General features: G+C 40.4%; 6 protein-coding genes across 21 annotated transcripts; 4 read left to right on the forward strand and 2 right to left on the reverse strand.

The window, feature by feature from the left end:
- Window positions 1–590: 590 nt before the first annotated feature.
- On the reverse strand, window positions 591–30,204 carry aff4 (AF4/FMR2 family, member 4). Of its 11 annotated transcripts, none has more exons than XM_034607536.1 (21): window positions 29,868–30,204; window positions 14,053–14,182; window positions 9,790–10,584; window positions 9,381–9,419; window positions 9,134–9,220; window positions 8,735–8,762; window positions 8,581–8,644; window positions 8,261–8,353; window positions 7,604–7,748; window positions 6,606–7,362; window positions 6,300–6,451; window positions 5,637–5,722; window positions 5,092–5,326; window positions 4,530–4,627; window positions 4,120–4,183; window positions 2,846–2,982; window positions 2,422–2,493; window positions 2,147–2,240; window positions 1,943–1,986; window positions 1,421–1,656; window positions 591–866 (listed from the first exon to the last, which is right to left on the reverse strand). In XM_034607536.1, exons 2-21 carry the CDS (start codon window positions 14,176–14,178, stop codon window positions 736–738), a joined length of 3,483 nt encoding a protein of 1,160 aa, XP_034463427.1. In that variant the 5' UTR covers window positions 14,179–14,182; window positions 29,868–30,204; the 3' UTR covers window positions 591–735. The 11 variants fall into 11 exon arrangements, with proteins under 11 accessions (XP_034463427.1, XP_034463428.1, XP_034463426.1 ...); XM_034607537.1 differs by having other exon boundaries at window positions 1,439–1,656; window positions 29,868–30,177; XM_034607535.1 differs by lacking the exon at window positions 29,868–30,204 and adding an exon at window positions 29,527–29,830 and having other exon boundaries at window positions 1,439–1,656.
- A 1,787-nt stretch (window positions 30,205–31,991) lies between these two features.
- On the reverse strand, window positions 31,992–38,069 carry zcchc10 (zinc finger, CCHC domain containing 10). Its single transcript, XM_034607550.1, has 4 exons — window positions 37,924–38,069; window positions 36,084–36,245; window positions 34,884–34,925; window positions 31,992–32,798 (listed from the first exon to the last, which is right to left on the reverse strand). The coding sequence occupies exons 1-4, from the start codon at window positions 37,962–37,964 to the stop codon at window positions 32,543–32,545; spliced, it is 501 nt and encodes a 166-aa protein (XP_034463441.1). The 5' UTR covers window positions 37,965–38,069; the 3' UTR covers window positions 31,992–32,542.
- A 1,065-nt stretch (window positions 38,070–39,134) lies between these two features.
- hspa4a (heat shock protein 4a) lies at window positions 39,135–53,455 on the forward strand. Its single transcript, XM_034607544.1, has 19 exons — window positions 39,135–39,519; window positions 41,473–41,530; window positions 41,677–41,817; window positions 42,440–42,562; window positions 43,511–43,610; window positions 44,083–44,216; window positions 44,923–45,167; window positions 45,517–45,593; window positions 45,955–46,106; window positions 46,529–46,635; window positions 47,084–47,217; window positions 47,586–47,767; window positions 48,575–48,658; window positions 49,428–49,580; window positions 49,946–50,071; window positions 50,698–50,805; window positions 51,050–51,169; window positions 51,344–51,505; window positions 52,496–53,455. Exons 1-19 carry the CDS (start codon window positions 39,413–39,415, stop codon window positions 52,694–52,696), a joined length of 2,514 nt encoding a protein of 837 aa, XP_034463435.1. The 5' UTR covers window positions 39,135–39,412; the 3' UTR covers window positions 52,697–53,455.
- Window positions 53,456–54,102: 647 nt separating this feature from the next.
- rnf14 (ring finger protein 14) lies at window positions 54,103–61,586 on the forward strand. 3 transcript variants are annotated; one of them, XM_034607546.1, is made up of 9 exons: window positions 54,103–54,232; window positions 55,873–56,031; window positions 56,304–56,434; window positions 57,818–58,007; window positions 58,447–58,832; window positions 58,994–59,222; window positions 59,791–59,963; window positions 60,289–60,419; window positions 60,518–61,586. In XM_034607546.1, the coding sequence occupies exons 2-9, from the start codon at window positions 55,881–55,883 to the stop codon at window positions 60,576–60,578; spliced, it is 1,452 nt and encodes a 483-aa protein (XP_034463437.1). In that variant the 5' UTR covers window positions 54,103–54,232; window positions 55,873–55,880; the 3' UTR covers window positions 60,579–61,586. The 3 variants fall into 3 exon arrangements, with proteins under 3 accessions (XP_034463437.1, XP_034463439.1, XP_034463438.1); XM_034607547.1 differs by having other exon boundaries at window positions 54,172–54,322; XM_034607548.1 differs by lacking the exon at window positions 60,518–61,586 and having other exon boundaries at window positions 54,117–54,232; window positions 59,791–60,036; window positions 60,204–60,296.
- Window positions 61,587–64,319: 2,733 nt separating this feature from the next.
- endou2 (endonuclease, polyU-specific 2) lies at window positions 64,320–69,456 on the forward strand. Its single transcript, XM_034607549.1, has 6 exons — window positions 64,320–64,491; window positions 65,325–65,430; window positions 66,867–66,988; window positions 67,448–67,560; window positions 67,931–68,084; window positions 69,110–69,456. The coding sequence occupies exons 1-6, from the start codon at window positions 64,390–64,392 to the stop codon at window positions 69,359–69,361; spliced, it is 849 nt and encodes a 282-aa protein (XP_034463440.1). The 5' UTR covers window positions 64,320–64,389; the 3' UTR covers window positions 69,362–69,456.
- A 1,214-nt stretch (window positions 69,457–70,670) lies between these two features.
- Window positions 70,671–79,506, forward strand: ndfip1l (Nedd4 family interacting protein 1, like). 4 transcript variants are annotated; one of them, XM_034606839.1, is made up of 8 exons: window positions 70,671–70,886; window positions 73,338–73,425; window positions 74,109–74,239; window positions 75,750–75,809; window positions 76,316–76,403; window positions 76,792–76,916; window positions 77,198–77,264; window positions 78,296–79,506. In XM_034606839.1, the coding sequence occupies exons 1-8, from the start codon at window positions 70,857–70,859 to the stop codon at window positions 78,397–78,399; spliced, it is 693 nt and encodes a 230-aa protein (XP_034462730.1). In that variant the 5' UTR covers window positions 70,671–70,856; the 3' UTR covers window positions 78,400–79,506. The 4 variants fall into 4 exon arrangements, with proteins under 4 accessions (XP_034462730.1, XP_034462732.1, XP_034462733.1 ...); XM_034606841.1 differs by having other exon boundaries at window positions 74,109–74,227; XM_034606842.1 differs by lacking the exon at window positions 75,750–75,809 and having other exon boundaries at window positions 70,672–70,886.
- Window positions 79,507–109,609: the final 30,103 nt, after the last annotated feature.

Consider the following 109,609-nt stretch of genomic DNA (forward strand, 5'->3'; position numbering starts at 1 on the left):
TTGATAGTTAAAAGTTTAAAATACATAACATGACAACTGTGGCTACAGCAAAAAATAAAAAGGGAAATTAAAAAATAATTTATTCAGGTATGACGAGTGACCGTTTGTTTTCCTGTAGCTCACATACAAGGCACAAAAATGATAAAGAGAAACCTTCATTTTAAAGCACCTTTGGTGTTCATGGGAGGTACTTTGGTGAAACAAAGTAAAAGAAAAAGTCAAAAGCCAAAGTAGCCTAAAAACCAAAACCCCATTTTTAGTGTATTGATAATAAATAATTTGTCTAGCACTTCCATGCCGAAGAGATAAAAACACTTCAAAGGTTTTGTAAGAATGCCGATATATGACGTATGGCGATAAGCTCGTATTTTTCCCCGTGTTGCAGTTTTTGATGCTTCTCCCTGTGCGGTGCCGTCGAAGGTGTGAGATGTTTCTAAATTGCTCAGTGTTTTTGGCAAGCTGGTGTAGAAAATGGACACAGTGTTGGAGATATGTCTGAGAAGTTCTTCACCTGTGTGTGTACATGGAGGACCAGAGGTGGACTGTGTGTGTGTGTGTGTGTGTGTGTGTGTGTGTGTGTGTGTGTGTGTGTGTGTGTGTGTGTGTGTGCATACAGTTCATAGTTGTTTGTATGTATGTTGTTGAGGGTATGCATGTGCCTTTGAGCACACGCTGCTGAGCACAAGAGGCTGAGGTGGTGGGTGTGTCTGGAAGCAGCGAGCAGGGAGCGAGTCCTCACTGGGGAATAGCCTTTGCGTCCAGGCGCAGCCAGTGGAGGCCCTGCCGTGTGTAACGCACCAGTTCTGTCATGCTGCTGGTGTTGAAGATAAGAGGACCCATCACCTTGTCCAACTCCAGGAAAAAGTCTGTGGAAACAGAGACACAGCAAGAGAGAGACATTGTGAGCTTCAGTATATTTACTATCATTTCATCTGTTCACTTTTTAAAAATAATTACCTCTGCTAAGGAGGTTGTGTTTAGTTTGATTGTTTGCTGGCAGGATTACGCAAAAAATACCAAATGAATTTCCACGCAACTTGCTGGAAGGATGAGACATGGGCCAAGAAAGAACCCATCCAATTTTGGCAGTGAACCTGGATTATATTTTCCCTTTTTAGCAAGATAGACATTTTCACAGATTTCCCAGCAAATAATTCATATTCAAGCATATTCAGTGGACTTATATCCAGGAATTGGTGCAATTTGGATGTGTCAGGTTTTTCCAGTCACTGTTCGGTAACAAATAGGACTAGAAAACTAACTGCCACCAATATGCAGCTGAGATCATGTGAATGCAGTAAGTAATCAACAGTGTATATGTAAGCTGCAGGAGCTTATACATATTTTGTTACATCCAAAATTAAGACAACCTTTCCATTCAAATATATCTTCAATGACAAAATATAAGAAATATAAATACCTATTTTTTTAAGTTCACCTTTCTGCTCCTTAGAAAGTTGCTCAGCCTGGTCCCAGACCTCAGTGGCGTACAGGAAGTTGGAGGTGACCTGAACGTAGCTGGCGGCCATCTGGTGGATACGCTGAGGTATGGTCACAGACGAGCTGGCGCTGCTACTGCTGCTGACTGACGAGTAGCCGCCGGCCGTGCCCGGGGACAGTTTGGGAGACACTGGAGAGGGCATACCCGCTGCCTTACTGCATCAGGACACAGACATAACGTGACATTTAAGCAAACTGAGCACAAACTGAAAACCATTACCGCACTGTATGACTCAGCAACTTCCTGTTGTTCTTCACAACAAGAAAATTAAAGCAGGTCGACAGGTATCTGCAAAGATTCTAATTTTTAAAAAAAAGTATTTCAAGTGTTTTCTTCCTTTGTGAGAAAGTCTCACATCGGAAAATGTCAAACTAATATGACTTCCTCAACATTTAACACGTGTGTGGAAACACTTTAACAGCAAAGCAGGACATGACTTACTTTCCCATTCCAGGAGAGGGAGCCTGGGTGTTACTCAGAGAGTTCTGTCAAACAAAATGAGGGAGAGAACATTATGTACACAGACAGGGAGCAGGTTACACATTCACAGAGGATAACTATATTCATGGAATTCATATTGCCTTCCTGTGGTTCTGAGAGTTTGCCAAGCAAAACTTGATTCCAGCTTCTTGAGGACAAATGTACCTTTAAGTGCTCTGTGAGTGTTTTGGAGTATTTGAGTGCACTGTCTTTCCTCAGCTTGAATAACCGCAGGTACAGGAGGGACTGGCATCGTAAGCTGGAGAGAGAAATAAGTACATTTGTTGATTTACAACTTTGCAAGAAGAAAGGAATGACCAGGGATGAGAATCTCTGAAATAAACAACATTTCTTTATCAAATAGAAGGGATTTTGAGTCGCAGCTTAAAGACAAGCAACATGTGAACCACATCAAATAGAAGTCCAGTTGGCCCACTTACCAAAGCACAGCTAGCCTCCGGTCTGCTGAAGTAGCATCTGGGGCCATATAGCTTTTTAACTTCATAGTGTATCTGAAAGCAGAGGTAAAAAAAAAACATTGAATTTCTACAAGAATCAACATTTTCAGTTGGTATAGAAATATTTTTTAATTCCTTAGTAGGTACATTTAATACACAGGACAGGAGATACTTTTTTTATTACTACTTGTTAGAACCTAGTGCCTAAATTATTCGCATCATAACTCAACCAATAACGGTTTAATTTTGTGTAATGTTAATAGCAGCTAATGTGGCCTTGAGTCTAACTCCACGGGTCATTTAAAAAGGCTTTAAACGGCTTTCTTTCACATGTACGGTTGAACTTCCCCTTTAAATTTTAAATTGTGTGACAGTGATGAATGTGTGTATTGGGGTTTCTCCTTACTTGATAAGCTCCACAGTTTCAGCATACATGGGGAAGGGAGACTTGGACTCTTGGGCACTCTTCTCCAAAGCGTTACCACATTCAACGAAAGACACCACGGCGTCCAGGTAGTAAACTGCCTTCTCGAAACGGTCCAACTGTAAATGAGGAATCAGGGACATCATAAAACTAAACCATCGTTACGGTTTTATCTCGAGTTAGGGAGCGTGTACAAGTCAAATGTTGCATTTCCTTTTTAATCTGTTTTAGTGGTAGAGACTGTATGTTACATAACTGATGTGTGGATTACATAAAATAACGCATAATTCATTACCTCCGCCAAGAAGGTTATGTTTTAACCAACGTTGGTTAAATTGTTAGCAGAATTACGCAAAAAACTACTAAACTGATTTCCCCCAACCTCAGTGGAGGGATGGAGCCTGTGTGTGGGAGGAACCCATTGAATTATTGAGCGGATACAGATTCAGGGAGCAGATCAGTTTGTTTAACAGTGCAACATAAGGCATTTTCACCATTTTGAACTGATCTTTTTTTCTGTTATGTCTAATTAAGACTTGGCGGAGGAATGTCAATCTAGTTTATATACGTGTTTTTCATTTTCATTGAATGTACAACATAACAGATGTGGACAAATGGGGAACAGTGTGGGTTAATCAGTTGTAATCCAGGTCCATTATAGCAAAAAATGATAGATATAAGACAATGACAATAATAGACAGCGTAAAATAACCTTTCAACCCTTCAGAAACCTTGTAATTTTATGCATAAACTGTTTTCATACCGAACATTTGTATTTACATAAGCAACACAATATAAGGTATTTAAATGTTTTGGACTGGAAATACCAGGTAGCACACCTTGTCTTCAGATAATCCCCAGGTTAGTCATCGATACCAGAGACAGCAGTTAAATATAGACACCAGCTCATGTTACAATAAATAGGTAAAAAAAACAGAAAAATCAATTATGTATTCCTTCCCTTTTTTTCCCCACTCAAAAACTGAGAACATACAGGAGAGAAAAAAGGGCAATGGATACTGAGGCAAACCTCCAAGTCAGAACAATAAATACTATACGATCACATAAATTTCACCAGTAAAGGAAAGATGTTAAAAGCAACATTAAACTCCATGTAAAATCTGACCAGGATGCAGTTTTACATTAAGGTGTACACCGTGTTATTTTACACCCGTCTGTCTAGGCTCTGCATGCAGCAACATACACTGTGACATCTCAATTACACATAGAAACAGTCTTTAGGCTCTTGTTCTTACCAGAGCATCTGCATTGTGTTTAAGTTTCTTAGCTTCTTGTAAGTAGTGATCTGCTGAATGGACCCTAAAAAAATGGGAGAAACAAATACAATTATTGAAATAGTACAATTAAAAAAAAAACTGTCATTTAATAAAACACCTTCAAAACATTCCTATAAATAAAACTCGGGAAATAAAAGATACAAAAATAAGACGCGTTGTTTTTCTACTAGCATGAAAAGGACAAAGATTCCCAGCAGAGAACCTTTTAAAATGGAAATCACATCACCGTGCATACAGTCACATCTATTCATGACCTCCACAGCCTCACACGGTTTTATGCATTCAAAGGCAACTCTAGCTCCCCCACAGCAGCCCTTTTCTGCATGTCCCACTGTGGGGTTATCCACAGTGGAAAGAGCTCCTCTTACCTGTCCTCAAACACCAGCTTGGATCTCTGAGACTTGGAGCCGTCTGTGGAGAGCGGAGGCACAGCCAGCTGGTTATCACAGCCCTTTGAGGATTTCTCCTGCAGAGACAGTAAGCGAGAGGGAATAAAGTTTCAGGAGGAAAAAAAAGGGGGTGAGGTGTTTGAAGTGGCGGAGAAAACGGAGAAAAAGGTGAAAGTGAAAAACTGGGAAGGTTGAAATATACTGCGTTCTGTGGATATTGGGCATCTACAATGTATAGACCCATATACTGCAGTGATAAGCCTCTAGTTTGACACAGTGGAAATACTTATTAGAATCCTTAGGGATTTTAACAATATCTAAATGTTCCTCAAACATATATATTTTTTAATTATACATAGACGTTCATCGAGTACTTTTTTTGGTGCTTGCTTTGTTATTCAATTTCCTCCGGGGGAAATAAACTGCACAGCTGGCAAACATGATGAAAGGCTGCACTCACACTTAACAGTATCTGCAGCGTTTGCCAGGTATTCACAGCCACAGCAGCAGATTCCTGACTCCTAAGGTTACTCGCACCCACCTTGCCATCGCGTGTGCTGCGTCCCTTGTCCTCCCCTTTTCTGTGCTTGGAGGTGGAGTTGCCCTTCGTGCTGTGGCCCCCCTCCTTTCCACTTCCTGTCCCACTAGACAAAGAGGTGGAGGACTGGCTGACCGTCCTCTTCCGACTCGGATGCTCTGCTTTGGGCGTCCGCTGCAGACCTGACATGGATGGAGAGGGGGCTGGCTCCTCTTTCTTCTCCAAAGACCTCTTCGACCTGATGGGATATGAATCATTATTGTCATACACACATTTGTTATGTTATGTAAATTGACCTGTCTGCAGTATTACTTTAAAATACATAACAAAATATTAAAACTCCGGTGCAGCTTGAAAGTGTAAAGGATGAAATAAACAAGCCACGTGTCTGAGCTGTGATTCTATCATGAGATTTTACTAGGTTGAATTTGTGATCCGAAAGAATAGAGAAAATTGTTCTAAAAATCACACCAAGTGAGCCAGATGTTCCTGTTGTACAGAGGAGTTAATGTGAATAATTACCAGATTGTAAAAGCAAGAATACTCACTCTTTACTGCTGTTTTTATGATGGGATAGAGACTTCTCCTCTAGCTTGCATCGCTTGCTCTCCGTCTTGGCGCCTTCTTCGTCGTTCTAAAAAGATACAAAGATCACATGAAATTTAAAAGCAAAGACATTAAAAGCACGCTCACATTTATTGGTGTGTGTAAAAGGGAACTAATCTGAAGACGTGTAGAAATCTATAGTCAAGCACGTATATATCTCTTAGGACTCGTAGTACAGTAGTACAACTTTTAGTCTGCTACTCTGGTAGTTTCACAACTTTTAATAGAAAACAGCACAATCATCCAATGACAAATATTCCAGGGCTGGAATAAAAAAAAACAACCAAAATTAAATCAATTGTTCCTTGGCTCAAAGCAGTTTCTTACTTTGATGAGAGTCTGTTTGTAGGTTATTGTAAGTCACATCCTGTTTAGAAAAATGCTGACTAAACTGAAGTGGTGCAATTACAACATCCCTCAACAAGGACCTAAATAAATCATTCAGTCATCAAGGTCACGCTGGAAACAACTTCTTTTTGTTAAAGCACTTATTGGTCAGTTTTATTTTTAAATGATTTAAATAATTAACATGACGTTTAAATGACGGTTAAACTCATCATCATTGGATGTATTTTTAGCGAAAAAAACACTCAAAAGTGTTCTACCTTGTGTTTCCTCTTGGCCTTGCTCGAGCTCTTCTCAGAGCTCTGCTTACTGAAGTCTTTGCTGTCCCTGTCTAGAGAGTCGTCCCGCTCCACTTTTATCTCTGCGGGATCCTTGTAGGGCCGCCCTGGGATCCTCGACAGCAAAGTGAGATCTACAGGAAATGGGAAGGAAAGGGAAGGGTAGGGTTTAACTTGGTCCAAAGTAAAGAGAAGTGTGAGGACTGTGCACTCCATCTAGACAATAAAGTGAAAATTTGTATTATATTATTTTAAGACGTCTTTGCCTAATGAGCAGTTTCAACTGACCTATCTTCACGAGTAGAACCTGCTGCTGAGGCGGCCTCGCAGGATATCGCTCCTCAGGGTCACTCAGTGGAGACAACAGCTCTTTTTCTTCCATTGGAGAAAACACACACACTGGGGTCCTGATGCTGTCTGTGTACTTGGGCGTCTGCGACGATGACGGGATGCTCTCGTTCCCCTCAGAGTCGGACGACGAAGAGTCCGTATCAACAAACTCACGAGACTTCTGGGAAGTCTTGGTGGCTGCCTTCGGCTTGCGTTTGTCCACGGTGCTGGTGACAGCAGCAGCAGTGGGCCTCGGTGAGGACTTGGGTTCTTTTTTGATACTTGGTTTGCGGGAACCCTTTGTAGCAGCTTTGGGCCGATGGGGAGGAATCTCTGGGGCGGGCTCACTCTCCACTCTCAGACCACCCTTGGGTTCCTCTACCACTGGAGGCTTCTCCGATTTTTTGGGCTGTTTTTTACCTACACGGATTCGCGGATTCGTGCCACCCTCACTCTGGGCGGGGGATTTTTGCCGGCCACGGCCACCCTCCGCGCCCTTTTGTGCTGCCCGTAAGTCTCTACTTGGGGTGGGTGTAGCTGAGTCTTTAGACCCCCCTCCCTGGCTACCATAGCCACGTCCTGAGCCGTTATCTCTGCCCTCTTTCTTGCACTTGGTTGGAACACTATTGTTGTCCACTGGAGAAGCTGGGGAGAACTGCTTGGCCTTCTTGAACCAGTTGTCCAGCTGCCACTTGTTGGCCATGGGTTGTTCAGGCTGAATGGGAGCAGGAGAACACAAAGTAGGTGAGAAAATGTCTTGGTGAGGAAAAAAAAAACATCTATAAGAACTTATTTAAACATAGAAAAGTAAAAAAAATGTATTACAGGCAAGAGAAAGAACACAAAACCAAAATATCAGTAGACAGTGTTAGAACCACTGAAAAAATTGTTGACACAGAGCCAATTAAAAGCAGTAACTAACTACACCACTACTAGAGCTATGCTTAAATCATTACTTCAGGAGAGGCAGGCCGCGGGGGCTCGTTGGCCTCGCTGTCCGTCGTGCTGCTTTCGCTCTCGCTGTCTGAGCCCGAGCTGCTTTCCGAGCCGCTGTGGCTGCTGGAGTCATCCCTCGACTGCTCCGCTCCTTCACTGTTATTGCTGTTGTTACAGAAAGACGGGGTCGTAGAATATTATGTTGTGTTCAAAAAGTGTAGTCACGTTTGGATCAACTCAATATGAAACAGCACATTTAATAAATGTTTGCAGAGATCCCACACCACTCTCCACAGACACCCAGCTAAACCCCCGACTGAAGTGACAAGGACCCACTTTTTCAATTTGTTAACGTGCAAATTACCATTTTGTGTTAAGGGCACCCAGACCCTAAAACACAAGCTAAATACTGTATATCTGTGAATAGATCTTCTGTCAATATAACTGCAACAATACTATCCTTTAATTTCTGACAGAGGAAAAAATGCTTCAATCCAACCTGTGCACCATCTCTTTCACGATAAGGATCAAAATAAAAGAAACACCTTTTCAATAAAATGAGCCTAAACACCACTACAGCTTCACAACTTTGAACTGAGTCAATGCTTCCTGCAAAAAGTCACAACAAAAAGGTAGGATTCAAATTTCAAGTAAATTTACTATGCTCTGTTCTTTACCTTGCTGATGTGTTCCTTGAGGCATTCTTGGCAGAGTCCTGTTCTACATCACTATCTTCGCTGCTGCTCAGCTTCAGGTCATCTTCGAGCATACTGAGATATAATGAAGCATAATTAAATCTTTGTACTTTATTACAGCAGTGTAATTGCTGCAGACTGGGAGTGCTGGATGTGTCTACCTAAGCATGTCTGGTTACTTTAGATTTACCTAATTTATTATAAATAGTCATTCTAGTACCCTGCTCTCTGGTGTCTGGGAAAACTACAAACAAAGGATGAGGGGAAAAGGAGGTAAAGAGGGAAATGGACACAGTACTTACGTTGGCTGTTCATCGCAAGTTTTGGACTGGTGACTGCTGGAGCTCTTGGAAGAACTGCCTCGTTCTGCAAACACAAACGGACCAATTAGCAAAATGTAAATATATACATGTATATTGTGTCATGGTTTGGATGTGAAATGGGTCTAATACTCACTGTGTCCACCAGGAAAAGGGTGTGAGTCCTGAGGTAAAAAAATATATATTTACAATTTAATGGAATTGTATTTTTCTCCTCCTTGAAATTGCAAACCTTAAATGAATAAGTGAAATTAACCAATCTATTATATATTATTTTCTCTTTCAGTTTGGGCCATAAGTTAATGTAGGTAACACCATAACAGTAAGAAAAGTGTTTTAACCTTATTTCAGATCAAATATTTATCAACGATCTCTCATATCTCTATAGCTACCAAACAAAGCTTGTTAGGCATGTTATGTAAGGTCTTTCTGCAGCATAAAAAAGTATTAAACAAAAAATTAAGCTATATTTCTTAATCGTGACACACAATCGTCTGAGTCAACCGAATAACACTGTCACTGATGCAATGCTGACCTTGGTAGGGAATGGAAACTTGGAGGGCTCTGTTTTGCAGGGGGTGTGAATGGCCGTCAGCGGAGGGGGCCACGACTGAGTCATTTCCTGAAAGAAAAAACACACACACACACAGAAGGAAATTGGTACATGAGTTGAAAGATATGTGAATGTGAAAAGCTCTTTCAATGACTCAAGATAGTCGGGGTTTTCTCTTAATACTCATGATGTAAGGTGGGTGTTTTAAAAAATAAAATAATGTGCATACCTTCAGAATCTCATCGACACAGTTGGCATCACCGGAGCCCTAAAGACAGAAACATCAGGCTCAGCACACATGTTCAAAAACAACATGATGTTAGTGCAGCAGTGAGAGGTGGCTTCCATTTTGAGCACCATGAGTCACTCTATAGGAATTTTATGAGCCCTACAAGTTCAGTCAGACCACATGTAACATGCTGTGAGGTAATTTAATGCAGTTACTACATCATTATCAATATTTGCTCCATTCATTAACAGTGCTCTGTCATTTACAGTCTTCATGTAAGTCTCCACGACTATAACTTTATAGCTTAAGGGCCACATAAACACACAGTGCGCCCTTTATGTGAGCAGTGGACATATGTTGCAGGGTTGAGAATAAATCAAAAATTGAGGGCCTGTAGATGAAGCCTTACCTCTACAGGCTGTGAGGGCATCTTGAGTTTGGAAAGCGAGGCCTTGCCGTTGGACTTCATCTCTCCCATGGTGCTGCTGTGCGACTGACCGCTGTAGCTTTCCGCTTGCGAGCTCTTGGGCTCTGCCGTTTCCTGGCCGTCCATAGGCCGCACATAGGCCGTGGGCTTCTGCAGCATGGAGCCGGGCTTGGACATGAGAGACGGGGGAAAGGCCTGACTCGAGTGCTGTCCACTAGTGAAGGAGGTGTGAACCCGTGAGGGCGAGTCCCAGTTGGCCTCTCTGTCTCGCGGGGACTTAGAGCGGTAGCGCTCCTTGCTGTGGTGCTGCTCGGCGGACAAGGTGCTCCGTGAGTGGCTGTTGCTGCTGGAGGAGCTCAGAGAGCCCTTGGCGGGACTTGACGTGTGTGACTTTGAGTGCTCTGATCCTCCGCTGTGTTTACTTGATTTCTTTTCACGCACCTCTCCTCCGTGTCTTTGGCTACTGCTGCTGCTACTGCCTCCGTTGTTTCTCTGGCTGCCGTGCCCACCCTGGAGTCCTGAGCGTTTCTGGGACTGGGATGAAGATCCACCTGCTGGACCAACAGGAGTCCACTTATTGGTCTGGCTGCTGCCACCGCTGCCGACGCCACGCTGGTCCCCAAACAAAGGTGGGCCTGACTTCTCCTCGGAGGAAGATGAGCTGTTTGAAGGTTTACTGCTAAGCTTTGGAAGTGTGTCACCAATCGGTTCTTTCATCTCGTCGTAATTGCCCAGCATGCTCTGAATACGGCTGGACAGTTTATCTTCCTTGCTGGACTGAAGGGAGAAGCAGAGGTGGGGGGAGAGGAAGAGGAGGTGGGGCAGAGGACAGAGAGATGATTAAAAAAAACAGAAAGAGAAACAGAGAGAAAATTAATTAAAAAGAAGATAAATTAGAGGAAAGAGGGGAAGCAGAGTGGGGAGAGAAAATAGTTCAACACTTAGGTTAATTGCTTTCCATCAAAAATATTGAAAATTGAGAAAATCCCTCCTACATAAAAACACTTAAAAGTCAGTCAAACAATCAAAAATGAGCATCACAGAAATGCAGATTTATAACACAAGAAACAAAGTTCCTCTCAATCAAACGTCACCAGTTTTACAAATAATAAATGACTGAACTTGGAGAGAGGCCTGATCAGTCAATCACAAAGTGTGTTCAAACTGGGACCAGATCAGTCCACACCCATATGTGGTCGCAGATAAGGGTCTACCCATAGTTCCAACTCGGGGGTTAATCAATCACTTTGAGGTCACGTGTCCCAGTCGACCTGTTTGCAATCAGCCTGCGACAGAATTCTCTGCTGAATATCCAGTTTCACACGTGGGCTCAGACCTCTGTTGCGTTTGACAGCTTCACACAGAAGGTGAAGAAACTTAAGCCGCTATCTATTGGCAGGTAATGTAACTAGCTTGGTCATAATGTGCACTGCACTTCCCCTGCTAGCACAGCCTGGCTCCCATGTGTTTCCCTTTGTATGAAGAACAGAAATGACAAGCTTTATTATTACTGTATTAGCCCTCCAGACAAACATTACTTCAAAAGAAACACATCAGGAATAAAAACAACCACTGATCGCCATCTTATCTAGATTTCCTGTCAAAAGTGACAGAACTGGAAAGAACCGGTCCGTAGTCTGACTGATACTTCTGGGACAACTCTCTTCATTTGCATATTGTACGCCTAGCAGCTTCTCTGGCACGCGCCCTAACAAAGCCAGAGCTGCATTCAGCCTGGACGAAACATAGTAAAACGTTACAGGTAAACCACCCGCCCGCTGCTGATTAGGCAACACCTCTAACACACCCACTAGAAAACAAAACAAACTTACAGTGAAGCCTTTTCACGAAACACGTTGTTCGACTTTAAGACTGTAGCAAATATTGCACAAGGTTTAGAGATTGAACGTGCGCCAGGTAAAGCATGAATGAGCTCAATGGAGTTTTCAGTTTTTCTGAATTCAAAACTTTTTTTTGTTTCTGGGTTTAGTTGGATCTTAGCATAATTTGATAAAAAGGCCTATTTGATAATCACATTAGAGGGATCCTGGATGGAAAAAAATGTGCATTAGCCTCAGAAATCTAATATTGTGCAGCTCAAATTTTCAAGAGATAATTTTGTGCATCTCAGTAACGAGTGCGTGAACTCTGCACCACAAAAATCGTACTGCTCTGCTGGTCTACATCTGGGAGGCCACAGCTGCAGCTGCGTGCACACATGGCCTTTAATGCAGAACACAGTAAACTTCCACTTAGTGGAGCATGACAGAGGAGGAGGAGGGGTGGAGAAAAAAGTCAAACTGAGGCTTACGTAACACCCAGACAAGCAGGAGACAAGAGATACAAAGTGCAGAAGAGCCAGTGACTTAGACAGTTGGCTTTTTCCACGTGATATACTAACGTGCTTCCTTCTTTTTTTCTTAAAAACATTTCTGACAACAGAACGAACATGCACAATAGAACTATTTGCTGCAAGCGCCTTTCTTCCTTTGCAAAAGGTCAATGACTTCCCTTCTTCGATGTCAGCTATTTACCTTTCACTTTGTTGTGGCCCACAACACACAGGCCAGCACTCATCACTCACCTCTGGTTCCCTTTCTATTCCCAACCTGTCAGGACAAATTCCTCATTGCTGCTTTGATGTGTAGCCCTCACTAAGGAGAGGAGCCACTTACCTCTGCTCAAATCTGGTTAGTGGCAAAGATTAGACCAGTACAGAGAACTCAAATCCTCTTTACAATTATACTGGCTGCGGTAGGATCCGAGAGCTGGCTGGCCTACATCTATGTGTCTGTGAGCACAGGAGGAAGACACAGAAGGTGCAGGAGGAGGGGAAGCTGGCGTGTCCTTATGTTTATTTTCTACAGCTCCACTACAAAACAGCTAAGCAGGAACATGTGCAGTAAATTCAACAGACTTTTAGGTATGTTCTGCAGAGTTAGTCCACAGTCGACTATCTGAAAGCTAACAATGATTCAATTCTAATATTTGGAAAAAGCATCCGATACTGTTTTCAATATGCAACCACATACTGTTCTGCCCACGCATCAGTAAATTACACCTTTAAATTTGTGTGAGGTTATCTGGATTAATAGAAGGTGAACTGTCATTGTACAAAGAGCTTGTTCTGACATCGCACATAAACAACTTCATGGGCATTCAAGGGACAGTTCACCTAGAAATGAAAATTCCCCCATTATCTACTCACCCCTATGCTGATAGGGTGGGGGGTGAAGTGTTTAAAGTCCACAAAACACTTTGAGTTCCAGGGGTAAACAGTGTAGCTGATTAGTGACCTATCTTCACACGTAATCACACAGAAAAAACATAACATGCCTCCATACTGCTCGTTTGGTGTCATCCATCATCAAAATCATATTAGACTTGAAATTAGTCATTTACACCGTGTTTTAAGCCTTAAAGTCTACCAGAAGTGGCTAAGCTACCGCACGTTAGCATTTTCGACGGTCCCCAAATGCACCTCATCGGAAAAGATATCAGAGGACATTTACACAAAACACACGATGTAAAACTCGTTTCGAGTCGAATATGAATGTCGGGGCTTGCGGACACTTGGATGACACCACAGGAACAGTATGGAGGCATGTTATGTTTTTCTGTTTTATTACGTCTGAAGTAGGACTCACCATTGACTTCAATTGTATTGGATTGTGCTCTAACGAAGTTTACCCCTGAAACTCCAGAGGTGTTTGTGGACTCAAACACTTCACCCACCCCCCATCAGCATAGGAGTGAGTAGATAATGAGTGAATTTTCATTTTTGGATGAACTATCCCTTTAAAGTACATCTTGCCTTGTTTAGGGTTCACCAACAGTAAACAAAACCAAGCCTGCGGGATCCTGGTGGTCATTGTCAAAAAAAAGAAAAAGAAATCACAATTCTTTTTTGTCATTGAGACAGCAACAAAAACATTTCTCAAGCCTAAATCAAGCCTGATTTTCTTGAGAAATTGTAATCAACTGGCAACAACTATTTTTCGAGATTGTTTTGACCACCAAATACGACAACTACCGTGCACATGCACCTGTAGATTGACACCAAAAGAAAGAGGGTTTCCTTCCACATAAAACCCCCGAAGCTAAGCATTCCTCTGCAGTTATTCTATATTCAAACAATGCTCCTGCTAGAACGAGCAGCTCTCACTTCCTGTCACTGTTTCAAATTCCTCTAAACTGACTGAATCAATTACTGTCATATGTGAACACGAGGTAAATAAAACTTACCACTTTGTAGGGTTCGGGGAAGAGAGGGGAATTTGCTGGAAAAGCCTCTCCTCCTCCCTGCTGGATTTCTTGATTTCTCCTTTCTCTTTCTTTCATTCGGAGCACATTCCGGTCCTCACGGTTCATGTTGCTAAAAACATTAACAACAGCAGCAAAATGTCAACACAAAAAACAACCTGAAGAGAGACAATAGATGAACTTTTTATGGCATGGCTTTACCCATGGATTTCAAGGATGAATATAGAATAAGCAGTGTTATGAAAACAAGACATTCATCAACCCTTCAGTTCTCTTTTTTATGCCAAGATTACTTAATTCACAAAGCAAAACCAAGTAGTTCAAGTTTCCACTGGGGCCTGTACTACGACATACCCAGGATATCTTTACGATATCCAGACGAACTTAACCTAACAATCGCAATCAGGCTAAGGGGTCACAAGATGCTGGTAAGTCAACCCATGTTTGCCTCATCAAGATCTGAGCATGTTCACACAAACAGGGGCGTGTTTACTGCATATGAACAATCACCGACATGGACAAGTGCACTGGCAGCAGAGCCGCATATTTCACAACAAGGAACAAACTGTAATATTAGAAAATAAAAATCCAGACTAAAAGAAACACAGTTACAGCTGCAAAATGCAGGAAGGGCAGCTGGTAAAAAATCTCTGATTGTGTGAATGTGTACTTTAGGTAGCCCCCCCGGTGACATTTGGGAAAGAATCATTACGCGACTACGACATAATAACTCGAGGGAACGAGATAATAAACTCAGGGCCACGAGATATGAATCTGTTCTTTACTAACAAGACCTGTCAAACTAAACCGAAGAAGCCACTTGGATGAGCGATGAAACATTTCATTTAATCACATGATGTAGCCTCTATAATGAGCTTTAGTTTGACCCACACCGTCTGCACTGACTCTGAGGACACTGGAAACATTTACTAGACAATAAAATAGATGGATGTATCTAGGTGACAGGATGTGCCTGGAAATAGGGAGAGATTGAGATGCACTGGGTGTGTTAGCAGCTGGGATTGACTTAACCAACCAGACCTTGTTTTAAACTTCCCTTGTCCTTCCCTTTAAGGAGAGTGAGCACCTTGAAACAGTGTCGTGTTATTTGGTGAGGCCGACTGCGCGAGTTTCACAAAGGGAGAGGGGAGGGAGGGAGGCTGTCAGAAGGTAAATCTGTAAACTATCTAACCCCCATTCCAAATGAATATTTAAGTTCATAGGATAAACCTAATTAAAAAGGAAGGATAAAAGAATAAAACTATGTCTGGTTATCCTGCTACTAACACACCCAGTACATGAATATTAGTAACTCCCACAAGTAAAGAAACGTAGATCAATGCAGACAGTCTGTGGTACTGTGAGCACATAGCTCATACTTGTCGGTTTGGTTATATACAGCTCCAGCAGTTGACAGAGGTACATCATTCCCTCCAATGAGAATCTTTATGTTTCATAAAGACACTCATCAGGATTTTGTCGTCTGACGACTCATGTCCTCCTCAGAGAGCCTCTAACAATCCGCACACCGAGCTGCACAGGTTCCTCTAAGAACAGTAATGTTATGTTTCAAAGGAATTGATTAGTCAGTGGGCGGTGCTTTTTATACGAGTTGATGTCTCATCTCCAACTTAACCTGCTCTGGACCAGGCCAGCCATTCAGCATAAGTTACCATGGTGATTTACCCCAATATGAAGTGAACGAACTTCGTAGGACTGACGAGCCGGAAGTAAACCTGAAGTTATCCCGATAACCACAAATCCTGCTTCTTGCTACAGGCCTCAGGTCCCAGCAAATCATACAGCCGGGTTGCCATTACCGACTCTCCACTCTGAGTCACCGTTTATTGGGTAAACCACAAATAGGACTATCATTAGTGAATGCAACACATCATAAACAAATGACCTGAGGAGAAAGTAGTCTCTAATAGGCTTAGGCTGGTCTAGACACTGCAGTAGCCTACTTCTACTGCAAACAATCTCCTTTGGATCAGATGGAGAGAGGACATTTGTCAGCAGCTGAAAGAAATAGCCATTTTTTCATGTAGTTGGACAATGACTGTTTGTTTTTTTTACTGCAATTTGTACAAATGCTAATTCCACACATTTAGGAATCGAATATAAAACATTCATTTTCAAAAAGATTGGAAATTCTGAGTTTTAGGTTGAGGTAGAGCACAAAGGATACTGGACAATTTGTTTACAGTACATCAACACCGATTTTGACCAAAACCTCTCGAATCTCATTGGCTCTTCAAGTTGACATCTTTGACAGTGTATTCTATGTGAATGAAACCTTTCATCCTGAGATATTTGTTGTCCATCTGCATTCTCGCACGGGCTTACTCAGACATTTTCTTGACATTTTACGAGGGGGGCTGACAGGAAAAGTTCCAGCCAATGTCCAGAACCCCTGACTCAGCCGTTTGCGTTATCACACAAAGCTCGTCTGGAACATTTCGGGAAAATGCCTGGACTTCAGTGCATGCCTTAAAGCAGCCTTATTAACACCTCGTAAAAATAACAGGGATATTTTCCTATGGAACAACATGAAAGCAAATAGACAATATAAAATAATAACCTGGTGCCATCAAACCAACGACTCCATCTCTGGCAGCTAAACACACCTCTCTGCCCTTATTGCCCTTCTGATTATAGCCTGTGGAAACATAAAAGAGCGATTTGAGTGCAGCATTCTTGTACTAAGTGGATGTGTGGACTGACACCAGAGAGGCAAACGCCAAATGCATGAAGATGTATTAAATCAGTGTAAGACAACCAGATCTTAAGCACAATGTCTTAACAACATAAAGCTTGCAATAAAATCCGTTGGTGCCATCTGGAATATCTAAAGATAGACATTTGGACCGAACAAGTATGTGTTCATTCGAAAAAACTCAGCCTGACAATGACAATATGACCGTTGAGCACCTTGTTCAACAGAGAGGTACTACAGAGCGTTGTAACCTGAAGGAAGTGGATTATCAGTCAGGTGTGTCACCTCTCCCTCTAAGTTGACAGCTCCAGGCTCTGCCAGCAACAACAATGATGATTGTAAGACTGTTGACAGAGAATGATTATGCTGCAACCACCCGGCCTCCTCCTAAATTATACACACAACACACAGGGGTGTTTTCAATCCTCACTAAGTATGACTGAAAAGATGAAAAGAAGCAGAAAGGAAACTGATTCTAGTACAAAAAAAAAAAAAACACAACACACAGGGGCTTCCAAATAAACAAAGACGCACAAACTAGACTACACACTGTATATAAAACTATGGGAGTTTTCTTGAAGAGTTCACACAACTCTCATAAAACAGATCTTAACTATAAAACACTCAATCTTGCCAACACTTGAGAAAAACAGGTTTGTGTGCATGTCTTTTTTACAACTTTGAACTGGCTATCTGCAAGCTTATCTGCAAGGTAAAATATTTATTTCCTTACTCCTTCTTTCCCCTTTCATTTTTTACTAAACCTTTGCCTGTTTTACATCACCAACAGCACCTTTACTACAGTACAAGTCATTACACTTTCCAGACAACATGGTTTACACACCACCTCGAGGCCACATTAACCCAAAGCTCAGGAAGCGACCAAGGCCATAAGAGACACTATTAGCAAAGGTTTTATCAGCAGAAGTAGAAGAAAATGTACAATTGTATTGCCTGGATTCTCAGGTCATGATTATCCAGGGAAAGCTAAATCAACGACAACTAGGTTTGGTTAGAGATGATTTAAAGACATTTAACCAGTTATCCAAGATCCCACGATCTAACCGTTTTGACAATTTTCACTTGGTTCGTTAGTGTTGCTGGCAATTGTAACGTCAGTCATCAGAATTGTTGGAGTCATTTCAGAAAACATTGTTAGTGCTATCCATCAATGGATGAAAATTTGCTTATTGTCAGATATTTATCATTCTCTACCACTAGGGATGAAACTTTGCCTTGTGCCATGATAATCGGTCAACTTTTCAAATGTGTTGATGATCACAATTATAAATATAATCATTACAACAAAAATTACAAATAGATCATGAAATAAGAAATAGTAATCCAACATGTTTCATGTTTATGCATAAACACGGATTTATAAAAGTTATTCTCAGATAAGGAAATTAAATCTTAGTGATGATTTTGTTCCATACCAGCACCAACACTGGTAGTGGCATGTGACCATGTAACAGGCATACAAGTGACAATTGTGTTAGCAAAATGTGGAAAGAGTGTCTGGAATAATGTCAACATTTTTGAAAATGACCTTTCAAAAATAAAGAGTGACAGATGTGCCAAAGGAAACCTGTAAGTACCAAAATGACATTCAAGACTTCAGGAAAGTCATACCTGCCACTCAGCTGAGTAACATTTTATGTATTATGAAAATGATTAAGGTTAGGGACTTATTTAGTTTCATGCCTTGGATATAAAGCGCTCCACTGGTCAGACAAAAACTTTAACTAAATGATGATCTACCAAGGGTGCTTCTAGCATGCTGGTTCCACATGTACATGTAAATGAGACTGTTGATGTCAGTCTTGAAGTGTGTGAATGGGCCACTGTTGGCACAATGCCACAGGATCAAATATCCCTGGTCAAGAATCATTAGTTAACACTGCTTATGTCCTTTCAGCCTAATTGACTGTTTTTTTTATTAGTTGAACAGGGGGTTACACCCTTACCTCCTGTGATATAGCACTAAAGAGAATAATGAAACTCATCCATTTGATGGTGGTTTCAACAATACTGGTGTATAAATCCTGGTGTTTATCAGCCCACAGTCGTTTATTTTGTACCTTTCCTAAATCAAAACAACTTCACTGACAAGTACCTCTACCCCGTTCAAGTAATCTATCCCAGTGAAAATGAAGAGCTAAATGTAGGTTCATTATCATATACTACATTTTAAAGTTCAGTCAAGTATGAAAAAGCAAAGCGTGCTTTTAGTATGAGATAGTAAACCTAGTATCCAAATGAAAAGACTGTTAAAAAAAAAAAGCATTTGGCTATTATGATCTTTTATACAGATCCCACTACATTACCATTAAGAAGACCCCTTATTTGTCTTTCTTTACTTATTTACACTGAACCAAACAATCCAGCAAATTGTCATCGCCGTGTGAGTTAAGGTAACATGCTGGCATTATAGAATCAGAGGTACACCTTGTAACACAACAGCATCAGAGTCTGTTCCACCATGCTGGTTCTCCCTTTTCCACAGATGTCGATCTGGGTCTGTCACTACCTCCACTGCAGGATGTTTGCTGGAGCAGCGATGGTGTCCCCCATTTGGTGCTTGTACCTTTGATACAGAACGATGAAGCAGAATAAAGGCACAACATTCCCCCCTTGAACAGGCTGTATAAAAAAAGGGGCTTGTGTTAATACGAGTAAGTCTCTGAGCTCAACCGGTTTACGAGTTGACTTCAGACCAGCAACAAAACTCGAGCTAGGCAAATGGGCAACCTCAAACATGTCAACATGTGGGGAAAGACCTTGCCTTACCACAGTGGACTAACAAACCCATTCTCGTGTGGTTGACTATCAAGAATTGTTTTTGTTTAGCCTAGTTCTAGACTAAATCTGTATAAATCAAGAACTCGCAAAGAAACATGTTTCTTCCGATTGATTCCAGAGAAAGACTGCACCCAATGCACCTCTGTATACATTGCCAGCTTCCCTCACTGAAACACGTGTACTGTTTACAATATGGTGGCACATGTGGGTTAGTGTGACAATAGCCAGAGAGCTGTAATCACTGTGAAAAAACAATATTATGCAGTAGAGAAAGTTTGTGTGACGTGACAAAGTAACTGCTACATCATGGTGAATGGGATATCCCCAGTCGTAGAGATCATAGCTCAGACTCACCTTTTCTATACTAATACTGGGGGGTTTCTTGACCTATTAAGCAGGGCTTAATCTATATTTCTTTACCAGTACAAAGAAAAGAAAAACTACTAACTTGTTCCAAATCCCCAAATCAGGCCTGTGTGGAAAACACCCAGGACAAACCTTAATTTATATTTTACCAATTTAAAATAAGCAAACATTAGAGGCACAAGTAATAACTGAGCCTTGGTTTTAAAGATTTGGCCAAACCCACATGAAAGGCCAAAACCTTCCAGAGCGACCGATTTTCCAACATAGGAAAGTAGATTGTTTCAAAACATAGAAAAGCGTGGCCACGCAAATTTCTTCTCACGCAACATTAATTTTGATTACAATTAATACTATGACAGTGTAATGGCCACCTATGTTTATAGCAATCATTCAATAGTATGTGCCAGACTGAAAAGGTCAAAGTCTGCTGTGATGAAAAGGCAGTTCACTCTGTACCTAAATTAATCAGCTCATCTGCCTCTTCTCAGTCACAACATAACAGCCAGGCCACGTCTTCAACACAAGCACAAAAAAAAAAGGGAACAACTGATGGTTATCTGAATACCATGAATACAGAGCTGGATCTTCTGTGACACAGCCATGATGTACCAGCCGACCAGAAAACATGTTTGTATGACTTGAACATACAAGGAGAAAGAGATTGAGAGAACATGTAGTGCTTTATTCCTATCAGACACTAACAGAAATGAGTAAAGCAGCCAACTAGTTGTGCATTTCTTACCCTGACTGAGAGGCCATGGCCCCAACCACTGAAACATTGGAAGGAGGAGGGGAGGAGGGCTCAGAGGATCTCCCAGGGATTCAGAAGTACTCTCGTCATGAATTGTCAGCCTAAATGTCTACGCCAACCTCCTTCAGTGAAGACAACCTGGCCTCTTTCTAAATGTATCTGTGGGCGTCCATCTTGAAGAGTGTTAAATACAGATTCTTTACTCCACTCGATGGTACAGTGCATTTCCTTGGAGTGGGGAGAAATCTGACTTAGTGAGAGGGAGGTGACTGCTCGCTCTCGGGAGATACCACATCAGCAAGCAGCGGGGGTTGTCGCATGCGAGGTGAAGTCGAGAGGCAGCCACAGCTTTTGTTTCGTGTCCGTGTGGTGTGCTGAAGTTAAAGATTGTTCAGAAAGCAGAGTGAGTGTGTGGTGAACTAATGCAGTGAGTGAAAGTAAGAGGAAGAGACAGCAGGCTGGAAAGAACGTTGACAGAACGGTTCTGTTGGGATTACTTGTTTAAAAAGTAAGATAATCATCCTAAAACGCATAAAATTATGCATTTTAACCATTCTATCTTTTTAAAAAGTTTGCTGTGCAAAAACATTTCTTTTTCACCTCACTGTGTCTGTAGTTACTGCACTCTGTTTGACAAAATACAACCATGTGTAAAATAAAGTAATAAATCAAAGAGATATGAGAAAAAAAGTTTTGGAGGTAGTTTTTCACAGCTATAACTTGAACTCAAAATTAAGCTGGTGAGATAAGGAGGTTTAAAAACAGGATTAACTCTAAAGAAAGGAAAGAGCTTGGTATTAATTTACAAAACAACTATGAAGCCAAATGCCAGGGAGAATATGCATTACGGAGGAAAGCAGCACTGAGGGAGTTAAGAGAGGAATAAAATCAACCCTCTCTCTGAGAATGGAACAGTCTGCCTCGTCCCATAAAAGGAGATGTTATTTTACACCACAGGGCCTCTCCTCCGGTGTGATGTCACTGCCCTCGGTAAAGCCCAGCCAATCAGAGCCCATCATTCCGTCAACAACCTCCCTCCCTCCCCCACTATGCCCTGAGCACAGGGCCAAGCAGCAGTGCAGCCTGTTAAAGAGACAGCGCTCGGTTTCCGGCGTGTGGGTTGTAACAAACCGGAGACATTTTCATCAGCTGCAGATGATGATGACACATGCTGACAAATGTGTTATCACATGTCGCAAGGTTTTAAAAAAAAATCTGGTACAAACACAGCATCTACACTTTGTTTTGTGGGTTTTTTCTCATCCACGTGACGGTAGTAGCAATTAGTTCTCTCATAACTAGTTTTTATGACCGATGGAAACGTGTCTAAGGTCGTTCTGAATGGCTGCACTGAAATACTGAGTAAAACAGTGGCCTTGATAGAGAAGGGAGAGACACCAGGGGCCTCATTTATGAAGCAGCGCATAGGATTCATACTAAAAGTGTATGTGTGCACAAAAGCCAAAAATTGGTTGCTACGATGAATCATGCATTAAGCGAAAAGAAGCAAACTTTTTGACACCAACATCAAGGTGTTTGTGAGGGAGGTGGAGGTGGAGAGCAACAGGTGCGGATAATACACTAAGTGAGAACGAGCCTGAAAAAGAAAAATTCAAAAGGCTTCACTGTCAGAATGTGAGGAAACTTTAATCCTCCAAAACTGCAGGATTATTAAATTCAGAGACAGCTGTGATGTCCCCAATCTATACAATTTAACAGAATTATATTTAAAAAAAAAAGACAAAATGAGGCTTTACAAAGAAAGGTAAATATTATATAGTGTTAATCATATCACACACAGACCTGTCGGCGAATAATCCAGAGTGGTGAGTACTTGTGTTTGTACAGGGACGGTTCGGTCCCGTCAGGTCAGTCTGTGTGATACTGGACTCAAGTCAGCACAAAGATCGAAGATCACAGATATAAATAATCTATATCAGGTGATTAGTCATGATCATCATGGGACAAAAAAAAAAACAACTGAACAGTCATTTCTTCCCCATTCTTCCATTCACGCTCTCCTCTATCAGTGTCAGTGCATCCATCACGCAGCATTACGCTTGAGTGTCACCGCAGTATTTATATATTTAGAGACAACGGACCGATTACTTCACAGATCAGTCGGATCCTAACCTCCACTCTGGGATATTATTTGGAAATGGAAGTTTGAAAGTGAATAGTTAAAAAATAAAAATGACCTTCCTTAATGATCAAATTAGACAACTAATCAATTGTTTCAGCTCCTATGACCAGTTCTCTGTCCTCGACAATGATTTGCCCTCATTTATCTCCTTCTGGAAACATGTTTTGGATATGTTAACTTCTTTAAACTCTGTAAAGTTATAATTTCTTCTTATCCTATAGTTTTCCAAAATGTCTTGGTATGTCTAAGTATGAATGTTTGCTTTACACTTTTCACCCCAGGACTTCATTTTAGTTTTTAGCTCAACTTAATTGAAACTAAGAATTAAGTAGCAAAGATTTATTGTTGTATTAAAAGACGCCTAAGCCTATTGTATTACGATTCTGCCAGCTATTTTTGTAATCTTTATAGAGTCCGATTTATTGTGGTGACATTTCCGTGAAGTGAAAAAAAGCTATCCTGAAAAAAAGTCCTGACATAACATGTTCAAACTTGGGAAACTCCCTTTGAGTCAGTTTACAATCACGTTATTGTGACACTCTGAAATGCGTAGCTTGTCTTTATGATCAAGGTTGATAACTATGGAAATGCTGTGCTGTTTTGAATAATTTTAATTTAACACTTTGTATAAAAACACAGCAGCCACAGTGTCATTCTTATCTCTTCCTCTCTCTCTCTGTTTACTTGCATGGAGTCGTGGGCTATTTGCAGCACATCAATTGTATAAGCCATTTAGTTTTAAAAATACAAGCAGACTAGTACGCTTTCCTGATTTAATCACAAACAAGGCTCCTAAAGTAGAGAATCCAACTTGGCACATAAAACTCTCTGTGGTACAACTGAGTTTGTATGAAATCTACACATTGATATTCTGCTGCAACTACAATGATCCTAAATGGTCCTAATTTAACACCAACTGCTTAAAAAAAAGCCTTTTCATTTGAGCTGTTTGGAGGTTGGCCTCATGTTCGGTCAAAAACATTTTTAGAACAAAACCCAAAACTGTTAACTGCCACATTCAGTTTCCTGTGTGTCATAAATGCAGCCCACAAAGAGGATTTCACCATGTATCTGAACAACAAGATCTCAATCATGGAGGTACAGATGGGCAGCCAGTGCCACCACCCCTGGTGCTTTTGAAGTAAACCTGCTGACTGCAGGAATTCCAGAGGGTCCATTCAAACGCGGTAAACCTGCCTCATATAAGCAGCTGTTTGGGGAGGAGAGCCGGCAAGACAACATGCAGCTACGACAAGTACTCCATCAGAAACTGACACAAAAAAAAAAAGCAATCTACGACAACATAAAATAACTTTACTCAAGAAACTATATCAGCATCGCAGGAAAGGTTCTTATTCACAAAACAACAGAGGTGATGAATAAGCCTGGTTTTCTGTCTTTTGTGTCAAAGTATTTTCTCATGATGTTTAAAGAAGAGCATGTCAAAATGAAGATTAGGTCAGAATGCTGAGAATTCTTCAGTTCCTCCTTCAGTCTTTAGTCAAAAGCCTTTTAATATATCCGCACAGCTTCACATTAGCTCTAATTAACATATCAAAACAAGACTCTAAGCCTTGATTGGCATGTTCTCTAAACAACTGCTTATATCCTTTCATTGAGGCAGGTTTGAAGCATTTGAACTGAGTAGCTGTGTGGAATGCCTCCACTCAGCAGGCGTGCATTATCTGAATCAGCAGGAGCTGGTAGCATTTACCAATCACAGCTTATTGCTGTGACTGTCCTGCGCTTACAAAGAAATTTATCATATTCATTTCGGAGTGTTTTTACACCAGACATTCAGCAAACATGTTAGCTGCATTACTCTCTGTCAACACAAAACTTTGATGCCAATATTTACTTGTATACTTCAAAAACTGTAATATAATCCTGGGGTTGTCTTCATGGTAAGATCATGCAAACTAAAAATGGATCTTAAAAATAGCATCAGTTGAGCTGAAAATGTTCTTGCTTGCAGCTTTGACACAAAATGTTCAAGGATTTTTTTGTACTACATGAAACATAACCCTCAATTATCTTGGCAAGGTTTCCAACGAATCTGCGTCACACAAGCCCTTCCCTGTGCACACCGTGCTTGCCAAGAAGATTTCAACTTTTTTTGCACAACCCTCTTCACCCGTGTCTGAACCATGGCATGATTTGGAACAATTTACAACTGAAACCCTTGGCCCAGAGTAAATATTGATTAAATGAACTGGTGTATGATGCAAGTACAGTTAAAAGTCAGCATGTTTCAGCATGTTTACTTAGATAACTTTGGCTTACCTGATATTTGCAAAGCTCTATTGTACTAAAACTGTGAACATGTCAAAGCTGTTAGAGCAGCATGTGAAATAATCCAGACTTGATGAGTAAAACAAGCAGAGAAATGTAACAAAAGATGCTAAAATCTTGCATAGATACTGGCAACAGCTGTCAGTTACTTTTTTCAGACATGAAAATGCCCGGACCCTATTTTCAGGACATTTTCAGGAGGTTGCCTTTCACATAAAAAGAATGCAGAAAGAGATTGTCCAGGTCTGAGACATTCACAAAATGTCCATAACCTTCGGGTGAGGGGTGGCAACTGGAGAGAGCATACAGGAGGCAGGCGGTGACATATGAATTCCACAGTAATTTCTTATCACAGCCCATCCAGACAATTTTAGGAGAATGTCTGGACTTCAGTGCATTTCTAAATCTAAAATGTCTCCTCTATTAATAACAAAATTATCAAAGTCTCACGTCAGTAATTTAAAAAAAGCTTTGCTGTGTGTATAATGAATATTTGTGCTTCTATTAACTAAGTGATTATTGAGCATTAATGTAGTTGATAAGGAAATAGTTTTGATAGACTTCAAACAGATCTCCACTAAACTTAGCTATTTCAGGCTGTTTTAAGCCTGAGGTTGTAACGTCTACTGACATGAAACGCTTAATACTTTGTTACTCACCCAAGTCATGAATTAACCTTTCCTTAGTCACGGTAATTTTACCATCTGTAACACGACCCAAGCTAAACTGCAGGCATCATGCGATCTTTTACTGCACTGAGATTGATCACATGCGACAATAAAAGGTCAAACGTTACCTAAACGTTATGTAGGAGCCAGGAATTTCTGTACTGTGGCATAGTTTTCCATATGTCCCCAATCGTAATACTCTGATAACAGTCTGGACTATATTTGACAGTGTAAGTATCTGAGGACCTGGAGGCTACAAATAGAAACGCGGTGAACTATAGCTTACTATGCTAAACCTCAAAATAAACCTCTGCACTTTGATACATGCTGGAGAACATAAACAGGAAATAAGAGATCAGTTGATGAATAAAAAAACTGCATGATTGATGAATTTGCAGAATCAAGGGCTTGTACTGCATAAGTGTATTAAGTTAGCAACACTGGTGTCCTCTGAATCACTTATAACGGAAGTTTTATGTACGCATCGCTCAGACTTTTACTGTTTATGATACTGATCCATTTGTTAGGGCCTGCAAAACACTTCACCTAGTCTGAGAAATTATATGCTAATGAATCTCACTGCTGTTTTTCATTATTACTCCTGCTGCAATAAACTATGATTGTTTGACTGATGCAACAATTTCCAGAGCGATATGACAAAGCAGTATCGCACAGTACGGATCCATCTAAACTATATCTGTGAGAATGAAATGGATTTAATGAGCTTCACCTCCACGGGACTACACAGCCACATGAGAGCTTAATTCACATCCTAGAGAACAAAAGCTGAAGAACAGATGCATGAGGTCAGGACACAGTGAATAGCATATTGTTCTGCTGTGTGAGCAACAGTAGTGAGGGATAGAAAAAGAGCTGCTGATGTCTGATTAGATTCAGGCTAATTAAACTGGCAGACTCTGGAAGAGCCTTCAAACAACTTTGTTTAGACAAGCTGCTCTCTGTAAAAGGGAAATAAGATTCGATTCGAAACTTACAGACCGAGATGAGAACGTAATTAGCTCTTACTTTGGTTTCAGAAAAGAATGCAACTGATAAAAAGCACCTGTATTTTAAACAAAGTATTTCATGACAACTCTTTTTTTTACTTTTAAAATTCACTTTAGCTATCAACGGGAGCTGAGGGCAAAGATGATGAGATATGATAAAGGATTAACCTTTTGGTAAATTCACACAAGGACGACTCAGTTTCGGGGGGGGGGGGGGGCGCAGCTACAGTCTTGTACAATCACTTGTCTTATATCTCAGATGTACTTGTCATAGTCTGACTGTGAAATCATCTGTTGCTCATTTCCCAAAAATCCAGCCTTCAAAAGTTACACCGTATTACCACCGTAATGTATAATCGATGTGTCATAGCTAAAGGAAACAAGCACACACTTTTCTGTCTGGAATGGACAAACAAACCACTGAACATCGCAGCAGGACATGTGTACATGTGCACTGGGCTTGGCTACATCACACACACTTATACTAAAAGCCACAGAGCAAAACCTTAACAGGAAATGAAGAGGATTTCAGAGTGAGCTGTGTCACAGTGAGAACAAGACAAGACAGAAAGCTTTTATCAGCTGTAACTGTAAAGTCTATGGCCGTAACACACTGACAATGTATGCATTCATTTGAATATGTACTTTAAAATGTATTATAATTACTGATGACGACCTGTAGGTCAATAAACAAACTACTACTCTTGTTGCTTACACGTACTCGGACAATATTACAACATTGACCTCGCCTAGTTTGCTTATCTAGTATGTCTACTTAAAATGGTGCCTCAGTGATAAACCTGACCTTAAAGTACACACCCAGAAGTAACACCCAGTCCTCTTGCATTTCACAGTTTCCACCCATTAGAAAAAGTAATGTAAATAATGCGATAATATGATTCAAATATCATATTTGAATCTTCTTTTAATATTTTGTATAAAGTTACTGCATCTATAATAGATGTTGTGTGATGGTATCCAGACCTTTAACATATAAACTATTAAAGGACAAAAGCAGTGCCAACAACGTAGACATCAGTGTTCCTCCCATATTTCCGGTGAACTTTCTGTCATTTTGAAATCATGGTCCACAGTTTACAAAAGTTTTGAAAAGTATGATTTTAGAAATGAAGAATATTCTGATATTAATATACCGGCTGATATTAGTTAGTAGGTTGTCCTCTTCTAGTGGAGTCATGTTTTACTCTGTTGTATTGTTTTTGTTCACCTGCCTCGGGACTACCAAGGGAAATTAGTTAGTTAGGTTTTGTTCAGAGCTCTTTTTACTGTATTATGTTCTGTAATAAAAACGTATCTGATTTTAGCATTTCAGACAAAACATAATCTGACGCCAATGCATCTGTGAAAGTAGGATAAATACATAGATAGAAACTTAAATGATCCCTAGGGAAATTTAGGAAGGACAATAGCGACTGATATAATTACTTGAGCAATGCATTGATCTAGTTTTACTTTTAACTGCAATACATGGGAATAGCTATCAATCATCACACAGCTGGGGTGACTTCTGTTCAACTACATGTTGTGAAACATTACTGCAATAAAGCAAGTTGGGATATAAAGCATGATGTACAGTCATTAAAAACATTTCTAACTCGGGCTGAGCTTAAATGAATGAGCGTAACGCAGATTGACTCTTTGGCAGTATCTTTCACAAAATGTCATCTCAAACTTGGGAATGCTGCGGTTAGGGTCGCTGTCTGAAAGCAGAGGGAGGTGTTTTCACTTTGAGTAAACGTTAAAGTAATAAAATCCTCTCTTTACTTCCACACAACCGCACTTGGACTACACACAGAACACACTTCATAAACAAATGCAACCACAACTCAAAACAGCCCAAATCCTCCATTCCAAAACTAGATTACATTTGTTGGGCCAGTTCACAGCTACCTGCCACGAATAAGTTCATGACCTCAGCCCCCCCACCCCACCCCTACAACATGACGTGTCAACCAAGATAAACAAGTTGATTGCTCTGTCCTTGTGTCCTGGTCGATGTAAACACGCATCACTTATAACTGTGGCGACTAACTCTGGACTTATGATGCATTTTCAGGCCCTTCCCCCCCCCCCACAACTGTGGCACGTAAAATGGCTTCCTAGAAAAAAAAAAGCACATCAGCTGTCCCTTCATTTCTGGTGGAACTAACCTAGACACATAAGCTGCTGTTGTGTTGCTCTTGTGCGCAATTACAGTGTTGAAGTAAATCAGGGGATTGGGATTTTAACTTGGGGGAGAGAGGATGGGGAGGGGGGCTGGGGGGGTTGTGCTGAGTGATATCATAAGAAATAGAGAATACGTGCGGAGGAAGCAGCACAACAAAGTTTCTGATCGTCACTGTGAGCAAACTAAACACAGTTTCTAGGCCTGGGATCAGCCTGGTTAAGGCGAAGGAAGTGCAAGGAAATGAAACCTATGTTCCTCCTACTTAAAGTGTGCAGCTTTGATAGTTTAAATCCCCGAGCTGAGTTGTATAAACGCTGAGTAAACAAAGTGAGCAGCTTCTGTTTATCAGGTGTATTTAAAGCTTCATTCTACACGTGTGTACATGTTCTAATCCATAACCACACACTAGCACTAGTTAGCGAACTAGTTAGTTTCGCGAATGTCTGAACAGAGCAAGCAGACGTCATGAGTTAACATAACAGGAACAAAAACACGACCACTTTCCCAGCGGTGTTTATCTTACCTTTCGACCGCAGAGCGCCTTAGCATGAGTCAAATTAAAATCTAGCGTCGATATCATTTCGATAATCAATAAAGTTTGCTGTCGGCGGAAGTTAAAAGTAGCTGCGAGGAGCGGTCCGTGTAGCCGGAGGTTAACTACCTACGGGACTACCTGCATTAGCATCACGTTAGCTAGCCGGACGCTGCTAGTGGCGTTCGGAGGCTAAGCTAGCGGCTGGCTAGCCCCCGAAACCATTGATATCTTCCGCGGAGATTTAAACTAACAGTCCCCCCAGATGGAAGATTAATATCAGCCCCAGCAAGTCACCAAGCAGCGTCTCCTGTGACACTCGGCATCCTTACCTCTTGTCTTCTTTTTAGGCCCAAACCATTCTAGCTGCTGGAAAAGCTCTTTTCTCTTTGTCTTTTCCACTTCCAGTCTCACACGCAAAATGGACTCAGCAAGACGCCGTAACAGCGAAAACCCTCAAACTACATGGACGCTCTCCATGTCGGGCCTCAAAACGCGTCGGCTCGTCGAGCGGGGACCGGCAGGACACGATTTGGTGAGTCGTTCATTTTGTTGTTGCTGCACAGAAGTGTCTGGTAGGTGAGGCTACAGCTAAGTTCAGTCGCCAGCAGGTACCACAGACAGGACTGGATGCATGGATGGCAGCGAGCGGCGCCGCCTTCACTGCTGTCGGAAATGTTACAACCAGCCACCTATACTAATAAACATGACAGGGGAAGTTAATGTGTCCTGAGTGGTTTATTTATTTTGTTTAAAAACACGACCCATATACATCATCTGTTCAGGTTTATGCTTTGTGGTGTTTTATTCAACTTTAAAAGAAATACTAATTATTCATAAACTCATCCAGAGTCAATAGATATTCACAAAGTATCGATAAGAAACTTGAGTCAAGTCAAATTAACCATTTGCAATGACAGCATGTCCATGTATCCCAACCATAGACTGTATATCAAGCCATGCACTCCTACATTTCTCTCGGGATCAATACAAAAATCTATCTATCTACCTATCTGTCGATCTGTCAGTCGTCCAATCAATCAATCAATCAATCATTCTCTCTCTCTCTCTCTCTCTCTCTCTCTCTCTCTCTCTCTCTCTCTCTATCTATCTATCTATCTATCGATCTATCTATCTATCTGTCGATCTGTCAGTCGTCCAATCAATCAATCTATCTATCTATCTATCTATCTAACTATCATCTATCTATCTATCTATCTTTCTATCGATCGCTCGAGCAATCAATCAACCAATCAGTCTCTATCTATCTATCTATCTATCTATCTATCTATCTATCAATCTATCTATCAATCTATCAATCAATCAATCAATCACTCAATCTCTCTCTCTATATATCTATATATCTATCAATCTCTCAGTCTCTCTCTAACCCTTTAGTTAGATTCTAACTAATCTGATCTAATCTATGAATAATAGTGATAATTCCCACACACTGTGAATGCAGCATTGCTGTGACGCACAGGTTGCCCAGAGTTGACGTTCAGCGGAAATCTCAGAGAGCGTCTCATTGTTCCCTTTAGTCAGAGATCTAATTTTAAATACACAGTTAAACCACTACACTTTGTATTTTAGCTCATAAATAAGTTAATTCACACATACACTCACACTCATGGTTTCCTCACTTCCATCAATAGTCTATATTTGATTTCTCTTATTAACTTCAAACCTTTTTTATGACTTTGATGTGCAAAAGGTTTTTAGCGTTTTCTTTATTACTTGACCCACAAGTTAAGAAACCTCTTGTAGGAGCCTGGTCAGATGCATATCACTTGAGGATGAATTATAAAATGGGCAGCTGCTTAGCGACCCCATGATCCACAGATTCCTTTATCTCACTAGGTTTTGGCAATTTGATAAGTTAATGTGATAAGTTTTAAAGTTGATTATCAGGTGGGATCAGCTTTAATAGATTATCTGCCTTTTTATCAAACTCTGTTTAAGGCCATTATTATTTATTGTTCATTTTGTCCTCATGTTGAGCACCTTCCTAAATAAAGCAGTTTTTAATCAAGTTATCAGAAATGAAGATATTCTAGATATTGGTACAACACAGGCTGTTGGTTTGCATGAGATTTAATGGGAACCTGGATGCAGCAAGGTTCATATCCATATAACATCAGAACCTCTCGACACATTGGTTAAAAAATATTAAAGTTTAGGTCGGACTGAAATAATAATCATACACTAGAGACTTAAGACATCATTTCTTCAAGGTAAGCCTGTTTGCATAGAAGAAATAAAATACAATAAACTATCCCCTCCTTATGGATATTCCACATACACATACTCATCATTGTTGTAGTTGAATAGGGTGTGGTCTCACGGTGAGATGCTGTTTTTCAACAATATCTTCTATGTAAACCAGTTAAATTCATTACGGTGCATTTTCACTGACAAAATTAACAATTCTAAAAGATCAAATACACAAGAGCCTTCAAAGCAAAAAACAAGGCGAGTTTATTTTACAGTGAAACAATGAAGTTTATAGCGACAAGACCATTTAAATTTAAACAAATTAATAACTGAACAAATTTCATTTTGTATCCTTTAAAATGTATTTTTACTAATGTCTATATATTACTAGGTGTGTTGTTGCCTTAATGATGTTATGAGCTGTACGTATTCAGTTTGCCTAAAAATATACTTTAGTACAAAAATCACATGATCCAACATTACTGAACACACTAGTTTCCTCATGGTATCTAAAATATATATATCCTCCTCAGTAGACTGACAATCTTGAGAAATGGGTTTATGAAAACGGGTTTATGAAAACAGCACATTTAAACCTCAAAATAATTTCTCTTCTCATCCTTGTCCACTTCTACTAACAAAACTGTACAAGCAAGTAAGCAGCTGTGAGATTCCCAGCCCTATCCATGCAGATCCAACCAGCTGTGATGGGTTTGAGAACAAAAAAAGAAAAGTGGACAGCTAAAAATGTACTCAGGGTCGGGGGGGGGGGGGGGGGGGGGGGGGGGGGCAATCACGAAAACCCACTCAGTCGTCTATTTCTTCTTTTTCTTCTTTTTGGAGGACCTTGATCTGAGTCGCTGCTGCCTCCTGAGTCTGAGCTGTCTGAGGACGAAGAGGAGGAGGGCGACGAGGAGGAGCTGTCATCGTCGCTGTCGCTGCTGCTGTCGCTGTCATCTGAAGAGGAGCTGGAGGAGTCGCTGCTGTCTGACGATGAGTCACTGGAGGAACCGTCGGAGCCACTGCTGCTGTCGCTGGAGTCTTTAGTCCTGAGAGGTGAAGTGGCAGAGAGCAGAGTGGTCATAAACACAGAAAACAGTTGTGAAGTCTCACTGCAGTGACACGGGCAGGGGTGGCTGTGTTTGCAGGAGCAAAGGAGAGGAAAAACTGCTTTTTACCAACTCACTAGACCTACTTCGGATTTTTAATACCTTGGTTTTAGAAAGGTTAGAAAAGCCAAAATACAAGTTTTTTTATTTTTCACTTTGGGAGAACTGGAAAACTAGACCCGACCAATTAATCAGTTGGCCAATGCCTTTAACAGACATCTTGGTAACAACTTTTATGTTTTATTTATTTTGTTTAAACTTTATTTAATCAGGAAGGTCCCATTGAGATACAATATCTCTGGTTAAGAATGGCAGCAATAAGTAAAAAAGATTCAAATAAAAGCAGGGATTTTTTAACATATATATAAAGTAGACATTGGCTGATATAATGGTATTGGACATTTTTCACCCTTTAATATTTGCCCCTAAAAATCCACATCCGTCAGGCTCTACTGGAAACCTTGAATGCACATGTACTGTTCTTTCTGTTTTGACCAGTGTGATCATGTGACAGGAAGAGCAGTCGGATTAGTGTTGCCCATCAGTGCTTCGGTCTCATCTTGTGTGAAGAGAGAGCGACACATTTAGTCCTGAACATGACACATCGTGGATGTGATGTCGTGCACAGTCACAGCCTCTCATGTCCTCTGACTGACGGCATCTGCTCCCCCCACCATGAGACAAGCATGGCCTACAACATAGCGGTCTATTCCACACTGAATAAATAAGTTCTGCATAAACTAAATTAACCATTTGGTCATATGTGTTATGCTGTGACTTTGTTTTTGCATTTGACGGCCACATATTCAACAATCAACCTTTGATAATAAGAGTCAGTGGTTTCCATGCTGAGGGGGTGGCTGCCCACATGACCAGGGGGAAATTATGGATTTAGACGGCTTCAGCTGAATGGAGCTTTTTGTCACAGCAGACGTTTTGACTTGGCAAACACTGTGTAGCTAATAACATTATTAATGGATGCATTGCACAGCGATAACTGCAGGAATAGAGCCATCGTAAAGGTTACTAGTTCCACCTGTGCGTCAGCGAGTCAAAAAACATCTGCTGCGAGAAAAAAGCCTTCACATGTGATTCAGTCAAGAATGATAAAGAAAAAGATGAGCGAGGGGAGTAAAGTTGAACCATCGTTAAAAGTTAGCACTTCCACCTGCACTTTACCAGCTACGAAAAAACGTCTGGTGAAAAAGGTTTATTACCTGTGATTAACAACAGTCACCTACTTGTCTGGGAATTCCAAACTTCATATAAAAATCGATTAATACCAGCCCATGAGCAATATAACTACACAGAAAAAAATCAACAATACAGCCACAGGACCATTTTCTAAGCATGCATTGAAAGAACTGTTTGAGAAAGCATTGCCTTTGCAAAATGACTCCACAGTATAACAATAAAAAACATTAATGTTTCTGGTCTCCAAGATTTTTATTGAACTGATGTGACTCACAGTGGTCAAGAGCCGCCACTAGAGGGCAGGTCTTCACACCAATTCACACATCTTTCATGTGACTTCAGTAAATCACGTGTGTGACCTTATACACGCGTGTGCAAATGACCCAAATTAATTCAAATGCCAAGGGAATTTAAAGAAGACTCAGTGGGACTGAAGGAGCCGAGTGGTGTAACATGTTCAAGACTAAAACCTTCAACGTACTTACTTCCAAAGAATATCCTCATGTTGCTTTAATAAATGAAAAGTGAAACAGTTTTCTTGTTACCTGACCAGGGTAACTTTTATACCACTGTGAGTGAGCACTCCTACTTACTTGCTAATAAACATGTATATAAATGTTTTGTTCATATTAAAATGTGAAGGATTATTTCAACGTTAAATTGCTTTAGAATTGCATGAAGCTTTTTTGCACAACCTCAAAAAACATGGATCTATTATTTTTATTTTGATATTGTGTATAAATCGAGCACCTTTATTAATTTTGTCACATCAAAACATATATTATGTGAAGACAAGACATCCGACACTGTAGAAATATGGTTATTACTTACTTCTTTTTAGCTTTCTTCTCATTGGAGCCTTCACTTCCTGGTCTGTAAAGAGAGTGGAATTTGTTGTATTTATCATTACATCCTCTAGATGGCAGTAAAAAGCAATAGTGTTTTAATTCAGTGATTCACTCCTTGACTCTTTGTTTGTACTTTTCCGGATATAAAAGAGGCTCCACTTAATCAGCAGGTGAAATGTGTGTTTTTACTGCTTTAACAACCACCATTGGTTGATTGTTCACTGTTGCTCTGATGAGCCAAATTTCCTCGACTTACTGACAAACCAGGAAAATATTGAGTCTGATCGTCCCTCTTACTCAGGACTGCATTTCAGAGGAGGTAGTAGCTGTGAAACCAAAAAGGTTCTCTTTTTATATTCAAAGATTTGTGCTTTGATGATACTGCGACGAGACAAAACAGTTAGCACAAGCACAAAAAAGTGAACCAGCCATTATGGGTATATCCTCATATCAGATAATCATTGCGCACTGACCATGCTGAGCTGAGGGACTATTGTTTATCTTAGCAGCAGCGATTAAAACACGCTGCCGCCCATAATGTGGCTTTATTATAACTATCATAATTTACTACATCCTAAGATGACAAACTTTAAACACCTTTATTTTGTAAGAGCAAAAGCCAACCAGCAAATGTTGGGTGTAAGAAAGTGATTATTCAATTAAATGAAAAGTTTCACATTCATTTTCTTGTCGATTGACAAATTGTTGCATCTCTATTTATATATGATAATTGTTGATTCTAGGAAAAGAGGAGTGAACTTTGTGGCTCACTGCAACACAATGAGTCCTAAAAATACTTGGAGCAGGAAATTACATAAATTGTCTAAGAACAAAAATGTTTCTGCTTCAAATACTGTCAATACGTAACTTGTGATTTCAGTACAGTACATGAACATACTAATGTAACTAAGGCTGGGGCGAGATAAGAGGAACCAGTGTGGAAAAGCTTGGCTGTTTAAAATAAAGATTTAAAAAGACAACAGATTCCTTTAGCAAGTCCGTCATACTCCAGATTCTTGAAGGAGTCAAACTCGATCACCCAAAAGCACTGTCACATTGCTCTTCTGGACAAACAGGTGGAGATTTATGTTATAATCTTAAACATGTACTTTAACGGCATACAACAGAATCAGCAAAGGCCTGCCTTTCTATCACTAGTGGTGAACTGATGGAGACGTCTTACCCAGTGATGCTGAGCACTTTGTTGTCATTCTCCTTCAGTTTCTTTTTCATCTCGACTGTTCTCGAGGGTCTGTGCACATATTTCCTCTTCCCTGTGCATTCGTAGGTCCAGTGTCCCATCTCCAAACACTTCTGGCAACGCACATGTTGTTTGTTCGCCTCTCTGTGTGGAAGACAAAACAGAAAAATCTGAGTACAGTGTTTTCCATGATGCTAAGCAGCAATCGCTACAACTGTAGAGAAAAGGCAGATAACCACGGCTACAGCTACATTCCCTTGTTGTAGTTTCATGGCTGATGAAGCTGTTGAAGGTTGAATTCCCTTCAAGCTTTTGCAGATGCTTGTAAATGTTTTAAATCAAAATCTCTTTAGCCTATACTTTCTTATTCAAACAACATTTGGCTATGAATTCTTACATGACTGCTGTCTAAGCTTCCATCCTTATTATTAGCATTAGGTAACTCTTACAGGTTCTGGAAACATCCCGGCAGGAAGAAAGATTCTTTCACAGGGGACAGGATTCAAACTCAAGTATTTTGTACATGACTGACACCACCCCAACCATATCTTGGTATTTTCTATAAGCTTTTATGATGTTTTATGTGTGCGAGTGGATTTTCTTTTCTTCTGCTTCTTCTTTCTTCAGTAAAAGAACACTTGATCTCCAAGAAAATATCTGAATTAAAGAACCTCTTGTGAAAAAAAGGGAATATAGTTTTGAGAGTTACATTTTTTGCCTACGGGGGAAAGAGTACAAAAGGCACTTGATGATTAGAGCCGTTGTGCTGTGGCTAAGAAAATAAGCTATCTAATTAAAAATGGTAAAATGAAATCATCGTTATTTTCCATGGGCAGGATTTTTCATTCGAATGTACAAATTAAGGTTAATGTCTTTAAAAATATAGAAAATACGTTCACAGGTTGCCCCAAACACACATTGGATGGCAGGAATATTATATATTATATATTAATGCTTTGTCCAATCAATTAAAAACCTACCAAAGTGATGCTGAAAGACCCTTCCACTGAAAATGTCCCACACTTCCTTACTCATTTTATTTTGTTGATCAAAGTCTCGACAGAGGTAATAAACCCACTGAGGCAGTTGTCACCCTCTCTTCAGACTTAATGTGACCCAAGTGCTGTCGGTGACATTTCTGTTAATAAATAATATTCGTATATTAGCAATATTCTGTATTTGATCTATTTAAAAAAGGTCCTATTTTTATGTTTTCACCAATGTTTGTCTCTATCAGGGACATTATCAGGAGCGGTCACACAGTTGTGATCTGATCCATTCATCCTGGAGTGATGAAGACATCCTCCTTTCTCAAACAGCAAACCCCCATTTTCCTGTTCTGTTTAAATACCATGAAAATATACTGTATAAATCAGAATAAGTGAGACTATATCTGACTGTACTATATGTCCATATTTACACAGGATCATTATGATGCTATTGTCCACATGACTCAGTCCAACAGACAAACATTTCAGTTGATATTGATTCACTTGGAGTAAACGGAAGATAGCTAATGTCGTATTAGCTGTTCGGGTGTTTCGTATTAAAACAGCTCAGCCGTGAGATTAGAGGTTAAATAAATGTTCGCGGGCAGAAAAACATCCCTAAAGTTTACCGATCATTCATTTTTTTGTTTGGTGAGACAGCGGCGCGGTGGTGTTGTGATTCAGCGCCGCGGCGTTCATTGTTATGCCGCTCAAACCTGAGGCAGGAGGCGGGACGAGCTCACAGTCAGAGTCGCTATCGATTTAAATACGGTTAAATTCACAAAACACACGATCAGAGGAGCTGCAGCTCCAGTAAAACTACAGATACTCACGCTTGTCTCCGGGCGATTATCCTGTGCATGGGAGTCGCCATGCTGCGCTTCACTTTTTTCTCCTTCGCCGACAACGAATCAGTCCGTACTTCCGGTAAGTTTGAGGCAACCAGTGCTCTCTATCGGTAAAAGTAGAGAACTGCAAGTGTGTCACCCAGTCTTCTTGAATAAAATAATATAAATGATTCATTCAATTAAAAAAAACAAGATAAAATAAAACAAAACAAGTTCAATTTAAATAATTGACATTTACTTATGTGGTGGCATCAGACTCATCCCTCTAACAATAACATTAGGGTTTGGGAGCTTCATTCATTAACACTCGATGATCAAAACAATTTTAATTGTACATTATATACAATACAGAGCACAGGTAAACAACATATTTATAGATATATAGGAAGCTGGTTACTTATGAATTAGTGACTTATGGAGAAGGGGTGAGATGAAAACAGTTTGTACTTCTTCTCACTCCTTTTCGAATGTGTAGATTAAATCATCAAGTATTAGATTCTTTTCCCCTCATCATTGTTTGTAAATAATACTATTTTCTGTTTATTTTTTTTCACTTGTTTCTGCATTTCAATTTTTTTAATTCCACGTTCGAAATAAATCAAAATGAATGAATGAATAGAAACACTTGAACATTTATGTGAATGTAAAACAGTGTACAAGTTTGTTAATAGTTATGTCATAGACAATGGCATAGGCATATAGCTGGCAAATACTTGACATCATTTGGCAACATATAATAATATGAATACTACTACTATTACTATTACTTCTACTACCACTAATAATAATGATAATATAAGAATAGTAATTTTACTCATACTACTACTACTACTACTACTACTACTTCTAATAATAATAATAGAAATATGTCCATGCTTCAGTGTTACGCATTTGTATAAACAATATTTAGAATTTACTGTTTATTTCCCTATCTTTTTGTTTTCTCATGTTGGTGTACATGTGTGGTTGTTTTTCTCATTTAAAAATATGATCCTTTATGGACACAGACAATGACACAGACTATCTTTCCCCAACAGCAACTAATCCTAGGAAAATTAACACTGTTTCTCTTTGGTCTTCTTTGTGCAATGTGGGTCAGAATAAACCCTGAAGTGTTTCAAAATGTCGACAGATATGATTTCCCCTTAAAACCTCGAACATTGGAGCACAACCTCCCACATGGTTGTAGAAAAGTCCAGAGCGATCTGGAACCGCGCAAAATCTCGCGATGGGTGCGGACGAGAAGTCCGTGTCACCCCCTCGCTGCTGCGGCCAGCACAGATCAGAGACACCGGTAACAGTCGGCGCTGTGTGGATTAAGACCTGGAGGATCCCGACTTAACACGGAGAGAAACGACTTACTCCTCCACCTGACTCCCACATCCTCTTACAGCCGCTGAGAGCGCCTCCATTTTTTTCTCCACTTCTCCTCCAGACTCCGCTGAAGCCGGGGAGACGCAGCGCAGCGCCGAACATGTCAGTGGTGGGCTTCGACCTGGGCTTCCAGAGCTGCTATGTGGCTGTAGCCCGGGCAGGAGGCATCGAGACGGTGGCCAACGAGTACAGCGACAGATGCACACCGTGAGTACCCGAGACACACGCAGTTATCCCCACGGGCGTGCGGGAGGGGGTAGGGGGGGGGGGGGGAACAGATGCGGGAGGAGGCGAACGCTCGTAAGAACCGCTAACAGGTGATGCACGTGAACGCAGCTCACTCAATGGCCACCCCCGTTTTCTGCGCAACTTGAACCATGTGCTGGATAATTGATATGAATTAGACTGCGCGTAAATCAATGAGACGCCCGCTAATATTTCAATGGCGGATGTAAAAAATCATTTTATAATGAATCTTTGAAGCACGCAGCCTCGTTCATCCCCCCCACCCCCCCCCCCTCCGTTAGCTAGTTAGCTCGTTAGCTAAGCCGAGTTTTTAACTAACGTGACAGTGCGGCTTCAAAAAGCGGCTTTCGTTGCCCGGCGGACACACTCAGCCGGGCGGTGTTTACCTCCCGCTTTCTTGCTGGTGTTGAGCGCGTGAAGGCGTTAGCTCCGACCCACCGGCGTGTCCCGGTGTGATAAAGTGTGCGTCCCCCATTACGTCCTCTATGACAGCATCAGCCAATCGCTTGTTGGAACATTCTAGATAATTTACAGAAACTAGTATATCTTGTATGAATCTAATCTTATTTAAAATATTTAAAGTTTTATCATTAAAGGGTTTTTGTGTTGAGTTCAGGTTATTTAACTGACGAAGCACACTTTGTACCCACAGTAGATTTTTAATAATAACATATATTTCTTAACTAATTAATTACAGAAAGCTTTATAATTATGGACAATATCTCAATTAATTAATAAGAATTTGAAGATAAATACATTTGAAGGTAAAAGTCCTTTGGTCATATAAATTAATATGGAGATTTTATCGATACTATGAAATCATTTTTGGTGGCTTTGTTTGCATATATGGTAAAATGAATAAGAAACATTACCTGGCATTTTAATTGAGTTTATCAATCAGACCTGTTTGTAAGACTAGTTATTACTGAAGCAATAGGTGAATTTCTTGGATGAGTTAATGTAGAGAAATATAAGTTTATCTATTATAATTCAAATAATTTTACATCTTAAGTCTCTCTGCAGCATTAAAATGACAGTGTTTTGTTTCTTTCAGTTTTGTTAATATTATATCAGAATACCTTCTTCTTATTTGAAATATGAATATGTCTCGTGATAGGAATTGAATCTCCAAGACTTAATATTTACGCAAAAGAATAGTCATTTATCAGTAATAAACATCGCCTTTTAGAATCATGATCTTAAAATAAGCTTGTTGAGGAATTATTAAAGGTCTGGAAATAATCTGCCATCTTTTCCTCTTTCATTTCTATCCTTAAATTATCTCTGAATGTTTTTCTTCTCCTGCGTCCGGCCCCTCACGTCACTAAAAACCACTACTTTGATCTTGGGTCAAGTTGTGGCCAAGCAGCGCCCGTTGAGTCACTTTTCCACCGGGACCTGACGCACTGAGTCGTCTTTGACATCACCAACTGCACTTGTTTGTGTTGACAGCGACCGTCGCTCTGACATCTGCGCTTGATAGGTGTGACGATAGCAGGCATGTTTAGACCACAACCCGCTGGGACACAAGTGGACCGACCACACCACTTCACTGTGTTTATAGTGTGAGAGATGAATCTTAACAAGCCTGTGTGCAGACGAGAAAGAATTTAATTAAGAAAGCTGAAACCTTGATCATATATATATATATATATATATATATATATACACACACACACGGTATTTTCCTTTTAGGCAAACCTAAACAAACTGCTAGTGTTGCCACTGCAGACCTGGATTATTGTCTCTTTACTTTATGTGGGTGGGGCTCAGAAATGCCATGTGTAGGCATGACTAAATGGGTGTGATAATCTGTTTTGATTTGGGTCTATTCACAATTGGATGGAGGATTAAAAAGAGCATTTTTGTAATAACATGTCATGTTGTATCTTAACACTTCTTGTTGTCTTGCAGGTCATTTGTATCGTTTGGACCACGAAATCGATCCGTAGGAGCAGCTGCAAAAAGCCAGGTAAAATCAGTTTCCCCACCCTGTCACCTTCCTCAGAGGTCTTTGCAGCTACAATGCAAACATTTGAAACCGCCTCAAGGTTAATGATCGTCATCGTAACCTCATTTTTTCCCCCTCCTCTTTTACCTTTTTTACACGATGTCCAGGTGGTGACCAACTGTAAAAACACGGTGCAGGGCTTCAAGCGATTCCATGGCAGGGCGTTCTCAGACTCCAACGTCCATGCAACCAAATCTAACTTGGTGTATGACTTGGCACAGATGCCCTCTGGATCCACTGGAATAAAAGTAAGATTAAGAATGCTGACATGCTTTTTCTTCATTAGAGACAGTACTGATAGATAAGCATTAATAGTGGAAGCAAAAGACGCAGTCATTTATAGCAGTTTGTGAAGTAAGAGTGTGTTTTATTGATTCTTTTCAGTGTTACTGAATGCAGGACTAAGCCAAATAAATCAAAAATTAAACATTTACCAGGGAGAAAGCTTAGAAAACCCAACAGCTTATTCTTGACCTTACTGCTTCATTCACTGTTACCTTTTGTGCTCCAAGAAGAGTCACACATAATGCTCTTTCCTCTGAATCATAGCTCTTCCACTTTATCTTCCTATTCTACCCAGACCTCTATGCTTTCATACTTTAAAACAGCCTCTTCAACATCTCTCTCAAGGAGGTGTATTTATTTTCTTGCCACTTCATCTCTTTATGACATTATTCTGTAGTTAAAAATAATGGACCTTGAACTTAATTTAATGCCTGAATAGGAAAACTTATCAAATGTTTGTTGCCATCAGATTGCTTGTGTATGGTCTAAAACATACTCACAGTTCTTGCAATGACTCAAATGAAAGGTGATGATGTTGTTGAGTGTTGGTGTCAGTTTTTTAAACAATTTGTCTTCCAACTCCAGGTGATGTACATGGAGGAGGAGCGGGTGTTCAGCATCGAGCAGGTCACCGGCATGCTGCTGACCAAACTGAAGGAGACTGCTGAGAGTGCACTGAAGAAACCCGTTGCAGACTGTGTGATCTCTGTAAGCATTCCTGTGGACAACTGCAACCATTACACAGCTTCAGCAGGGTGTCTGAAAATCTGCATTATCGTTCTGCTTATCCCAATTCAACTGGATATAGTTATCTAATTGCTTTTAAGCGCCTTTTAATGTCGGCAGAGGTGTTCATTTACTTGTTGGATCTCTGCACACAGATTATTTAAAGACATTACACAGACTTCAAAAGACCTATGACTCACTTTAAATTCTGCACTTTATGCCAGTCTCTGTGTTTAATTGGAGAACTGCATCACATTTACATCCTGAATTTATAATGGCAACTATTAATGTCATCCTCTCGGATTTTCTAGCACTTTGAGTGGAATAAAAATGTTCTGCGAAATATGCCTTCAAGGTCTAAAAATGTATTACCACCTGCTCATGTGACACGTTGAGCACTTAACCAGATGTCTTGTCTGAAAGCTTTATTTCCTCTCTTGCACCTTGTTGGCGAGGGGTGGGAAGTGTGTGTCTCTTGCTGTGCTCGGTACATGAAATTACCACCAGCATCTGTTATGTAATATTACAGGTCTCGCACAACATGGCTGTTACCTTCGCTGGGCCTAAATCGACAGTTTACATCATCCCCAGTTATGGATAATATGTTGTTATTACTGTGGCCAGCAGCTAAATTTAACTCTTGAGCTTTTCCACAAGGAGATGTTTTGTTTTGGCACCCGCAGCAACTAACTCGGTAATGTTATCCAGACGTCTTGTGATGCCGGCCGTTCACGCATCATTAGTGCTCAAAGTAATCATTTACATCCAACACATAAAGGATAACTTTTAGCCTTTGGACACATGTGGCACGTTATCAGTGTCCAAAAGTGATACCATTTTATTATAGCTAGTTCCAGTCAAATTCATTCTGAAACTGCCAATGACTCTAAATAATACTTTGTATTGAGGCTGTTTTTCTTCTCCTTGCAGGTCCCAAGTTATTTCACCGATGTAGAGAGGAGGTCAGTTATTGATGCAGCTCAGATCGCAGGCCTGAACTGTCTCCGACTAATGAATGAGACCACTGCAGGTAAATGGAAACACAGTAAACTCTGTGCTGGACTCACAGGCAGCATCTGAATCATTTATCCCTTATTGCTCTTTTTAGCTCCACAAGGGAATTACAATGATTATATTACATCGATTAAAGAAGCTGTGAGAAAGTATTGAGTAATCAGCTTCTATCCAAGTACTAAAAATGCTAAAATATCTAATTATTTTCACAGTTGGAACCACAATTTAGCTGTAAAGCCATGTAAACATCATATTGGTGTAGATTTGTAATAAAAATGCAGAAATTGAGATTCATATTTTAATTGAAATGATGTATTTCATATATTTAGGCCTTCATTTTATTCATTTATATGTATTGCTTCTCTGGCAGTTACATTATTCTGAAGGTCAGATGTAGCTCAGCCTTGTACACTTGGAACAGATCTTGCTAACTAGTATCCTTTTGTGATGGTGAGGATAAACTAACCTCATTTATCTGTTTATTGCAGTGACTCTTGCGTATGGAATCTACAAGCAGGACCTGCCGGCTCCAGAGGAGAAGCCCAGGATAGTGGTGTTTGTGGACTTGGGTCACTCCGGTTACCAGGTGTCAGTTTGTGCCTTCAACAAGGGAAAGCTCAAGGCAAGTGATGAATAATTTGTGTCCCCTTTGAAAAGCAATACTGAACAGGAAAGGGTATTGGGGCAGGTTATGAGGGTACATCAGTACTGGAGGTTGTCAGGTTTGAGAAATGTGGGGATTTTTTAATCCCACATTAAAATGTAATCATTTGCTCATGATTTTTTTTTTGCTGAGCTGTAAAGACTGATGAGTTACTTGCACGTTATTGCTTAATGGGAATTATTTTTGTGTGGTCTATTTGTTTGTACCACATTTCATTGCCTTATTTGTTCTAATAATGTGAAACAAACACCTTTTTTGACTTTATCATTCAATTTATTATAAAATATTTTAGATAACTTCCATTGATCAATTCTTTAATCTTGGTACTTAAATAACTAAAGGTTTTTAGTTTCAACGTGTATAAAATGAATTGGGCACAAGTCGATTCATCCGTAGCCTCAGATCTTAAACCTGGAACGACCTTTTCAAAACTTTTTTTAATCTTACATTACTGAAATAGTTTTTTTCTTATCTTATGATTTTGGTTTTATTTTGTTGCCCCATCGTAGCACTCTGTAACAGCTTTTCTGCCTGTGGAGTACAGTGCTTTACATATAAAGATTGTTACTTTTTAGAAATCCTACACATACAGTGTTGTAGTCTAGTGTTTATGAAACTAATTGTTCCGTATTTTAATAATTTACCCCTTGGTTCCCTCCATCAGATCCTGGCTTCAGCATTTGATTCAGAGCTCGGTGGGAAGGACTTTGACGACATCTTGGTCAACCACTTCTGCGAGGAGTTTGGAAAGAAGTACAAACTGGACGTCAAGACCAAACCCCGGGCACTGGTGAGGCTGTACCAAGAGGCTGAGAAGCTCAAGAAGCTGATGAGCGCCAACTCCTCCGACCTGCCTCTCAACATCGAGTGCTTCATGAACGACATCGACGTTTCTGGCAAACTCAACAGGTGAGCTGCGAAGTTACTTTACGAAATAAGAGGACAAAGATGTACTAGAAATCATCGATGGATATTTGGATTCTTCGTGGTGCTGTTTATTTATATTAACGAGTTATAATAAAGCTACTTGTCCTCCTCAATTATAGATCATTTTATAGATTTTTTCATTCTATAAGCGTATTTTACAGCATGCTGTTTATAGTTAGGTGCAGATTACAAATTGTGTTGATAAATTTAGAATTCACTCGTAGAAGTATCCATCTGCTTGTGACGCTGTTAGCTCCTCTCCACATTTTCGTGTGTGTGTGTGTGTATGTGAGTCTGAATCTATTAATAATCTATTACCATGTGTCCCCAGAGGTCAGTTTGAGGAGATGTGTGCGGGGCTGCTGGCCAAAGTAGAGGGTCCCCTGCGCAGTGTCATGGAACAAGCCAGTGAGTACATATGACTTTAATAGCAGCTGGACTATCCCCGTAAGCACACGCACACTTGACTTAGATGAGGCTCAGTCATGTGCTTTGCTGAGACAGCCCTTCCCTCAGGACACTGGGGGCATGCCTGCCTCCGATTAATGCTTCCTCTCTATCTCTGGCTGCTCTTGCTTGTCCATGCTAAGCAGTAATATGGCTCAAAGTAATGGAAATATATCAGATTTAATCAGATATGCCATTTTAAATAGGTAATACATTTTATTTTATACACAAGTTTCTTCCATTCAGCCTCTGGGACGTTTCACTGTCTTGAGTTAACAAGCTCTGTTTTGCATCATCCTTATCTCCTGCTTCCTGTGTCCAGAGATGAAAAAGGAAGACATCTATGCAGTGGAGATCGTCGGTGGCGCCTCCAGAATGCCCGCCATCAAAGAGCGAATCAGCAAATTCTTTGGCAAAGAGCTGAACACCACCCTGAACCTAGACGAGGCAGTGGCCAGAGGCTGTGCTCTGCAGGTACAGCTCACCTATCGTGACCAACACTGTGGTCACACATGGCAGACTCACCGTCTGACAGCTGAGATAAGAGTGTGGGGGAAAGATTACACACATCTATACATGCTCACATTCTTAATTGTGTTTGAATGTAGTATTTATGCAGAAAAGTTATTTAAAATATTTTAATTAATATAAAGGGAGGAAAATATGAAACATTGACTGATGGTGGTAGCACAAATACACTAGATATTTTGCTAAAACAGGAGTAAAGAGCTCTCTCTCCTTAGTCTTTGTTAAAGGTCTGTCTTCAGAGTTACTGACTCTGGATCAACAGTTTTTCTTATGTCAGTGAAGAGGGTTCCTCTGCTTCCTGCTTTCTTTCAAACGACTCAACTTTATTCACACTCATTTTGTAATTGTCTTCTTTCGCTTCTCCTCAGTGTGCCATCTTGTCACCAGCCTTCAAAGTCAGAGAGTTCTCCATCACAGACGTTGTCCCCTACTCCATCTCCCTGAAATGGAATTCCGCCGCCGAGGACGGAGTGAGGTACGATCTGTGCCTGAAATGCAGCTGGGTCTTTGTTTGACTTCATGTTTGGATCCCACAGAGGAAATGGGAAACTTGAGGCTTTACAGGCAGCTTTACTGTAGATACATTTATCATTGGATTTATTCACATGACCTAAAAGTCCAAAAAGAATAGAGTTTGGGCTTTAATTTTTTATCATTGCACCCTTCTAGTTTTAATGTTTATCTATTTTATCAATTAGACTGTTTCTTTTTCTTTCTCCCTCTTTGTGTGAGCTACAGGATGTTTGAATATCTATCTGCAGCCTCTGCCAGTTGCCCTCTCATTTTATTAAATCATTTTGGAATCCTAACTGTTTCATTAGCTGATGCTTAAACAAAGCTATGGTATGATCTGCTGCAGATCAGGTGCCAGCCCACCCCACTGTCTTCAGTCTCTCATGGATCTCGTCCTTTTGTGTTTTCAGTGATTGTGAAGTTTTCCCAAAGAACCACGCAGCTCCCTTCTCCAAAGTTTTGACCTTTTACCGGAAAGAGCCGTTCACCCTCGAAGGCTACTACAACAACCCAAAGGAGCTGCTGTGCCCCAGCACCGCTATAGGTACTGCTAGTGCACCATCAGTGGTCAGAATGAATGTGGACATTGAGTATGGAATAATTTCCTTTTTATTAAATTTATTTAGGTAATTAAGCAAAGTGTACGTACAATGAAAAAGTTGTAGATATGACAGGAAAAAGTCCAAAGTTTGTCAGTTGTAAATAACTTACCCACAGTTATTTTTTTAACTCTGACAACTTTAAACAAATGTATTTATCCTTTTACTCACAAGACATTTAATATCATGTTGCATGTTTATTATAACGTCTTAAGAATTTCATTTAGATTTTCCTCAATCTAGTTTATTATTTATTCTTAATTGTAGATATTTTCACCTGTTCTGACCTTTGACCTGTTACTTTGCCCTGCAGGTCAGTTCCTTATCCAGAATGTGGTTCCGCAGGCGTCTGGGGAGAGTGCAAAGGTCAAGGTGAAGGTTCGGGTCAATGTTCACGGTGTTTTCAGCGTCTCGAGCGCGTCCCTCGTAGAAGTCATAAAAACAGCTGAAGGCGAGGAGCCAATGGAGACGGAGCAGACACCGAAGGAAGAGGAGGTCTGTATTGTGTGTATTTGCGCTGGGTGTATGACACTTGTGGAATACTGTGTGTGTGCATGTGTGTGAGAGGTACTCATGGATTGTTGTATGCTGTTTTGTTTTAAATCACAGATCCCTTTCACACAGTACATCAGTCTGACCACACCTTGGTTTTAAATAGGCAGTCTTGTCATCATCATGGAATTCAGAGTTCCTGCCTTAACAAGCTCAAGACATCTTCAATGGGATGTTTTTATTAGACTGATATGGACTTTTGGGGCCCAATGCAGACACGAATATTAGTGTATAAAAATACTGATATATCAACAAATATATACTTATTTTTACCGTTAAACCATGAACTTTATCATAAATGCCTAGAAAACACAAATGCAACCAAACATATAGAACTTGAGTTGAGAAAATAAACATAATTATTTTTACCATGTAAAATCTTAACATTTATGCACATCTTCTCTGCATTTTTTATTCTATTTCCTGGTAGGGCTTAGTTATTATTTCTTCTTTCTAAACCTAAACCTCTTTCTAATTTATTTGGTCTGGATGAATGTGACTGAGTATAAACTCATGAGAATTGATGCTATCAAACACAATCACATCTGCAATGAATAAAACCTACAAGTGGTTTAAAAGTATTATTGAGACTAAGTTCAAGGGATTTCAATGCAGTTAGAGGCAGACTTCTCTGAACGGAAGGAAAACAAGTGTATTTGTTGTTTCTGATTCTGAACCCTAAAAGTTTGTTTTTAAAACTGTAGGTAATGTAATATAATTTCAGTTGTTTCTTTCATTACGGTGTGTCAGAACAAAATGCAGGTGGATCCAGAGGATCAGAAACCTCAGGCCGGAGACAACGGAGAGAAGAAGTCTGAGACAGAGGAGATGGAGGTAAAGTTGTGGTGGACGATAGGGAAATCCTAACCCAATGTTTTTATGATTTTATACATGGCATAATTATATTGTTCTCTATAAGTTGCCAAAAGGCCAGTCAACTTTGAAAGGAAGTCCACCCCATTTCGGTGTAAAGGGATAAAAAGGAACGCTTGCAAAGTCGAGGAGAGCTGCAAGTCAGAATTTTAGTGTGGCTTCCAATTCAGTGAAAATGGAGAGATAACCTCAATGTCTTTGTGGACACACACATATTCTATAGAATCAGCATTTCATCAAAAATGCTTATTAAAAAGTTTAACACTGCATAACTGCACCAAAACCAGTGGTGTTCTAACAAGCCTTGATGACGAATTTCTAAGAAATTGAGGAGAATAAAATGCCAGTGAAAGAAGCAATGAAATTCAAAAACAAATGGGATATGTGATTATATGAGAACAGAAAAATGTCCATTGTTCCATATTATTTGCTGTCATTTATTTTCTTGTGCTGCATTGAACTCTTTGGATGATGCTTCCACAAGGCATGCATGCAGCAGGAAATTTGCATGAGGGCAACACAAAAAAAACATGGAGGAGACTGAACGTGACACTGAACAGGATCTTTCCAAACAGTGGGACTTAAACCAGCCAAGACAAAATGAGGAGCTTGAATCTAAAAGAGGGGCAACTTCTGAGCGTTTGGGTCAAATCTCACAGGCCTGTCCCCCCCCCACTAAAGCAGCAGTATTTGCTCAGAATTTAATGATTTGTTATCTCTCCTTTTGCAGACGACAGAGGATACCAAGCAGGAGAAGAAGAACGACCAGCCCCCGCAGGCCAAGAAACCCAAAGTGAAAACGAAGACAGTGGAGCTGCCCATAGAGAACAATTTGCACTGGCAGCTGTCCACTGAAGTACTAAATTTGTTGGTGGAGAATGAGGTAAGGCTCTAAAACTCACCAGGAATGTCTTGCACGCACATGCAGTATTTGTCCAAGCAACTTTCTAGTGAGACAAAAGAGCAACTGTTGATCAATTTATTATCATAGTTATATTATCTGATTATACAGTAAGGACATTGTTCTCTAAAACTCCTTGCAATTTGTATCTTGATCTAAAAAAAACATGTGAATATAGATTTTACTTCTCAAAATCTTAACACATTTACTTTTAGATATCACAACATTACTAACATTTTAGTAATGTTTAAATTGTTCTTATTCTTATAATATTATATATTAAAGGTACATTGTGTAATATGTGAAAATTACATTTTAGACTAACACCTTCACTGTGTCTCTTCAAGGGTAAAATGTTAATGCAGGATAAGCTGGAGAAGGAGAGGAACGACGCAAAGAACTACGTAGAGGAGTATGTGTACGACATGAGAGACAAACTGCACGGCGTCCTGGAGAAGTTTGTGAATGAAGCTGTGAGTATTAGATTGAGAAGAAAAAAAGGTCACTTTGCTCGGTGCATGGTTATAACATGCTGTAATCCAGTGGGCCATCCCCAATCTCCTTTATACACTATCTGCTTGCACCTTGTTGGGTTGCTACTATAATGGCAGATTTATCAGGAAGAAATGGAGAACACCTCTCTGCAGTGGAAACAGATCTGCGTGCACTCTTTCAGTTCACACACGAGCAGTCATCTGTTCATACATCTGTGTTAACACATCGTACGCCCACCTCTGTAGGTGGTTATCATTTTCTTTTCTTATTTTAAAACACCCTCACCTTAAAATAACAGTGAAGAATGCCATTAACTTCAGATCAGAGTTTTATTGGTCAATCTCGCTGTTGCTCTCCACTGCCTCAAGAGGGCAACATGCCGACTATTTGCCAGCCACACGGGCGCCATGATGGGCACAAATGTAATTGCTGTTTAAAGTGGAAAAATGACAACTGCCTCAATCTAAAACCAGCTCAGAATTAGCTTTGCTCCAGGTTTAAGATAAGGGTCTCTTAACTTTCTTGTTGTTTCTCATGATTTGTACTTTGAACTGTTAATGTTCGTGAAATGTGAATTTAATCTGATATTGTTTACAACTCGTAGGATCGTGATGTGTTCTCATTGAAACTGGAGGAAACAGAGATCTGGCTGTATGAAGACGGAGAGGACCAACAGAAAGGAGTTTACATCGACAAACTGGCTGAACTGAGGGTAACTATGCCTGCATTGTATTAACTTTGAACATGGACACTTTTTACTAATGGACTAGTAATATTCTCATTTTAAAAGGGCACTCAGAGATGCTGTCTATTCTTTGATTATTCCTAAATAATAGAAATATTTAAAATAACAACAGCTAACAACTTAAGTAATAATTTGTTAATGTTGTCATTAACTGACGAAAAAAGTTTTTCTGGACGACTGGCTGACTAAATGTGGTGTTCCTCTCTTTTAGAAACTTGGTCAGCCGATCCAAGAAAGATTCATGGAAGCTGAGGAGAGGCCAAAAGCATTTGATGATTTTGGCAGACAAATCCAAATGTACATGAAGATCATTGAAGCTTACAAGGCAAAGGTAATGTGGCACAGAGACATACGTTTGTTGACCTGTTAGATTGATAAGATTAAATACTAGGTTAGATTTTGTTGATGTGATGTTGGCTCATCACTTTAATTTATATTGTCCCCACTAAACAATATGAGGAATTGCTAAACGGGTTTCATAAATAACATGTGCATCTCCTGACAGGATGAGCAGTACGATCACCTGGATGAGCTGGAGGTGACTCGGGTGGACAAGCAGGTGAACGAAGCCATGGTCTGGATGAACAGCAAGATGAACCAGCAGAAAAGTCAGGACCTCAACCTGGACCCAGTGGTAAAGGTTCAGGAGATCAAGGCCAAGACTAAGGTACAGAGAGAGCGTTCAAGGCTCACATACACACAACACACCAAAAATCATGTATCAACATCATTTTTGAATCATCCTTGCAAAGCCAGCCTACAGACTGTCTGTCATCCTTGTAGGAATCAGCAAGCATTTTACTGTGATTAGGGGTAATTCACATCATCTCCACTCCCGGTAGATATGTGATGAGTCTGGTTTCCTGAAGCTGTAATCAAGAACACTGACACAAGGGAAATTATGAAGCGGAGAAATATCAACAAAGCACTTGTTTATTCAGTGGAGTCACAATAAGAGCGTTGCTGTAGTCATGTTTGTATCGTGTAATGTTTGAGTATTTTTGATACCATCTAACCAATAGTAGAACAAATACCATCTCCACACAAAGTAAATCAATCTCTTAACAGTACATTCACATACGGATACAAAGTAGATTGCAGTATCTGGCCTTTCTTGAATCTGTAGTTCCCAGAGGTGTATTGTGTTAAGCATTCAATTTACATCCTCTACTCTTACTGGAGAGCTTTTTTTCTGCTGTCTGTGCTGCAGCCGGACATCTCATTCTTTTTAAAATATATTTGTAAGACACACAGAGGATTTGGGAGCTGGAGACTGACAATCAAAATGATTGTGATTGGCTCTAACCCGGCTGTCGCTCCTGGCTATTGCACCCGGCTGACTGCGTTAGAGGATATTTCAATAAAGTTGAGCTTCTCTCAACTTCCCCCTGTAGTGTAGCTGAGTGCCCTTTGAGTCGGTCGATCTCAGCTGAGGATGCGTGGTGTCTCATTCACAATAAATAGCACCTGTTGCTTTCCTAGCTTCTTCTAATCCCTGCTACAATTTGCACTAGCAGCAAAGAAGTGTGAAATATTACAACAAGTTTATTTGTTCCAATTTGCTATAGAAATTAATTTGAAACTAAACTGGTCTCAGAAGATAGTTACTTATTTGCCCTTCTTCTAACAAATGTTTTCTTCTTTTCTTTTTTTTCAGGAGCTTTACTCAGCCTGCAACCCTGTGATGTCCAAACCCAAGCCCAGGGTGGAGCCTCCTAAAGAGGAGAAGACAGAGAATGGACCAGTCAACGGGCAGGAGCAGACCGAGAGTCAGCCATCCAGTCAAGACAAAGCCACACCTGCAGGGACGGAACAGGAAACGGCAGAGAACAAGCTCCCTGAAATGGACATTGACTAAGTGTTGCGGCTGCTACCCGAGCTTCACCTCTGTCTGTCCTGCTTCTCGCCTCTGGTTCTGTCGTTCTTCTGAGATTGTGATTGATGACACAGCAGCATCTCTCTTCTGGAGACAGACAGCAGCATCTCTAATCAATACAGTTCATACGTCGACCTCCTCAACATGTCGTTTCTCATTTTCTTAGAACACAAAAATCATGCATAATATTAATATTGAATGGGATTACTTTATGACATAAAAGTGTGTGGGATAAAAACAGCTTCTTCTGTGTTTCTTTGTTCTATTCAGCAGCTCCTGAGGTCATTTAAGCACCGAATGTTCAGTAGTTCTGGGAAACTAGTAATAAACACAGGATTCTTGAAATTGTAAAATATAATGGCATGTCTAAATACAGTTTAGGTACAGTGGCACTTGTAAACGAACGTGGATTGTTCCAAATTGTACATTACATTTTTTTCACAACAAATAATTGTAACTGCTGGAATGTCATGTATTTAGTTTAAGAGGAAAGACTGAGTTTTTGTGTTTACTTGTACTGTTCGTTGAAACTAGATACTACAAGTTACCGTCATGCAGTATATAATCGTTTGGCTTTTTCTCATTTAAGAGCAATGGTCCATTGGTTGTTTTCTGGTAGCCTTGTATTGCTTTTTTCTACCCAACTGTGAATGCTGGTCTAACAAATCACCTTCCGGGTGCTGCTGTTGTTGCCACATCACAAAAAAACAAAATAAATCAAATTAAAAAAGCATATGAATTAAATGATGATTCCTGACAGTTCTTTCTAGTCCTTTTGTGTTAATAAACCTCATTTAGACAAAAACTTTTTACATGTGGGATGATTAGATGTAAATTTCTCTCAAATGATTAGCTAAGAAAAATATTTGTAGATAGATTGAATGACAAATAATCATTGGCTGTTCTTTTTTTTACTACAGAAATAAAATATGTAGGTAATACAATCTTTGTAGACAAATCCTAATACGATTAGCTTACATTTTAATAGAAACATATAAATATATGTGCCTCCCCAGTCCTGCCAGCTCAGCTAACTTTAAACATTTTTAATTATATACAAATACAAACAAATAAGGCACATTTCTGTTTTCTCAATCAAATTATTCAGTCTCAGGTTGAGCCGTAAAAAAAGGCTGAGGGTGGACTTGCAATCCCCCCCTCTTTAAAAAAAGAATGAACTAGGGGCTAAGTTAATGTACTTTTTGTTGCTAACGTGCGAGAATATGATGCATTGACAACGTGTTTTTATAATAATTTATTATGTATTTATTTAATTATATACAAAGTTTAATTTAATTCGCAGCTCAACTACTTACATTAAGTTTACATTACGTACTTCTCACATGTTAACGCAACATAAATATCTGAGTAATATTCACGTGTAGTTTGCGCGTTACGAAACCTCCTGTTTTTTGTCCTCTTTGGCTTCCCGTACTCATGGACTGTAGTCCGCGGTGTGTGCAAGGATCCAGTCTGGAGGCAGCAGCTGTCAGTGCTGGTACTTGTGTCTCTGAGAAGGTAAAGAACACGTGGATTTCACTGTGTGATCGGTACTGTACCGTGTGAGAGCTGCAGGACGGTGACACCGCAAATCCACAGCTGCAGCAGGTTCGAGCTCCCTCTGGAGCCGTAGCTGCTGTTTACATTAGCTAGCCATGCTAACTAGCAGGGCTAGCTATTACACGGCTACTCCCTAAAGTTACCTGTCTACTTATTTAGCTTGATTACCTTCCTGTGTTGTGTTTGGTTGTTCGCCTCTGACCACAACAACCCGCATTGCTAAGTAGTCTAATGTTAAACATTAAAGTCATTAAAACACGACTTTGTCTAAGGTCGATAAAGTTAACTTATGCTCGCTAGCTAGCTGTGGGGCTACAGTGTAGCTTAACGAGAGCTGATGTAATGTCACGTCTCAGTTTCCAGTTTATTGAATACTGTTAAATAAATGTTAAACTAATCCAGTCTCATTCAGTAATTCTAAAATAAATCTTCATTGTGGTTGTGAAGCTCAGTTTGTGTCGTAGCTGTTTTTCCTGTATGATCACTTTCCAGGCTAAAGTATGAGGAGCTGTGGAACTATTCCATCATAAAGGTGGAGAGTTGTTTATTTGTTCAACCAGACAAATGGTATAGTTGTGTGTGTGTGTGTGTGTGTGTGTGTGTGTGTGTGTGTGTGTGTGTGTGTGTGTGTGTGTGTGTGTGTGTGTGTGTGTGTGTGTGTGTGTGTGTGTGTGTGTGTGTGTGTGTGTGTGTGTGTGTGTGTGTGTCACAAACCAGCAGCAGAAACTGCAGCCTCCAAAATGATCACACAGTGAAGTCAACACTCTAAAATATTTCAATCAATCTGAAGAGAGGATTTATTACTGGACTGTATGAACTTGAGTAAACTTCTTCAACTGACCATTGACTGTGCAATGATCAATGTCAGTTTATTAGTGTTACTGCTTGTTCGGCTGTCAGCGTCTTTTGCTGTTTTGTTCTGTTCAGTCGCCCAAAACTCACTTTCAACGATTTTAACGATTTGAACATCGAAATGTTTCAGCTTTTTCAGGACGTTCCTACTCTCATTGTTTTTCTCTCAACTCCTCGTACTTAATGAGATATTCACCATTTTCTGCAGTTCTTGCAGTTACAAACAACTCCTGCATATTTTAACCAATTTCAACCCTTTAGTTCAAACACTAAAATAGTTTGGCTCGTTCAGGACGTTCCCACTCTCATTCTTCTTTTTACCAAATTCTTGTAATCATGGAAATAATCAGCTTTTCTGCAGTTTTGGGGCTTTGGTCGACAACATCTGCTGCATAATTTAATAAATTTAAACCCTTCAAATTCTGATTTCTTTTTATTTGAAGGGTGGTAAAATCACCAAAGGACTTTGACTTTGTGGCCTCTACTTCTGACCATCATCACATTTTCAACAGGAAATGCATTATCTAGTGTTCATTTTAAAGAGTCAGCAGGATAGCAAGTAACAAATGTTTGATTAAAAAAATCAATATACAAAAGTGATAAGTTATAAGGTAGGAATGTCAACAGTTGCTTTTGTGTTTGTATTGATCTGTTGTCTGTTTTCTTGGCCGTTGCTACATCCGTGTTTGGAACTGCTTTACTTTGACAATGATGAATTGATGTCACTCGTGTCGTTGTTCTTGCAGGAATGTAAATGTCTGAGGACAAGGAAGCCCAGGAGGATGAGCTGCTTGCTTTAGCAAGTATTTATGATGAGGAGGAGTTCCGCCGAGCCGAGTCGGCTCAGGGGGGAGAGATTCAGCTCTGTTTGGAGCTTCCTCCTGATTTCAAAATTGTTGTTAAAGGTAATTGTAATAATGCTTTATTGTACAAAGTACAGTGCTGTGAGAAAATGTAAGGTATTAAACAATAAAAAAGAATTGATTCTTATTCATCATGTAATACCATGTGGGAGGTGTCTGATCTCAGATCCATTCTGCATTAATAGAATAACTTTTTTATACTGTCTGTAACTTTAACACTGAACTGTAGATGGTTTTCATAATGTTATTCTCTCCTAATCTTACTAAGACATCAGTTAATTAGAAACACTCCTTATGTCTTCTATCTGTTGCAGGAGAGAATAAATCAGAATACAATGTCTGCTTCTTGCCTCCTCTGGTGCTCAACTTCGAGCTTCCTGCAGAATATCCCTCCACGTTATCTCCAATCTTCACTCTCAGCTCCAAATGGATAACCAGAGCACAGGTAAGAATAAACCCAAATAAAGAATGATACCACCAACTAGGGCTGAACGATTAATTGCATTTGCGATAAAATCGTGATATGATAAAACGTGATTTTCTAACCGCAACGTGCGCGATTACAACGTTACAACGAGAGTAGGGCACTGGGCTGCATCAACATTTCATGCTGCCCTTTAACCTGTTACAATGGCCTCTGGCTCAATGGAACAGTCAGAAACTGACACAACTGAGACTTTAGTCACGAAGAGGAACAACACGTCGGTGGTGTGGAATTATTTTGGCTTCAAAAAAGATGATGCTGCGCAGTGTCAGGTGTTGTGCAGAGCGTCAGGTGTTGTGCAGAGCGTCAGGTGTTGTGCAGAGCATGCCGTGCTACCGTTGCTACTTCACGGGGTAACACTAGAAACTTGTTCCAGGACTTAAAAAAATACCATAAAACCATGTACGACAGTTGTATGGCCAAAATGCCGAGCACCAGTGCGCCAGACAAGCCAAATACCTCAAGACAGGGATCACTGACCGAAATGTTTGATAGTGTCACTCCATATGACCGCAATTCAAAACGGCACGGGGAAATCACTCGGGCGATAACCGAGTTCATAGCTAAAGATATGGTGCCTCTCAGCACGGTGACCAAGCCTGGGTTCACGGCATTGATAAATACGCTTGATAAACGGTACAGTATACCCTCCCGTACATACTTCAGTCAGACTGCCATACCGGAGCTGTACAAAAAGTGCAAAGAGAAAGTCGCCGCGGAGCTTAAAACGGTGGAGTTTTTTGCTACTACTACTGATATGTGGTCAAGCCGCACATCTGAGCCTTACCAGAGTCTTACAGTCCATTTTATTGATGAAGATTGCAACCTCAAAGCTCGCTGCCTACAAGCTGCGTACTTCCCAGACGACCACACAGGGGAAAATATTGCAGCCGGCCTGAGAGAGGGGCTTGCCAGCTGGGATCTCCACGAGGAGAAACACGTCTGCATCACGACGGACAACGCGTCAAATATGGTGCTGGCTGCACGGCTTAATGAATGGACGATGTGTTGGTCATATTTAAATCATTCATTACGTTTTGTTGGGAAAAAAAAGAGGATATTAAATCGCAATCGCAATATTGGGGGAAAAAATCGCAATTAGATTATTTTCCCAAATCGTTCAGCCCTACCACCAACCCCATTTTCATGTCCATGCTCTGGAAAGCAGCCAAAATATTTTTCTCAGATATTCAATATTTTTCAAGATATTTGAGTTCGTTATCTTGCCTCTTGCCTCTTGTGATTTATTTCTACCATAACGATGTTACTGCAGTAAAACAGAATCACTTAAACTTCATCACCCTCAATACCCGCTCTTTCTCTTTTTCCGCTTTACCTCAACAGATGAGTTCTCTGTGCAGACGTCTGGATGAGCTGTGGGAGGAGAACCAAGGCTGCGTGATTCTGTTCACATGGATCCAGTTACTCAAAGAGGAGGCTGTGGACTTTCTTGGCATCCAGTCTCCCCTTGAAGTCACCAGGGGAGGAAGTAAAGCAGGTGGGGAGCGCAGGAAAACCGACCCAGCAGCTACAGGTATAGTATTTCTTTTGTTTGTGATGCATGAACATTAGCCAAGATAACAAGGGGAGTATAGATCATGTCGTATTCTGTAATCTCACTTCATTTAAAGTTTTACTGAGAGGAGGAGAAGGTGAGTGCAAGTACACTGTTATCCTGTGAAGTTGATTGGCTTATTTCATTTAACATTTATCCAATCTGCCGAATGTATTTGAACGTTTCTCAAAATAGTGCTTCATTTCACCAAAGCACACAATATGTATGTCTTCACTTTAGTAAAATACTTTATTTTGATGTGTATTATGAATAAGGGTTGATGAGTTTTTGTTTTGCTAAAGTATGTGTGAGGCGTGAATTATGATTCTATAGAGTCAGTTGTATAGATTTCAACTTAATTAAACCATGATTTAGTTGCTTCTTGAAATTGATTCTATCCTTTACCTGTTCTCCTCAGCTCTGACGCAGCCTGGGAGTCTTTCTGAAAACGCTGAGGAGAAGAAAAGAGAAGCGAAGAAGGAAAAGTCTGAAATGCAGTTGACGGCTTCTTCTCAACTGGACCCGCGGACCGTCCTGTTGAGGGACCCACATTCTGACCTCCTACCTCAGCTCCTGGACTTTGATGAGGCGCAGCGCCAGAAGGTGTTTGACAGCAAGGTGTTCTGCTGTGGGATCTGCTTCGTAGAGAAGCTGGGCTCCATGTGCCTCTGCTTTAAGGAGTGCCAGCACGTCTACTGCAAGGCCTGCATGACCGAATACTTCCAGATCCAAATACGGGACGGCAACGTTCAGTGCCTTAATTGCCCTGAGCCAAAATGTACCTCCTTAGCCACACCATCGCAGGTACGGTACGTTTACACGGTATGAGTGTATATCTGTGTTTTTAGTTCTAAAATCATTTTACACGGTGACTTCCCACAGTGCAACTTCCAAGTTTCCCAGCTTTATCATTTCTACTTTACCAATCGCTGCTCTGTTTCCCTGCCTCTGTCTTAATTCTGCAGGTGAAGCAGCTTGTGGATGAAGAGCTGTTCGCCCGTTATGACCGCTTGCTGCTTCAGTCGTCTCTGGACCTCATGGCCGACGTGGTCTACTGTCCCCGTCAGTCCTGCGGCACCGCCGTTATGGTGGAGCCAGACACAACCATGGGCATTTGCACTGCCTGCCAGTATGCTTTCTGTACACTGTGCAAGCTCGGCTATCACGGCGTCTCCAACTGTAAAATCCCTGCAGGTAATGTTATTGGAAATATAGTAGTAATGTTAATAAGAATAACAATAAGTTATTATTTTAGTATTGCTATATAGTGGTTAAGTTTATTATTAATTTATCTATTTATTATTTTACCCGATAGATTATTATTTTTCAACCAGGTGTCTTTGTTTTAATGGAGAAAAATCTAGAGTGTAAATACAGTATCGAGTTATTTCACTGTTTATCCACTTGTCTCCGTCCGCTGTATTTCGCTTTATCATTTTATGTTGCTTCTTTTAGTCTAAACTGACATTTTCTAGATCAACTGTTTGTGGGTAAAGCTGTTAATTCATAAATGAAATAAACTTTTTATTCAATACATTTCAGAAACAATTAACTCAAAACTTTTAGATTTTTGATTGCTGAACCCATCATAACGTTTCTTATGGATTTTAGACATTGTGATGACATTTTTTTCAAAGATGCCAATAAAGGAATAAAGGAATCGTTAAATAGTTAAATTTCTAAACAATAATCAACAACATTACCAACCCGGACTCCTCACACTAAACCCAGCTCTGTCCCTGCCTTTGTTCGTGTGTCACAGATGAGCTGCGTAATCTCAGAGACGAATACCTGTCAGCCACGTCTCAGGGGAAAAAGTTCTTGGAGCAGCGCTTTGGGAAGAGGGTGATCCAGAAAGCGGTGGAAGAGTCCTTTAGCAGAGACTGGCTCAATGAGAACTGCAAATCCTGTCCACGCTGTGGAACCAATATCCAGGTTGGGCTCCCCCTGCTGGTCACAGCACAGTAGAACAGCCTTTGAACATCATCATGGGGGGGGGGGCATTGTTAACTGCTGTAAATTTTAAATATAAAACAAACGTTATTTTATTGAATTATTAATACTTCACACAGAATGATGCAGAGTTTTGTCCCTTAGCTTTTCTCCTTCAGTTTTAAATGTAACAATGAAAAAGTATTTGCTCGGTCCTTCTGTTAAACTGCACTAACTCTACTGTCCTGTAGCTCACGTCCAGTCCCAGGACACGGTCCGTTAATTGATGTTCGCTGCGTCTTCTCCCTCTGATGTTTTGTCTCTGCAGAAAGTGGACGGCTGCAACAAGATGACCTGTACCTCGTGTAAACAATACTTCTGTTGGCTGTGCCTGGGCATCCTCAGCAGAGTCAACCCATACAGCCACTTTAACAACCCACATTCACCCTGTTTCAACCAGTGAGTGATCGCTTCCTCTTTTCAATCAGTCAGTGGCACTTGTATATCCATCTGCAACGCCGTGCTCTGAACGTGTGTGCTGTCTTTCTCGCCCGCAGACTCTTCCATGGTGTGGATCTGGATGACGAAGATGCCTTGTGGAGCGATGAGGAGGACTGACCCCAGTGCGGTGCCTCCCGACTGTTTGCTCCTTCTGAATGCACTTTAGCTCATGATACCATCACTTCACCTTCTCTATGTCTGGATTAGAACAACCGTCACCGCAACCATTTACCGAGATATGATGTTCGAACATGACGTGGCATCTCGCGTATAAAACAGTCAATGCCTGGATGACTTTTCTTCATATTCATATAAAAAAAAAAATCCTTCTTCAGGTTATGACCTTAATAATTTTGCAACTAAGCCACACTTTTAAAACAGAGGTTTGTTTTTATTGTTTTAATTTTAGTTTTGTATATTTTTTTTTTTTGGTCGAGGTCCATAGTGGGGAAACTCTAACACAGACATGATGGGTCGTCTTTTCTTTGGATGCAGTTTTTTGGAAAGAATAATTTCTTGAGATTGGTTGCGCGGATTTAATTCATTATTTTCATTTGTCCTTACAGATTGTGATAACGGAGGATATTCATGACAGGACGTCCTCTGATTGGGTTACTGGGGTTCCGATTATCGTTGTGTGTTTGTTTGTTAGAAAAGGATAACCTCTCTTGTTCAACAGCCAGGGTATTTAAATTATGGTTATAACTAGACTTATTCACACTTTGTACAACTGACATTTTAATGTTGCCAAATGTTAGTGTCAGACGGAGGCCATACTCTGTTGGTTATGTCTAAATACAAAAACGACTTTGTATTTTAATTTATGTATTTTCTTTCTTTTTCAAATCGGATTACATTGAGGACTCTGATGCAAGCAGCTTTTGTCTGAGTTCGAACTTGCATCAGATCTGTTTTTCATTGTTCAATGCTTCAAAAGTTAATGTTGGTCGGAGCTGTTTAAAAGACAATCCCCTGTTCAGAATTGCACAGATTCAACTTTCCCGTCAACGCAGACCCACGGTCACTTCATGCCTCACATGTAAGTTACGTTTGAATAAAGGATTTACAGAATCCTGCTGCAAGGCATTTAACATACTGTTCCTCAAAATAAATGTTACCACGGAACATATTGTCTGTTTTATTCACTGGATCCCAAACTGAAACAAGGCAGATTGGCTCTTCTCTGTCATCACAGTGGGTTTCGATGCACAGCCGTGCAGTGAGCCAAGCACACTTCAAACTCACTGAGGCCCAACAGTCCCCTCGTGTGACCACATTAAAATTCACTAGATCCAGATTTTTATTTGGATCTGCACCTAATTACACACTCGTATATCAGTTCCCTGGATGTGCCTGATTATCTTTCATCACGCTCCATGAATTTTTCTCTTGAGAAGCCAATGGAAATGTTCATATCTGTGGTAAGAAATATCCTGGATCCTTTGAACTGGAACTGCACCAAAATGTAAACGCTTCCCTGACCCACACTGCTTCCTTCCAAACAGGCCTGTACTACCCCCCCCCAATAATCATACCATCAAACTGCATAAAACAACGTGAGCTGTTTTCACACATGATAAAATGGTTGCTTCTCTCGTTATAATTTAATTCGCAGCACAAAGAACAACTTTTTTTCACCCCAACTTTATTGAAGCTACTTTAGCTTCTAGAATCTAGATGGATTTATCTGTCAAGTAAGATGTATTAGGGGATTATTTCTTAGGTTCATCAAGTGATTATCTATCGGTAAGAATTATTCATGTTGGAATTATCCAGAGTATTTGACCACGCCATTTGACCTCAACCCCCTAATGTTCAACCCAAAGTTACGTCCTTGCGACCAACAAAGGACGGAGGTGACAACATGTCCTCTTTAGCAGAGGTAATAGAAGTTGTAGATTGGGTCTGAGTTCTTTATTGTATTTTGGAAATAGTGAAAACAGTGTTCTGCAAAAAGTTCGATCCCAGTTAATCCAAATCGGACAAAGATGAAATTCCATAGATTCAGATGAAAAGTGTATAATTGATTTCATGTATGTTCAATAAGCTCTTTTCCCCATTTTCCTTTTAGTTAATGACATGAATTATGTTGATGTTACTTTCTCGTACATGCTTTCATTGTTCCTCACAAAAGGGACCGAAAAAGGGACCAAATTTAGGATTTAACATGACACACGATGTCACCCTTATATGAGCCATTACAATGAAAGATGGCATTCAGTGCAACAAGTTAAAATATATATTAGAAACAATTAAAAAAGATACATACTGTAGATGTATGAATATATAAAACACTTTGACCAGGTCAACATTTAAATATTTCACACGTTTTAAAAGTAACAAAGAAAATGCTGAGTGTCAAACTTTGTCAAATCTGATAAGAGGACTCACTTGAATCTGCTTTTTTCACAAATTATGGGACCCATTTATAAATGATTTAAGTTTTCTTCAATCATGAACAAACGTTTTAACATGAGATCATTCAGAATAAGATCAGCTATATTCCCTAATTCAAATGAGCATTTTTATGTTGATTTAACGTTTTTTTTTGCTCTTTGCCGTGCTTTATGCAAACTCTCCTTTAGAATATCTTGTTACCTGGAACATGACCCATATTTACCCTGTGGTCCAGAGGTTATGCTGTGACAGAGAGAGAAAACAATGAAACACTAAAGAAACAAAGAGCCCACGTTTTAGCCTGAGACTGAAAAGAGACGACAACATGGTGTAAAGCCCTTTGGCTAGAGTTGCTGACAGGGGATAACCCTTTAAAACGGCCCCTCTCTCCTGTCCTGTCCACTGCAGACTCGTGCTCTCTGTCCGCCCCCCAACCCCTGCCTGTCTGTCTCCATACACACTGACCGAGCAGCCGGACTGTTTCCATGCCCCTAAAGACACCTGCTCTCACAAACACAGGGGAGCAGCACCAGCAGCATCTGACCAGCAGCACGGAGGAACGTCCCTGACCCTCGTGACCATCAGCGTTTTATCACCTCCCTCAACCACAAAGACAAGACGAGACTAGACTTTTAACAATTTCCCCCCCAAAAAAGGTCAGTGGATTTTGATGTGGTGCATGATGGGATGCGGCCCTGGGGCTTGGATGGACGATGATGGAGTTCTCACATGTCGCTGTCACGGATGTGTGGTCTGCTGTCAGCCATGTTTTTGTGGAATGCAGTGGTGGAGCCGTGGCACACGCGTGTTCTCTGCCTGTTGTGTTTGAACAATGCTTTGAACTCTCACAGGCCCGTGTTCACTTCATGACTGTTCCATGATCAATGTGTGAAAGGATTGGTATTCAATTGATCTGTCTGAGGATGTGATGCTGTTTAAGTTTGTTCTGTAAGTTGTATTATTATTTGTATGTACTTTATATCAGTATATCGACAACATAAATTCAGTCAATTACACTTAAAGTGCCATAAAACTACAACATCAGATATATTGATATGATTAATGTAAAATAAGAATAAACTGGAGAGCCAGGCTAATAACTGAAAATAATCATTATACTTATTTACTAACTTACTTAAATGATTAACTTGTAAATTCCATGATTATAGCTTAAATTGAAAATTAAACATAATTTAAAACTCAACATCCATGCAAAGAACATTTAAATAATAAGGGAAAATTGGCACTAAAAATACTTCATTAAAAAACGGTTTAGCAAAGCATGATGTTTTATTTATTCATATAAATTATTAAATACCAATACTTTGTAAAATTGTGTGTCTTATCAGGGTAAATGTACTTTTCCCTGTCCACCACATGAGCTCATTGTGAAACCTCCAGACGATGTCAATGTCAAAAACCAGAGGCTTCTTTATTAACTGTTTCTCTCCCGTCAGAGACGTGACCTGACAACACAACAGTCCCCGGCTGATCCACTGCAGCAGCACCAACACAACCCAGCGGTCGCATCATGATTGAGAGCGACAATGAGCTGTCAGCCATGGTGCAGGAGCTGTGGGACAACGATGTCAACAGACTCCGACCAGGAAAAGACTACAGGATCTCCCTGCAGGTGCAACACATACACACAGACACACACTTATGTCTACATCTTTGACCTTTAACCTACCGGGCCCTTAAAACACATCTACAATTTAAACACCATCTTATCACATGCAGCATCAAGAAAAAGCCACAACACTGATTTTGACATATTAATGTGATTCATGCGAATACAGCCCGTGAGTATTGTACATTGTGAATTTGCCATGAAAGCTGTTGGTTTATTTCATTAATTGCAAACAGAAACTGAAGCTTTTGTTCGTCAGTCACTTACACTTAATACTTCCCCACTTTGAAAAGAGAAAATCTAAGGTACAGAAAAAGAAAATCCGTGTGACAGGACACAAATCTGAACTAGAACCTCTGAAAAGACGGCAGGACGACTTTGGGTTTTTCAGGGTCGTACTGTTTGGTTCTGAATTCATATTTAAATTGGTTTAGTGGAAATACATCAATCAAATTTAGCTCTAAGTGAATGCAAAACTTCACAAAGAGATCATATCTGGCACATTAAACTAGAAACCAAGCACACATAACTCCACGAAGGCCCAACAGTCCCCAATCAAACAATCTTGTAATGGTAAAGAAAGTGAAAAAAGAAAGTCCTGGATCCACACTGTGATTTTATGGGTTCTTTTCTTGTCCCATTCCTCCACCAAGTTTCATGGAAATCAGTTTTGTAGTTTTTGCGTAATCCTGCTGACAAACAAACAGAACCAACCAACCAATGAATACAAAGACATAACATCCTTGCTGGAGGTGGTGATGATGATGATGTTTTTATGTGGAAACCTATAATATTTGTCAGATGTTGGAGTTTGAATGCTTCTCTCTCTGCCTCAGGGCAAAGCTGGAGACAGCATGTCCATCAACGACAACAACGACGGAGCTGGATATCCTCTGTTTACATTTGTTGACGAGAACATTTTCAAAAAGGAGACCTTTCTGGGTAAGTGGGCAGAGGGATAATTTTGGGGTTGAGTTCTTTTCATTTCTAATTATTTGACTTTATGCAGAGTGAGCCATCTTTCCTTGAGCCCTAATACTCAGTGTGTCTCTTCTGTGGAACAAGGCAGCCACCCACTGGATTCCTGTGGAAGTAGCACCAGGCTGCTGCTGCTGCTTCTTACACAACTGACTCCAAAAAAAATGTCCTCTTTTATTCCTCAGCCCCATTTTGCCAGTTTGACACTATCCTCCTCGTCATCTGCCTTCAGAGTAAAGCCTTTTTTATACACTCATAATCTCCTTATGACGAACAGCGGCGCGTTGCGTAATCACGGAGCATGCAGAGTTCACAGGGAGACGCTCCTCTGGAACCACTGGCTTCTCATTCAAGTCTTCCTCTGCAGTGATAAGTGCTGAGGCTGAGACACACGTTCCTCTCTGATGATTCTCGTCACAGATTCACGTCGTGCACGGTGATAGAGAGAGCTCCGCGGGGAGTTGAGTTATGTAAGAGTCGGTATTAAGAGTTCAGTCTGAGGCTGACGTCTGCTAGAAAAAAGGGGAGGATTCCTCCCTCTGTGCTATTTATGTATTTGCTCATGTTCATGTGACCTGGTTAAAGAGCAGGTGCATCTCTTTCATGAATCTCAACAGGGTTTGTGCTTTTTAAATCCAGGAGTTTCACAAGGTTTGTGAATTAGAATTAGAATTAGAAAGCTTCATTGTCATTGCATCACGAAATTGTTGTGCAGCACCTAAGAATGATACATACAGACACATATTCCTGCACACACATCTATCAACATTCATAATTCATAAATAAATAATAGAAGAAAGATAAAAGCTTCCTATCATACACATGGGCACTGTAAAAAATAGATAAGAGTTATGTGAGGCCAAAATCAGGAAATATACAACAACACTGACAACAAATTGCGAAACAGGCTCTAATAAAGGTGCTAAAAGAGTAAAATTAGAGTAAATATTCGACTGATAAGAAAAGAAAACTTTCCATCATTGTCTCTGTACGTTGGTCTGTCTGTTGTTTGATGCTCTCGACAGATGCTCACCTGATCCCTTCAGCCCCGGTGGGAAGTCGACTGTGTAGTGTTGAGGTTTAGTGGTTGTCGGTACCCAAACCCTAAACCCCTCAATTTAGGCAATTTTACACAAACATGCAAATTTTAAATGAGCATTAAACACAGTTACTAGGATAAAAAGTGAAGGTTTCAGTCAAACTCTTACAAACTCTATATCTGGAGACGTAAACAGGTTTATCAGACCATCCACGAAGACCAATCAGGAAGAGTGACTCATTTTCAGATCCTTCTCTGTTGATTTATTATTATTATTATTATTATTATTAATTTTATCATCCATTGTCCGAGACTGTACAAAAATCAGTGTTTGAAGAGTCTATGTGTTTTCTTTCTTCAGCCTTTATTTCCCTGCTGGATAACTACGTGAGTGACACTGGCGAGCCAGAAATTGTAACCCCCGAGGAGGTGGCAGAAAACCACAAGTTCCTGGACTCCATCATTCAGACTCCCACTATGAAGGTAGCTCCCCATCTTCCTGTGCCTCATGAAGACCCATCCATCCATCCATCCATCCATCCATCCATCCATCCATCCATCCATCCATCCATACCACTTATCCATTGACGGTCACAGGGGAGTGGGGGGTGTTATATAGATAAATATAACCATCATTTTACATAAGATATAGCATGAGGGTTTGATTCTCATGAACAGCTCATGCAAAACACTTCACAGTTGACACTACACTTCCCAGAATCCTCAGCAACACACCTTCCAAGTTTGAAGTCAATGAGTTGAGTGTTAGTCGAGAAAATTGAAGGCGCACAGACAGATATTTTGTACATGGTGTCCAAAATGTAAAACTGCAATGGCAGCAATGTTTGTGGTATTTAACTGTAACAAATACAGCAAAGGTTAACAGTGTAATGTTTGATTTGTAAAATAACATGTCATTCAAAACCCTTTCCTTGTTTGCAGATAGCCCATAAATACCTGGTAGAGAAGCACCTCTCTCCTGCGGATACGACAAAATTCAAGGAGCAGCTGTACAGGATCTGGTTTGAACTGTATGCGAGGAGGGGATCCAGCAGGTGGGTGGAATCTGGCACCGAACCTAAACATACAGTAACATCAGCGGTGGAATCTGGCACCGTCATGGTAGCTGTCTTAACGCTGAGAAACTGTAACACATCCAGTAAACATCGCCGCGAAGATGAGTGAAGATGATGAAGGTGTTTATCTGCAGCATGTTCAGGATGGAAGCTGACACTTCTCGACTTAATGTGACCGAACAATGCAGGACTTTGTTAAACTGGCCATTTTAAACAATGCAGGGTTTAGAGATGTAAGGGGGCAAGATCCTTCAGGGAAGAAAATAATCTCATCATTGCATTGAGGATGAATGGGACATCAGCATGAATGAGTTTGTGGTGTGATGCTCTCTTCCCCGTCTCCCACCAGGCCAGACTCCTCGGGGTTCGAACACGTGTTTGTCGGAGAGACGAGAGGAGGCCGGACTGTGATTGGCTTTCACAACTGGATCCAGCTCTACCTGCAGGAGAAGCTGGGACACATCGATTACAAAGGCTACAGCGTCAATGCACATTCACCCCAGGTACGCTGCATGGTTTTTTAATCAGGATGGTAAAATTAAAGGCTCCAGGAGTAAACTATGACACATTGTAAATGATACATACGCATGTTAATGACTAAACAAGTGAGAGAAACCATTTTATGTCTTCTAAGACCTTCTCAGAAGCCAAATCATGAATTCCCTGGCAACACCACCATCTATATTTGACACCTCATGCTCCTCTGTCTTCTCTTTTCTTTTTCTTCTCCTCTACTCCCACAAGTTGGCTCTCGCTCTTTGTGATCTCATCATTGTTCTTGCACTCTGATGAGAAACCTCACATTCTGCTGTGGCCACGTTCACTCTCTCTCCTCTTGCTCAGCAGCTGTGTGGATGTGTTTTTCTAAACAGAAATTATAATGCAGGTGACTGAGCTGGTATTTGTTGTTTTTAGGTCACTCAGGGTACCTGTGTGTGTTCTTAAATCTTTAAGTTGTGTATTCTTATGCTTATGTTCAGGGGGGTTATCCACGAATTACTCTTTAATAACTATAAACTTAGTCAAATTACACTTATAATAATAAGTCAGGAGTTCAGGTTTAATTATTTGAGGTGAGTTATTTTAGACGTTAGAATCTTTTCTTTAAACACAGAAAAGCATAGCATAGTTTTCGTATCTCATTTTGTGATGGGATATGAAAATTCTACTTTCATAGTATAATGCAGTGTAGTACAAGACAAAGTATTTACATAGAATACTGGATATATGGGATTTATTATTTGCTTACCAAGCTTTTTGTATCCAAGTTATGTCTAAACGGAGTCCCATTTACACCAGGAGGAGAAAATAGATGAAAGGTGATGCATAATAATACATAGAAATATTTATTGCAAGAAGAAAATTTGACAAACTGAGTTAAAATAATTAGGTAAAATTTCAAAATTATAAATTATAATTTTCCCCTCCTCCTGCCAGTTGCAAATGTTCTTTCTCTCTGCTACGACTAATAGTTACACGCTGACCCTGCAAAGTCACATTCCTCTCACTGTCACTTCTCTCACTGCAGCCTGACGAGAACAAACACATCCTGGCCCTCCAGTTCAGCTGGAAGAACGGTATAAAGCCCAAGGGCAGCATCTTCATCGGCGTCAGTCCCGAGTTCGAGTTCGCCCTCTACACCCTCTGTTTCCTCTCCTCGCCCAATGAGCGCGTCAAAGTCCAGTTCAGTTTCTACGATGTGGAGATCGTTTGCCACCACTACAACCAAAAGCACATAGGCACCACCTACCCTGTGCTCCTCAGGTACCAGAACCTTTAGTAACCCGACCTGGAAATCAATTTGCATTACACAAAAATGTCATAGGTATTGTTGTTGCCTTTTTATTTTAGATAAAGATACAATAAAACCTTACAAGACCCACTTGCATCCGTCTTTGTTTTTTATTGAGAGTGTGACGAAGAATATCTGAAGATTTGAAGCCAATAAAGAATTTCTCTAAACAATGTATGACGAGTCAGAAGATTATTATTGACCTCGGTCAGACTGGACATCCTAGGTGCAAACAATAAAATACATCTAACCCCACAGTGCAATTATCTCCTGACCATGTTTGAGTCTACAGATTGATGCAATACAAATACACGCAATGTACCTCATAGGAGTACTGGCAAGTCCAATAATCTCATTGGCTTATACCTATTGAAAAAGGCTATGATAAGGTTTTTAAAGTTTAGAAAATGGACATCAGAACCAGCCTATTATTAACTAATATAACTATTATTATTATTATAAGCCTGACTATTGCTTTGTGTGACACTGGTGCTGTTATTTCACCTACATTCAGAAGGGGGCGCTGGAGAGTTTGTTTTGGCCATTGACGTCAGTGCTCTGATGAGCAGGAGCCGATCACGTTAACGTGAATGTATACGACACAGGTTGATATTAGTTTCAAAATAAAAGCATCAGAACAATCATATGAAACAAAGATAACAGTTGTTCTTACTCTAATCGAGAATATTGAATAGTGCTACATGTGTGGCACCTTTATGAATGCATCACAAATCAAACACATTAAAGCTGGTTAGTTTTTAAAGGTTTAGGAGTATTTGTCATTCTTTCCCATCCTTCCTTGTATCAGCTCCTATATTGTTGATGTGATATAAAAACTTCAATAAGCTGTTGCAACATCCAATTTTTTTTCCATTCTTAAACGGTATTAGAAATACTTTATTGATCCCTCGGTGCATCATTGACTTACTGCCACGTTTCCACCGTTGTTTTACTTTCGGTTTCATGTAACTTGCTTATTTTATTCTCATTTTATAGATATTTACTATCAGACACTGGTTCTGCATTACTTGGTACACACTTTATATATTTTCTTTAATTTACATACACATATACCTTTATTTTTCTTATGTCTTATATTGTCATACTCGATCTTATTTAATCTTATTCAAATTACTGAAGAAGCTGAAAAAGACTTTGTAAAAATACAGTGCAAAAAATAAAAAAACAGAACATAACTGTGTGATTGTGTACATTTCTAAGAGTCATATTTTCTGCGGGTTTCATGAATGTTCAGGCCGTGTGCTGTCTTTTACTTTGAAACAGGAAGAGCGTCCCCTCCCTTGTCAGCGGTTAGGTCGCTGCAGGAAGAAGAAGAAGAAGAAGAAGGAGGAGAAGAAGGAGGAGAAGAAGCTTCTTCTCGTTGTGGACGTTTCACTTCACTCTTTGCTCTGTTATATAATTTCTCTGGTTCCCTCTCGGCTTCTTTCTCCCTGCGGTCGACGACGAGCCGTTTCTCAGCGGAATGGCCGAGCCCGGCGCCAGATACCAGCAGGTAGGAGCGACTCCGATAACGTCAACACGTTTAAACCTTCGAGTTGACGTCGATCAGAGCAGATTAAAGAAACCCGACGTGTGAGTAGATGTCAGGTCGGTGTCACCGTCAGAAACACGACGCTTCTCCTCGAGGTTCATTCTGTCGCGAGTTTACGTCAAGTTTGTCTCCGAGGACATCTTTGTTTTCATCGACAGGTGTTAGCATGCTAGCTGCAGCTAACGCCTCTGTGCTAGCTAGCTGTTTCGCTAACTAGGTATTTAGTGGTAAGTTACACGTGAACGCGACGTAATGGAATATACAGTTACAAAGTTGATAAGTAAAAGTATTGAATCGATGTAATGTAATTAAATACACCGCGATAAGTAAAAGTATTAGATTAATGCAACGTAATAAATTACACTGTGATAAGTAAAAGTATTGAAGTAATACAACGCAATAAAATACACTATGATAAGTAAACGTCTTTATTTAAAACAATGTAATAAAATACACAGCGATAAGTAAGAGTTGTAAATTTGAATAATGAAATAATACAATGTAAAAAATAATGTGTGATATGTGAAGGTATTAAATTAATGCAATTTAAATAGTTACACTGTGATGAGTAAGAGTATTGAATGAATGCAATACAATAAATCACACTGTAATAAGTACAAGTATTGAATTAATGTATTGTAATGGACTGTCTGAATCTTTATTTACTGAATATTTAGTTTAAAAAGTCTTAGCAGACACTAAATTATATGTAAATAGTGCAATATTTCACTGTAAAGTTTAGTTGATGAGTTGAAGTATAAGGTAGCATAAAATGTAAATACTCAAATTAAGAACATGTACCTCATAATTGCACTGACGTACAACACTTACTAATAAATAATACCCACATCCATGTTTACGTGTTGGATATCACATGATGCGCAGCAGTGGGCGTGTTCCGTGGTCATCTAGCTTAACCTCCAAATCTGCCAGCTGACCTGCTTACTGTTGGTAGAGCAGACAGTCCGTATTATAAGTCTGCTCATGTGACTGATTGCAGTTATAATTAATGTGCAGACCCAACACAGAGCGCTCTGGTATACAGCCAGTTAATGTTGCAGGTGTTGGCAGCAAGTCCATGTTTTTTTACCTGTTTTTTTATTTAATTAAGTTTTTTATCCTAACGTCACTGCAGGTTCATCACTGTACTACAATGACCATGTACTCACCCAAAAAACTGGTTGGCGACTCATAAAAACACAGACTTTGTGATAAAGAGGTTCCTGAAATCCTTTAAGCCTAAAATGGTTTCAGGAGAAGAGTTTACAAATGGTTATCTCGTGCTTTATCTCAGGGAATGAAAAGTAACAGTCTATTTTAGTGCTTCCTAAAAAGGAACAAGTCGTTTTCCAGAGGAATTAGAGATAAGTTTGAGATAAGTTTATCTCACACACAACATAAATACAAAATACATAAATGAAATGTAAAAGTATGTGTGGGGTGTGGTAGTAACCAGTAATTGCTCATATGACAACCACACCCAAAAGATTTATAAAATATATAATACAAGAACTCACAAAATCATCTGTACAGGTTGTTTATTATTGGTATAAAAGAAAAAATTGGACATATATATTTTCACTCCACAAGATAACTCCCCGATTATTTAATAGAAAACTGACCACAGGATGTTTTATACAAAGGTTCATAACGATTCTTAGCTTGTCTCTTTTGATAATTATGCCGTTTTGTTTCCAAAATAATGTCTCAGACAAATTTATTAGTTTTGCACGCACAGGTGAACACTTGGATTCACTGGAAATTTAAGTTAATTAATTACAATGAATTACTTGAAGGTGGAGTCTCTGTTTCTATTCAATCCTGTGGGTTTATTGCTGCATATCTTTCTAAGAGTTTGTAGTAAACCACAGGACGTGTTACCCACACCAAAGGGAAAATGAAGGTGTTGTTAACCTGTAATTTACACCTCCGTAACACCATTGGTGCAGACTTGCTACTTGGGATTCAGTAACGCATCACTCTCCTGTGTTGGAAAATTAACTGACATGAGTGTTAATGGATCAAAAGTGCTTGGTTTTTAAATTCTTGCGTAGCTGAATCGGCAGGACGGAGAAGCTGAGGTGAACAACAAAACTGTGGTTTATTTTAATCGATTGGGCCGCTAATGTGCTTTTAATGAGACAGAGAGAAACTGGTCAGGGCTCATGTCTTCTTTTTAATGTTTGCATGTTCTTGTAAAAGTTTTATTTGGTTTCAGTTTCATTCCTCTTCTCTGATCAGCTGACGCTTCATATTTGAGCTCCTTTGCAATAATCATTTAACTCTCGTCAGGCAATGTGAAGCGCCTTTGTTTAAAATAATCTATTGTGAAATGGAAAGCAGCCAGTGGTGACACAAATGCAATTAGCCTTAGATAAACCAGGAAGTGTTTTGTTTTTTTTACCTCCCCAGCTGCCCAATGAGGAGGACCCAGAAGAGAGTCCACAGGTAGCAGCTGACGCTCCTCCCCCGTACAGCAGCATCACCGAGGACAATGCTGGTGAGACCGCAACCCTTCCAGATGTTTCTCTGGTGCTGATGTCATAAACAACGTTGGCGCATTGGAGAATTGTTTGGTTACAATCTGAGTAAACACGAAAGGTGTTTAGTTTGTCCAGTCTGGGCTACTGTAAAAAACATGGCGTCCTCCGTAGAGAGGACCCACTCCTGATGTAAATATAAAGTATTTAAATATAAAGAGCCCATTCTAGGGTAAAGAAAACAACAACGCGTAAAATTTAGATGAAACACACTAGTGAAAACATGACTACGATTATTTCATATTCAATTTGTGCCAGTAGATCCCTTTCACCCTAATCTTACTCACTGGACCTTTTTAAGAAGCCAAAATAAACATCAAACATTCTCTGTTTGCAGCTTTTTAAATGTGATAATTTATTGCCTTTTTTACTATATATATATATATATATATATATATATATATATATATGTATATGTGTGTGTGTGTGTGTGTGTGTGTGTGACGTAAATTCAATATCTTTGGGTTTTGTCTGACAAAGGAAACCATTTGAAAACATCTCAAAGTTTGAGTCATTGCAACAGGCATTTTTCACTTTTCTGACAACATACAGTTATTGCAGATGACATTCTGCCAATTTGTGATAAGACTGTGTTAGTAATGCTTCTGTCCTTTTGTTTTTAATGTTGCTGTTTCTGCATCAGCCTACTTTGACTACAAGGAAGACGGTGCTTTCCCCAAGCCTCCATCATACAATGTAGCCACTACGCTACCCTCCTACGATGAAGCAGAAAGAACCAAAGCTGAGACAACTGTTCCACTGGTAACCGGAAGAGTGAGCTTCTCACTTATTATTTTCCTTTGTGCAAGTGGTAACATTTTCACTGTATACATAAACTGTTGCTCAAAGATTTCTTGTATTGGGGAGCAGGAAGTGCTTAGTGTCTAACCACAGAACATTCTTTTGATTTGTCTTTGGAATGTACTTCACTTATCTGGTTGTGTAACTGTTTTTTCTGCATGAGTCGCTGCCAGCTTTTGTTGCTGTTTTGAGCAACTGCAGATACTCAGACATTTAAAAACAAGTCTTATCACTCAGATTCAAGGCCACTCAGTCTTTTTGCACGAAATGAACAAAATCTGTCGTGCTGCCAGACTTAAAAAAAGTTAGTTCCCTACAAAATGTGACTTAATATTGGTACGACATCTAATAAGTGGAGGGAGCTTCTGAAGAAAATAGGGGTCTTAAAAAGTAAAAAAAAACATTGACTTCAGTTCTTTCCAAAAACATTTTTGTTTAATTCAAATAAAAAAAACAACTAATTTCTCAAAGATTTTATTTACAAAGGGCTTGATTTTTTTCTCCTAACTGTTGTAAACGTAACATTAGTGAGATGGTATAAACCTGTAAACTACAAGTGAAACTGGCTTTTTTTTTATTCCTTCCTTAGAAGTTTTAGTCAACATCCTCAGACCTGTAGCGAGCAGGGAAAGTGGTGACAAAACTATAATATTAATGTCTAAATTAATGTACCTAATAAATAAAAGGAGGACTTATTGTTTTTACTGGCCTTCCCTCATGCTTCAGCTTAATTGAATGAGAAAAAGTTATTATAATTGTGTTCTATGTAGTATGAAAAAACAGAAAAATATCTGATTATGTTTTCAACAGGTATTGAACCTGAGGTCGAGCTCAAGTTAAGCCATTGTTTCCAGTGGTACTCTGATTATTTTGTGTTGTTCGGTTGGCTTGTTTTGCCACTTGCCAGTTGTGCACCTTTAAAAATAGCTATGAATGCAGCCTTGGGGTTTATCTCTCTATCACCGATGCGTGACTCCTTTGGCTGCTTCTACACATTACTAATCGACCTTTACTTATATATTCATCTAAAATTTCCAATAGTTAATGTGTTGAGTAATATATTGTATTTGTAATTGGACACAGAGGTGGCAAAGCTCTGATGACACATTTGCTTTTATTGGAATGTATGTTTTGAAACCTGTAACTGCACTTCTCCTCTTGTTTACTGAAGGCAAAGTACAATTTGTCCTGTACAGAGTGCAGGTTTATCAGAAGTAGCTCACACACAAAAGCCATATGTCTCTTTCTGTGTCTGTGAGCAGCAGAAATTCAAACATCCTCGGCAGAAAGCTTGTTCTGAAAAAACTGCTGTTTCTGTTCAAGTCCATAGAGACAATATAAACATCCCAACTTCTGGGAATAAAAAAAAAACAGCTAATCTCTGACCACTAGTGGTCACTGTGATGCATTACTGCATGTGGGGCCACTGTGTTTGATTGTTGGTGTTGTGTTTCTCTGCCACACACTGCCGTGCGCTCAGCAGCAGCCTCAGCACAGGGAACGCCTGGAGACTTTTGACGATGTTATTCGCAGTTCACTGGAGGTAACTGGGAGGAGTGGGAGGAGAGTGTATTTGATCCTGGTTTGGTGTGTTGTGAAGACGCAGACGTACCCACAGTGTTTATGTATTTAGTTCCCCACCTTTTCTTGTATGTTTGTGTACTTAGAGTGTTAGCGAGTGCTTAGTTGATAGTTAAGCAGTTGTCCTGTTATCCTGCTTTGTATTTCACTGACTCCAGACCTCTGGGTGAAGTGACAGTGAATAGTCATTAAATAGGATTGCTGTGTTGTGATGTTTCCATTGGTCTGTTAGATGTTTGTGTTGTTCAACATCTATTGTCAGCAGAACTTGCTCTCCACTCTCCACCTTGTGTTGTACTGTGTCGTAACTTGAATATATCATCGTGAAGTAGTTAAAATAAGACATAGTTTGTCAAAAGGATTGATTTGATTGAGCAGTACATACAATAGGGTGTAAAGCTTGCCCTTGGAAAAATTGTTGATGTGTAGCTGACTTTTTTTTCTCCTTTCTGTCGCTTCCTCCATCAGGATGAAGACTTTGTGACCAGAGACGACTTTGAAGATGCTGATCAGCTGAGAATAGGAAATGACGGCATCTTCATGCTCACTTTCTTCAGTAAGTCAACAATCTACACGTACCTGTTCTTCTCTATAGCTGCTTTCACACATGCACTGAAGTCTGGACATTTTCGTGAAATTTTCCGGAGGGGTTGTATGTGAGAATGACAATGTCAGAGTCTGTTGCCCTTGAGATTTTCTGGATCTTTTCCTGCCAGGAAAATGTCAGGAAAGTGTCTGGACTCAACTTTCTGGACATTCGTGTCAGTATTTGTAATTTTATGTTTGTTTTTTATCTAATCTAGTTCTTCTCTCCTGCTTTGTGCTGAAATGATCTTATTTGTTTATTGTTTAATGTATTTATTACAAATGAAAAGTGTAATTATATAACCTGTCTTTACTGTTTACTTTCTGGTGACATGCCTAACTTTTCTTTTTCTTTCCAGTGGCATTCCTCTTCAACTGGATCGGTTTCTTCCTGTCTTTCTGTCTGACCACGTCCGCAGCCGGCCGCTACGGAGCCATCTCAGGCTTTGGCCTCTCTCTCATCAAATGGATCCTCATCGTCCGGGTATGAGCCCACACATGCACACACACATACACACACACATACACACACACTCATTCTAAAGACATAAAATGTGGTTTTATGTACGCACAAAAGCCCCAAACACCACTCTGGTATTTTGATGTTGTTTCTGTTGTGGCTGGCTGGTTGGCACTTTGCTGTTTCCTGAAAGGTTTCTTGCTGCTTTCTTCATTCAGTTTTAAAATGCAGGACTCATTTGAGTGAAACCAGTGTAAGCCATATTTATTGTAACCCATCATTTCTGTCATTCTGTTGGTTTCTAGTTCTCCACATACTTCCCCGGTTACTTTGATGGACAGTACTGGCTGTGGTGGGTGTTCCTGGTGTTGGGTAAGTAGCCAACCTCTGCATTTAAATAGATAAAATGGGGACTCAAATGTTCTGTTTTGCTTGCGACACATTTGTGTTCTCTTCAACTCCAATGTTAAGGCATCATATGTTGTGTGAACATATATAATGGAATAGTTACAGCAGGATAGTTGATTTTACCATTGATCGTAGAGGCATTACTCCTTTCAGAAGTATTTCCCCAGCTTTTAAACATAGTCGGCCATTTTGCAGTTTCCCTTCAGGAGGTAGTGGAAACCAAACAGAGCTGAGAGGATTAGTTGAGTGGGACAGAAACACAGATGCTAAGGTTTCTCTGTGTCTGCTTGATGAGTAATTACTGTTAGCTTACACGTCTGCCTTATCAAAAACTTCAAAAGAGGCCAGTGTCAGATTTACAGCTGGTTGAGTTTCCACCAAAGTGGCAAGTAATACAGGATTAAATTAATTCAACTTCATTTATTTGTTTTAACTCAGCTAAATGCACTTTGGGAGTCAGTGTCAACTTATTTTCTGTGTTTACATCTTGTACATTTCCTTATTTGAAAATCAAAGAAGCAGATCTTTCATAATGCAGTTATTCATCTTGTGTAATGATTATTCCAAAGCCTTAAACTGCCCCATTTGCAAGTCAGCTTACATTTCTCCCTAAATACCTATCAGCTTTAAAGTAACAGTCACCGTTCTATACCAGAATACAATATATTGAACTGAGTCTTTGCTAACCTCAGTGTGTCGTCGTTACTCAATCAGTCACATGTTGCCAAACCAGTTCACTGTGCTTTGTTGAACCAAAGTCTGCCTCCACCTGATGTAACTCTGTGTACACGACAAGTGAATGTGAGCTGTTCAAAATGCCTGCAAGAGTTAGCTGGTACTTAAATTTTGCTTTGTACAGTTATAGCTTTTGATTTATTAGTTGAGTTTTTTATCAGGGTTTATATGAGTCACTGGGCCACTGTATATGTGTGTGTTGCTTACTGTTGCACTAATTTGTACTGTCGGTCTCACCATCACATTTCTTTCCTCTTCAGGATTCTTGCTCTTCCTGCGCGGATTCATCAACTATGCCAGAATCCGCAAGATGGCCGACACCTTCGCCACCCTGCCACGAACCCGAGTCCTCTTCATCTACTAATCCCACAATCCTTCAGTCTTCATCCCCCCCCCCCCCCCTTTCACTGAGGCCCACTGTCTGGCTCAATCCAATCAAAACAGTAGAAAGGAATATTTTTTTCCTCTGCTTGACATAATTTGGACAATATGTCTATTGTCCCCTTTTGGTGTAAATTAGTGAACGCTGAGAAATCTGTAAAACCCATCAGTTGTTAGTGGTGAACTGTTAAGTGCTATTTGCAGTTTTGAAGTATGTGATGTATAAATTTAATGCCTTATTTACTATTTTACAATCTGTTGGTAGCAGCTGCATGCACTGTCTACCTGTTTAACCACCAGGGGGCAGGCTTGTTTGTATTATTTTTTTCATGGGTCTTCAACCTCATGAAGTCATTTGTTCAGAGGGGCCAGGGGCCAGTGGGCAATTATGAAGTTATGGGTTGATTTACACAATGTGAAATAATATATTTCAAGTATCATTTTGTTGTGTTTTTACATTCCTGCCCAATACTTATTGTTCCTGTTGTGAAATAGAAAATAATTCAGGTAATACAAAGTGGAAAAGGGATAATATTGGCTGTTTTTGGGTTCAGAAGCTAATATAGTTGAGGGCCACTTGTGTAGAAGATCACGGGGTCGGGTTTCCCCTAAAGCATCGTTTCCTTGTGTATTTAAGCTTCGTCTATGCACTCACTGTAAGCAGGAATCATTATTAACCTAACAAGTTATTTCATCTGAAGCATAAAGGTGCAGTGATGGCCAGGGTGGTCACTGCCTTGCTCAAGGGATGGAGTTAGCTGATAGTCTGTGACAGGATTCACATGTGCAATTACGTAGTTTTCGTCAAAAACTAATGATTCCAACTCTTTATCTTATTGGCACCCCACTGGTTTCCAATTAGGAAAATAATATTGTATCACTAGATGTGAATTGGAAACTCTGGCCTGTTCAGAACAAAGTATACAAATTAATTAAGAGCAGAGACCTTTATTTTCTTTTACGTAGCAGTGAAATATTCAGAGTCGTTATTTTTATGTTAACCCCCGTTCTAATTTCAGGATTGTTTTTATTGCGAGAATTGTACGTATCTGGCTTGGAACATGTTTGGAATTAAACTGGAAAAGTACAAGTTGGTGCCGGGACCTTTATTTCGGGATGTAGGATCTCACTTGCTCTCTGTACTTCCTCGAGATTTATAGAACGTTATCAATTACATAGATACATTTCAGCCCAGTTGTTTTAATGTGGTCTTACTTTTAACCAAAATGTCTAAATAGGAAAGTTGTGAGTTTTTAGAGATAATGTTCTGTCAGTGGATAATAAATTGTAGACAAGGGTTATCAGAAATATCGATTCGATATAGTATGTGAATACTTTAAAATATTTTATGTTTAAAATGATACAATCTCCATTATTTTACTTGGAATAATAAATGTAAAAGTACTCGATGAAGCAGACAGTTATGCTTTATCACTAGATTGTTATTAGTCATGTATTCAAAACCTTGTTGTGGTGAAGCTCATTTTTAACTTAATTTGTATAGGACCACAACTAACAGTTATTTTTTATTGTCGATTAACCTGATTGTAAACTTTGATCAACATACATTTCAATTCAGCCTGAAGATCTGACAATGTAAATCTGTTAAGTATTTAAGTGTGTTTGGTGTGTAGAGGGTTAAAAGCAGAGAGAGAACGCCTCCCTGACCATGATCTTCACTTACCGATCTGAGACATATTTTTAAGCTGTGCTAATTTTAACACAAGACGTATGCGTGTGGAAATCTAGATGATTTACAGTCAGTGGCTAATTATACGTGTCGACAGTGTTTTTTTTTTCTTCTTGCAGTTGGGAGAGGAAGTAAAGGTCACCCCACCTGGAAGACATGTCGCAGCAACTGTCTTCGGTTTCACTGGAAACGTTCAGTGTCATAGTGTCACATCACCTCTCAGGCCTCCCCCCCACCTGATCATAGCTGGATAATGGCCTCTAGTGGTGCTCAGCGGAAACGACATTGGCTCAGTTCATCTTTCACAGGTCACAAGGGGGTAAAATGTCACCATCAACACACTGAAATAGTTATTTTACAGGGTATGAATCCAAACTGCTGCCAATAGCAGAACAGGGAAGTCGAGCAATAAGATTTTCATGCAGTTAAAGTCTAGAGGCATGTTTGGCCTGCTGGTGGTGTAATATTAACCAGGGCTGTACTTCTTATTTCCTGATTTAGATTATCAAAGATTTCATGAAAGGAAACAATCTACATAGTGAAAAGCAACTGTTCAATGTTTCTCCTCGTTACTTCAAGTCTCCGCCGCTGCGCCACTTGAACTTGAAAATCTGATTTCCTGAAGTCATTTCTTCTTTTGCTGTGTGCCCTTTGGAAAAGCAGAAACAGCTGTCAGTTAAAAACTCACAGATGTTCAGTAGCTCAGGGCTGAAAGTGTGAACTTTGAACTGTCTGAGCTGTAGAAAACCTTATCATTTAAAGATTTTTAAAGTAGACTTTTGTCAGTCCCTTAAATTTAACGCAGAATATATCATCCGTGAAGGTCGGAGAAGGGGAACGACAAGTCGGGCAAAGGTCGTGCGTCCAGTGATCCACCGTGTCACCAGATGACCTTGGACAAACAGACTTCATTTTGCCAGGTGCAGACGGGTTTAACCGATGACCGTCTTTCAGCTGTAAATTCTGGCAGAGCACACAAACAACAACATTCCTCATCATCCACATCTTCCCCAGATTCGGCCTCGGTGCACTCGAATCCCTCCGTAACGTCATCTCGCCTCCGCTCCAGCAGGGTCACCCGGTGCAGGTGTTCTTGTTATCCAGATGTCATTCATAAAACAGCCCCATTGTGCCAAGAGCTGTCTGTGTCTTGTCAGCTGTCCCCGATTTACAGAGATGGAAGTATTTCTCAGGGTAATTGATGGGAATTATGTGTGCTTGCCAAGTGGCTGCGCTGCTTGCATGTTTTGGCTATCTAAAGATAAGAGGAGACTTTTTTTGATTTACAGAGAGCAGGGGAGTGAGCCGTCTCTGCGAAGAGACAAGCTTTCCTCTTCTGGCTTCTGTTAGACAGAGTCTGTGCAGTGACGATGGGAATTTAGAATCCACGGCTGATAAAGTCGTGCGAAATGTTGAAGTCTGAAATGCGAAATCCTAATTACTTAAAAAAAAAATATATATATATATAACGTAGGTTTGCTGAGCTGTAGCTTGGTCATTAAGAAAAGCACAGCTGCTGTAATAACAATAAAGCTTTCTGTTTATTATTCAACTGTCCCAGTAAACCATTACAATATGACAGTATGCCAGCATTAGCAGGACGCTGAAACTGAAGCAGCTAAATGGAATTCAACCATCATTCATCATTTAAACTTAGAATTTCCTGTTTTGGGGAATTTTAGTTGTTTGCTGATACATAAAATAATATTTTTTATTATTACACATGTTTCTGGCTTGGAGAAATAGTTGCCAACCCCTGCTAGAAAAAAAATGGCACAGTCCAGTATGAACATTTTAGAAAGTATAATTATTTGCTTTTGTGGTCCACAGATCAAAAAGTAGATTAATAACACTCTTGTATTTCTAAACTAAATATGAAGCCACCACGAGAAGCTAGTTGGCTACAGCTAAGAATTGTATTCACTTTGGTTTTTCTTTGATTTAACCAAAGAAAATGTTATGCATTAATTGATGAGATTTGTCTAAAGAGGAAATTATATTTTACTTGTCTTTGGACAGAGCCAGGCTAACTGTCTCCAGTTGTTATGCTAAGCTAAAGCTAACTGGCTGCTAGCGTTATAATTATTCTTTAATACTATAGAGTGTCGTCGAATCTGCACACGAGTGAGTCCGATCAGAACTGTTCACACCTCCGTCACTGTCAAGCTCTATGAGCAAAGAATCTTTCATTATTATTATTATTTATTATTTCAATTTGTTAAGTATTGCTCACACATTCAGCAGCTGTCTGGTATGAAACTACTGCTGCTAAGCTAAATAAAGCAGAAATGAAACCTTCCAAAAGTGATTCTCACAATAATATATTTACATTTACATTATTCATCGTCTGTGAGACAAGAAACCTTGCGGCCGGTTACCGGTAAACAACAGTAAAATTCTCACATTTTGACTTCACCCTTCATTATTCAATGGTAGAAAATCCTCCCAGAGAATCCTCATCACCTTAGACAAACTGCATTTGGTCCGAGCCTCCCGCTGTCAGTCTGACTTTTAGATGGGAGGTTCCCCAGGATGTGGGGAGGATGTGGGTTGCATCCAAATGATATGTCCTTCTTGTGTGTGCGCGTGTGTGTGTGATTGGGCGGGGGGAGGGGTGTTATCATTGATGTGTGAGTCATCCTGACCCTCCCCTCCTCTCGCTGCACTTCATGTGGTGTGTGCGTATATCTGTGCGTATATGTGTGTGTATATGACTCCATTTACACTTGGCAATAAAATGCGTCTGGTATCCAGATATTACATTTTTTACACCTGGTGTTATTTGTCTCCAGTGTCCACGCTGAGATCTGATTGTCCAGCTTGCGTCACATCCTCCAATCTTTTGCATTGGATCATTGGATTGGGTGTTTAAAAAAAAAAAAGAAAAGTGAAGCTGCGATATTGCATTTGCTTGCGTTTCGATTGGTCGCGTCTTCACGTTATCCAGGATTGTCTCTAATAACATTGACAACATGACAGTTACACACAGTTGTTGTTGTTGTACGGAGATTTACATTGACATTGCTTTTAAATGTTGCATCCCTGACCACCTCCTCTGGATCTGATCAGATCACAATCTGGCCTCAGTGCATCTTGGGTACATTTACACCTGTACACATGAGGTCAATCTTTATCTGACTGCAAACCCAATCACCCAAAACGTTGTTTGATGCCGGGTGTAATTGGAGTGTATGTTGCGAATAAGTCTACATGCTTCTAATGACATGAAACAGAATGTGTGTGCATGCATGATGTGTTTTTTGTCATGGCTTATGGTGCGAGCATCCCTGTGTATTGTGTATGTGTGTGTGTGGCTGGTAAAGCAGTGGTGAGTCATCCACAGGCCAGCATCGCCTGTTACCATGGGTCACACACAGCAGGTACCCCACCTCCCCATGTACTCCTTTTTTTTTTTTTCCTTACCCACCTCTCTTCCTTATCCTCTTCCTCCTCCTCCTCCTCCTCCTCCTCCTCCTCCTCCATCTCCTCCTCTTCTTTTCCTCTCTGACTCACAGATGACTCCTCCACCACCAACACCACCACCAATGACATCACCACCCCCCTCCCTGGCACTTTGTTGTGGTGAATCATACTGTACGTTGAGATTTTTCTTCTCTCCTGCTCCCGTCTTCAGCAGACCAGCGGGGCGAAACCTGAATGTCAGCCGATCATTCATTAAATGGGACTCGAGTTGCTGAAGCGTCTGTCTCTGACGACAGTGACTGATAGATAGGTAGGTTACCTCAGTGATGTCATCCATTAGAACGTATATCCAGTTATGTAACTAAACAGATTAGACACACTCAGACAGGTCTGGTGATTACATTCGGAGGAAGACATCAGCCTCCCATGCCGACAACATCCTTTTTCTGCTTTTTCACATATCACGTCTGTCTGCAGTTTTCTAGATGCAAATGTGTGTCCCAGTGTGAAAAGCCCTGAAAGGTTCAACACGTCTGAAGATGGACGAGAAGAAACAGGGATGTAAATATTACATGTTTTGAAATATGAGGAAGGAAACACACTCGATATATCACACCCCCTTAGATACATACAATTTATTACACATTACTTCTGTAACAAGAAATCTGAATATATTATTTACGCTGAATAACTTCCACTTACGTGGTTACAGTGATTATATATTAATTCCTTAATATTCTGTATTAAACATACATTTCGTGATAATGGATTTCTTTATTAAGAATTTATTTTTCAGGATTTCCAGATTCTGTGACTTTCAAATAAATGGTTGACCATCCCTTCTGTGTTTTCTGCTAATCACCCGTTGCCAATACTGTAATGTCATCGTATCCCTCCTTCTGTTTTTCTTCTTGCGTGGCATTATTTAGTCTATGATGTGAAAAACGACCCTTGTTCCTCACTTCACCACTGACTTCCACAGACTGCTGACCAGAGAAGTTTCTGCAGACGTGTCTGAAAGTCATCAGACACAAATCGGTGGCGTCGTCTGTGTTATTACCGGTGAAGAGTGTCGGTGAATGGCCACGGTTAATGACATGCCGCGGAGGGAAGTGTTTATCCGTGACTTAATTCTGTAGTGATGTCAGAAACTCCAGTGTGAAGTCACTGGGGTTTTCATTGTTTCTCCACCATATTGCTGTATGGCATTATATGACAATGTGTAATGTACTATATGCATTCTATTATATTCAGATACAGCTATTTGTTTTCTTCACAATTTCGTGCAAATTTTACCAGAATTTTGACTAAATACGTGTTTCCATTCATTATGTGAATATGAGGGGTTGGTTCATTGAAATAAGCAGCTGAGGCCACTAATTCTCTGGTTCTATAGTTCCATTAAACCATCCCAGTAGAAGAGGGTGAGATTACAAGATTTCCAGTAAAAAACGAGCAACGAAAAATGATGTCGAAAACATAGCTTAAATATGAGATTTATGTTTTGTACATGAATTCATTTTAAGGATGGTCGTCTCCTAATCGCTCCAGATGTTTTCTCCGATGGAGTGGGAACTTTAGTGCACTTTAATTGACATAAAAACTTAGTCATTTTTTAAAAATGTTTTTATTCTTAAATTAAAAATGCTAATGAAATAGAGGTGGATGGAACCCTCCTCTACTGCCACTTACTACAATGTGTCACGCATGCATTGTGTGGTGATATTGTATTATAGTTCATTTGCATTTCTCTTCTCTTCTCCTCACGAGTTTTGATCGGGCATTGTCCGTCCCCATCATCTGTCAGGACACTTTCACGCACACTTCCCATCAACAGTTTAATTACTGTCACAAATCAGTGCTCTTGGCAGTCCAGCTCATATTTGCCTGCACATGCTGTAACCATGGCAACAGTAAAACCTTGAACAACTCACACGTATTGGTGAAACTAAGTCTCGAACGTGTCGGTGCGTATTGAATTCGCCAAGTTTTTGTTGTGTCATTTTTAAGCCTAGGTGCTGATAATTGTGTTGTATTTTAACGTGTTGTATTGTGTTATTGTATTCTACCGGAATGTATTATTTTCTACTGGTGTTAAGAGGTTTGTGTTTGCTCTCCTGTTGTGAATCCACCTGCTGTCTCTCCCTCTCTCTCTCTCTCTCTCTGCTTTTTGTGAATGAAGACTTGCTGTGCTATGACGAGAGGGTGGCTGAATGGGAGGGAGCGATGGACGGGTGAATGGGAGAGACGCGTGTGGCGAGGGAGGGGAGGAATGGAGGCTACGTCACATTACGTTTCCGCAGTGCATCAAGGGAACTGGTCTGTCTGTGACTCATACCATCAGGATGGGAGAGGGAGGAGGGGGGAGAGAGAGAGAGAGAGAGACAGAAGGGCAGAGGGAGGAGGAGGAGGAGGAGGAGGAGACAGAGAGGAAGAGGATGAGGAAGAGAGGAAAGGGAAAGGAGGGGGTCTGGTCTTTTTTTGTCCCATCTTTGTTTTTTTTTTCTTCCCCTCCCTTCTCCATCGCTCCATCCCCCATCAGTGATGTAATACAGGTGACCTATTCATCACAGGGAGGGAGCCTCTCCTCTCCTCTCCTCTCCATCCATCTCTGTCTCCCCTCCTCTCTCTCTCCTTCCTCTCTCCTCCCTCTCTCCTTGCTCAGCTGACTGGCTGGATGCTTGAATGAACAGGCCTCTCCTCCTCCTTTTTTTTTTATTGCGACGGGGGGGGGGGGGGGATGACACAGGAAGCCAGAGGAGGAAAGAATGAGCGATAAAGAACGAAGAGAGAGAGAGAGAGAGAGAGAGAGAGAGAGGGGGAGGAGGAGGAGAGAGCGAGCGAGTTCCCATGGAATCCGAGCGGATACACATTGACTGCTGATCTCATCCTTTACGTGTGAAGCCGCTGCGATTGTCTGTCTGTCTGAGTGTGTGTGTGTGTGCGTGCGTGTGCGTAATGTATGAATGGATGCAACCTTGCTTCTTTTCATTGAGAAATGACATTTTCTCTGCCTCTAACTCGGATACTGTACTTTACAGAAACTAGGATGTAGGCAAAACATATAAATACAGGGAGCTGTCACCCAGTTTACTCCTGATAATTAGGTCAACATATATATATATATATAAATGTAAATGTTGAGAGTTTATATCCACCATGTATTTATGGTAGAAGAAATCCTTCTAGGGCAGTTTGGTGCCCATCAAAATGTGACTTTTAAAGAGAAGTACAGAAGTACAGTATAACCTGGATTTAAATGCATTTGGTATCCAGATTGTATCTAGATATGATGTTCAGGAAGTAAGTAGTAGTCAAGTTAAGTTAATTCAATATAGCACTTTTCTTAGACCAAAGTCACAAATTGCTTCACGGAAATATATGAACAATAAATATGTGCAATAGAAAACAGTGAAATGACACAAAAAGACAATAAAATGGATTTAAACACTACAATTCACAAATGCCATGTGAATCAATGGAGTTTCAGTTGTTGTTTAAAGGCTTCAGGTATAGAAGCTCAGCCCATGTTAACTGCTCACATTCACACCTGCTAATTATTTATATCCAGAGATCCTGCAAACTTTCTCCGCAGGGGCTGCATGTGTGAACGCCAATGTCCGAGTGAGAGCCCTCCCCCCCACCTCGTCCAAAGTCCCCAGAAAGTCCAGAGCAGAGAACACAACAGGAAGTCCTCTGCACGATTCACAGCGAGCGAGTGGGGGTGTTAATGACGTTTCTAACATGGGACAGACGCAAAAGGAGACGTCATGGAAGACAAAGGACGGAGATGTCAAGAGAGTTGGTGGTGATAAACAAAAGCACGTGATCTCTGCAGGTGGATTAACAGGTGACGTCCTGCTGCACCACCCCCCCTCGCCCGAGTCCTCCGGAGGATTTGTTGCTGTAGTGAATGCGTCTGAGCAGAGAATCTCCTGCTGCACAGAAAGGAGAAAGTCTGCACCCGATTCTCCGGAGTTCCTCCAGAGGTCATGTCTGAAAACAGCTACTGTGTCTCAAGTGTCCACTGAGATCTGCTCACGTCATCCAGCTCATGCTACATCATAAAAAAACTCAACATAAATAAGATTGAATAAGAATATATGATGGTAGCCATCTTAGAAGTGAGTTATTGTGTTTGCTTGCATCTCGAGTATCGTCTTCTCCTCAGCAGGAAGTGGGTTGAATAACATGAGGTCTTTGGAGAAGATGGCTGGTTTGACCCTGGTTTGAAACAGCCACCTACAATTTATATTTCTGCCCACATAGTTAAATATATAATATATAATTCAAATATGGGGATTGACAACTCAATAGCATTTACACTTGTGTTGAATGTGGTCATGTTGCATCTCTGAGCACCTCTTGCAGGCAGATCACATTCACAATCCGTCTTCAAACCCTTAACTTCTTATGCCAGATGTAAATGACCAATTTAAAATACTAAATTTTTTAAGACCTGCCTTGTTTTTAGCTTGACTCCTACATGTTTTTTTTTTTACTTAATTTTTCCGGCTTTCACATGACAGTTAGAAGCTTTTTAACCCTAAGATCTAAGTAAGTGGGAAGATATGATGAGCTGCACTGATACATAACAATACTGGACAAGGCAGAGTTGAATAAACACAGTGATGTAAAGCAGACGCTTCCTCTGAGTGGATTATCACAGTTATATCACAAACTACAGGAAACACAAGAAGAACCACAGAAACCACAGAAGGTCTAATATGGTCTAAGTGATTTGAAAATCACTGTGGAACCTAAAGGACAGCATTTTATTCAACATCATAAACTGATCCTCGTGTTGGTAATTTATGCCGCTGCCCATTGTCGTGGTTTTAAAGCCATTGTTGTTCAATGTTTGCTGGACAAACGTAAAATGCACAAATTTAGGAAATTTTTTTAGTATGCCCACCAAATTAACACATAGGAACAAGCACACACACACACACACACACACACACACACACACACACACACACACACACACACACACACACACACCAGTCAGTCATCAGACCCTGGTTGTCTCTGCCTCCACCTTGTATGAGTCAGAGCTGCAGTACAGTGTAGGAGAGGCTGGGATTGGATATCCTGCTGGTGGCTCGTCCGCACACGCACACTCATGCATGCACGTACATGCATGCACCCACACTTCTGCATTAATATACTTGCGAGGACCCTCAGTGATGGAATACATTGTTGAATTTTAAGAATGAGAGAGAGATATCCACTCAAATTGCTCCTCACGAAGACAGATGTACACACGATATCACACGAACACGTACTGGACATGCACATACTCCCCCCCCCCCCGAAGCCCAAAAGACACGTGTGTGGACCAACGGCAACGGTGACATACATGTGCACGCACTTAACACAAATAAGCACACATACATACAGTGCACAGACGCACACAAACAGAGCATGCTGTCACATCCGGCCCTGCGCTCCACAGCATAGCCTATAATTAGCTGCCTGCAAAGCTGACTGCCTGGAGATGAGATGAGCTAACCAGAGAGAGAAGGAGAGGAAGAAAAGGAGATGAGCTAACCACATGGAGGTAGATGCTGCTCCACCGAGAGAGGAGGAAGAGGAGGATGAATGATGGGGGGGGGGGGGTTAATGTGAGAGAGAAATAAAGTTAATTTTCAGAATATGATAGAGGAGAGAGACGGAGCACAACCAGAGGAAGGTTAGAGCACCGTGGGTGAACACACTCCCAGTGTGGGTGGCCTGAGTAGGTATTAAAACACCAAACCTGAGCAGTGACACACACTCATCCTCGGCCCATTCAGCTATACAGGCCGACCAAATAAGGGATTGGAGCTGTGTGTGTGTGTGTGTGTGTGTGTGTGTGTGTGTGTGTGTGTGTGTGTAGGTAGGTGTGTGTCTTCCTCTGCACATACTGGGAGACTGGAGAATCTTTTTTATGAATGGGGCTCAGGCATCCAGCGCAGCAATGTATGTCAGAGCACTATAATGAGAGCTGCGACGGCCCCTTAAGTTGCTCGATTTCATCTGTGGACCAAAAGTGGGCTTGCGACTCGGCTGTGAATGAATGAGTCAGGATCGACGTAACCCAGCTTCATTGTCGGGGGTGGGGGGGCTGGAAGGCGAGAGAGGGAGGGGTCTGTGTATGACTCATACTCTCTCCTCTCTCTCATTGTCACTCCACTGCAGCAGCGGCAGCGGCAGCGGCAGCAGCAGCAGCCGAGGACTTGTGGCCTGCTGTGGGTTCTCCCTCCCCTTTATCTCCATCTCCCCGTCTGCCTCCACCGCTCCTGTGTCGTCACTGTGTCTCATCCATGTGTCTGTGCCCAACATCTCTCTCTTTTATGATGAGGGTAATGAGGGAGATTTTTAACCTCTTAACCTGAACCCCCCCCTACCAGGACAAACTTGTGCCGTGCAGTGAAACATTGTAAGAACCCGTAAAACTTAATTATAAATTCCAGTGGAGATTCCAAAGTTTCCATAGACACGGAATAAAGCCTCTGCGTCGAGCCTACGCGCAGACGTGTACCCTACGCAGAGCCCTACGCTGTACCCTGCCATGCATCTCGCAAGAGCTGTGATTGGTCCACTTGGTGGTGTCGCATCTCCGGCAGTGACATCATCATTCAGATCCAACTCCAACACGATTCCGCTCAGTAACACTTGCCATTTATTTGAAGTAAACAGAGACACCAGAGAATTAGTAAATAAGCGAACCAGACACTCAACACCTGCATAGAAACTCTACTGCCACTAGCATTTCGGCGATGTAATTGCAGCATGACTCACACACACCTACACACAATTAGGAATGCTCAGCCCGGTGCGTTGGCTACGTACGTACCTACGGCGTAGCTTCGACGCAGAAGCATGAATCAGCCTTAAGTCAGACATGCTCATGAATCCTGTCTCTTCTGTGATGAACACCTACATCTAGTGCTTATGGGAAATTCTCGTACATTTGAAAACCAATGTACCATTGAGAAATGCTCTGTTTCAGGCCTGGGTTATAATTTGTTGGACTTATTGCCCTGTGCACACAAATGAAAATATTTAGCAAAATACATTTTTTTTTGTGCAGATTTTCAAAAACTCGATGACGTCACAGCTTACTTTGTATATGCCCACTGTTGCTTTGTGTGATGTGCAAGCAACTAAAACAATGGCTATAATAATAATAATAATCATAATAATATAAAAATAGAATATGGAAATCAAACAAAGCGTATTCAAATTCTGACATTGAAATATCATTGAATAGATTTAAAAAGCTATAACAATACAAAAATATATTTTTTAAAAAGTACTATAAATAGAGAGCATAAATTTTAAAAACACATTAACAGCAGATATTATTGAATACAATTTTAAACTAGATGCAATAAAGTAATGTCTATAAACCATTCTTACTCAAAAGCCAGTTTAAAGAGAGGACTTTGAAAATTCCTTTACTGCCGGCTGCTCTCCTGACTTTTCTTTTACATTTGATCCAAGGAGCCAGACTGAACATGAGGAAAAGCCAGACACAGCATGCAGCTCGGCATGACATGGGAAAAGACTACAGGGCTGGAGGCTGTTGAGACAGTTTACTGCCTGTAGCTACGGAACTGGTCTGATGAGGTTGTTTGCTCGACAGTGATAAAATGAAGTTACACAATCAAACAACTGTGGAAAACGAGTATGTAAAAAAAGAAAGTGAGAGATGTACAAAAAAAATCCAGTAGGAAGATGAGCAAACCAAATGTAAAACTATACGGTGACGTGACTGTGAAGATTCATGACGATGATGCTGATGACAACTACAGATCAATAATCATGGCGACGTGATGTGAAGTAAACCTGTAACGTCTGTTTTTTTCTGCCATTTCAGTCGGCCCACGTCATCGTGCTGAAAACAGAAAGTCTCCTCGCTGGATGGAGGATGGACGTTTCTGTTGAAGGGAGAGGGACATACATTTTACATGATGGAAATACCTCCTGGAAACTCACTGGCGGTGGCAGCGGCGGCGGCGGTGGTGGTGGTGGTGGTGGTGGGGAGGGGGCTGTACTTGCTCATGCGTGTGAGGTGCGTTCATTATTATTCCATGCCTTCCTCGGCTTGACTAATGGGTGCACTGGGCCCCGTGCTTTCCCGCTGGGCCGGAGGAGGCATGGAAATAAGATACAGGGTGTGTGAGTCAGTCCGTGGTCATTACAAATTAACAAGCAGCTGGTAACCTACACACTGTCTGCAACCCAAGCTGCACATCTTTAATCAGGGCAACTTGGAAAGTCTACGTGTACATAGCATTTCTTATTGTGCAGGTTGATTAATCACTAGTATGTAGTATGCAGATAGTATTTACAAGGTAAACCCTTCATTTTACCAGCTCCCTAATGTTTTTCACAGCACTGAGGAGGTTTGTATTTGACCTTTTGGTGACCTCCTTTGTCAAGTTGTGGTTTCACTACTTTTGGCAGAGAAGCAGCATTTTAAAGGAGACATATGCTTTTTCAGTTTTTTCTTTCCTCTAGTGTGATATTTAGTTTTTTTTGTGGATGCAAAAAGTATGTTAAGTCAAAAAGCCCCCCCCTCAAAATACATTTACATGATCCACGTCTAACCGTTATTCAGGCACCCCCCCCTTACAAAGCCAGGTAAAGCTACATGCGCCACAAGTGATTGACCAATCACAACAGAGCGGAGCAGACTGGGAGTTATTGGGAGAGGGGGGGGGGGGCCTTAAAGATACAGGATCTAAAACCAGGCATTTCAGACAGAGGCTGAAAAGAGGAGCTGCAGCAATGGACAGTGTGAGGAAAGTGATGTGTTGTCTGAACATTAGAATAATAACTCAAATTAAAATTATGAACTTGAGTATAACATGTCTCCTTTAACTTTCACGTTTTCAGTGTGATCTTTAACTTTAGCTAAAATAAGCAAGCCTTTACCAGCGAGCCAAAAAGAGTCAGAGAACAGCTTTGTTCTGTTTGTACTATCTTGGTGAGTTATGCCAAACATTCCAAACATGGCTGATATGTACAGTAATCACTGTCAGGACTCTTCTCATACTGATGTGCTGATATTATCTGTGGTCATCATTTAAACTGCAGACTGATCCTCAATAACCCACATTCCAGGGGTGGCTCCTGGGGCGGGGCAAGGGAGGAACTGGCCCCAGCTGAAATCGGATTGGCCCCTGAAGTGCCCCTGTCCTGTCAGTCGTCTTAAAAAACAACAAGATTGCTAAGAATACTAACAATAAATATGACAACTTGTTAATAATTTTTATTATTTAAGATTTTTTCAAGTACACAATGTGCTGGTACAATTTTTCTAAATATATTCAATGATGTGGACTAAACTAAAACAAGGACTGAAATAAATGTGCAGATTACTGAATCAGAAACTGTTCATGTTCATGAATATCCAGAATCTGCCACTGCTACTTTCTCTTCTGTGTTGTGCTGAATTTGTCTTAAAAACATTTAAAAATCAATCAAAAGCTTTGGAACTTTTGTTTTCAACACGTCATTTATCTGTATGAAATAACAGACTTCTCAGGCCGATGTTGGGTTACACATTAGACCACAATGAATCACGATTAGTGCTCCATTTTATAGCTCCCATGAGCAGCTTTCGATCAGACTGTTATATTATTTTACCTCCTTGACGTGTTCACTTTCCAGTCCAGCAGCGAACGATGTGTGAAGACCTTGTTGGAAAAGGAGCCCGAAACCGACGCAGGGAGCCAAAAGAAAGTTCATTGTTCTCGTACATCACCCGGCCGACACTGTTTAAATTTATTTAATTTTTTACCTAATATGACGGCTATTTGTTCATTTAAAAAATCTTCAGAACGTAAGATACAACCATCGCTGGGCTTAAATTTTTCCTTAACTTTTCCAAATACGTGCTATTTTTATGAGCAGACAGGTCAGCCGCTGACAGATGTGAAGTGCCACAGGAACAGCGAGTCATTGTGAGGCACTGGCCAGAGGAAGAGAGGAAGAGGAGAGGTAATGAAGGTGTAATTTGCTAACCATCTGTGAGGTGCCTGGCTGCCCTGGGGGTTTCCTCTTCTCCGGAACTCCCCCTCTGCAGGGGCACAGGTGCTGGAGAGAAGAGGAGGAGGAGGAGGAGGAGGAGGCTGCTATGGACGGAAGGGAGGGGTAAAGTAGTAAACGTAACAGAATTTAAAAAAAGAAAACAGAAGGGAGAAAGATAAGGCTGGTGGGAAGGAGAGAGATGTAAAAAAGATAACTCTTGACGAATAAATAACCTTCTCTCAATGACGTGACATTGCCATGCTAAAGGTTTGGTTTAGACACAAAGTAATAACCCTAACCTAAATTATTCATGCCGTAAATGTATTTTATTGATTAAATAATATGTCAGCAATTCCTAAGATGTTATATCTATTGATTACCCCACATACAAACATATTTTTACTTACTTGTGTTAGTGTTTCTTTTAAACTAGATGTGGTTTGTACTATAGTACTTATATTTATTTTTATATTTCAAAATTCATGTGTTTTTTGTTAAAAAAAAAATCAATTCCCAGCACATTGATTTTAGCACCTAACTCAACCATATTGTAAATATACTGTATGTATATATAAATATGTCAGATGACTCTATAGCGACACTTATCCTAAATATACTTCTCTTATAATTAATTTTATTTATCACTCATTTATCATAATTATTATTGCTATTATTTATTATTGTTTATCTTAGATTGTCACATTAACATGCCTCAGCTTTCTTCATTAACAGCTGGAGAAGAGGCCTTGGAGGTTGGGAGAATATTTCAAATTTTATAAGAACAATACAAAACCTTTACCTTTGCTCTTTTAAACCTTCCTTTATGTAATTATATTCTTGACTTATTCATTTATTCCTTTTATGGTATATTGATCAATTATGGTTTTAATTAGCGACTTCAACACTCATGGTCCCTCGTAGAACTCATTCAGAGCGTTGTGTTATAACCCCGACTCGAACCCTAGGGAAAGATCAAGGTTACCATAAGTACCTCTGTGCTTTGAGGACTTTCCTGTCGTCATGGACCCATCAATCTACCCCCGACCTCCTCCCTGGTTTTGGGGCGTTTGCTGAAACTACTGATGTCAACTGTCTCACACAACCGGTAGTCATAGTTACAATAAAACATAACTATGGGTTGTAATAAGCTGCTTCCGCAAACGACCTCTGTGGCTGCATTTTTTATGGTAGGACGGTCTCAGAAATTAGAGAGCGAAGGGAAGTGGGCATGGAAAAACCAACTAAACAGAGGTAGGGATGATGAGATTATTGGAGAAGAAGACAATACTCCGGGAAAGGAAGGATTATTACCAATATTTTGGGAAATAATCCACATTATGGCCATGACATGGGAGGAAAAATCCTTGAAAAATATCCTTAATATTCTCAAGTACATTGTTTTATTTTGGAAATGGGACAGGAAGTGGTCTGTTTCTCCACCGCGCTGTTCCAACAGCCTTCAACAGTTCAACTATTCCTCTTGTTTATGGTTTTACTACAGCCAAGCCATTTTCTCTTCCATGAAAACCTCTTTTCTCCATCCTTCACCCACTGCTTTCCGTCCTTACACTCTGCAAGAACTCACCACCGTCTTTTCCTTCCTTTTCGTTCCGTCCCATCCCACAACAATCATCACTTTACATCATCTCCAACCCTGCTCCTTCAATTTAATTCTTGGAATAAAAAAGAAAAAAAATCATTCCAGTATTCTGAAGGTTGTGTTCAGTTCTAAAACAGAACACTACTTAAGTTTCTGCGTTGTTATGGGAGGACAGTCTCAAGAATTACCGAACATACAAAGAATGATGATTGATGAATTTGATCTCTGGGTTGTTTTTGCAGCTCAGGTGTAAACGCCGCAAAGATGCATCACCTGTACATGTTAGCTGTAGCACCGTAGGACACACTGATTCCAAAAGAAAAATCCAGTATCTGTTATTTTAGTCCAGAGCAGCCGCTTTCCTTCTGTCTTTTTACTGTAATGGACATCCCATTACATTAGAAACATTGAACTGGGCAGAGGAACAATCTGTTAACATAACTTTGACACATAAACTCCACATCCAGTAGAAATTTGAATTTGTTTAGAGTCATTTTTCTGTCCACCCAATGAAGGCCAATATTAACCCTCTGTTTTGCCCAGTCTATGTTTAATGGTTGGTTGTTAATTTTTCTTTCTGCTGTTAAATGTTGGATAGGAAATATATAGAGTCGGTTTTTCAGAGCCTTCTGCTTGAAACAGCTGCTGCTCTGGAGCAAACTTTTCGAAAAATCGATCACTTTTGAAACGTTTACCCTACTCTATAGTTTCCGAGCCCCTAAATTGGAGAACTTTGAAAAGGCTTCTACACTTATTTTAGTTTGAGATGTTTAGAAACAATGACATAGCCGCATCTGTTTCCTGATTTTATAAGTCACGACTCGATTACTGGCCGTGAATGCAAAGCGACTTTCTATAACAATTTCCCCTCGTTTTTGGCTCAAGGAAAGAAATCCCTGCTCTTACTTTGTACTGTTTTGCGTTTGTTGTATTTTCTGGAACTAAGCAACCAACTGCAGAGCAGACAATCTGCTTCCTGTTTACACCAGCACGCACATACCCAGTGTACGTGAATGATCATGCGATATACAGGTGTATAGAAATGGACAGAGATTAAAACACGTGTTCGGGCGGAAATCATTTTTTCCCTAAAATACTGTTTTAATACTATAAGTTCTTAGAATGGATGTAGCCTAAAACAGTAAAAGTGCAGGCTAAAACCAAACCAATGAGCTAAATGTCACGATTCTGCCCCTGAATAAGGACACTTGCGGACTACGTACTTTTGTGTTTGACCTTTGCTTCATGTTTATGTACTCAGTGTTTGGACTTTGTTTTGTATATTTGGATTGGTCTTTGTTGGCACATTTCCCGGTTTATTTTGAAAATTCTTTCCTTGTGTGTCTCTCTTGCTTTACTTCCTGCATTTGTCTGGTTTCCCTCCTCTGTTGATTACCTGCTCCGCCCGCACTAGCTTCACCTGTGTCTTGTTAACTCCTGTATTTAATCCCATTGTTTCCACTTTGCCAGTCCATCTCTTCAGTTTCTCAGTGTCCTCCATGTGTTTATTCCTAGCGTTTGAGATTTTGACCAACTTTCTTTTTTTCGACCATGCTTTATGCTTTTATTTACGATACCACTTCTACCCTAAATTTTGGATACATTTCTACTTTATCCGTAAGTCAAATTAAAGACTCTTATCTGTCCCCATGCCTCATCTGCATTTTCATCCTCATCTTGCTCTGGTCGTGACACAAAAATGTGCTGAAACACTTTAGACCTGTGTTGAGCTGCAGCTGTGGGATCGTTCTCTCAGAGTTCATCACTTTACATGAACCATTTCACCCTTTTGTTACTATAAAAATATGAATTAGTGCATCTTTAATCAGAAAGTAGTCTCTTTATGTTCAATGATGTGAGCACCAATAACAAGATCCATTCCCCTCCTTTGTTTTGCGATGTTGGCAGAAATCTCAGCAGATAAAAACGAGGCTAGACGCTGTTAAACCTACACAAAACCAGATATCGAGCTAAAATAAAGAAGTCCTACAAAATCATCCCCTTCCCTTCATATACCCTTGTATCTCTTCTCAATCGGCCTGCCATGTAACCCCCATCTCACCCTGTAAACTCCTCACTTCCCCTTGAACATGCAGACTCAGTGGAGGTGGCGGTGGCTGGGATCCTTCCTGCTTTGAAGCGCTCCAGTCAGCCGTGTTGCCTCCGACTGCCTCTGCCTCTGAGGGGCATATAATGGCTTTAAGACGCCCTGGCTTCCTCCATAATGACTGCTTCCTCTGCTCTTGTCCTGTCCTGGCTGGCTGGGTGTGTGGGTGGCTGGCCGGCCACCTGACAGGCCTGCCAGTGCTCCGCTAGCATCTGCAGTATCACTACAAAACTCCTCTGTCGTCTGCCGGAATCTTTCCTTGTACACGAGGGTCTCTTATGGTTAATATTTAGCTGTATGTTGCTGTTTAGTGCTGCCTTGCTTGTTCCCATTGCAAGTGGCTGCTTACTTGCAGATTATTTTCGCAGTAACTCCCAGTAACTGTGTGGATAATAACTGGTTAGTTTACTTGTTGACTAACTGTCGGGATGCATTGTGTCTTTATTGCCCGGCTGTTTGACCGGCTGATTAAAAGCTGGCTCCTTAAGTAGCTGACTTATTGGCTGTGGAATGCAGCAGGTGGTTCAAAATCTGAAATGGCTTTTGCAGTTGTGCGAGTGTGTGTATGTGCACAAGTATGTTTGTGTCTATGTGTGTGTGGCTGAGTGCATGTTTTTCCCAGGGTTGAAGCTATTGAGCTTATCTGCAGGCCCTCAGTTTTCTTCTGTAATCTGGCATGTTTCACATTCCCAATTTCCTCCGCTGATGCTTGACTCCTTCGCTCTGCGTCCAATCGGAAACTGCAGAGAGAAAAGTACGACAACTGCCTGTCTGTCTTTATCGCACTTTGCTGGAGCTCTTCCTCGGAGCTGATGGATCTCACCTGTTGTTCTTATCTGTATTTGCTCAAACTCTTTCCAGAATAACGTCCAGTAACCAACAGAACAGTGGCCATGATGGCATACAGTGTGCCATTTCGTTTTTACAACAATATCTGCTCTTGTAATAAAGTACTTAAGGTTTGGCAAAGGTGACAGTTTTAATCAAATATTACAAAAACTCAAAAGTGACCTGAGGCACGAGACAAGATGTGTTTAAACACCTGATGAGGTTTGGGTTCCAATAACTGGCTCCATTTTGGATCAAGTTCCTGGTCGGTGAAGTACCTGCAATCACTTAACTGTGATCCTGACAAATCTTTTTTCTATCGTAACCAGGGTAGATCGCCATGGTAACCCGTGCTGCTCAGCTGACCAGTCGACAGTTCGACTATTGACCAATCAGAGAACCTTCTGGATTCCTTGTTGGGATCCAGAAGGTTCTCTGATTGGTCAATAGACAAATCCATTTCTTTATTTTCACTATTTCTGTTTATACTCAGTCATGGTTATCCAGGAAGAGTTGAAGGGACTTGACTGTAGACATGTGAAGATGCTCAGTATTTCTACACCTCCTTATTATAATCTAGTTATGTGATCATGGTATTTATGTTTAACATTGGAAAGCTCTTTCTGCTGTCACTATAATCAATTATCATATCCAGGACTTAATTCGTGGTTCTGGCAGTCTTGCTTCTCATTAACCACTCCAGCATATGTTCGTTGCTAGCCAGGTTAAACTTAATGTTACCTGAACCAGTAAGTACGCAGGTCTGTGGTACTGGTGTTATCCAGGAAGGCCGATGTTTAGCTCAGTGAAGATAGACCACAAGAGTTGACTTAGTTGAACTTGTTTTGTGGTACAGGTCTCTGGTGGTGGCACAATGGAAGCATGAAACTACCCACATAGCAAGTTCTCACGTTCTCTCACACAAACACACACACAAACACACACACACACTTGATCATTAGGTAAACAAAAGGCAGCGGAAGCAAGAGAACACTCTATCAGCAGGCTATCTACAGAACTGTTGACTCTACCGTCCCTTATCTCTTACATGAACTCTACACTGTCACATAAACATGCCCAGTCAGTGTGTGTTTGCACGTGTGCGTGTATGCAGACACACACTTTACGAAATTAGCTACAAACATATAAATATAATCGTAATAAGTGTGTGTTAGATCTAATTTCTTTTCAGAGCAGACAAGTGTGTGACAGAATATATATCTGTGTGTGTGGCCTGTGTGTTTATCTGCTGTTGCCAACATGTGAACACGATGCGGCCATTTTCTGATGCAACAACGCTGCTGGATTGATTTTTGTTTGTCATCCTGCCCATTACTTCTTTCTTAGAAAGGCAGATTCTTTTCATTGACTGCGAAATGGTGATGGCTTGTTTTTTAAATAAAGTTTATTTATAATGAATTCAGAAAGTAAGCGATGAGAAGAAACAGAACAAGATGGTCACAGGGACAGTTTGCAACGTGGCTGCTTTTGCGTTTAGCGCAACCACCTCATCATCGCAATGTTTGTTGTCATAAGGATCTCTAGACTCTGCGCTGCCCTCTAGTGAATGTTTTGCCTAACGACCATGCCAACGTAAAGGACTCATGGATGTGTTATTTGGGCAAAACAACGTATATCTTTTAGTATGTAAAGGCAGTATTGTTAGTAGTTTATAGCTCCCTAATCCCACGTTCACCGCCACATAACTATCAACACTAAATCATAATTCATTATTTAATGATAAAACCTTAATTTTCTTTGCCTTATGTGTTGGCAGGCACATTTTTAAAAACTCAGGACAGAGCCTTGCTTACTCTCTCCCACTGATTCCAGTATTTATGCTAAGCTAGGCTATCCACCTCTTGACTTTAGCTTTGTATTTAACTGAGAGACGTGAGTGACTTATCATTTCCCAATATGTCAAATTATCTTTTCTAGCCACCTGAATAGGATGAGAGACCCACTTTTCATAATTGATGTACACGGACCCCATGGCAGCATGTACATAAGATAGAAGAGTTTAAAAGCAAAAACAAACAAACATGTGAATGTAGTTTGATAGTCGAGCTGCATTGAGCCCTGGGAAATATCCACTCTGGCTCATTTGCTAGTTTGCATCTTGAAAGGGGGACATGCAGGTCTTTCAGGAAGATTCCAGAGGGAACCAACTCATACCAGAATATATCGGATGTTTGTCACGAGGTCTTTCCTCTGAACAACAGGTTATCAGAGTTTATCATAATCGCTCAGGGAAACTAGGGTAAACTTCTTTTTTTTTGCAGTGTAAATAAATAAAATCGATACAGGTTCTGTGCCACAGTGTATCGCCCCAGATCAGTTCAGTAGATCAGAAGAGACCCAAGTTCACCAGCAGATGCCAACTTTAGCACAATCTTTAAAAACAACAAATATATCAGTCTTTTTCTTTGCTTATTTTGTTTGGCTGGCAGTCATCTCTCATTTTCCACTCACCTCTCTCATTGTGTCCTCCTCTCCCCATCTAACCTCCTCCCTTTCTTTCTCTCTCTCTCTCCAACCCATCCTCCATCCTAAATGAGAACCAGACGTTTAGCCGACCCAATCAAGATGTCCTCAGCTGAATGAGCCACATTATGTGATGGGTAAACGGCGAGTTCGGATATTGCCTGCGGATAAAGTCCCATAACAAACCAGGGAGTGATTGAGAGGAACGATAATCACACAGTGAACACTTGTCAATTATGACTGCAATTTGTTGATGTCTGAGGAGGAGGAAGAGGAACAGACATTGACTGAAAAAAATATATTTAAATGCTAGGGATAGGAGCTAGTGCACAGATAGCTAAGTATTGTACATACAATGTGTATAGTGATTATATACCTTACAACAGTTGCATGTGTTTATTAGGTTCACTTAGCTAAAGCGAGTCTAATACGAGAGTCCTGCAATAAAACCTACCCTCATTAAAGTTTGTTTTCATGATCATTTTAGAGCATGTAGTTTGAGTTGCTGTTGAACTGCACTGGATTATATCAAGATGCGTTTGTTATTCAGCCTCCCCTCATTGATGGTGTGGACAAACTAGAAATACCAGTTTTTTATTAAGAGATACTTTCGAGTTTCCTGCTTTTAATGATGTCAGTATTGTGTTGAGCATTGTGAAATTATTAAAACAATTAAGCCCATTTGGTCTAAATGTCACAAACTAAAACAAGCTGAAGTGCAGTTTCACACAAACTCTGTGTGTTTCGCTTTTACACGTGTGAATGATGAATATGACACAACACGAATGCAATTGTCTTGTGCAGTTATGTACTTAACCTTTGTTTCTATTTATATGCGTTTACTTCATCAAACAGTAGTTGTTGTATATACATGGATCAGTTTGTAGAATGTGATTTAAGATGTATGGGTTACAAAGTCAAAGCTTCATGTTTTACTTTTTCTAAAGTTTCTTTCATTTCTTGTGTGGTCCTGCGCAGCACACGCTCCGCCTATCCTTTGCCAAAGTGCCATAAAGGAAATCACAGTAACCATCATCCCACCCTGTTTGACCCGGGCCTGGAGTGTGGAGCTCCAAGCCAGACTCAGCTGAATCTCTAAGAGCAACAATTAGGTTTTTATAAATACTACGTTCCCCACTGTGGCCTCTCTGTTGACTGCAGCTTAACTGGTAGTCAAACAGAAAGCCCTTATCATAGGTAAACACTAAGTGGCCACTCAGCCATCCGGCTACAGAGATAGGCAGGGACAGATAAACATCTCTGTATCGCCATGCAGAACTGTGTTCAAATCAAATTTCCGCTCTCTGATTTGGAGGCTTGTTTTTATTCAAAAGCATCTGGAATATTAACATGCCCTTGAAAGAATTTCCTGGCATGCCTCGTGCAGTGACCACATACGTCTTTGAGTGCCATGTCAGTGTGTGTGTGCCTGCGCATTAGGCCTCGTCACAGTGTGTATGTGAGTGTGTGTGTCTCCTTCGGAGTTTACATTCATGATATGAGATCTTGTTCGTGTGTCGGATGTGTTCCAATATTTAACAGCTTGTAGGGTCAAAGTCGTTATGACCGTAAAAACCACAAAATATGAGGGTATTTGACAACCACTTAGAGCACTTCTACATTTTCTTTACAATTGTTTGAGTTGTTTTCCCTTCAAGCAGAACACTGACACTATTAACTTTATCATTTTTTCCTCACTGTTAACTATCTTGAGGGACCAAAACCAAAAATTGCGTTGGTTTTGTTCGTTCCCTCTATTTTTAACTGGCATGTCTGGGACCTCAAGGCCATTTGTTCCTATTCATGATGGAAATTATTGAATGAATGTGCTGGTATATGTTGGTGTGCACTCGTAGATTTGTCTGTATAACTGTTTGTGTAATAGAGACTTTGACGGAGTTGTATGTAAATGATTGGTTTTGGTTATAGATTTAGTGTGTGGAAATTAGCTGATATCTAAATCTGGCATAAATCCTCTCTTCTCATTTAAAGATTTTTTATTTTTTGTGCTTTGTATGTTAAAGGCCCACATATTTATAATTTAATTTTAAATAAGAAGCTGAGTAATATCCCTATTGTACTTTTTTTTTGTTGAAAATATCACTTAAACTGTAGTTAATGTGCTTTTGTAGAGGACTAGTTTTTATGGTGAATTTATTCAGTGGTGAGTATTTACGGTATCAGAATTATAAATGTGAAATTTACTTTAAATCAACCACAGTATCTACGTTCTTTGAAAAGAAGGAACAAGTGACCCAGTGAAACTTTGTGCCTTCATCTGCCTCGTCCTTCAGTGTAAAGCACTGGACACAGTTGGCTGATGTGTTTATATCGTGACAGAGCTGGACTTGCAGTTAGCATGCGGGCTAAATTTGAGGTACGATTTACATTTTGTTTTTAAAATTAGATTCAGGATAACGTTTTTAAATGAGTAAGAATAATGGTTAAGTTCATTGTTCAAACACTATGAATCTGCATTAGCTTTACGAAGGGTTAAAAGGGCAAAATATAAGTTTATGCCATTGCGACATAGCTAATGTTAGCTGTTTACTTAATAATCGAGAAAAAATCATAATCCTTTACTTACCTACAGCTCAGTCTCAGCTGTGCTAACTTTTCTGTCGCTTCTTTGCTTCTACTGGAGTTAGCATGCTAACCAGCTAGCCCCAGTCTGTCACTTTCGGATAGCAAGTCACTATCCTAGCCTCCCGTCTGCGCTGGAGAAGTAGCATCGCTCGAGGGCCTTTTAGAAACCTCTTGACCTTTAAACCCAACAATGGCCGAATCTCTTGGCAAGCAACCATCACCACCATCTGAAAACTTGCATGTAGGTTTCCATAGCGCCTTCGATCTAGGTCAACATCAAACTTTCTAGACTACTAATACAGACATGTAGATTCCAGTTCACATGAGAACTGTGTTTGCATATTAAAAACTTTTTGGGCCACGTAAAGTCTGTATCTCACGATGAACTTGACCCGACAGCTCTCTGGAGAGAGGGACGCTGTAAGAAATCTAAAAACAACTCCCTGCCTGCTTGTTTTGTCCTTGTTTTCCTGCAGCACACCAGTTTTTCATTTCTGGGAGGGATGGAGGGATGGAGCGAGGAGTGGAAGGCGGGATGGAGTGCGTAGCGCTGACAGTATTTATAGCCCGGTGTTCTGACCAAAATTATCAGTGTACCACAAAATAACTTCCTCTGGCCTCACCGCCAAATAACAGGAAGCCTTCAATTGTGCGTATTTATTAATTTGAACACACACACATGCACGGACACAGACACACATGGCTGTGCACATGCTGCCGTGCACTCACGCAAACACAAACAGCACATGAAAACATACTCTTGTGTACACGAACACACACATATATATAGTGAGGGTTTGCTGTCTTTATAAATAGAGCAGCTCCTGGAGCTCTGCAGTGTCGGCTGTGTAAACTTCCTCCACTTTCTGGAGTTGGTTTTTCTTTGTGCTCACAAACTCTCCCTCTCTCTCTCTCTCTTTCCTCTCTCTGTCACTCTCTTGCACATACAGATGGACACATGCAACCAAGTACGAGTGCACGTGGAAACACACAAACACACACTCAAAGTCTGGCCTCCATTAGAGAGCCATTCAGTGGAGTTTGGGTGAGGGGGTCAAAGGTGAGAGTGACGTGACGTGGGTGGTCTTTTCTGCTTGGCTGACCATCATTGCCATATGCACACAAACACATGCACACATGCACACATACATGTATTTATAAATTACACTAATTTGTCCTTTTCCAACACCACTTCTCTGTCTTTCTGTCCTCCCTTCGCTCTGTTCTGCCTTTAGGTCTGTAAATCACAGGTTGGACGTTTCAACACTGCTCAAAATACAATTGCAGACTCTGCACCTGGTAGACATGTTAGTGAGCGTGTGCAGCTGTGTGTGTGTGTGTGTGTGTACATGTGAGAATGTATAAGTGCACGCCTGCTAGCTGGTGACTCAGTAATGCTAACCGTTCACATGACCAGTGTGTGTGAACAGTCATGTCATTTGGATTTCCAGGTTTGTTATTTTGGATGGAGATTATTTTCTAATGCTAAAATCCTTGTTTGGCCTTTGCATAAAAATTGGATGTGAACTCAGGCTCCAGAAAGTGAAGCCAATGCTGAAGTGCCTAAAACCTGTGCTCTTTTGAAAGACCAGCAGAAGGCGACTCCACTGGTTGCAAGAAAAAGTCAGTTTTTATAGAAGTCTATGAGAAAACGATCCTATTTCTTACTATCAGAATGCATAGGGGTCATGGATACCAGATGATTGACAGCTAGTCCTATGGGTGCAGGTTGCAGGTGTAACGTAGGTGTGCACTTGTCCTTGTGCTCTCTTTCACTTCTGGTTTCTTAAAGCCAAGATGGCGCTGGACGAAATTGCGTAAACACACCCAAGACCGATTGATCGCCATCTAGTGTTGCGGTGGTGGTATGACAATTCTGGGATCCTTCGCTAACTGGTAAAAATCTATTCCTACTTCTGAAGCATCTACAACAGAACATGCTAACAGGAATTACAAATCCAGCTTCAGTACATTCTGTGCACAAAAGCCTTTAGAGTTACCGTCCATGTGAGGAGGAGTGACGCTGTTTTGTTTGGTTAAGTGTAGCGTGGAGTTTAAGTCCCATCGAGCTGGTGTGAAAACCCTTGAATGTGCTTGCATTCATGTGAGTGCGTCTGTTTCCCTACCCAGGTGAGTGCATTATCAGTGTGTGTTTGTTTCTGTGTGTGTGTGTGTGTGTGTGTGTGTGTGTGTGTGTGTGTGTTTCTGTGTGTGTGTGTGTGTGTGTGTTTCTGTGTGTGTGTATGTGAGAGGAAAAGAGGAGTTGGCTGAGATTGCGTAATCACCATGTGCCTGGGTGCCTGGAGCCGGCAGCTCGTTAACCTGCCTTCCTTCCTGCTGTCACCTCAAACTAAATAAACACAGAGGCTATCTGCTGCACACGTGCACACATTCACACACACACACAAACACACACACATTAGTTCACAGACTTTCACATGCACTCATGCATTTGTGTCTTTCTCTTGCCTAAACACATGAGCTGTGCATGTAAGTACGTCAATGGAGGCTCTTTCCTTTGAGCGGGGTAAATCATATATCTTTTTCTGATTACACACACACACACACACACACACACACACACACACACACACAAAGTTAGAGTTTTTATTTACCCTGTGGGGAGGATGTTACAGTTAGGATGGGATACAACATGTCATTGAGGAATCCTGCCTCCCTGACGGTTGAAAACAAGCTGCCGGGTCTCTGCGGACTTTAACCTCTGCTTGGTGTTTTTCAGCAGGTGGCTTATTGGCACCCGACAGAGGTTTGCAGATGTTTTGACAGGACGACCAAGATGTTATGAAAATAAGACATGAAGTATTAGGCAAAGTTAAAAAAACGTGCATGCCGGCGCAGAGTCGCAGCAACACTTGTCACTCGACCTGAACTTGGTAAAAATAATTGAATCAGGGGTCTTATATGTCTTTATTTGTAAGGTAAACAGAGTTGTAAATACTTCACGAGTAAACATCAGAAAGGGTTTCTGTTCTCTTTACTGCCACACAGCAGGCTTAAGTCATTGTTTTCTAAATGCTCCATCATCCCCAATCCAAACTAAAACGCTTTCCAATACATACACATTTTGAATATGTCAGTTTTTGGTGTGAAAAATAAGGAAATTTACACAGCTTGGATTGATGTGTCTGTTAGTCAAGACACTGTATATGAAATGTTTGACAACACGACAGAGGTCACGTGATGCTTTCCTGCCCCTGTTGCTTATAATTGCTAAAAGAGCTGATGTAGTCATGGTGTTTTTTTCCCTTCATTTCAAATAAAACCACTTTGAAAGTCCTATTACAACATATCGGCAAACTTTGACCCTCATCCGATTTTAAACTTTTCACTTTCTTCGCCCCGAGGCCTTTAAATCTGTTTAATTTCCACTTTGAAACTTCAAGCTTCTCATTCCTGCAAACACAAACATAACAAACACATGTAAGGAACCCACATCAAGGACTCATGTTTGTTTCATAAAGATATGACATTAGCATACCCCCTTTCTAGTTTTTATTTTTTCTTCTTTTCTTTTAAAAAACGCGGACACACTTTTTGGTGCCTCCGAGTCAGTCAGGTTTCTGTATTAGTTTCTTTCTTTAATAAAAAAAATAACACAGGGACACGGGGGGGGGGAGGAAGAAGAGCAGTGGAAGCATTTAATAAACAAAGAAATAAATAATGTTTATTGCAAGTCAGACATCACAGTGAGTTTAGGCTGGACTGTAAACTAGAAGACCAGCTTAGGATTTACATAATTACTTCCTGGTGTAAATTACTCACCCTCTCCCTCTCCCACGCCACCTCTCTCTCTCTCCCTCCCTCCCTCCCTCCCTCCCTCTCTCTCTTTTTCTCTCCTCAGTCATACTCGCACTTTTGTTTTTTGTTTTTTCAAGAGCACATTAACCAATGGCCAAAATATTTCTAAAAAAGTTTGCCCCACCCAAAAGTATGTTCACCCATTAACAACAACCAAAATAGCAAAATAATAAATTATACTTAAAATAGACCACAATGCAAGATTTACATGTTTTTGTCCCACAATGTTATTAACAACAGAAGGAGAGGAGCTCCATGCAGCTGGAAAAATGTGGCCGGTTGTGTAACCGCTCAGAAAAACAACAACGGCAACAAAAAAGCAACAAACTGGTAGAAAAACATCTTTACTCGCTATTTGTAAAGGTTTGAAATTCCAAGTTATCAATTTAAAGTCAGTAGTTAACTGAAAGCCTTCTGCACATGACATAGCTGCAAAAAACATTTATATAAGTATAAACGGATTCAATTTTCTTACAAGATCTTGCAACATGTTTTCTGCACATTGCATTTATTTGTTTCTATTTTACGGAGCTGCAATCAAAAGCACATTGCATAACTTTAAGGTAAGTATTATTAATATTTAAATGTACAATTTTTGATCTTTAATGTGAGATGTTTCATTTTAATTTGGGATTATATCGAATATCTAATTCATTTCTACAATGATAGATGTACTGTAGTGTGATATGAATGTAACATTCAGTTACAGGAAGCTAATAAACAGCTCAAGTTAGTTTTTTTTTAAAGCTTATAAAAACATACCTTGACTCATGATCATGAGAAACCTTTGTTGTTTTTACCTTTCGATGGTGAAAGAACTCGCTCGACAATGGAACCCTTCAGCTTTGAGCTGCAGGGAGTGTTTTCTGTCTCTGCTCCAGCACTGAATGTAGAGCACAGGGTTGGGTTAGGTTAGTGGAGGTCAAGGAACACAAGGACAAATTGCTAAATGAATTACTTACTCTTCTTTAGGTCAGCCTCTTCGCCTATCTGGTGTTTATGGCCTGGACTCGACAAGAGAGGGATGGAGGGAGGAAGTGAGGTCGACCTGGAAGAAAGAAGAACTTTCTGCGGCTCGGGCGACAAGTGTCCATCTCTGTGGTCTTTTTCTCTCTTTTCTCCCTTTGTCTTTCTGTCATTTTGTCTCTCCTTTTCGTCTCTTTCTGGCCTCTTTTTCGTTCTTTCACTCTTTTCAACCCCCTCTGCCTCTCTTCTGTCTCTGTCCGTCTTTCCCACTGGGACAGCAGCCATGTGCTTTGGAGGCCCTCAGAGATGAAACCACACACTGGAGCTGTAGCAGGGGGTAGAAGAAGACGAGGACGGCTCCAGAATAAGCTCTGCCGGCGCTCCTGGCCAAGACACTCGCCAGAAACCAAACTGGATGTGGTGAAACTGTCAAATTACTTAAGGAAACTGCATCGAAACCTCAGGAGGCAAAAAACAGAGAGAAAGATGAGGGGTTTTTTTTTCTTTCAGCGCATTGCAAAACAAGAAAATGGTATTTAAAGAACAATTTAATAATTTAAAAAGTTAGTCAGTGAGGAGGCCTCTTGTTAGGGAGCATGTTTAGTCAGTATGTTGCAGTATTGATTGACTATGACTATGACCGAGGAAAAATTCACTCATTACTTTGCACAGTATTTGTTTTTTAGTCATAAAGGTATTTATTGTGTTGGCCTACAACTGTATCATATGATTCACCCATATTACATTACAGCTCTCCAATTAAAAGCCTAAAATAATTTCAGAAAGGTCTTTTTGTTTAAATATCTTTAAAGAATAAAGCCATGTACATGTAAAGAATAAAAAAGAAAAGCTGGTAAAAAAAATGTATGCTGTCTGGTGTCTGATATAATTACCTAGTATATAATAACAAAATAAAAATGAAATGTTTGGCTAATGGTTTAGATAGATGATCTAAATCTTTCAAATTAATAAAGAATATGTTTAATCTTTTATTTTCTTTTTTAAAGTCATCTGTTGTGTGATGAAAGTCGATTTGACGCTGACTCATCACCCAACTATGGGCAAAAGAAATGCTTTGCAACCAGAAACAATCAGTATCCGCAAACCTTAATCCATATACGCTGATGACAAACCACTCATACACACAGGTCACAGATGTGCACTGCTCTTGAGTTTCCATGTGTCAGCGATGCAGTGAGAAGTTATTGTAATGCACAGCTCCATGGTGTCAGTTGTTAATGACACACTCAAGCAGGGTTTCCATAAACTAAACTGCCATGAGTGTATATTGTTTAACACGGATCTTGAAATCCTGCTCTAACCTGAGTTTGTTTCAGATCAGAATCAGAAATACTTTATTGATCCCAGGGGGAAATTTCGGGGCTTTTTGAATGGGATGCTTGACGACATAGGAAATTCTCCAAGGCAACAATTAAAATGTCTTTATTATCATGGTCATATTAAAGCCAAACTTCTAGGTTTGCTGATATGTTCCATACAGTATTAACATTTGCAACATGTGCGACAAATTCATTGTTGGGATAAAACATAAATGAGATGACATGTTTCTTTCAAAGGATTGTTGCTCCAGTATGAGGACCTGACATTGTAAAGGCTATCTGAAACTATAGATTCTTATGAATGCACTGGTTCCTATGCATGCT

The sequence above is a fragment of the Hippoglossus hippoglossus genome, chromosome 14 (assembly GCF_009819705.1).
Source record: "Hippoglossus hippoglossus isolate fHipHip1 chromosome 14, fHipHip1.pri, whole genome shotgun sequence".
Lineage (NCBI taxonomy): Eukaryota > Metazoa > Chordata > Actinopteri > Pleuronectiformes > Pleuronectidae > Hippoglossus > Hippoglossus hippoglossus.

Bases quoted from the DNA above. Each gene is read 5' to 3' on its own strand.
- endou2 (XM_034607549.1), top strand. From the start codon at position 64,390: ATGATTGAGAGCGACAATGAGCTGTCAGCCATGGTGCAGGAGCTGTGG. The intron at 64,492-65,324 runs GTGCAACACATA...TCTCTGCCTCAG, and splicing joins ACTACAGGATCTCCCTGCAG to GGCAAAGCTGGAGACAGCAT. The intron at 67,561-67,930 runs GTGGGTGGAATC...GTCTCCCACCAG, and splicing joins GCGAGGAGGGGATCCAGCAG to GCCAGACTCCTCGGGGTTCG.
- hspa4a (XM_034607544.1), top strand. From the start codon at position 39,413: ATGTCAGTGGTGGGCTTCGACCTGGGCTTCCAGAGCTGCTATGTGGCT. The intron at 42,563-43,510 runs GTAAGCATTCCT...TTCTCCTTGCAG, and splicing joins TTGCAGACTGTGTGATCTCT to GTCCCAAGTTATTTCACCGA. The intron at 48,659-49,427 runs GTAAAGTTGTGG...CTCCTTTTGCAG, and splicing joins CTGAGACAGAGGAGATGGAG to ACGACAGAGGATACCAAGCA.
- aff4 (XM_034607532.1), bottom strand. From the start codon at position 29,552: ATGCTAAGGCGCTCTGCGGTCGAAAG. The intron at 4,628-5,091 runs GTGGGTGCGAGT...CTGTCTCTGCAG, and splicing joins GCAGCACACGCGATGGCAAG to GAGAAATCCTCAAAGGGCTG. The intron at 4,184-4,529 runs GTAAGAGGAGCT...CCATTTTTTTAG, and splicing joins AAGCTGGTGTTTGAGGACAG to GGTCCATTCAGCAGATCACT.
- ndfip1l (XM_034606839.1), top strand. From the start codon at position 70,857: ATGGCCGAGCCCGGCGCCAGATACCAGCAG. The intron at 70,887-73,337 runs GTAGGAGCGACT...TTACCTCCCCAG, and splicing joins CCGGCGCCAGATACCAGCAG to CTGCCCAATGAGGAGGACCC. The intron at 74,240-75,749 runs GTGAGCTTCTCA...TGCGCTCAGCAG, and splicing joins TTCCACTGGTAACCGGAAGA to CAGCCTCAGCACAGGGAACG.
- zcchc10 (XM_034607550.1), bottom strand. From the start codon at position 37,964: ATGGCGACTCCCATGCACAGGATAATCGCCCGGAGACAAGC. The intron at 34,926-36,083 runs GTAAGACGTCTC...CTCTCTTTACAG, and splicing joins AAAGTGCTCAGCATCACTGG to ACCAGGAAGTGAAGGCTCCA. The intron at 32,799-34,883 runs GTAAGTAATAAC...TTCACCTCTCAG, and splicing joins GAGAAGAAAGCTAAAAAGAA to GACTAAAGACTCCAGCGACA.
- rnf14 (XM_034607546.1), top strand. From the start codon at position 55,881: ATGTCTGAGGACAAGGAAGCCCAGGAGGATGAGCTGCTTGCTTTAGCA. The intron at 56,032-56,303 runs GTAATTGTAATA...TATCTGTTGCAG, and splicing joins TTTCAAAATTGTTGTTAAAG to GAGAGAATAAATCAGAATAC. The intron at 56,435-57,817 runs GTAAGAATAAAC...TTACCTCAACAG, and splicing joins AATGGATAACCAGAGCACAG to ATGAGTTCTCTGTGCAGACG.